The 144,179-nt window shown below is 37.7% G+C and overlaps 1 protein-coding gene across 1 annotated transcript; it reads right to left on the reverse strand.

Moving 5' to 3' along the window:
- Window positions 1–109,594: 109,594 nt before the first annotated feature.
- On the reverse strand, window positions 109,595–112,351 carry LOC127528358 (uncharacterized protein K02A2.6-like). The gene has a single exon (XM_051928865.1). It carries the CDS (start codon window positions 112,349–112,351, stop codon window positions 109,595–109,597), a length of 2,757 nt encoding a protein of 918 aa, XP_051784825.1.
- Window positions 112,352–144,179: the final 31,828 nt, after the last annotated feature.

A 144,179-nucleotide genomic window follows, 5' to 3' on the forward strand; every position in this document is an offset into this window, starting at 1 on the left:
ATATAAGGCTGCATAATCTGTACAGTTTGATTCATATGAAAAATTAATATGCTAATTTCTGATCACAGTGTTATTTTTGTATATTTAGTAAAGTGCTCCTTCAAGTGAGCCAGTCGGTTTTGAAGAACTTTATATGAAATGAGATTTAGTGGAAATGCATGTAGGAATAATAACTAAAAGCAAAGGAAGAATAGAACAAGTTTCGATGGATAAAACAGCAACATAATATACATGCACGATTATTTTTTTTAAGAATTTTTATTGAAAAATTCCTAAATGTTTATTGAAAAGAACAGTGAATATTAATGCTTCGGTCAAAGACGAATTTAATTTATATTTTATAGGTAGATATAATAGTTTTCCCAGCAGAGATTTTCATTTTTTTATTATTTCATTTACAAAAATGAAATAGAAGCATGCTGCCTGCACCTTGACTAATTGACTAGTGATATTACAATACAATAGAGGTGGTTATTAAGGAAATCATAAGGTCCACTTTTAGCAGTGCTGGTCTTTTGTGAAGCCAACGGCATTTGTGACTTTATGCAATTAGTGCATTTAAAGCTGTAAGCTTGTGGGCTCTTTAGGCATACATTTGCTAAGAGATGGCATAATCTAGATTCCATTTTTACATACTTTATTACCATGGAAAAAGGATTTCCAAAGATATGCACATAGGAAAGAAAGTTAAGAAATTCATTCATCTGAATCATTTTTTAAAAATGTCTTTTTAATCTTTTTTTCTTATGTTAAAGGAAAATTTCAGAACTGTGTTAGGCTGCATTAGTCTGGTTTTAATTTCCAGTATAAATAAAATGCTGTGTATTAAAAAAACACATGACATGAACTGGACAATCTTTAATCTCCTTATTGTGTGCACTCCTTTTCATGTTGTGTACTGCCCTATTTACAATGCCATTTTCTTTAGCATGTCGCCCTTTTTTACATCTCTTAACCCAAACAATTTTAATTTTATAGTGTCCATTTTCTTCCTCAGCCTCATTCTTCTGGCATTCTTCCATAACTAGGAAAAAATATGGTTGACCTTACATCATTTTTCTGAAAAAAAAAAAAAGAAATTATGTCAGCCTTGTCCTAAGCACACACAACCATCTCCTGCTGTTATCGTTGCTCAGTCCCTATTTTAGTGAAATAAAACATTTCCTTAATTTCTTTGGCCATTTTTCTGTCTAGTTGTGTGCTAATGTATATTAAATCAAGAATGCCATCTTGTAAAAATTAGGCTTTTGTTTTGTTTTTGCTTTTGGTTCTGAATAGCAGGGGGCTGCAGGAAATCTCCATTACAGGTACCCTTTTTTGTTTGTTTTTTTTCCAGTCCAGACATGGTCTCATGAACAGTGTCTGTATTGTGTCGGGGAGGAATGTCTCTTGTAATGACATTTGTCTACATCACTGGAACTGTTTGCACAAACATGCAATGTCTTCCCGGTGCATATGAGCCAGCAGATAAGCTTTCTTGTTATTCATTTGCTTTTGTTTGGTTTGCCTACAAGCAGCAATGGTATTCTTTAGCACATGGTTTCCTTCTGTTTGTCGGCAAAGGGTAAATGCAAACAAGCAGATGCTATGTCACATACATCTATGGTGCTGGCCAATCCTCTTCTTTAGTAATCGTAGTCCTCGCTCCTCTGCCATGTTGAAGCTCGATCCATACTGGGTTTATCCCAACAAAACAAGGAGCATGCTGAAATGGCATTCACAAACTACAACCAGTGGCATAGCTAGGTGCGGGCAGAAGGCGTGGTCCACCCCGGGTGGCACATTTTTGGGGGCGGCATTATTGGCCAAAAAGCGCCATACAATTCGTGTGTAAGCAGCAGGGTTTGGAAAAATATCACTTGTGAATGAAAAAAGTAAAATTCTCTGATTTTTATCCACAAATGCTTCAAAAATAATTTTCAGACTGTCCTTCTGTGACGGCATCAGATACAGCAGTTGAAATTTATGAGGCAATAACAAAAATAAACAAACATTACACCAATAATAATTTCTAGGAAGATAAACAACTAATTTAAAATCTATAATTTTGTTTTGTTATCAATTCGAATGCGTTCTTGCTCAGTGCAGAAAACATTCCTCCTATCATTTGTACACTACATTGGTTCTGGTTTTCGCAGCGTAATTATGTTAAACTAATAATTAGAACACAGCTTATCAGTGCGTCTATACTATATTTTTGTCTAGTTGATGCTTATAAATAATTATATGTGAAAAATTATTGCTGTTTTTCTATATATGAATACATCTATGCAAATTTTATCTTAACTTTTCTCTATATGTCATTTTAATTTTCCATTTAAATAGGTTAACATATTAAGATATGTTGGAGAGTGGCAAATTGAAGCACCGCCCTGCCCTGAGCGGCACGAACTCTAGCTACGCCACTGAATACAACCAGTCAACAGGCTTTTTAATGTCATAATAATGGGGATTATACAGTGCTTAATTTTACAGATATTTTAAACCTGAGAAAAACAGTTAAAGCAAATGTCTTAAAAACATTGTACATGTACAATCCTTGACAGTAACCTTGCAACACCTTTTATTATCAAAAGATTCAATTGCAGAATTTAATTTTTAAATTTCCCTGTGAAGTAATACTGGATGGGAATACCTTATACAATGATGATTAAAGATGAAACAGTCTTTACATCTTATAACAACTCCACATATACACTTACGCAATATCTCCTGCTTTCCATTAAATTGACAATAAATGCTGATTTTCTCTTAGCATAAATATAATGCTTGTTGCAATCTCGCCTCTCTGACTTTGTCTCCCAACCGTCCAACTTGAGCTGACCTTCTAATGTACTCATTTCTAATCCTGTCCATCCTCGTCACACCCAATGCAAATCTTAGCATCATTAACTCTGGTATCTCCAGCTCTGTCTCCTGCTTTCTGGTCAGTGCCACCGTCTCCAACCCATATAACATCGCTGGTCTCACTACCGTCCTGTAGACCTTCCCTTTCAGTCTTGCTGATATCCGTCTGTCATAAATCACTCCTGACACTTTTCTCCACCCATTCCACTCTGCCTGCACTCTTTGTTTTACCTCTCTTCCACAATCCCCATTACTCTATACTGTTGATCCCAAGTATTTAAACTTATCCACCTTCGCTAACTCTACTCCCTGCATCCTCACCATTCCACTGACCTCCCTCTCATTTACACACATGTATTCTGTCTTATTCCTACTGTCCTTCATTCCTCTCCTCTCTAGAGCATATCTCCACCTCTCCTCAGCCTGCTCTCTACTCTCGCTACAGATCACAGTGTCATCAGCAAACATCAGAATCCATGAGGACTCCTGTCTAATCTCTTCTGTCAACTTGTCCATCACCATTGCAAATAAGAAAGGGCTCAGAGCTGATCCCTGATGTAATCCCTCCTCCACCTTGAATGCATCTGTCACGTCTACCACAGACCTCACCACGGTCACACTTCCCTCGTACATATCCTGTGCAACTCTTACATACTTCTCTACCACTCCCAACGATCTCATACAATACCAGAACTCCTCTCGAGGCACCCTGTCATATGCTTTCTCCAGGTCCACAAAGACGCAATGCAACTCCTTCTGGCCTTCTCTATATTTCTCCATCAACACCCTCAGAGCAAACATTGCATCTGTGGTACTCTTTCTTGGCATGAAACCGTACTGCTGCTCACTAATCGTCACTTCACTTCTTAACCTAGCTTCCACTACTCTTTCCCATAACTTCATGCTGTGACTTATCAATTTTATCCACCTGTAGTTACTACAGTCCTGCACATCCTCCTTATTCTTAAATATCGGCACCAGCACACTTCTTCTCCGCTCCTCAGGCATCCTCTCACTTTCCAAGATTCCATTAAACAATCTGGTTAAAAACTCTACTACCATCTCTCCTAAACACCTCCATGCTTCCACAGGTATGTCATCTGGACCAACGGCTTTTCCATTCTTCATCCTCTTCATAGTTGTCCTTACTTCCTCCTTGCTAATCCGTTGCACTTCCTGATTCACTATCTCCACATCATCCAACCTCTTCTCTCTCTCGTTCTCTTCATTCATAAGCCTCTCAAAGTACTCTTTCCATCTGCTCAACACACTCTCCTCACTTGTGAGTACGTTTCCATCTTTATCCTTTTTCACCCTAACCTGCTGCACATCTTTCCCAGCTCGGTCCCTCTGTCTAGCCAATCGGTACAGGTCCTTTTCTCCCTCCTTAGTGCCCAACCTCTCATACAACTCATCATACACTTTTTCTTTAGCCTTAACCACCTCTCTCTTCACCTTGCACTTTATCTCTTTGTACTCTTGTCTACTTTCTGCATTTCTCTGACTATCCCACTTTTTCTTTGCCATTCTCTTCCTCTGTATACTCTCCTGTACTTCCCCATTCCACCACCAGGTTTCCTTTTCCTCCTTCCTCTGTCCAGATGTCACGCCAAGCACCCTTCTTGCTGTCACCCTTACTACATCTGCTGTAGTTTCTCAACTGTCTGGAAATTCTTCACTACCAACCAGTGCCTGTCTCACTTTCTACCTAAACTCAACCTTGCAGTCTTCCTTTTTCAACTTCCACCATTTGATCCTTGGCTCTGCCCTCACTCTCTTCCTCTTCTTGATCTCCAGCGTCATCCTACAGACCAGCATCCTATGCTGCTTAACTACACTTTCCCCTGCCACCACTTTGCAGTCTTCAATCTTCTTCAGATTGACTCTTCTGCATAGGATGTAATCCACCTGTGTGCATCTTCCTCCACTCTTGTACGTCACCCTATGTTCCTCCCTCTTCTTAAAATAGGTATTCACCACAGCCATGTCCATCCTTTTGGCAAAATCCACTATCGTCTGACCTTCTTCATTCCTCTCCTTGACACCATACCTACCCATCACCTTCTTGTCTCCACTGTTCCCTTCACCAACATGACCATTGAAATCTGCTCCAATCACCACTTTCTGTCCCTAGGGTACACTGTTCATCACTTCATCCAACTCACTCCAAAAATCTTCTTTCTCATCCATTGCACACCCAACTTGCGGTGCATATGCACTAACAACATTCATCATCACACCTCCAATTTCCAGCTTCATAATCATTACTCTGTCTGACACTCTTTTTATCTCCAAAACACTCTTGATATACTGTTCCTTCAGAATAAACTCTACTCCATTTCTCCTCCTATCCACACCATGATAGAACAATTTGAATCCACCTCTGATTCACCTGGCCTCACTCCCCTTCCATTTAGTTTCTTGCGTGCACAATACATCAACCTTCTTTCTCTCCTTCATATCTGCTAACTCTCTCCCCTTACCAGTCTTAAGGCCAACATTCAAAGTTCCTACCCTCAGTTCCACTCTCTTTACTTTCCTCCTCTTTTCCTGCCTCCAGACATATATCCCCCCTCTTCTTCTCCTTCTTCTTCGGCTAACAGTAGCCCAATTTCCACCAGCACCCTGTTGGCTAATAGTACTGGTGACTGTCTTTGTTAACCCAGGTCTCGACCGATCCGGTATGGAAATTTGTATTATTATCCGCATATTGATTTGGCAAAATTTTACACCGGATGCCCTTCCTGATGTAACCCTCCCCATTTATCCGGGCTTGGGACCGGCACGAAGAAACACACTGGTTTGTGCATCCCCTGTGATACTTGATCTCTAACAGTTAAAAAATGTTAATTGCCCCCGCAGTATATTTTGATAGCACCAGCTACTGTCAGAATCACCTGTATCCTCACATATGCTTCCCATATACAAAAACAAATTTAGTCTTCTTCAGTATTGTAACACCGTCTGTACTCTATCCCGCTTCATCTTTCGTGTTTGCCCAGTAAAATTAATAGTATTTATCTTAGTGTGTTTTTTTTAAAGAACTGTTCAAAAATAACTTTTTACAACTATTCTGTTTTATACAGCCAAAACATAAAAAGCAAGTGTACTGAAGGCATTTCAGCAATGTATCATTTACTTTTCTTTCTTACATTTCAGAAATATTGCTGTTTCGTTGATATCTTTTGAGCTGCACATATAACAAGACTCAGTCTGTTATGTTCAGGACATAAAGCACTGCCCTTTGGAAAAGTGTATATAAACTTGATTATTAGACGTTAAGGCAGTACACCTGCACTTTGCTCCCCACAGCAGTTTTATTGCATGCTTTGTGTTGTGTTTTTGCTTTTTAACACCGCAGGTCAAAATGCAATTCTCTTTTGTAACTCTTTCTTCAGTGAGTTTGATGGAACCACAGAAGCTTAAAGTTTGATTTTAAAAATAAGAGTAGCCAGGATTTATGAAAACACAGTAAGAGGTACAGTTTATTCATCAGTCTATTCAATATATTAAATAAAATTGGAAAACAAAATCAAGCTTTGAATAAGATTCAAAGAATTACAGATTATAATATTACAGAAAGACAAACTGAAATAAACATGAATATCTGGGAATTAAACATAACTTTGAATATCATTTATCTATTCATCTGAGGGATGAATTTTGGCCAGAATAATACCAATGTCTAGAACATAGTTTATTCATATAGTCTGCTGAAAAAAGAAGAAAGTCTACCAAAGATTAACATGTAGTGTGGTAAAAATTTAGTCTACATTGTACTCTGTTAACTATTAAGAAATTTATCCAATTTTCATACTTTATTGTGCTCATTGTACTGTGATGAAATCTGACAGATAGATGTATGAAACGTATTTATTAGGAAAGACAGCTGGATCACACATAGGTGAAATAATAAAAAGCTATTAATTGTAACTTTAAACATATGTGCATTTAAGTTCAAAAGCTGAAGAAAGTCACATGTTTAATCTTCATGCCACTTTTACTCAGTGGTCAAATTTATGAGAAAATACTGCAGTACTGAAGGTTACAAATAAATGGACTTACCAGTTGTTTTAGGAGCAACAAGTTTAATACATTTGTGAAATTCAAGTAGATATACGACATTCAAAGCCAATTTAGAATTCATCAAAGAAAAATTAAATGTAGAGAAAACTTTATAATGATCCCCAATCCCATGTGAAAGTTACTGCAGTTAATTTCTTAATGAGAGTGATGATGAGATACCTCATTTTCATCATCTGTAAAAAAAAATAATTTTGGTACTTATTTTCACTGAAAATAAACACATTTAGAAACTGGATATTTGATGAAAATTCCTTCCTTAGAGAAAGGGAAAATATAAGACATCCAAGAATCAAATTATCCTAAACCTCTGTAATCCTTTTCAGTAAGAATAACTACTGCTCCATAGTGAACTGACAAGAAGGAAAATTAGTGGGTGAGGGAGACTTTTTAAATTTAACAAATTAATGGATGAGCCAGTGACTTGTGAATACTGAAGCACGTCCACTTAAAATACAGGATCATTAGGGGTTGATTCTAAAAGTTGTCTCTAGTCAAATCTCTTCTTTTGGCAATGTTGGCAGCACACCAAGCTACTGAGAAAATCAAATAATATAATAATATAATCTTTTCGTATGTCCTGAGGCATGCCTCATTTACCTTCTGGGGTAGGTGTCAGTGTGGCCACCTAACTGCTCCAACCATCTCAGTTGGCTTGTCATGAATCGGGGTCCTACTCCATAGTTTTCAGGAATTACTAAGTGCCTTATCCCATTAGGAATCATCATTTCAGCTACTTGAACTAGTGATCTGTCTTTCAGTCACCACCCAGAGGTAGTTACTGTAGGTGAGGATGCAGATGGCTGGCAAATTTAAATCTCCATCTGAGGATGAATGCCCAAGCTTCTAGAACAACACTCCCATGCTCCCTAGGAAACAATCCTTATGATGATGATATTAATGTCTAGTAATTGCATAAATGACATGAACTAGCAATTTTGTGCAGTGTTAATTGTATCCATAGTAACATTATCCAACTTCAAAACTAATAAATACTATAAAACTGGGGACACTTAGTTGAGGGAAACAACAATTACTTAATGAAAACTGAAGTTGGATAATATAAAGGGAAAATTAAAATCTCACATTGCTTATTTCAGCCTTCAAAGATACCAGATAAAAATGTTTGCCCCTTGCTAAGTTGGGCCTCATATTTCTCTCATCTGATGCAATACATTTCATTCTTTCTTTGTTTACACAATGCATTTTACACATCAGAGACCAGTTTGGCAACTGCAAGAGAAGAGGTAGTTAGACATGAATACTGGAACAGTATAAACTGTACAGGCAAGACAAAAAGGACATGTATGGTTGCACAGACAAAGCACATGTGAGCTGCTAGTTTACTGAGGGCCAACAGACTGAAGAGGAAGAACAAAATGTATGATTGAAGCTAAAAAGCAGCAAAATCAAAAAACAAAAGGGCTCCTAAAAAGTACACTAGGCTACTTCAATTCAGACCTCTCAAATAGAAGCTCCGACACTCATTAAGACAACAACTTATCTAACAAAACAAAAGTGCCTTACTGTAGGTAACCTACCCTATCCAGACACTAAGTTCCGTCTCAAACAAACCTTTGCCAATACACAAGTTTCCTTTTTCTCTTCATTAAAATTTTATTTATTTGTTTATTTATTATTTTTTCAAGTGTCTTCAAGGAAGACAGAGTGATTATGGTGGAATCTAAACGGATTATTTTATACTGTGTTCTTTATTAAAGTTGAATTTGTAACTCACATTGTAATTGTGTAATCTGTGAGAAGAGTTTTATTAAAGATTAATTTCTGAATTCTGAAGCATTCGTCCAAATTGTAGTATCATCCTATTATTTTGTCATTCCTTTAAATGTAAAATTTTTAAAACAACCTTTAAAACACCCTTTCTAAATGTATATTCTAGTATGTCAGTATTTATTGTATAAGGAATAATATTTAATATTTATTTTAAGAAGGGGCAACTCAACTAAATCGTTGTTTATGACCATGGAGTTTCAGAAACAGTAATCAAGGACAAGAAAAATGACAGTTATGAAATGATTTCATGGCATTGTTTCTTGAAATCTATTAAAACCTTTGAAGCCATTTTAACAGTGTAAAAACCACTGCTATGTTAAAAGTGTACTTTGTGTGTAACTTAAATCACACTTCTACTCAAAAGGCCAAATTACTATAACATTTAACATTTGAAAGGAGGTAGAAACCTAACACTCAAAAAATGTATGCAGAAAATGGGGGAATTCACTATCTTCATATACTCACACACATTACATGAAGGCAGAAATAAAAAAAACCTGTAGTTGTTATGCAGCAATCAAGTTTTAATTCAAATTTCTAATAAATAAAATAATGTGGAACAATTTAAATAATTTAATTAAGGATTATGTAGGAGGACAGTTAATAGGGTAAATACCTGTTTGGGTTAATTAACAACTTCTATACATTTATAAATGCAAATATTTAAACAACGTTTATGTCAGACATTGTGGCTAAATGTCATGTAATTTTTTGTTATTGTTTGCTTTTTATAATTTGTTGGACAGAACAAATTCAATCACATATTCATTATGTGTTTTTTTTTTGTATTTTTTCCATGTATAGATAGAGACTTCAACTATTCATTTAATGTAAGAAACACAACTTAAAGTTCCCTACCAGGTCCTGCTGACACAATGGCCTTGAAACAATGATGTAAAAATGTTACAGGATACCAGGCGGTACAAGGTAAGAAACACACTTTTCTTGAGCAACTCGGAACTTTTCGGTTTTATTTTATGTTGCTGAAGATTCTAGGAATGATGATGTTATAGCAAGTAAGCAATGGGAAACAAACATGCTACAAAACCTACCAGAAGAGTACAGTTAAACAATGTTATACAAGTCCATGCGTGAAGCGGTGGTGGGTCTAGAAATTTTTGTATCAACATTTTAAAACATAGCCAGTATACATTTAAATTACTAAGAAAATGTTATTACCAAAGGATATGACTGTAAGAGTATATGAAACATTCAGAATGGATATTGTGCATTTTTTGTAGCATCTGTAGACTGAGAGCTTCCTGAAAGTGTTAGTTAGTTGGTGGATGATGTAAGGCCTCAGTCCAGTTTCTGGATTTTGATACTGAACAAACTTCTGATAGTCTCACAGATGAGACATAATAATTGAACCTGCCTATGATAAAAATTAAGCAACTGATAAAACATTAATTTTGGGCCAATAAATTATTTTTGAATCACACCAGGAGGTAGCATCATCATCACCTCAACAAATTTGCACAGTAATGCAGGAAGCTGCTCCAAAGGATAATCCTGATCCACCACTTTCTTTAAAAGATAATGATGATGCTGGTTATACATCAAGATATAGTTAATGCATCACATTGATGTTGTGCTCATTTTAACTATACACCGAGTTAACATCTTGCAAAATACACCATCAGAATACCACATTGAATTTAAGATTTCTTAATGAACATTGTCAAGATGTTTCTGAGATGTTTATACTGCTTTTGTAATTTATTATTTTCTAAATTTGGGAAAGATGGATGACAAGCAACTGTGAGAAAAATTCTTAAAGGGTTACATGGAACAGTCTTACTTTCTGTTAAAGCAGTCATTTGCTTTTGCAGCTGGTTTGATCTATGATGAATCTATGGTCATTATTTTTAAAATACACTGCATCATTTGACGGAGACATTGTCAAATCATCCTTAAATGGAAGACTTGGAGCAGAACAACAGGATGAAATACTTTGACCTTCTTTCCAGAATGAACTGTCATGCTGGTCTTTCACCAGAGAACCTGAAAGAAGTAATGGAGCAGGTAGAAAAAAAGCAGGTAATACAGAGGCCAAAGTATAACTTAGACATCAAGTCAGACATAAATTAAAATGTTCAAACAAGGCTTCCAGTGATGTCTGACTCAGAAGAACTCTAGAAAACTAAATGCAAAAGTGTGTTGATTACAACTATGGATTATTTAATGTAGTTTATACTACCACTGGATGATGAAAGACTGCAAAAATCCATGTGCTTTATTACAGGTGCAGATGTAATTTGTGTTGAAAGGAGTAAAAGTGAGTCCATAAATTGGGGTTGGGGCAGTGGCACATACTACTGAGCCTCTATTACAGATTAATTTCACAGAAATGAGTTTTATTACAGATGGTGACTATCATAGTATGAATATGGCTTGATTTGATTTTACCAACAGACATATCAAAGTTTGGTACGCTGTCAAAGAAATTTGATTTTCATTAGATTTTTACTGACCAACTCATTGTTAAATATACAAATGTGTATAACAGCTGCCAGGTTTCAAAGCACAATGTTTTTATTGTTATATTCTTATTAAAAGCTAATAAATAGTTAGCCAACAGAATTTAAATTCCCTTTAAATGATTATTGTATTATAGCTTTTGTTAGAATTGTAATGCTTTCAAGATTGTTACACTAATATTTAATGCTATAATTTTACATGTAAACAAAAGTTTAAGTATAAAAAAACTTTAGCATCATGCAGTTTTTTGTTTTAGCTGAAACTCGTCTATTTAAACAGCAAATATGTATTCTAATTCCTTGAAATTCTGGTCCAGTTAATTAAGGTGATATATTTCATATACAAGTGTTAAACCTTTCAGAAATTTTATTCTTGCTATTAAAAAAGCTGTTTATTGCTTATTAAACATTTTAAATAAAACAATGTTAACAGTAAAGTGTTACTTTCAGGGAACTGTGTAAAAATGATTTAGGGTTTCTGTCAATACTACTACAAAAAGCACTAATATGTTCAATAAAACTAGTACAGCCATATACACCCAACCTAATATAGTTCTGTGGCAAAATGGTAATTGTACACTGGAGTTTACTCAACTACTAAAGCATATCTACATAAATTGTTTCATCAGCGATTTTTGGCAATTCTTTCCCTATATGAAGCTTCTTATTAATAAAAAATAACTTTCCAAAAATTGAGGTATCAGCATAGGACAGTGCAACATCTCCAGAATAATATTCAAAATAAAAGAAGGAGTGTAAGTAATCTAAACAAGTGACTCTTTCCACAAACTGCTGGCTTAATGATTTTTAATGCAGCATTCTCATGCTAACTTGTATATAACAGTGTGTTTAAAAAAAATAATGGAGGAAGATGCTCTTTATTTAAGCATATTCACAATTAAAGGAAGAAACTTATTATAAATTAGTTCTAGCTGAAATGGCACCAAAGGTTATCTCCTTAACTATTCAGGGGCTTGCCCTTGAAGCTTGTTTAGCAATAAGGAAATTACAAGAAGAAATTACTATGTGTTACATATATGATCTTCATGTTTATTTTTCAAATAAATAAAAACATTATAAAAATAATAAAATATAAAATATAATCATATTAATTTAGTTAGACTAAAGAAAGCATATATATGTGCATTGTGATATTTGCTATCAGCCATGTAAACACATGATGTGCATAGGGTGCCTTATGAGTGTGGGGTTGTATAAAATTATGGGGAAGAATTTGACTGTGACACCAACACTTACAGTACATGGTTTCTTTTTGCTTTAGAATGGAGGAGAACTATTTGGAGGACAAACAATGTCACTTCTGCCTGGAATAGCAGTCGCCCCGCCTCTTCCACTTCCGCCTCACTATATAAACCACAGGACCCAGGGAGTCCTTGTCAGTCTCAACCCAATGCTCAAAAAGGATGGAAGTCTATATAGAGTAGAAACTAACTAAGACATTACGTATGACAAATCCAACAATTCCAACTTTGTTCCATTTTTTCAACAAATCGAACTGGACAGTAAATGGGGTTCACATACTTGTGCTACAACCCTTTGTTCATTTCTTTGTTCTCTTCTTACATCGCTTAATGATTTATTATATCAGGTCTAAATTAACATGCAAATTGCAAAGCTGGTGTTTAAATAAAACAAAAAGTTTAATGTCTTCATACATTGTTCACATGCAAAATGAATAAAATCGATATCAACAAATCATATTTCTAGTTTGCCACATCAAAATTCACAGTCTCTGGTAGTGTTTTTCCATAATGTTCATCTAAATATTCATCTCTAAATGTACGATACAGATTATTGAACAATTTTTATACATATATGTTTCTACTTCTTAGAGACAATGCCTGTGTAAGAATACATTAAAAGGATTTCTGAAAATAATTTTTTAGTTCATAAAGCAGATTAGAACTGTTCTACTTTTCATAGACTGTAATTTCAAGCTTCATTTATTACCAGTTTGTTTACAATACATTAGGAAACCAGTACAGAGAGGAATGGGAGTCCTCAAAATTGTAAAAAGAGTAATTCATGTTAGAACTGCAGGAGACATGATTTCAATAATATCTTTTTGCTATGGCTGTAATTAGGTTCTGTCAAATGACAAGAAACACAATGAATTAAAAATGTCTACATTTTTTTTTTTACTTCTGCTAGCTCACTAAAATGTATTTGGGTGACATTTGAGTATCCCTTAAGAGAGAGTTTAATATGTTTTTATCCCAAATATATTTTCATTTTTGTAATATATAGATTTTCCTGAAAAAATGTAATCTATATTTCTACTGTATTTTATCATATTCTTAATCAGAATCAGAATATCTTTATTGTCATTGTAAAAAATACAACAAAATTAGGTGCAGGCCCTGCGGTGTCAAAGTATAAATAAAATATAATTAAAAAAGGATAAGAAAGGATAAGAAGAAAGAAGGTAGAACACAAACATTCAACATAACACCTTAATTGCACATGAACACTATTGCACATGATGTCTTCTGTTGCACTGCTGCATTGGAGGTGATTAGGTGGCATTCAGTCAGAGTATTGTCTAACTTGCAATGCACAAAAAATCAATAAGACAATGGAAGTTCCGGAGGATAGGGGAGGTCTCAGAAGTGGGCTATGTACTGCCAAGAGATGGAAAAGTGTCAGACAACGAGGGCAGGGGAAAACAAGTCAGAAGATGAAATGAAGTCAGAAGTGTGCTAAATCAAAACCAATGAATCAAGCATATCCTTCTGCAAAACCAGAATGTGTGTCAAAGTATACCAAATTGCTAGTTCAAATGCCAAAAAAACTCACAATAGTTTGTACAAGACTTGCAGGGAGTATCAGCAAACTTGGACAATGAGTCACTTGTGGCACCAGCTTATATATGGTGTGCCAATGCGATCATTTAATACAACTTCTGGGACATAATGCCTAGCAAGTTCATATCATGTCAGTGGTTCACCAAAATGGTGGTGACCATAGAAAAAAAGAGACATACAGTAGCATTACAGATCAATATAATTAAAAATTAAATGTAGAAATCTTAAACAAAATTACAATGAGAAATGAGTTTGTAAAGTTAAAAATAAATTGCAAAATCCCACAATCATAACAGACTGAGCAAAGAGGAGTCAAAAATGGTCATCTGAGAATTTCTTGAAAAGCAAGTTCATCCAGGAGTGGATAGGGGTCACTATGGGCTAGTGACTCTGCAGTTCTAAAGGTCAAACCATATTTTAAGAATTGTACAGGTTAAGAAAATGAAACAGAGATATGTTTTATGATATACAGCAAGTTGTGAATTGAATAAGTCACATACTTTTTATTTGTTCTTTTTATGAACACAATATAATCCACCTTCACTGTTTTAAATCAATTAAGACATACAAAAATGCTTTTTCTTTATTGGACTCTCCTTGCATTAAATACAATAACACTGGCAGAAAGCGCTGATGAAGTTTTTTTTATCATCTTGATCCTCACAAGGAAAAATCATTTTCTGAAAATCAGATGAGATTTTTTAATCTACTGGAGTGATACCTAGTTCACTGTTCCCTTCCAATCATATAATTTCACTGACCAATGCATGCTTGCAGTACATGGAACTGACTTCTCTTTTATCTCTGTACCCAGTGGCAGTTTCTGGTCTAGACAATATAGACAATTGCTAAGGGTGTTACATTCGTAGGGGTGCATGTGACTTCATAACCCTCACCTCCACCTCAGTGATGTGCCCGACTGCTGAACAGTGATAGTATAGCACTTCAACTGGCTTTTATACAATCTGGAAGAAGGCACAATAATGTGCAAGTACTGCTGCAGCAAGCCTAGTTTAGCCAGTAACACAAATGGCAAATGACATGCAGCAGGCTGCGACAGTGTGTTGGCTACAAGAAAATGTGCAAAACATTTATGGCAGTAAAAGGTTTCCATTCACAAAAAAGACAAACGTTGATGCAAAAACATATGAACTTTCAGTTAAAATAAACTCTACATACAGTATGACACAGCAAGGACAGAACTGAGATTCACACAAATCATACCATTGTTTTGCTGAAAAAGGAAAATAGTCTGGACATGTCCCCAAAATGTTCTTTATGCTGAACTAATTTCAAACAATACTACAGACTTACAAAGAAACTAAAATCATGATGGCGCAACAGATTCTTCTTTGGTGGAATATTGTGGTGGTCAGATATTTACAAGGTGCTTTGCCAGTAAACTGTCTCTTTCAAAGAAAATAAAAAAAAACAACTTAAATTTCATGTTTTATTTTGAGTCGTTTTTTTTAATGTGATTCTGAATATATAATTCAAATGGCAAGTTTAGCTAATTTTTTGAAAACTGTTGTGTTTTTAAGGAATTGCTGTGTGTTTGTGTGTTCATTGTACAACCAGAGCCAGAAGTTCTACTGTTTTATTTCTTCTCCATTTACACTCAACTGTATAGCATTTTCTCTTAGGTTTCCAAGCTGCATCTATCTTTCAAGGTATTACATCTGTGGTCAATTTTTTAACAGATTTTCAGGAGCTTACAATGTCTGCCACTTCCTTCAGTTTTGAATAAAAAGTTGAACACAGTCTTTCCTTCACGCATTAACTTAGTAAAATCAAAGCTGGGATTGTGCTGCCTCAATAAGTACTGAAGATCTGTCAATACTGTGCCATGTTTAAAAGCATATTTTCCTATCAGTAATAAGATCATTTACATAAAACATTTTACTAGTTAGTGTTCTAACATTAACACTAGAAGCTATCACTAATGGGGGGTAGTGTTTTTTTAACCTTTAATTGTTTAATCTGCGTACATGTCACGCTCCTCTCTTTTCCTGACTTTTCCTAAGCTGAACTGGAAATGCCAATGCTTTTTTTTTTACACAAAAGACCCCCCATTTACCACCACAAGCAATGCCACTGAATGTTAGTAAATCTCTAAGTGTAAATCTCTCTCTCTTTTTTTACCTAACCCTAACCACTATCAAGGTTATTGTATGTTGCTACCAGAATGTGAATTGTTGTCTCTCTCTCCTCTAGATAATTATACAATATTCACTAAAAAATACTGTTAATACTTTAAAAGATAACAGACTAATCTGAAAACTGTCTGTGCGCCAGTTATTTCAGTTGGCTCAAAAATATATATATAAACTCTGAAATGGCACTGCAATATTTTTACAGAAGTAAGAATACAAAGTACACCACTAACACTGAATACACTCTGACATGCACTGAATCACACTCTTGCACATATTAAATCACCCATACCAGTGCCATAAATGCAAACCGTAAAAATCACAAAGAATACAAACTAACCTACTTACTTACTTTACGTTCCAGAGCCCCCCGCGATAGGTGAAAATCCGCGAAGTAGCGACCTATATTTATTTTATTATTTATATATATTTTAAGGCTTTATAAACCCTTCCCACACTCTTATAAACCTTTCTCACTCTCTTATTAACCTTTCCTACACTCTTATAAACACTTCCTATGCTCTTAAACACTTTCTACACTCAACACCGCAGAGCAACAATACACGCAGCTATCAGACGTCGCTGTGTCTGCCACTCGCTTTGTGAAATGGGGGGGGGGGGGGGGGGGGGGGGGAGCAGCTGAACGCACATTAAGCAGAAGTGGACTTTGTGCTGCTTCTGCCAAAATGCCTGCTTGTCGCTTTGCGCGTTCTGAAGGAGGAGGAGGAGTGTGTGTGTGTGTGTGTGTGTGTGTGTGTTGGGGGGTGTGAGGGCTGAACGCAAGTTCGCTCAAACACCCCTCCCCGGAGGCGCAGTACGCTCCTGCCACTTCGCGTTATGAAGAGAGGGGGGGGGGGGGTTGCTGAATGAACGCTAAGGAGAAGTGGACTTTGTGCTGGCTTTGTGCTGCTTGTCGCTCTGCGTGTCAATAATATAAAAGCCTGTACAGCAGCTGTTTTCCTGTCTCACTGCCTTGTCTTGCATGAACTTAAAATGTCCGACATCCACATATCATATGTGTTAACAAAGTGTGTTTTATAAGTTTACATGTGTTTAAAGCGTGTGGGATGGGTATTTTAAGGCTTAAACTATAAAAATGTTTATTTATATGGTTTTTCTATATGGGTCTAGAACTAACTTCCGCGATAGGCGGGCGATCACTTGTATTTAAAAAACCCGCGATACAGTGAAGCCGCAATAGGTGAACCGCGATATGGTGAGGGACGACTCTATGTATATATATATATATACACACCCATTGAAAAATACTGTTGCATCCAGGGCCAGCCAGCAATGAGGCAAACGCCTCAGGCAGTGCTTTGGTCAGGGCTGCATTTTTTTTTAACATTATGAAACAATAATGCAAAAGAGTTAAGTGTGTTCCTAAAGAATTACATACATAAGGTCTCAACCACCATTTCCATAGCATAGCTGAAAAAAAAAACTTGTGTAGAGTATAATTATCAAGTTGTTGATGATGATTAACAATTGAGGAAAGTAATTGTGGAGTTTTAAAGTATGTCCATTTAAGAGATTCATTTTCTTTCAATGAAATCAGTCTTCAGCATTCAAAGTCAACAGTCGTTTCAATCAATTAACTTTTACTTTGACATTTCTATGTCTCATATGCATTGCCAACCTGAGAATTAATACATTGACCTCATTTTCTTATTGCTTTCTTTTCAACTTGTCTTTTAGGAAGGCATTCAAATTCAGGTTGCTCTAGCTCAAGCAGTATTTTGTTAAAAGTTCAGGTTTAAGGTCATTGCTTAAGTTTAAACTATGCCAGTAATTTTTTTTAAATTCCTTTTTGTTGATTCATATTAAATTTGTGATTCAGTGTGTATTTACTTTGTGATTTATTGATTAATTTTATAATTACAAGTTTTAATGTTAGATGTGATTAATTGTGATTAAGTACATACATTTATGTGATTAATTAGTTTATTTTTTAATCAATTCCAAGAACTAATATTTCCACAAATACATAGTGTTTATAGGTTTTGAGTATAATCCACATTTAAAATCAATTGTATTCCTATTCTAAACATTATAAATGCACACAAAGATAAGTAATTGTATAATATTTATAAATCTTGAGAACAATCTACATTCAAAATCAATTGTATTCCTTTTCTAAATCACCAATGACTTTTTTTGTGGTGCAAAAGGATGACTAAAAGGCAGTATATGCAAAAGAGAAATCTTGCAGATTATTTTCTAAAAATGGCCTGTCATTCATTATAAACAAAGATTTTGCTCATTGCTCTGTGCTCCAGTGTCATAAATGAGTTTTGTATCAGTTAAGTTCAATAATCCACAAGGGACTCAGTAACATCTGTTGTTCTGTGGTTTGAAACTGCTAGCAGTAACCTTGTTTATAATAAGGAGCAAAATATGATGCTCTAACAAGGGAATATCATGAAAGCTAACAAAATTTCTAGACATGCCATTTGTAAGCCATCACTGCATGCATGGTTACCGTTTGATGAAAACTGTCAGGTAACAGTACAGCTTTAAAATGACATTACCAATTAAAAGTATTGCAGTCTTTATTGTCTTGAGGTTTGAATTGCGTTTCAAATGTTTTCTGCCACTGCATAATCAGTTTTACTTAATTGCTTTTCAACAGTTAAAACTAAATTGGTTTCTATTTACTTTAGACATTATTATAATAAAAAAGGTAATCTTTCATAATTTTAAGCCTATTTATAACATATATTTTAAAAATAAATATCATATATCCTAAGTGCAATATAAGTGCTGTTTGAATACTGCCATATGTTATAACAGGCATTAACTAATAACATTCCTTTTTTTTTTTAGAAAATATTTCCTTAATTATCAGAAAACCATGGTTAAGTGTAATCGCTACATTTCAAAAATGGCAAGTTGCATTGCATGATTTCTTCAGTGACCTTTTGGCTACTTTTCAATATACACTGTCTAAGGATATTTTTAATATTTAAAATTTTTTAATAGTGTGTATTTGTGATTCATGATGAAACAGTTGTCTTTTGGTACAATATATGAACATACTAGATTTTCGTTACTGTTTTACATTAATGAGGTGAATACACTTTTTATGCACTTAAAGATACTGTACATATACCAGCATTGTAAGTTTGGAATCAACCAGAAATGTTGATGTTTTAATAGACATACATTTTAAAGTCATGGTACCATTAAATTGATATAAAAATTTGGCCAATTAATAAACAATTGCTTCTTGAAATGACTTTGTAATTTATTATTCACATATGACTGTAGAGGCCAAATTTCAGCAGCTATTATGCCAGTGCATTAATAGCAAACTCTCTTCATTCATCCTTAATTAATCCTAGACAAAGTATAGAATTAAACAAAATACAATACAATTTCAAATGGCATTGGCTAGATTTCCAAATATGTTTTTTGATAACGAATTTATTATTATGTACTGTGCAGTATATATAGTGATGGGGATAAGTTATAATGACGATTGATATAATAAAAGTTCAAACACACTATACTGAACTGTAAATTAAGAATGCAATAAAATAAGAATGTTAACTAAGTCAAAGGTTTTTTCCACCAAAAATTGTATTTTGTTATATTTTACTTACCCCATGTAGTTTGTAGTCTCATGCAGTTTTCATGCAGAATGAGAGAAAAAAGTTTATGACATAATAGACCCTAATGGCGGCCCATGCTACACAATTGGAAATGATGTGAAAAACATCAATGGAAATTGAGAAAAAATATGTTACTTGTGTCATATAATCCTCACATCCATTATACAGTCATAAGATCAAAACATAAATAGGCCAGGTGTATTCTGGTAGGATTCTTGACCATAATTTACATTGAAACAAAGTCAATGCACTGCAATCCTTTAAATTAACTGAGGCATGTTAATCTCAGATTGTGTGGCCTCACTTCAATCTTGCATCCAATGTGTTATGTTTCAGCCAGGGTTCTTCCCCTGGCTTGCATTTGAATTTGTTTTTTGGTTTTTTTGTTCATGTTTTGTTCTTTAAATAGTATCATTTATGTTTATATTGTTATTTATGTTATTGTTTGTATTATTGTGTATTTTTGTCAGTTTCTAGTTTGTCATTATTTAGTTTCTATGTATGGGAGTATGATTTGTCTTGTTCCTTGTATTTTGTGGATGGTTCCCCAAGAGGTGGGATCACCTGTCCGTCACTGGTGAGGAACTGTGTCCAGTCTTACAAAGACTGATGAGAAATGCAGTCCCTTATTGGTACATTGTATGTGTTTGGATGTTGAATTTTCCACAGTGATTATTCTTGTTTTTGGATGTTTCTGGCTGATTGAACTTTTTTGGATCTATTTAAGGATTTTGACACTATTATTGTCAATTGCCTTGTTTGGTAAGTCCTTTAACTTTGACATTTTTTCAGCATTTTACTCTTTGTTAATAAAATCTTAATTTTTTAAAGATTCCTTATAGGATTTATCTCTGCTCCAGTTGGAGTTACAACTGTCTTTTTGACACTTTCAACTTTTGAGACTACTTGCTATTTATTTGAATTTTAAAGCTTATCTCATTTTGAGATCTAGTCAGGCCTTAAGCCTCCCATCTTCCATTATCAGGCTTGCCTTAGGTGAGATCCAATCTGTGGACTTTGCTATTTTGTATGTGCAGATATATAACAAAATGAACAAGGGTGAAACTGAAATTTCAAAGTCCATTATTTGTGAGAAAGAACCAATAATAATAATAATAATAATAATAATAATAAATTAGTGAACACCTAGGGGTAAATATCACAAGTAAACATAAAGCTCTTTATCAACAAAATTTTGGCGTCTGTATGGAAAAAATTAAGCAAGACTTGCATAGATGGTCAACCCTTCATCTCACTCTAGCCGGAAGAATTAACATTGTTAAGATGAATATCCTTCCTAAACTTCTCTTTTTATTTCAAAACATTTCAATATATATCAATAAATCGTTTTTTAAACAGTTAGATTCAATAATAACCTCATTCATTTGGAACTCAAAACACCCACGTATCCGAAGAGCGACCCTACAAAGACCTCAGGCAGAAGGTGGCATGGCTTTACCTAATTTTCAGTTTTATTACTGGGCAGCAAACATACAAGCCATAAAAACCTGGACACAAATAAATGCACATACACAGGCTTGGTCTGCAATAGAAGTAAAATCCTGTAGTACTTCTTTATATTCCCTGCTCTGCTCTCCAATAAATGAAAGTTATCGCAAATATACTAATAACCCAATTGTGCTTTACTCACTCAGAATATGGAACCAAATTAGGAAGCATTTTAAGATGGAAAATCTTTTATCAGTGGCACCTCTGCAAGGGAACCACCTCTTTCAACCTTCGCAAGTATATCCAGTTTTTAATACCTGGAAAAGTTTTGGGATTAAAATGCTCAGAGATCTTTATATAGACAACATATTTGCATCTTTTGAACAATTACGTTCAAAATTTAACCTCCCAGCTACACATTTCTTTTACTATCTTCAAATTAGAAATTTTGTTAAACAGAAATTGCCCGATTTCCCCCACCTTGCACCCTCCACAATGCTGGAAAAAATACTGCTCAATTCCGAGGAAACAAACACTATTTCCGCAATATATAAAATCTTATTAGAGTCCCTACCTTTCAAAGATCCAAGAGGACATTGGGAAGAAGATCTCGTAATCAATATATCAGAAAAGGAGTGGAAGGTAGCAAAGCAGAGAATTCACTCGAGTTCTATATGCGCAAAGCATAGAATTATTCAACTAAAAATTATATATCGAGCTCATCTGTCTCGCTTAAAACTGTCCAAAATGTTTCCAGGCCAGGATCCAACCTGCGAGCGCTGCAACCAAGCTCCTGCCTCACTGGGTCACATGTGCTGGGCCTGCACCAAACTAACATCATTTTGGACAAAAATTTTTAAGTGCCTCTCAGACAGCCTTAGTATCACAATCCCTCCTAACCCACTAACAGCTGTGTTTGGTGTCCTTCCAGATGGACTTGAATTGGAGAAGGACAAACAAACGGTGATTGCATTCACTACACTCTTGGCACGCAGACTTATTTTGTTAAATTGGAAGAATCCTAATTCTCCTCTTATAAGTCAGTGGGAAACTGATGTTTTATATTATTTGAAATTGGAAAAAATCAAATTTTCAGTTAGAGGATCTGTACAAAATTTTTTCAAAACTTGGCAGGATTTAATCAATATTATTTTAGAATAAGAGAATTAACTATTATTGCATTTAACTCCCTTCTCCATCTCTTATTTATATAGATATTTACTTCTCCCCTTCTTTTGTCTAATGTTGCCTTATTAAAAAGCTTAAAGAAATTTTCCTTTAGCTAAGCTCTCCTTCTCAGGGGTGGGGTTTGATTTGTTTTCAAATTTGTTAGGTTATAAATTGATCTGTTTGTATGGAATGATTACAATGAAAATTAATAAAATAAAAATATTTAAAAAAATAAATAAATAGTATCATTTATGTTTATATTGTTATTTATGTTATTGTTTGTATTATTGTGTATTTTTGTCAGTTTCTAGTTTGTCATTATTTAGTTTCTATGTATGGGAGTATGATTTGTCTTGTTCCTTGTATTTTGTGGATGGTTCCCCAAGAGGTGGGATCACCTGTCCGTCACTGGTGAGGAACTGTGTCCAGTCTTACAAAGACTGATGAGAAATGCAGTCCCTTATTGGTACATTGTATGTGTTTGGATGTTGAATTTTCCACAGTGATTATTCTTGTTTTTGGATGTTTCTGGCTGATTGAACTTTTTTGGATCTATTTAAGGATTTTGACACTATTATTGTCAATTGCCTTGTTTGGTAAGTCCTTTAACTTTGACATTTTTTCAGCATTTTACTCTTTGTTAATAAAATCTTAATTTTTTAAAGATTCCTTATAGGATTTATCTCTGCTCCAGTTGGAGTTACAACTGTCTTTTTGACACTTTCAACTTTTGAGACTACTTGCTATTTATTTGAATTTTAAAGCTTATCTCATTTTGAGATCTAGTCAGGCCTTAAGCCTCCCATCTTCCATTATCAGGCTTGCCTTAGGTGAGATCCAATCTGTGGACTTTGCTATTTTGTATGTGCAGATATATAACAAAATGAACAAGGGTGAAACTGAAATTTCAAAGTCCATTATTTGTGAGAAAGAACCAATAATAATAATAATAATAATAATAATAAATTAGTGAACAAATTATCCATCCATCCATCCATTTTCCAACCCGCTGAATCCGAACACAGGGTCACGGGGGTCTGCTGGAGCCAATCCCAGCCAACACAGGGCACAAGGCAGGGAACCAATCCTGGGCAGGGTGCCAACCCACCGCAGTGAACAAATTATACAAAACTCTAAGAAAAATATGTTCAAAGAGGTGAAAAAAGTAAGGAAACAAAAACTGATACTTAAAATAATCAAACAAAAATCCCAAATCTAATTACCAAATTGTTAACTCCAAAAGCTGAACTCAGCACCAAAAACATAGCCAAAAGAGCAAAGACTATTAATCTTTCTAGATCCACTAAGCCAACAAACAATATTGCAGAAGCAATTAATGCCACAGCAAAGAAGCTGAGTAACTTAAAGAAACAAAAGATAAATAAAACAAATATAATATACATCATAATTAACCATATTAAATACAAATCCAAAAAGTAAAATCAATTAACAAAGAAAACAATTAGGAAAAGTGAAACAAAACAAAAATGAATATGTAGGTCCAGAATGATACTGACAGCCTTAAATCAAAAAATTAGGGGCATGATTTGAAGCAAATATATTTATGTTACATTTCCTTCACAATTAAGATTTGGAAGTATTCCTTAATTTCAGCAGCAACAGTCAAGGAGGAAGAGACTTGCAGTAAGCAAGTGATAAAGAATGAAAAATGTTAAGAGAATATAAATATCATATATAAATGTACAGCAGCAAAAACTGGAATTTGAAATGATTTTCTTTAAGTACACATTTCCCATAGAATTTATCTTTTCAAAGTAAATCTTCTTGATTCATCAACGTCCACTTTAAATTTCCAATTTACCAAAAAAATGTATTACAATGGATGTGTTGGTCTAATCTATTATGTGCTTTTGCTGTCATTTAACCTATACCTTTTTGTTGCTGAGATAGAAGAGCGTTTCACTTCTTTATACCTTGTCTTTGTATAGGACCTGTACAAAAGATATACTGTATCAGTGACTGTTTTGATGCCAGCTCTTGCTCCAGAAGCCAGCTACAGCCATTTGTTAATGACTTTACCAATTTCCATCCATCTCTCAAATTTATAGTTGATGCTTCTACCACAACTCAGATACTTATAGAGATCAATCTTTGTATAGGATTTCCTGGGCTTAAAATCTCTATTACAAGCAAACCAGCTCACAAAGCTATCTTTACAGTTTATTCCATCCCTGGCATAGTATAAAATCTTACTTTTTTCACAAGTCCTTAAACTCTGGCACTTCTGCAGAGATGAGGTGGACTTCTGTAACAAAATACTTAGAATGAGGAATTTCTTCATCAATAGAAGATGCCCTTCTCACATACTGGATAGTGCCCTCAAACAAGCCAGGGACAAACCTTATAACATCCATTCTAAGAGAAACTTCAATAATAAAACCTGCATCCAGCTGGTCATCCCATTCCACTCTAACACTCTGTCTCTCCCTTGATCTCCTTCTTTCAACCAACTAACCAATTCAAACTTCTCATCCACAGCTCACTACACAGGGGAGAGGCACATTATTCACCAGGCACTTTGACCTGTAATAGGAGCCACAGTGTCACTTGCAAAAATGTCCAAAACATTACACTTGTACCTGGTCCCTCTAGTAAATTTAATATTAAACAATGGATGTCTTGCTAGGCTAAAAATCTCATTCACTGCATTTCTTGTAGGAACTGTTCAGCCATCTACATAGATGAAACCGAGAGATAACTAGCAGAACAATCCAGGGAGCACATTCAAGCTGTTAAAATCAAAAATCTTATTGTAGAACACTTTGCATCCCTCGATCATAGCCAAATTTATCTTTCTGTTTATGTTATTTCACAGGCTTTTAAAGAAACTTTACAAAGAAAAACAGAAGAAGTTAAGCTCATTCTCAGCTTGGCCTCACATATCTTTCCAGGTCTTAATGACCAATTAACGTTTGAGTCACTCCCTTCACCTTCTCTAATGGCTGAATTTTCATACCCACTCTTGACTTTTCTCCTTTCATCTGACCTGGTTTTCTTTCCACCTTCTCCTTCTATATATATTACCTGTTCTTTCCTTTTCAGTTGCACACCTGATGAAGACTATACAGCAAAAACAGTGTGTTTTTTACCTCCTTTCCAACATGGAAACAACCTTTAAACTTTTTTATTTTTAACCTTCTCAGTCTTTAATGCTATTATCCTATGCAGTATGTGGTGAATTTATATAGAGGCTGAAAGTATGAATGTGTATAACTAAAATGTATATGAAGTGTGAACAGCAGGCTCAATTTTTCTCAAAAATGAGAAGGAACACAGACTTCTCATCCAGAAAGTCTGTGAACAGCTTCAAATAGCATGCATGGTGCTGAATAGCTACTCCGGTGAAAAGTGGTGATACTAGATATTCAGAACGGGTCTTAAAGAATCTCAGTTATGATACTTTGAATGGTAGGTAAACTTATATATATAAAGAAGTTGCTCTTAGGAGGTGAGGAATGTCTGACTCACTCTGATTTTAAAAAGTCTTTAGGTTTAGTGATTTTTTGGCATACTTCTGAGCCAAATTGTATTTTCTTAACTTTTTTAACAGTTAAGAATACATGAGAAGAGGAAAGAAAACAGACATTTACTTTTTGTAATGCTAAACCAGAACCTTCATTGTACGTGGTACAGGTCAAATACTTGGAAAAATACAAGCAAACATGTATTCCACCAAAAAATAAATATATTAAATAAAGCAAGTAAGTATTGTTAGTGAAATCAAATCATAATCAAAAAGCCTTGAGTACAATTTTACATTCTAAGAGTTGCCTGGTCTCTCACATTAAATAACAAATAGGCTTAATTTTGAAAAACTTGCCAAAAACGTTTTCTTTTTGTTTATTTAACTAATATCAAATGAAGATCAAAAGCATGTCACCATCAATATTGCTTATAGTCTTGGTTGACTCATTGAACCTGAATGTATGAATGTATTGGGGTAATAGCCCAAATTCGGCCTTTTCAGAAATACAAAATGTGCTGAATTACCAAAATGATCCAGTAACATCATAAAGCTTTCAGAACTGGGCAATAACAATATTTATTTCAATGACTCAAAGGGCGCAATTAACTTTAAACAAATCTCAACAAATGTCACAATTAATAGAGAAATAAAAAATATATTTAAAAAAGATTTATAAGTGACATAATTTAATTCAAAATTGCAGTAAAAAGTAAAAAAATGATATTTTTCTTGTACTATCATTTTCTCGATCATATTTGACTAAAACTAAAATCCTGGGGTGTCCATAAAACAATTAATTTGATTCAATTAAAATGCATAGATTCGTTAAAGTGAAATTTCTATCTAGCTTAACTATGGAAAGAAAATTACACATCATATAAAACTTGATTAAAGTATTTAGGATAATGGTTATATATCTGGAGAAAATATGTGATTTTCTTTTGGAGTCATTGAAGGAATTTGATTGAATGTCCAACACTCTAACCATTTGACCAATGCTGCTTAATACTGACAAAACTTCAATATCAATTAATCAAAATTCTTTTTTTAATTAATTTGTCTACATTGGTCTTGAACCTTTGACTGTTTAATCGAAAGTCCAATACGATAACCCCTTGACCAACACTGCTCATTTTTTATGTGTTGGCTAAAACCACTATAAATATGTGTATTTGCTAAAAGTATAATAAAGGCAGTCCCCAGGTTACATACAAGATAGGGACTGTAGGTTTGTTCTTAACTTGAATTTGTATGTAAGTCAGATAAGGTACATAATTTTAATAAATGCTATTGTTGACCGACAGTAATCAAGTGCTCTGCCAATGAATGATGGAGTTTCACCTCTCTCTGACCTTTTTATTATTTCTACTTTATTTTCCATGATGATGCTTTTTCTCTTCTTTATTGTATCACCAGCACTTGCATCAGATTTGTGTTTCAGAGACATTGTTGAAGGGTGAAGACAAAAGGTTAAAATGAGCTCTTCTGCACAGCACTGTACACGCTATCACAGCAGGAAGGCACCCCTCATCAGGATGTCTGGTGTACTGATGAGAGACAACTTCCTGCTATGTACGTAACAGTACAAGTAGGCTTGTTATTGAGAATGAATGGGAGAGGCAAGGGGTGGTTCACCACCCGCCCACCAAACAGTCACCCCCACTTACATACAGTATGCTGCCTGCAGCATCAGCCCACTGAGAGCGAACAGGGTGCGGCCTAAGTCGGGTAGTGAATTGCCCACCACTGCCCCCATTCAACAGGCAGCCACCCGAGGCACACTACAATGCTGCCACCCGTCGCCCCATTCACCCTCAATGGCCTCCGTTCAGCCACAACTGGGTCACCGCTTGCAACATCACCAGCCACCCACTGAGAACGAACGGGGCAGCCTTTCATGGGACACTGCAAGGCTGTTTGGTGGGCGGGCAGTGAAACGATCCCCTCTGCCCCATCCAGCCTCCGTCCAGTCAGGAGTAGTAGCTGTGGCGGTGTGGTGGGCGGGCAGCGAACCAGCCCCCTCCGCCTCATGAAGCCTCCATCCTGCACACGAGCGCTTGCCGCGCACCCAGCCGCCCACTGAGAATGAATGGGGTGCGGCTCCCACTGCCCCATTCATCAACCAGAGCCACCCGAGGGAAACTACACTGTGCGAGCAGCGAAATCGCCTCCTCCAGCCACCGCTTGCAGCGTCCCCAGGCCAAAGATGACGGAGCGGCAGTTACTGAGGAGCCTGCATCGCGTCCCCCAGACAGATGTAGGAGCAGCTGCGGCCCTGTTCGTAAGTTGAATGTCGATTGTCTGTAACTTGAGGACTACCTGTATAAGGAAGTGAGAAATTTACATTTGACGTAATTAACGTACAGATCCAAAGCTGATGAAACATTGCATTGTCACTGGAGTTCAGCATGCAGGAAAAGTTTGATGGAAATTGTTTTGTTAAAAGTGGGTAAAAAATTGATTGCAAAATTAGACCCAGACAAACAGAGAGGGCAAATTAAATAAAATCGTGTAAATGTCCAACATGCTAAGCACTTGACCAATGCTGCTTAATTTTCATATAGAAGTTTTCTGACAAAACTTCAATATCAACTAAGCAATTTTTTTTAATTAGTTTGTTTACATTGGTCTTGAACCTTCGATTGTTTGATTGAAAGTCCAACACGCTAACCACTTGACCAACACCTCTAATTCATATATATGTATGTTGGCTAAAAGAACTATAAATATATATATGTATATATATATATATATGTGTATTCACTAAAAGTATAATATAAGGAAAAGGGAAATTTAAATTTCATGCAAACTAACTAGGGTGTTGTACCGTGTTAGCCATTATGAATGTAGAGAAAAGCCAAGCAATGCATATTGTAATCTTTTTAGTTAGCCAATAAAAGGTGTCATTTTGCTTGGCTTTTCTCTACATGCAAACTAACTATAAATAGAACCGAAAATCTAAAGAACATCCAATATTTCTGGATAATTAAATTAACAGTGAACTTGACATGAGGAATAAAGTAACCAAGGTTAAAAACAGAAGGAAGATTTCTCAAACAAAGAAAGGACTGCCAAAGAACTAAACCTCAAAATATATCCTACAAATAAGTGAAACAAATCAAATCAATACAATAACAAGCCACTTCCAAAAAGTAAAAGCAAAGAAACTAAATAGAGAGGATGTGAATTACCCAGCACCAAGCAAACTAATGACTGGAGTAGGGACAGGTAATCTAAATTCTCATCAGATAACTGCAGCCTGAAGCCTCATGACTCATTTCATCAAAAACATTTGAGAAATTATTGGGAATGCCATTGAGGAACATAAAAAAGACTCAAATGAGTGGAGCCAGGGTAAAACCTGACAATGGGCAGAGGAGTTCATGGCTGTTCTTGCTCTTTTAGGGGATAAAAAATGTCAACAGGGTAATACTGAACTAGCTTGGCTAACAGCATGATGAAATACAGAACAACAATCAATAAAGATCACCAATCCATAAAGATCACCTCTTTGGTTCTAGTGTAAACAGTGTCCTTGATTGCAATAGCATTCAAACTCAGTGGCACCATATCAAATAAAAACTGATTGAGTAACACAGAGTCATTAGTTAGATTAGACACAGAAGGACTGGCCAGATCCCAAGCAGCCTGCTATTAGTACAGTGAACCAGGGCCACTCTCTGTTTAAGCAGACAGCTCTCAAAATACACTTGTTTGCACATCAACTTTATATTCACTGAAAATCAGTTAAATTCAGAAATAACGCACACACAAAAATGATAATTTCTTTAATCATTTTTCTGAGATACCTGACCACCAACTGTTCTCTTTTAGAATGTCATTGTCTAAAAATCCCACACATTATTCTACAGAAAAAGAAAGCATGTCTTTTCAAGTGTCAAGGGAATATTTAGTCTTGTCCTGCACTCACAGATTAAAGAGGAGGAGGTCTCTTTTAATCTATTATTCTTCATTAGATATTACAGGATTGTGTGATTGTGAACTACTCTATGCCAAATTTTAATGTTGAGATAAAACGGAGGCTGGATAGACAGTAGCAGTAAGTGTTTATATCAGAATACAACTTGAAAAACTGGACCAAAGCTTAAATTAGTTGCTGAAAAGGTTAATGTGATATTTTGTGCTCAAGTATTTAAGTTTAGAAAGTATCATGCAACTGGGCAAAATGAGACAAAACAGAGGAATTAATAGCACCAGGAAGACTTTCAGAAACCTAAAGAAGAGCAGATATAATGTAATCTGAATATACAATGTAGAGTTAGAATATACATACTAGGAAATCTTTCAAATCAAATCACCCTGATAGTGCTCAGTTGAAGATGCAGTTACTCAAAGTTACTCCTTATAATGAAGATACAACTATAAACATAAAATGGATAAATGACAGTTGCAGACAGTTTTATTTTACCTAGAGAATACAAAGATGTGGCAAGAGTTCCTTGTGGCTAGATCTTTATATTGTAAACATAACTGTATAAATCCGAGGTGGGCCATTGCACATACCATATTTGTAATTGTAGTGTGTTTCAAGGAAAAACTGACATCTCTATTCTGTCTTTGCCTACCTCTGTACCGCATACAAAATGAATATGACACATGGCCCCCTTGTAAAACAGAATTAAATTTGATATGCATGCTAATTTTGCTGTACTGTCCTCAGTATTTCATCTGAAGGAACTTGCTGCTGTTAATTTCAACGCATTGTCTCTACACTGTACTTTAATCTACACTGCATGAATTTCAGAGATAAAACAGTGCATAATTGTTACATTTGGAAGTAATTTGTGATGTGATGCCATCTGTTTCCATTTCTGGAAACAATGTGATCTATAATGAAAAAGATACATGCTGAGCGCAGAGGAGTAATTAAGGATATAAATTTTTATATAGTACATATTTACAGATAATATCAAAATACATTATATAATATGTTGATTTGAAGCCACATGATTCATACCACTTTTGAAGCATCTTTTGTAAAGCTGGAATATTTAATATTACAGGTTTGTCAGGCTGGAAACTAGTTGTAACACATATCATGATATAATAGAGCAGGTAAGCCTGTTTATACAATTTACACAAAATACACCTGAGGAGTAAATGCCGTGCAGAATTGATTCCAGAACATTTTCCAGCAACAGATCAATTTTCCCTCAATAGTTTGATATATGATAAATATTATTAAATTAATGTTAGCTTCAGTTAAGATGAAAACTGTGGAAAAGGCCTTATTCAAGTAATGAGCATTTCATTACAGGATGCTAAACAAACAAAATGTTTACTTGATAAGTAATTAAAATAATCATACAGTATCAAAGTCATACTATAAGAATAATAAATTCAATAAAACAGAGCATTAAAAATACAGCAGTGACACACAATTAAAAATCAAATGAAAAGAATGGATGATTGCCAAAACTGTCTTAATGAAGCAGAGCATCAGGCTTGCTATGCAGAGAATGAGCCACAAAGGCAGAGTTAATGCAAGCAATGTTTGCAAGGTCACCTTAGAAGTATCAATAGCTTGATGAAGAAAACAACTGATGAAAAGGAGGAAACTCCACATTCTAATGCTGTTTATCCTTGTGATAATAAAGTTGAAAGCTGATAGCTGCACTTTGCAGTTTTCTATAACAGTATTCACAACCTTGGAAGTTTCCACATTTTATTGTTGAACAACACTGAATCGCAGTGGACACTAATAAACAAAAAAAAACACACTTTAATGTCAAAGTGAAAACATGATCTAAGCTAATTACAATTATAAAACACAAAATAACTGATCGTATTAAGTATTCACACCCTTTTTTTTGACACCCCATAATCATGTCTGGTGTAGACAATTGGTATCAGAAGCAACACAGTTAGCTAAATGGAGATCACCTGTCTGTAGTGAAAGGGTTTTACTTGATTTCAATATACTGTAAATTCACCTATCAAAGGTCTAATGTGTGGTCCAGACAAAGAAAACTCCAAGCAAAAGTGACTGAAAAACACAACTCAGGATGGATTCAAGAAACTGTCCAAGTCACTGAACATCCCTTGGAGTCCAGTTAAGTCGACCATTAAGAAAGTGAAAGAGTATTTTACAGCTGGAAATCACCATTCACAAAAACTGAGTGATCATGCAAGAAGAGCATAGTGAGGGAGACCACCAGGAAATCAATGATAACTCTAAAGAAGTTAAAAGCAACAGTGCGGACAACAACTGTTGCCTGAGTGCTTGACAAGTTTTATGATATAGTGGCAAAGAGAAAACCAATGTAGAAAGAACACATGACAGCTAAAGTCAGTCAGGAGGCACAGACAGCTGGAAAAAGGTTCTGTGGTCTGGTGAGACCAGAATTTAGTTTGTTTATCATCAGACTAATCAACAAAAACACTGCACATTATCAAAAACACAACATTCTCACCATGAAGCATGGTGGTGGCAGCATCATATTGTGGGGATTCTTTCCTGCCTGAGGCCGTGGAATATTTAGGGGGTAGGAGGTAAAATGAATGTAGTAAGATACTGAGAAATCCTGGAGGATAACTTGATTCAGTCTGAATGAAACCTGCACCTTGAGTGAAGATTTGTTTTCCAACTAGACACCAACCCTCAAGAATAAAGCAAAAGATAGACAAGAATGTTAATGTCCTAGAATAGCTCAGTCATGTCTATATCTGAATTCAATTGAGAATTTGTGGCTGCCGACTCACATTCCCACATGCAACCTGACAGAGCTTGGGCAGTTTTGCAAAAAAAGAGAGAGTATGAGGATAGGGTTAAGAGCATGCGCTGAGAGAGCACTTGGCCGCACCCTCCACATGACAAACCACCTCAAGATCCCAGATTAGGACCTGATTATGCTAATGGTAATGGTGCATCTATTCTTCTTCTTCTTCTTCTTTCGGCTGCTCCCATTAGGAGTTGCCACAGCAGATCATCTTCTTCCATATCTTTCTGTACTCTGTATCTTGTTCTGTTACACCCATCACCTGCATGTCCTCTCTCACCACATCCATAAACCTTTTCTTGGGCCTTCCTCTTTTGCTCTTGCCTGGCAGCCTTCTCCCAATATACTCAGCATCTCTCCTTTGCACATGTCCAAACCAGCACAATCTCGCCTCTCTGACTTTGTCTCCCAACTGTCCAACTTGAGCTGATCCTCTAATGTACTCTTTTCTAATCCTATCCATCCTCGTCACACCCAATGCAAATCTTAGCATCTTTAACTCTGGTACCTCCAGCTCTATCTCCTGCTTTGTGGTCAGTGCCACCGTCTTCAACCCATATAACATAGTTGGTCTCACTACCGCCCTGTAGACCTTCCCTTTCACTCTTGCTGATATCCGTCTGTCACAAATCACTCCTGACACTCTTCATCACCCATTCCACCCTGCCTGCACTCTCTTTTTCACCTCTCTTCAACAATCCCCATCACTCTGTAATGTTGAGCCCAAGTATTTAAACTCATCCACCTCCGCCAACTCTACTCCTTGCATCCTCACCATTCCACTGACCTCCCTCTCATTTACACTCATGTATTCTGTCTTGTTCCTACTGACCTTCATTCCTCTCCTCTCTAGAGCATATCTCCACCTCTCCAGGGTCTCCTCAACCTGCTCCCTACTATCGCTACAGATCACAATGTCATCAGCAAACATCATAGTCCATGGGGACTCCTATCTAATCTCGTCTGTCAACCTGTCCATCACCATTGCAAACAAGAAAGGGCTCAGAGCTGATCCCTGATGTAATCCCACCTCCACATTGAATGCATCCGTCACGCCTACCACAGACCTCACCACTATCACACTTCCCTCGTACATATCCTGTATAACTCTTACATACTTCTCTGCCACTCCCGAATTCCTCATACAATACCACAAATCCTCTCAAGGCACCCTGTCATATGCTTTCTCCAGGTCCACAAAGATGCAATGCAACTCCTTCTGGTCTTCTCTATACTTCTCCATCAACACCCTCAGAGCAAACATCACATCTGTGGCGCTCTTTCTTGGCATGAAACCATACTGTTGCTCACTAATCATCAACTCACTTCTTAACCTAGCTTCCACTACTCTTTCCCATAACTTCATGCTGTGGCTCATCAATTTTATACCCCTGGAGTTACTACAGTCCTGAACATCCCCCTTATTTTTAAATATCGGCACCAGTACACTTCTTCTCCACTACTCATACATCCTCTCACTTTCCAAGGTTCCATTAAAGAATCTGGTTAAAAACTCTACTGCCATCTCTCCTAAACACCTCTTCCACAGGTATGTCATCTGGACCAACGGCTTTTTCATTTTTCATCTTCTTCATAGCTGTCCTTACTTCCTCCTTGGTAATCCGTTGCACTTCCTGATTCACTATCTCCAAATCATCCAACCTCTTCTCTCTCTCGTTCTCTTCATTCATCAGCCTCTCAAAGTACACTTTCTATCTGCTCAACACACTCTCCTAGCTTGTGAGTACGTTTCCATCTTTATCCTTTATTACCCTAACATGCTGCACATCTTTCCCAGCTCTGTCCCTCTGTCTAGCCAATCGGTACAGGTCCTTTTCTCCCTCCTTAGTGCCCAACCACTCATACAACTCATCATATGCCTTTTCTTTAGCCTTCGCTACCTCTCTCTTCACCTTGTGCCTTATCTCCTTGTACTCTTGTCTACTGAGTATTTCTCTGACTATCCCACTTCTTCTTTGCCATCCTCTTCCTCTGTATACTCTCCTGTACTTTCCCACTCCACCACCAGGTTTCCTTTTCCTCCTTCCTCTGTCCAGATGTCACGCCAAGCACCCTTCTTGCTGTCACCCTTACTACATCTGCTGTAGTTTCCCAACTGTCTGGTAACTCTTCACTACCACCCAGTGCCTGTCTCACCTTCTCCCTAAACTCAACCTTGCAGTCTTCCTTTTTCAACTTCCATCATTTGATCCTTGGCTCTGCCCTCACTCTCTTCCTCTTCTTGATCTCCAATGTCATCCTAAAGACCACCATCCTATGCTGCTTAACTACACTTTCCCCTGCCATCACTCTGCAGTCTTCAATCTCCTTCAGATTGACTCTTCTGCATAGGATGTAATCCACCTGTGTGCCTCTTCCTCCACTCTTGTGCGTAACCCTGTGTTCCTCCCTCTTCTTAAAATATGTATTCACCACAGCCATGTCCACTCTTTTGGTAAAATCCACTATCCTCTGACCTTCTTCATTTCTCTCCGTGACACCATACCAACCCATCACCTCCTCATCTCCTCTGTTCCCTTCACAAACATGTCCATTGAAATCTGCTGCAATCACCACTTTATGTCCCTTGGGTACAATGTTCATCACTTCATACAACTCACTCCAAAAATCTTCTTTCTCATCCATTGCACACCCAACTTGCGATGCATATGCACTAACAACATTCTTCATCACACCCCCAAATTCCAGCTTCATAATCATTACTCTGTCTGACACTATTTTCACCTCCAAAACACTCTTGACATACTGTCCCTTCAGAATAAACCCTACTCCATTTCTCCTCCTATCCACACCATGACAGAACAATTTGAATCCTCTGATCCACCTGGCCTTACTCCCCTTCCATTTAGTCTCTTGCATGCACAATATATCAACCTTCCTTCTCTCCTTCATATCTGCTAACTCTCTCCCCTTACCAGTCATACTGCCAACATTCAAAGTTCCCACCCTCAGTTCCACTCTCTTTACCTTCCTCCTCTCCTCCTGCTTCCAGACATATATCCCCCTCTTCTTCTCCTTCTTCTTCAGCTAACAGTAGCCCATTTTCCACTAGCACCCTGTTGGATAACAGTACTGGTGATGGTCTTTGTTAACCCAGGTCTCGACCGATCCGGTATGGAAATTTGTATTGTTGTCCGGATATTGATTTGGCAAAATTGTACACCACATGCCTTTCCTGACGTAACCCTCCCCATTTATCCGGGCTTGGGACCGGCACGAAGAAACACACTGGTTTGTGCATCCCGTGTTCGCTGGGTTAATGGTGCATCTATTAAATACTGATTTGAAAAGAGTGAATACATATATGATCAACTATTTTATGTTTCATATTTTAAATTAATTATAACTACTGTACTGAGATCTGTTTTCAATTTGACATTAAACAGCCTTTTCTGTTGATCACTGTCAAAAAAGGCGCAATGAAATCCACTGTGATTCAAAGTTGTACATCATTAAAATGTGAAAACTTCCAAGGGGGTGAATCATTTTTTATAGGCACTGCATGCACATTTTGATGCTTATCTCTCATAAAAAATCCATCTTTTTTCTGAGCCTGCACATTCATTGCCATGGTTGCTGAGAGTTGGACCTTATCCCATTTGTGCTGAAAACAAGATAGGGACCAGCCCTGCAAAGTGTACTAGCCAAACACATAAACACTCACAGTCACAACCATATTATGTGAGATTAGAGTTATCAATCAATGATTCATGTAATTTTTGAATTTGCATGGAAAGAAATGCACTAAACAATTCTTCAATAAAACATGCAAATCCAAATTCCACTAGTTTCCAGTAGTAGATAAGTGTATTTAAGATATGTGGAAGGATAATCAGAGTACAGTAACAAGATATTAACCTTGGATGAAGAAAGTGAATGGAAGTTGCAGATGAAGAATCATGAAAGAAAATCTAGGAATCCTCTTTATTAAATTGATAAAATGAAAATATTTAAGACAAAAGGATACCTGTGCAATGTGTCTAAAAGGAGAAGAGAAGAACTAAAATAAAACCTTTGGTAGAGCGTTTTAACATAAGAGAGAGAAAGAAACAGTTGGAATAGAAGCAAACATTTTGTTTACTTTGGTTTTGGTTTTGGTAGAACAATATCAGTGGAAATTAGATTGAAGAAATACTGCAGTGTATTGTTTGAAAAGAGGAAATTCCTGGAAGGTTGAGTTTCTAGTAGTTCTTTATACCAGAAGTGACATCGGAAGTCTATTTAAAGATAGAGCTATGTGACTGTTCTTGAAGTCATCAGGAAAGGTACTTTTGCAAATTTAAGAACTGACACAAATTATATGTAAGAAAGATGAGAAAGTAGATGTTGTCCAGACTATAGATGATAGGTATGTGATCACATTTACAATTTGAATCACCATAATCTGGTGCAAGAAGAGACAGAAAAGGCAGTATGTAGCAACTGCAAGGGCATCTGTCTTGAACAGCTTCAGGATTTGAATTATGTTCAAGAAAAATATTGCAGCTCATGACTAAATATTACCCTATACATCTTAATAAGAAAAAGCAATAAAATATTGTAGATTGTACTATTTATTATTATAGTACTATTTATTTTTGTATGCTTGCAAAAATTGCATATATTAAGCTGTTGTCTTCACTGTTACAACAGTCATGGAAGATGTTGAAATAGAAAAGATGGACTCATCTACTGTACTATGGCCCAGAATATAACATCAGAGTTTTCAAACATTGCAATTTCATTTGTTCTCATCTTTATTCCCTCTGTGACTATGTTAAACATCACATATGTGAGGCTATAGCTGTATGTGTAATGGAAATTGCTAACTGTACATACTCCAGATTGAAAACATAAAGAGAATAAGAGATGAAATTGGCACTATATGCTTGATAATGGAGAAAATTAATTTTTGCCTCAGTGATTATACTACAGAGTTAAATTATGTTGAGTACAGAAAAAATTATGGAACACACTGTTAAGATTTATACATGTGTTGATTCATTTGACCTTTCTATTGAAAACCCAATAAGAATCAAAGAACAGACATGAAGATTAAACTGAAAAAGCTGTTCATGTAGGCAGGGTCTTTACTTGTCAACATACTTTTAAGAACGACAGATTAGGGGAATTAGAAGCTGTAATGAAAATTGGTTAACAATTACTAGTTATCTACAGTGGTCTTTTTAATTCCTGAAAGTACTGATTGATGTTAAAAGAATCATGCTAAAGATAAAAAGTGTAATACTGTACTTCTTCCTACTATTGCATGACAGTACTGAGTTAACTGATCAGGTAAGGAAGAGAATAAAGAAAAAAGATTGCTGTTGGCTCTGTGTGACTGAAGATGTTAACATGTGGAGCTCCCAATAGACTGGTGCCATGCCTGGCTACCAGTGCTACTGGGTGCTACAGGTAAGGGTTCTCGCTCCCCACCAACCTAAATTGTATTAAGTGGGTTTAATGATTACTTTAAGTCTGTTTCATTTTTTTTTTCATTTTTAACATTAGCATTTATACCAATGTAGAATTAGTTAAGGTACAGTCAAGGGAAGAGGCAAGTCATTTGGAGCTTGTCCTATCATATTATTTCAGCTAACGTTTTCAGGGACTGGAAAGGTTTAAAACAGCACCTGCTGTTTTTTCTTCACTGCTGACATCCAGGCAACTCAATGAAACATGTCAGCTTCCTGAATTATTTTTGTGTCAATCTGAGTGATATACATTATTCACCTGTCCATCTGCTACAGTGTACAAATGAAGCAATCATTGATCATCAAGAAATCAAATAAGAACTGCTGGTTGCCAGTATTCATTGTCCTTGATTCAGCTGGTTTCTCCTATATGCAGCTGTAAAAATGATTGTAAAAAAGTGTCTTTTTTGGTGCTGCTCCCTGTATATACTCAGTATATATATGCATCTTTGTATCAGAATAACTATGGTTGAAGTTATTGGTTAATACTTGGTATGACTGAACAATACATTTATACAGGTTATCAAGAGTTATCAAGTGCTACTCGAAATGACAACATGAAAGGGTTCTAGTATTTTAAAAGAGTAAAACAAAAGTTGATGTTGTGTGCACTAGACTTTTTAGTTACGGATTTTGCAGTTCACACACATTTTTCAGCAAGGAAACCATCTTGAGCAAACAGCAATGATATTATCAGCAAAAGTCCCAACATCTTTGCAGCATGTTGTGAGCTGCTGCCTGATACGACTTTTGGTAATTTCTTTTCATTCAATGCTGTTTTTAGGTTTTGTTTCACAGCTACATGAGGATGATGCAGTCTTTTTTTTTTGTTATATTTTTATTGACAAAAAAAAATCAGTGAAATATTTAATAAACATAAACAGTAATAATGCAAGCACCTCCCCATCTCACCTGCTCTGAAAAGGAACAAAAAGAAGATGTGTTTCTCAGTCCAGAAGGCCACACAGGAAAGTTCTAAATGTAAGAGATTACAGAAAGAAGATTTCCAAGTGAGATGAAAGAGCAGTTCAAGACATTTCCAGTGGAAGGCTATGAGCAACATTGTTGCCAGAAAAGCAAGTATTATTAGCTTATCATCTGGAGTGAAGAGTGAGCAAGATAAAGTCCAGCAACAGCAACAACGGATCCAGCGAGATATGGATACAAAGAATCGAAGAGAGTGAGTAAGCTACATATAAGAAAAGAGACTGCATGAGCACTTAAAGAACATGTGGAGTAAAGTTCTGAGTGTGTTGATGGAGCAAACAGAGCACATAGAATCAGGGACTCAGTTTATCTCTCTATAATAAAAAAAATCCTGCAGAGAAACAGTAGGGCTTCGAGACATGATCTTCACATTAAGATCACGAGACTAAAGAGATTAAGGTTCCCGCGAGACACTCCGTGGCCAAACATGAGACTTTGTGCCAAGAGATTGACCCAGGACCATCTCGCGATGACGTAGAACATGAAATTCTTGCAAGACACGCCCTACTTACAACCAAATAAGAGCACGGGCAGCAACACACTCAGTCGTGTTTTGGTTTTGAGCACACACAGATCCAGGGCTCTCAGCGCATTTAAAGCATATAAGAACAATACGTTAGAGATGAAACGTAGATGACTAAGCGAAGAAGAAAGCAGTGTGGAGAAAAGAGACCCAAAAGCTTTGGAGAGACAAAAAGAAAAGGAATAATCTAGGTGCAAATTCAGAAAATAAGGAAAGTAATTATCAGCCCGGAACAAGTGGAACTGAAAAAAAAGCACGTCCAATCAGGACATTGGCACTATGTACATGCAGAGCAGGTTAAAGATTATGAAAGCAATGGAATTTGAAAGGCTCAAAAAAAAAAAAATGGCGCAATACACATGTGGAGAAAGTTAAAGAATATGAAAGTAAGAATATTAGAAAGTATAAAAAAAGAAAGTAAAGATCACAGTAGTACAAACAAATGGAAATTATTTCTCGAAAAAGGGAAAATAATCACCACGGACCAGGTGTCATTGAAACAAAAGAAGGATAAAGCGAGGTCAGAAATAAAAGACAGAGCAGAAAATAAAGTAAAACATCATAAAGAGGTTAAAAAACAAGGGGGCCAAACACATGCAGAGCAGGTTAGAGATAATGAAAACTAGAATTCAAAAGACTCAAAAAAAACGTAGGAGCGAAACACATGCAGAGCAAGAAACAGAATATGAAAGCAGAAAAAAATGGCAGTGTCAAAACAAAGAAAGTAAACATTGCATTAGCGCAAAGAGAAATTATTACTATTATAAATTATAATAGATATTGAATATATGGACATACTGTAGGTGATATGTCAGAAGTATGTAAATACTGTAAGACTTTGAAGTTTAAGTCAAGAGAATTTCAAAAACGGAGTTTACCTCACATGCATTTATTGGTGTGGTCGCTGAAGTCGAGAACAGAAGGCGGACCCAATAAAAAGTAAAAAGCAATTTCTTTTATTCTTGGTGTGAGGAGGCTACAGACCGTCAGCCTGCCAGCAGCCTACCTGCAGCCTGCAGCAGGAAAAGAGAGACTTCCTTAAATACTCAAGTTCGTTGAAAAGAATAACAAAAACATAGCAGTTCATCTTGAGGTTATTACATGGATTGCTATAGCCCCTATCCACATCCTGAATTTGTACATGCAGAAAAACACTGTTTATTACAGATAAAGAGTCGTCAGCATTTTCACAGTTTTAGGAAATACACTGGGCGGCATGGTGGCGCAGTGGTAGCGCTGCTGCCTCGCAGTTAGGAGACCCGGGTTTACTTCCCGGGTCCACCCTGCGTGGAGTTTGCATGTTCTCCCCGTGTCTGCGTGGGTTTCCTCCGGGCGCTCCGGTTTCCTCCCACAGTCCAAAGACATGCAGGTTAAGTGGATTGGCGATTCTAAATTGGCCCTAGTGTGTGCTTGGTGTGTTTGTGTGTGTCCTGCGGTGGGTTGGCACCCTGCCCAGGATTGGTTCCCTGCCTTGTGCCCTGTGTTGGCTGGGATTGGCTCCAGCGGACCCCCGTGGCCCTGTGTTCGGATTCAGCGGGTTGGAAAATGGATGGATGGATGGAGGAAATACACTTCTGCTAGCTTGAACGTACATAAGTCCAGTTACAGCAAGTTTTCCCTAACGGTTATAGGGTGTATGCAACTCGGCGGTTTTAGACAATGCTCACTTCCCTATTCTTCTGCACCATCAAGGTTACAACACTTCAACGGCTATGTGGCAGTTGCAATTTAAGAATCTTATTATAGCTTACATTTCGCACATAATGATCATCACACATAATAATTGGTTATACAATATCAAAAGCTACCTTAAAAGTTAGTTTAGTACATTTGTCTTACAGGAATACACTCTTACAGCTAGTGTCTGTATTAGATTACATTTGTTCAGTTAGCTTAATACATCCTTATTTATTAATACATAAATGACATGTTTCTTATAGTTCTATTAGCACCATACTTTATTATTTGGAAAGACTGAAGCACCTTAATTCTAAATATTTCTTCCTCATTGGTTACTTTGCAAAAAAAAATATTAACTGCTGATGATGCAGATCGTTTTGTCTGTGCTGAAATTCTAAACAGAGAAACCTATCCTGAATTATAGTACAAAGTCATTAAACACATGTCTCACTGACCTCATTAAAAAGATTCAGCACGTTGGGACTCGAAAGATTCCAAATATTGTTTTTACAGAAGTTCAGAAATAAAAGTGAAACTAATGAAATATCAACAATTCAAAGAAAAAAAAAATCTTAAAAGTGTGTATCCGGAAAACCAAAAACGGGGATTGGCGAGCGAAGCCCCCTAGTTAAATAAAACATTGGAGGAGTAGTGCATAGTCAAAGCACAGTTTTAAACTGCAGTTGGTGGTCAGTATTTTTGGAAGAACGTTTTATGTTTTGGAAACTGGAAGCTCAGCACAATAATCAACTATTTAGGAGAACATAAAGCCAAGTAAAACACTAGGGAGGAATTCAACAGAAAAAGACAAGAATATAAAAGAGAAAAGGTGATAAAGGGGCAGGGCAGAGTTTAATGGGACTCCATCTGTCCTAAGGACCAATTTTATTTGAATGGAAAAAACAAGAAGGAATTGGAGATAATCAAGTATCTGGACCAGAGAGACAGGAATGCCTTTAGAACTGCCTGCAACTGAACTGGAGCAAAACCAAGGAACTGGTTGTTGACTGTAACCACACCAAGGAACTTCTATGCCTAGGAGTGGATATGAAGGTGGTGCACTGCTACAAGTACTTGGGGGTCCACATCAATGACAGGTTGGACTGGTCTAGTATAACAGAGGAGCTGTATAAGAAAGGGCAGAGCAGGCTCTTTTTTTCTTAGGAGACCGCATTCCTTTTTTGTGGGTAATGACCTCCTTTACATGTTCTACAACATTCTGTAGCCAGGTTTTGCACACTGTTGTATGCTGGGCCGGGAACATCAATTCAAGCAGATGTCCACCAAATAAACAACCTGATTGAGAAGACAGATCCAGTTATGGAACGGACTCTTGACCTGCTGGAGGGTAGTAGCAGCTGTCATCTTGTGTAGAGGCAAGCCTTCTGGAAGCAAACTTAGAAAACGTCCAAAAACATACAAAACTGACAGTGTTTTGGTATAACTTTTTAATTTGTTTGGATGAAACTAATCAATTATTGTTAAATTATGAATTTAAATATATGTTTAGAATATATACACTAGCTTCTTTACACTTTTATTAACTGTTAATACTACTACACACATTTTCTTGTAGTATGTACATATTTTTATACATGCATTTCTTAGTTATTTGGGGTTTTTATAAGTACAGAATTTAATTATGCTATTATTTTTATGTTATCCATACAGGCAAGCTTAGACTTGAAGTCTTTTTCTTTATATTTTACCTTGTTGCAGATGCAACACAGAAAGGCGCATTTTGCAAAGTCATGAATGATTTTTGTATTATGTACTGTATATACAATTTTTTTAAGTCTTTACTCTTTTTGTGTATTATGCATATAAAGTAAAACAGTCAGGGCATGCTGAGGCAAATAAGCACCACTTTTATGTTTTCTGTTGTGCTGATTTCTAATATGGTAGATATATTGCAGTTTTTCAGCCTTACTGTATCCATTTATGCTTGGCTTTACAGCTGAGAGCAAAAGAAAAACTTCATTCAACACCTGTAGGAATTAATAACAACAACAGCATAGACAACATTCTCAAAATCCTTAATCCATTTGAGGGCTGCAGAGGGACTTAGTCAATCCTAACTTAAATTGACTAAAGAAAGGAACAAACTGTGAATGGGCTGGGAGTCCAACACAGGTCTATAGAAATCAATTGATCAGCAAAATTATTGGTAGACAGTTTTGTATATATAACAGAAATCTGCCTCTTCTAATATCAATATTTTATTTGTAAATATTTAATTTTACTGTTCATGTTTTAAACAATACAGTATTTTCCATATGCTGCATAGTCACATAGTTTGTGGACAATGCTTTATACTTACAAATATACGTCGACTTATGGCTCCTTTTGGGACCAGCCATTTTTGCCATATGTCAGATTAGCTGTATGTTGTTCACAAAGTGTACAGATCATTGTAACTGAGGGTCTGTGTGTCACCGGTATGCATACGTAATTGTTGGTACAGAGAAGCACAAACCGATCTTCTGTGTATGGGAAGGTGGTGAGGGCCAAATGCAAAAGAATTAACCATGTGGAGCAACGCATATGAAAGCAAACCTTAAAGCAGGGGTGTGCAAAGCCATTCCTGGAGGGCCGCAGTGGCCGCGGGTTTTTATTCCAACCCAGTTGTTTAATTAGAAAACAATCCTTGCCAATAATTACATTTCATGGCTTTTTAGTGCTTTAACTCTGCTATGTCAAGTCATTCTCAAATCCTAGATTTTTTTTTTCCATTCTAAAGATATCCAAATATTTTGAAGTGTAAAATGGATGGGTAATTCTCAATCCTTGACTTTTTTGTCTTCTCTTTCCTTCCAAGTATTTAATTAAACCAAATAGTGCATGATAAATACACACAGGCGTAAAGGGTAACAAGCAAAATGGATAACTGCTGGTTTCTTTTGTCATTTGCATCTTATTGCTAATAAGGAGCAATTAAAAACCAAGAATGCAGCTGTTTAAGACTTAAATAAGCAATAAGGGTTCAAAATCTTAACGAGGGAGATAACTAAAATGAAGCAGAAGTGTTTCTAGAGCAATTAGTGCTTCTTATTAAGCAATTGGGTTGGAACAAAAGCCTGCAGCCACTGCGGCCCTCCAGGAATGACTTTGCACATCCCTGCCTTAAAGGGTCCATAAAGAGTCAGAAAAAATAATAATAATAGCAAAAATATTACTATTCACAAGGTGTTTATCTTTTCTTGATAGAAGAAAAAAAGTGCAAACTATTTGCATAGATCAGAAAAAAAAGTAAGTGCCAGCTACATGAAGCGCTATTTTAATAAAAGGCTGCATAGCATGGCCAATCAGTGTCCCGAAGATTGAGACTGTACAGAATGGAAGACAGCCAAGATACTGCTTCCTCTGCAGCTCCACAGCCACTCCTCTCACTGCTTCTGTGCATAGTGTATCATTCTATGACTGGCACTGCTGCCACAAGTACACACTAGTGCATACACAAGTACATGATAAACAAACAATTTATAGCCTTTGTGGCCTCTAACAGCTGGTTTTGGCAATTTCTATAACATTATTGCCCTATTGTTTTCCTGTGACCCTTGGCCATAAGTATGAATGGCCTGAACTCAATCAGCACATAAACATATATTTTTAAAAATTTTTCTAAATGTTTTTAAATAAACCCAAACCAATACTCATCAGATATGTACTGAATGTTTGCAAAACATGTAGTTATCAATACAACTATACTACTATACAAATGAAACCCAACTAATTATATACTAATACAAGGCAACAAAAAGACTTTGAAGTTATTGCATATCCTATTCAGTGTAAACAGACTGTGCAGACATTCTGAGCAAAAGCAAATGTTTGCTTGGCTGCTTTTTTCAATAGGAAATCTATGAAATGAAAAAAGTAATAATATTGACAACAGGGAAAGGTTATTTTATTTATTTATTTATTTGAAAGAAACCTACGTTTTGTGCAGAAACGTGTACTTAAGGCCCAATAATAAAAGTATACTCATTCAAAATGACAATGGCGTGGCACAACAGTAAATAAAATGGCATTAGTCAACTGTTTAGTGACCTGTACACTCAGAAGAAAAAATTTCCAAGGCTAACGTTTCTGCTTCAGTAAATCTTTACATTTCTTGTCAAGGACATGTTGTACCATAAAAATCCTAAAAGAAGTTGCAGTATATGAAAACACCCAGTTTCAAGACATTGTAGCGCTCCCTGAATAACTCTGTATCTCATAAACAGATATTGGTGCTTTTTAAATAAAATATACAGTATAATAAGAGAGTGGTATCTGGAAAAAATGTAATTTACCTAAATATGTATGGACATCTTTTTCCTAATATTATATGGTAGAAATTAATATGCAACATAACTTTTGTTATGTAATAGTGTTGTTTTACAACTATTTTGCCATATTACACTTAGTTTTGTCAAAATCCTGTGCCTAATGTTTTAACTATGTTATTTTAATGTATGTGACAATGTTTTGTATAAAACAGAAGTGGGAAGCTAACTTATAATTTAATGTTCAACCTCACAAATCATAATATAGCTTTACAACTCAGATTGTCATGTTTATGACTTTTGAGATAGATAACATCTTAATAACTAATAAAATATACTACTTTTAAAAAGGTACAACACTTTTATCTTAATTATTGTTATGTGTATAAAAGCAACATTCATAGTCCCACCACCAGCATTATCTACTCAAACCAACATGCCACTGACTTAACAGCCAAACCAAGAATAGCAGCTCATAATGAAAAAAATTCTACAATATACATAGAATGCATACATTTATCACAGCCAACTACTCACTACATTTCCAAAAATTATGTGTTTAATATTTTTTTTATGTAAAAGGAAAAATGTTTAATGATGAAGCACACCTGATGTAGCTCCTCAAAGGCTTGTTAACAAGTTTCTAAATGGAATCATGTATGATCGAGCAAGGAGAGAGACCTGCAACATTCAGTGCTGAGAGTCCCAAGGAGAAAAGATGAGTAAAATGGCTGCAAAAATGCATACTATCACGCAGGAGTTGCTGCCAGGAATTGTGTAACTGGAATCTGTAAGGCCAGCTACAGCTGTTCTAAAATTTATATGGTCCTAAAGACAGAGAAAATCTCTATTTCTCAATCAGCTTTGAAGAGAATAGGACAACATTTTTAAATAACAGGTGATGCTGCTATAAGTACAAAGATTTGGAACCTCAAAAAATCTTTGAAAAGTATTAGAAGAATTCAAGACCTCTGGCAATAAGACTCTTTCTAGAAGGGCAGTTAAAAGAAGGGTGGCTCTTGATATTTTTGTCTAGAAGATAAGGTAAAATGCCACTGTTGTCTTAGTAGACCATCAAGGACAAAATGAGTTTGAGGCAGAGTGGTTCAGCAGAGTTGTGCTATGTGATAACTCATGGTTTGAATTGTACAGTGATGCTTCAGAAAGATCTGATGAGAAATATAATAGTGAATGCACCTCAACCACAGTTTAGCATGGAAAAAGAAGGGTCATGGAGTGGGGAGCCTTTTCAACTGCTGGTACCAGTGAGTTGGTTCACTGTAAAAAGTTGATTATTGCTCCTAAAGACAAGAGAATATTACAGAAAGACTTGCTTCCCACAAGTCAGAAATTGTTTTCAGTGAGGGAATGACCAGAACTTATTTTTCAAAAAGACCACAATCCCACCTGACTGCTGATACGACCAAGAATTTTTTTTGAAAACAAGTCCACCAGTGTCATGTTTTGGTCTGGTCAGAGTTCAGATTTAAACCCTAAAAAGAATATTTTTTTTCTTATATTAAATGTACACTAGCTGAGGAATATTGTTCCACCTTTGATGAAAAGTAGGAAGACACCAAAAGTGACTCTTCCTTCTGTAAATCACTGTCTGCAAAGTTTTAGGAAATCTAAGGCAAAAGCTCTTCCAATAAGCAGTTATTTAACAATTTGCTTATTTTTTGCTAGTTACCTTACCTGTCATTTGTTGTTAAAATCATGATAAAATAATTTTTTTACAATTTTTTGGCATTATTAAATTATCCATTAAAAATTGTTCACAATTTGTACTTGTTCTGTGTGAATACTGATATTCCTGGAGTGAAGGACACTGACCAAATGCAAGTCTATGTAAGTCCTTGATCTTTTAGCAAGCAGGTGACATGAAGCTGCCCTTGGTTGCTTTCAGATTTTTCTGGAGATGAAGCTCTGTGCACCCTAGGCTCTACCACATTTAGTGGCAGCAAATTAGTATTGGTTTAGGTTTTTTTAACCTAGTGTGATTAGACAATCGTCGACACACTATGTGATTAATGTGGATGTCAGTGGTTCACAGGTGTTACATAACTACAGATGAGCGAGTGTGACTTTGATGGCAAATTCAAGCAGAACTTCAGAAATTAAAGAAAATTTTATTATTTCTTCAATGAAACACCCCTTCATAAATTGTTCATTTGAAAAAAAAAAAAGAAGATAACTTGGAGCTTGAACCAGACCAACCTGATATAAGAATTCAGCTGCAGCTGTGATCAAGGATGAGCTTATATATTGACTTTTTCCAGCTCTTGTTGTGACAAACAGAGCTGGTTAACTGGATGTAGTGCAAGTAATGCCTTTTTCTGCTTTCTGTTTGACGTTTCAAAGTATTGGTACTGAAGATTGTGGACAACGATAGGGGTATGAAATCTAAAACATCTTTCTGAAAAATGCAATCGGCATCAAAGTAGCCGCAGTCATGTAGACGATAGTGTGAGGCTAAATTTTTTTTGGCCATCTTAGACCCTGACCACATGTACCAGGGTGTTTTTTGAAACATAGCTTTTTGTATGCATTTTGGCCTTTCATCCACAAGCAAACTGCATTTTAAAGCCTCTGAAAACTGAGCTTTTGAAAAACTCCTGCCAGGGTGAAGATGTTTAAAAACTTGTGTAGACAGGGAAAATGGAGTTTTTGGCTTGTAACATCAGAGAGTGTGCCAGTATCTTCTTTGCTTGATGTCAGAGTGTGTGCCAAGTAGTGCTGGTGTTAACGGAACTTTATAAATGTTTACATTTAAACATACAATTAATTTATCACTATATTGAGCGACAAAGGCGTCAAAATAGATGGTTGTGGTGAGCGCCCTCTTCTACGCGGTGGTGTGCTGGGGAGGCAGCATAAAGAAGAGGGACACCTCACGCCTGGACAAACTGGTGAGGAAGGTAGGCTCTATTGTAGGCACGAAACTGGACAGTTTGACATCTGTGGCAGAGCGACAGGCGCTAAGCAGGCTCCTGTCAATCATGGGGAATGCATTGCATCCACTGAACAGTATCATCTCCAGACAGAGGAGCAGCTTCAGCGAGAGACTGCTGTCAATGTCCTGCTCCACTGACAGACTGAGGAGATTGTTCCTCCTCCACACTATGGGACTCTTCAATTCCACTCGGGGGTGGGGGTGGGGGGGATGTAGTAAACGTTAACATTTATACAAAGTTATTGTCTGTTATACCTGCATTTTTATCACTCTTTAATTTAATATTGTCTTTTATCAATATGCTGCTGCTGAAGTATGTGAATTTCCCCTTGGGATTAATAAAGTATCTATCTATCTATCTATCTATCTATCTATCTATCTATCTATCTATCTATCTATCTATCTATCTATCTATCTATCTATCTATCTATCTATCTCTGCTATGGAGGTCACTGCTACCTTGAACACTCCGTAGAAATAAAATAGCCATCCACAAATTCCATAGATTATTTGAACAGAAAGGGGAGGTTTTCTCTTACGATAGAAGCCACATGTGATTACAAGGGTTCATTTACTGACGTCATAGTGAAATGGTTGGGTAGTGATCATGATTCCCGTATTTTCACAAATTCCATGCTGAGCACACATTTGAAAAAAAAGCACTGTGGACATGACATTTCCTATGTTACCTACAGCATGCCTGTTTCGTGCTCTTGACAGTGGATTTTTGCATTTTTATGTAGATGGAGATTTTAAAAAAAAATGCTGCACGTGTGGATGGTATTTTTTTTAAAAATGAAAGAGGAAAACTCCCATTTTAAAAAAAAAAACCTGGTTACGTGTGGACAAGGCATTAGTATTAGTATCCATTAGTATCCAAAATAACAGTTGACATATACAGTATATATATATATATATATATATATATATATATATATATATATATACAGTATATATATATATATATATATATATATATATATATATATATATATATATATAGTGAAGAAGGGGGCTCTGCACATCCATAGAGGATGGGGTCGCTCCTCCGAGGCCCCCTCTTGAATGCTGTTGCAATGGGAACAAATACAGTTTGCCTCCTCTTTGTTCCGTTAGATGCTGGGCTGCTGCTGCTGCTGCTGCACGTGATATGCTTCTCACACAACACCTCGTATATTTAAAAGCCTGTACAGCACCTGTCCTTTTTGCTTATTGCCTTGTCTCACTATTCCCCCAGACATCCTTTGCTTTAGGCTTTATTATGCTGTTTACGAATAAAGTTTATGTTTCTTGAAAACCTTGAATGAATCTGTGCAATTGTGTAACCCAATCTTGACAATATATATATATATATTTGTGTGTGTGTTTGTGGTTAGTAGAATAGTTGTTTGCCTTGGGATGATTTTGGCTACAAAAAGTGTATCAATACAGAAAAAAAAATGTTGGGAAACACTACTCTAGTCATTAGTATGCAGCTAATATTTTTTTGAGAGGCGTAGTGGGTGCGGCAACGCACTGTATCAGTGCATACTCCCAACTCCCTCTCTCTCTCTTTCACTTAGTGAAATGACATAATTTAATCAGACAGCAATGTGGATTTATGGAATACAGTGGAAATGGACAAGGACTGGGCACTCTATTACCAAAGGAAGAATATGATTTGGATTGGATTTATGCTATGGATGTGTTACAGGGCAGACAGAATTCCACATTATTGGAAGATTACTGAGGTGGGGTGCAGACATCATGGTGTGGGTTTTGGCAGAATGGTGAACTAGGCAAGTTGGTGAAGGCAATGTAGAGACAGGTGTAGTATAAAATATGGGTAGCAGGTACGCCTGTTTATTTTCACAGCTACAGGGCAAGTTATAGGGAGAATAAGGGAACTGTGGATGTCACGGCCTGATGTTTTCAAGTACAGTAGAAATGGGAAAGCTGGCATCCGATTGGGCAGCATAGTGGAAAGGGTATTCAGACTGGATTTGTCCTTATGGGTCTGGTACTGGGTAGGCCAAGATGTGCATTGACACTATGATGAGGACCATGAGAGCATGTGGAATGACCAGATAGTTAGATAGATATAAAAGACACTATATAATTAATCATTATGACAGGCACTATATAATAAATAGATATATAGTTATATGTGAAAGGCACTATATAATAACTAGCTGGAATAGAGAGGTGTGAAAGGCACTGCATAATAGATGAGTGATGCTTCAGTTAGTCCCCCCAAAAGCTTTGTCCCTGCCCAAATTTTTTTCACCAGCCGCCACTTCCAGAGTGTATACCTTAAGAATAATGGCATTCCAGATGAAGTTGAATGTCATAGTAGGCCATTAGTTTGCAGTGTTTATGTGGAAATTAAACATTTCATTATCAATCTAAACCAGAGGTGGGCAAACCTTTCTCCCTGAGGGCCACATGTACATATGTAAGGTCTCTAGTAGGCTGCATATGACAAAGATCTTCATTTACTAAATCATGAATGTTATTTTCACACAAAAATATATTTATTATTCATATAATTATATAACTTTGGTACAATAAGAAAGTGGCAAATAAAGCAAGTTTTTGCCGTAATTCTAAGGATCTGCGCTGGCATCCCGAAGGTTGCTGGTTCGAATCCCCGTCACTGCCAAAAGAGATGCTACTGTGCTGGGCCCTTGAGCAAGGCCCGTAACCTTCAATTGCTCCAGGGGTGCTGTACAATGGCTGACCCTGCGCTCTGACCCCAAGGGGTATGCGAAAAGATGCATTTCACTGCGTGTTGTCCTGTATAACTATGTATGTGACAAATAAATAAAGAATTACAGTATTATTATTATTATTATTATTATTAATTCCCTTTGTGATAAATCACTTCCAAACTTACTGTGTTTAGTTTAAAAATGTGTCTTCAAATTGAACTCCTTAAGAACAGTCAAACAGTAAAACTGTCACGGCGTATTAAGGTACACTGCTTTATTTAAAAAAAAAAAAAGTGTATGTTAAACACTTGTACACAAGTGTATGAAATACAGTGCTCGGACAATGACGACTGAATTTATCTGAGCGATCCAAACACACGCAAAAATGCGTATGCTTACATAGCAACTGCTCTTCCTACTACGTAGGATCAAAACATCAGTGTATAGTTACACTCAGTACAAAGTCTACTTCCATAAACACATGTACCTATGTAACATTATAAATAAGCTTGCTCATTTGTTCACATGTTCAAAAACACATACTGATTATGTATTTAATGTCTTTTTTGTTATTAAAATCACAAGTTTTAAACTTGTGTGTGGGCTGCAGAAATTGACATAGCTGTCATTTTTGTTAACATAATCACGAAGATTTTAAATTTGTGTGCATGCCGCACACAATGATATATATATATTACAGTGCATAGTACTTGTTAAATTGAAAGAAATGTGAAAGTTTTCAAGTTTTGTATATAATTAACAATGCTTTAATGATGGTGTAATATGCTGTCGTTGTTGCAATAGCTACTAGGATATACCAAATTATTATGAACATTGTTGAAAAGCTAAGGATATTGAATGAACAGCAGTAAGATGATTCTAGAAAATAGGGTCACCTACTGGCCTGTACCAATTTATTGTCAGTAAAATATATGTATAGTAGACAATATTTATACTTGATCTATAATAAATTTGGCTGCATTTCTAAAAAGAAAACACCTGGGACCTCATGTATAAACGGTGCATAAGCACAAAAATGTTGCGTACACCCGTTTCCATGCTCAAATTGCGATGTATAAAACCTAAACTTGGCGTAAAGCCACGCACATTTTCACGCTAGCTCAAACCCTGGTGTATGCAAGTTCTCCGCTCGGTTTTGCAAACTGGCGGCACCCAGTGTCAAAACAGTGCTTTTGTTCCAGTGTGGTTTCCCTTTCTTTTTTAGATCCACATCCCTGACATGGCTTTATCATATACACTGAAATTAACAGCATATTGTTTATTAGTTTAAGGCAGCTGAATGTAATTAACCAGTAATAATATAATTGTCCACAGAATGGCCAAACTATTCCAAATACCATTAGCTGCTTTAGCGTTGTTTCTCTCACTGCACCTTCTTCTTCTTCTTTCAGCTGCTCTCGTTAGGGGTTGCCACAGCAGCTCATCTTTTTCCATATTACTCTTTCTGCACCACTCGGAGTATTTATATCAATGTATCTGAGTGTGGAATCACAGCTCTACAGCAGCTGATCAGAAACAGAATTATCGGTATACAGCATCAAGCACATGCTGCCTCAGCCATGCTGTCTATTGACTGCTCCCATACGGCAAACGCTTCCGAACCTTTTCTGTACTGATACTGTTAAGAAACAGTTTCATCCCAAGAACTATAAACACAATCAATCAGTCCATCAAGTGCTCCTTGTAGAACTGTTTGTACTTATAAGTACCGTAAATACCCGCATATAAGACGATACCATGTATAGGACACAGTGGATTTTTGACCCTAAAAACCATGGAAAAACCTGTGTACCTGTTTATAGGACGCATCCTGATTTTGTGTTACCAGGGTACTAATTAAAAGCTGCTGCCGCCAGCGCCAGTGATTGTATCCATGTGTTTGTGTTAGGCTGGAGTATCTCTGAACAACAACAAAGAGCGAGAAACATACCGGTACTAGACAGCGAAAATGACATATCGGTGACGTGAATACAGTAGTCTCACGCTTAAGTACGCAACTTGAACCTGCGAAGTTTATGCGTACTTAGCTGGTAGGTGCGTACTTTAGGTTGGCCACTCCCAAACGCAACTTGAACCTGTGAAGTTTACGCATACTTAGGTGCCACTCCCAAATAGCTTGCATTTCGCTACGATGTCAAAAAAACCAAACGGCAAGCGTCTCAATGAGTCTCAACGCTGCATAATCATCTCGAAGCTAAGCAAAACGTCTGCACCCAGTAAAAGGGCCATAGCGTGTTCTCGACATCGAGGATTAGCTGCTCTGAAGTTCAAATTGAAGCTGATGATACATTCAATGATCTTAAGAAATCGTTTGAATACTTTCAGAGCAAGATCCGGGCTGTCTCCCTCAAAGCCAAATGCAAGAAACTTCAAAACCTTCGCCAAATGTCGATTCATGACATGTTTAACTAATAAATCCTGAACCCAGAATTTTAGGGAAAAATATGCGTACTTAACTGGGATGCATACTTAAATGGGTGCGTACTTAAGCGGTAGGCTACTGTATTCAAAATAAAACAATTTCCAAATGTTACAATAAGGCATACAGGTGGATGTATAGTAAAATGGGCTTTCAAACGCCGTGTCATTCTCCAAAATCGATACAGTATTAGCGACGCTACATCTGAAAAATACTTAAATTTGAAATGGTGTGAAATGCCAGTGCGGAGGCAACGGCTAACTGCGCATGGACTGAGGCATACCCCGGTAGCTACAATTGCAGCACTGCTAACCGACTGTCGCTTGAAAACAAACCTTGAAATTCAAATTGGATTCAAACCACTCCTCTCTGTCACTGTCACACAGCCATCGAAGGCGAAGGAGAGGCACTGACACATGCGCACACGATCATAAAGTCCAATATCCCATTACGTAGTTTTAAAGAGGTAGCTGTTCATTATTACCCAGTCAACATGGCGAAGACAACACGACAGAGCTATACTGCAAAGTTTAAACTGGAAGTGATCATGTACGCGAAAGAACACGGGAACCGGGCAGCTGAGCGGCAGTTTGGTCCAACAGAATGCGTAATCAGAAAATGGAGAAAAGCCGAAAGTACCATCAAAGAAATGCGAAAAGTAAAGAGGGCGAACAGAGGCTTGTTTGGGAATCGCTGTGTGCAGCATGTAAAATAGTTTGCGTGTGTGGCAGCAGAAGGGTACCGTAATCACGTTTGGGAATCGCTGTGTGCATCGTGTAAAATAGTTTGCATGTGTGGCAGCAGAAGGGTACTGTAATCACGTTTGGGAATCGCCGTGTGCAACATGTAAAACAGTTTGCGTGTGTGGCAGGAGAAGGGTACCGAAATCACATTTGGGAATCGCTGTGTGCAGCATGTAAAATAGTTTGCGTGTGTGGCAGGAGGAGGGTAATCGCGTTTGGGAATTGCTGTATGCAGCGTGTAAAACAGTTTGCGAGTGTGGTAGGAGGAGGGTTAGATTTGGTGGGCGGGGCTCTGTCGTGTCGTGCGTAGTGAATTGTTGGTGGGCGGGGCTCGGTGAATTATATATATAGATTTATAATTTTTGTAATAAAAGTATCCATGTATAAGACGCACCTGGGTTTTTAGGCCTACTTCTTAAGAAAAAAAGTGCTTCCTATATGCGGGTATTTACGGTACAATTACCTCACTGTAAACTTGCGATGCAGTTATAATATTGCACAACCTGAGCCACTTTAGCGTGTATTTACATATGATGACGATATCATTTTTAAGATGAAATGCAGCAAAATATGTTTATTACATTGTACAGATACAATGTTAACATCATTTAAATAATCTATATTGTTAATAATTAAATATGTGAGAACACGGTGTCGCAGTGCTACCAAGGAGCTGGCGCCCCGTTCAGGGATTGTTCCTGCCTCCGCTGTATTCTTGTTGGGACTGGCGCAACACTGGAAGGATAGATGGATAGAATAATTAAACATGTACTACGAAGATATTTCAATGTTCCTTAAAAGTTCTGAAGAATCGGAGTTCTAAGCTTACAGATGGCTTAACGTCTATTACTGAGCTGATTGTGTGGTGATTAGGTACTTAGAGAAAGAAAAGGAAGGACAGAAATTGGGAGTTAGTACATATGAAAGTAACAGTACTGCTGCAATAAATTATTTAATTGAAGGTCGAGCACGTAGCAGCAAGCATCTTGCGGGAGGCAAGAAGAACAATCTCTGGACGGGGCACCAGCTCGTCACTATCACTGAGCCACCATGTTCCCATGTTTAATACATGCTTTAATTCCTAGCATCATTAAAATGATATCAAGTATACATCTCAGTATTTAAATTATTCAGACAGCTGTAATATCATGAATGTAATGCATTCTGTGTCCTGTCGGAGAAAGAGAAAGCCTGTTTAAGAAGCACGTAGTGATTCACACACAGAGCACATAGAAGAACACATACAAAACAAAGCATTTAATGTGCTGCTTTAGTTACGATGGTATTTGAGAAACTATGTAAATTAAACAATTTTAAGATGAAGTTTATGATATTCTACTTTAATGACAAAATAAACTACGTGATTAAAGTGCAAATTTTGAGATTAAAGTGGAAGTTCTACCTTTTTTTTACACTGTGTCCCAGTTCTTTTTCTTTTATTTGTACCCTAATAAGCTTTCATATGACACAGAAGGTGGGCTACAACTCGCCTTTTCACGGCTACTTTAATATCTGACAACTTCTTTTTTATTTCGGGCACTGTGTGACTTTGTGAACTTGAGCTTTCGAGTTTCTCCAACACTCAATCAACTTCCTTTTGTTGTTTAAACCACTGTTTCAACCAACAAATAGTACGTTTTTTCCTTGCCTTCACTTGGTATTTGCTGAAATTCTTCTATATTCCCCCATGCTTTTGCCATTGCCTTTTCACAGAACGCTGAGCTTAAGGGCTATTTATATTGATCTGCATATTCAAAGAGGCGTAATTCTGGGAGGAGTTGGGGAGTGGCAGCAGACGCAGGCGCATGCACATGCGTTACTTTTCATGATGACCGGGATTTATGTAGCGGAAGAACGTGGAAGTTGGTGAATGCACAGATTTATGTATCTGGATTTTTTTGTGCATATGCACATTTCCGCTTTTGTCCGTATGCCATGTTTTAGTGTGAATTCTATACACAGTGTTATGCATGAGGCCCCTGCTCTTTAAATATATGTTAATTTACTAGCCCTGGTTTAGTCATCCCATGGTTGACTATTGGTCATCATTAATGATGAGCAAACCCTGCAGAGTTTGAGCGCTGTGAATTCTGCAAATCACAGAAATATTTGGGAACTTTGCCGAACTCCAAAAAATGTATTAAATTCAAAGTGAAGGAGTGGCAGCAGGCGCGTGCGATACTTGTCACTCAGACCGGGATTTATGTAGAGGAAGAACGTGGAAGTTGGCGAACGCACAGATTTATGCATCTGGATTTTTTTGTGCATACGAACATTTCTGCTTTCGTCCGTACGCCATGTTTTAGTGTGAATTCTATGCACGCCGTTGTGCATGAGGCCCCTGGAGTCCTTCCGGGTGCCCTATAACTTGGCTCTCTTGACGCCACTTCCAGGTCCGAGCGTATGGAAGAAGACCTTGCTGGCTCCGGTCCCTGTGATGTCACGTCTGGGCTTGAGCCCATGGTTGAAGACCCTCATGAGCCCGACCCCATTGACCTCACTTCCTGTCTTCCCCTTTAAAAGCCTCCACCTTTTCCCTCAGTTCTGTTTTGGACTCGGTTTTGTGCACAGCAGTGCTATCACTAATCACCAATTTGCAGCCAGGAAACCAAATATATGGGTGGCTGCCCCAAACCTTGCTCTGGCTCTTTGTGGAGTTTGTGACATATATATACAGAATATATATATATATATATACTTTTACGTTGTCCCAGACACATTCAACTGGGACAACGTAAAAGTAAAATTTAAGGCCAGTACAAAAAGTGCCAGAGAGTTGGCCGAGTCTTGGCTATCAGATGAAAACGCCATCAACAGACACTTGGACATAAATCCAGCATATGCCAACTTAAGAAGGACATGTACACAATAATTAAACTATACAACCCCCCCCCCCCCCCCCACCTTGATCATACTGACTTAGTCACTAACCACCCCCCCATTCCCCCCCCCCCACTGAATGTGTTGCTATATATTGCCTTTGATTCTTATAAGTCTAAGCATTATCCTCTGATGAAGACCCCTGATAGGGGTTGAAAGCTCAGGAATAAAACTATTTTATGATACGTGATTCGTTTTTTCTCCCTTCGTGGATCTCCAACTGCAAATATATATATATATATATATATATATATATATATATATATATATATATATATATATATATACAGTATATATATAATATATATATCATGTGTGGAGTTATATATAATCCTGGGGCACTCATTTGCCAATGTGATGAAGCAGAATATGAGACTAGTTTGTTCAATTGTTTAAGGAACTTCTGTTTTGAGATTTTGTTTCCAAATGCTTTGCACTTTTTTCTTCCATAAAGATGATAGAAATGCATTGTAAACAGTAATAAATCAAAACTTTCTTTGGTGGTGGTGGTGGTGGTGAAGGGGTCCTTCTTTAAGGCATGTTTTTACAGCACATGGCTAATTAAGAATGTAAATTAGACAATGCATCAAAAACTCCAGTAAGAGATCTCTCCAGAGCAATGGGATATTTATTTCAGGAGGTTGTTGAAGTTTGGTAAACTGGAAGGACAAATGTGTTGCAGTCAGTTATTGGGCTTTGCCTTCACACTCTTAGACACTTCCATAACAAAGAGTTTCAAAAGTACCATAAAATGTCTTGGGAAAAGTTTTGATTTTGTGTGTCCATATCATTGCACCTAAAGTGAAGCAGGTACGCATGTTTTCAAATTATGCAGATAAGAAGCAAGAGCGACCACATTTTCAAAGGGATTTCCTGCTGAATGCCGCAAGACATTAGTGGGAGCAAGAAGCTCGACTCATGGGGGGTTTCCAGCTGAATGCCCTGGGGGGTGGCAGGAACCTGAACCAGAGATAATTAATGCCTGCACCTGTCAGTGAACATCTCCTCAAGCTGAGGAGACTGTAAAGATAATGCAGAGGAGACGTCACTTTTAGATTGAAAGCAATACAGCTCATGGTTGTTTTAAAGGGACAGATCCTGCCAGTATTTTAACCTTAGATTTTAACTGTACAGATTACTTATGTATTTATTGATGACTTATTTTAAACTCCATCAGGAACACTGTTTTATGTGGATTATTAATTTATTTATTAGAACATGAAACTACATTGCATCTTTGTTTTGGACACTGGATTTTGTGTTACTAAAAACACTTAGCACTTTTATGTACTTTGCTTGTTTGTGTCCTGATTGCTTGTCTCAGACACGACAAATCAATGGCCTCGGGTTCAAAGGACACTAGGGCAGCTGCAGCCAACCCATACTGTGAAAATATTATTATATATGGAAAAACTATATAACTAAATATATGGGAATTGTTTTAATAAAAGCATCAAGGCACTTTTGCACCTACTCCTTGCTTTGTGTGTAGTGCCCTCATCTGCTAGGTCATCCCTTGCTTACATTACAGACCATGGCAGGTTCAAGAGGCTCCCCAGAGCAACTGGAAGTATAGAACCAACCTGCACCATCACAACCACCTTTTCTGGAAGTAAAGAAACACAGAAAAGTCACTTTGCTTCAGTTGCAGTGTGCTGTACCTGTGATATTTCTGTACTAGCGCAGTATAAAATCAGGGCACGTAGGACAATACTAGCAAGAGATGATCCTAAGGTCTAAGTGCTATTGCAGTAGACTGCAGAAGAGAAATCAGGGTTAAGTTTACCTAATCCACAGTTTTTCCTCTTGTGGTCTGGATTTTAATTGTATGAGCAGTCAGACGAGCATCTGATTGCTTGTTAATAGTGTGAGCCAAACAGTAAAAGAAAAGTTCTATCTATAACCCTTAACCCTTGGAAAGCTTAATATCGGACATGGTGAACATTTGAAAAGACATTTCTACAGTACTTAGAAATAATTCAGCAAGCATTATTCTTCAATGCACACTAACAGCTTTGACAATATTGAAGAATATTAAAATCAGGATGTTCCTAATAAGTTGCTTTTTTCCAATTTCCAAATTTTCCCCTGACAGTAAAGAAAGCTTTCTTGTTAAAATTCCTTTAAAAGCACTAGTGAAATTGTAAGCCATTATGCACCAGTTAGTATTTCAATGTCTTGGGAAGATGTGCACTCAGCGTCTCCCACAGTGAGTAACATTAGATTTAATGCACCACAGAAAACTAGTAGAATAACCTTCAAGGTTATGGATAAGCCAAATGCAGTTAAGCCCCCTGTGGCACCTTTAACTCAGCCCCATTATACCACAGCAATGCATTCTAGCTAACAAAAATTGTACTACACCACGGGGAATAAACACACTTTGACAATGTAAAGCAATTTGAAACTACCATGTGTGCCTCTTGACTTTATTTTTATGAAACCATTTCAAATTATGCAATCAATAATCAAATTATATACTGTATTTATAATCAAAAAAGTAAAAAATTTTAACATATCAATAAAGCAGGACCTCGTGCTTTGAGAAGATCACTGACTAAATATGAATACAGAGATGAGGAACTGTTAAGAATTCAAAGTTAAACAGCTTGGCAACATTTCACTCTAACTGGCATCTTTTAATGGCAGAAATAAATGTTGAAGTCTATCAAATTTAGAAAATGTGACTCCAAAAAAAATCTACAATAGGAAAATAATAATCAAGCACAGTTTCATTTTAAGACAAATTTACTTTGACAAATGTAGCATAGGAACGACAAACAATGAAAGCACTCAGTATATGTGGTTTGAAAGCATAAGACTCTCCAATAGTTTTGAAAAGTTTTCTAGCCAAGAAAAAAAATACCTCTCTTGCTCTTGTATTTCAGCTTTTTTATACCCTTTGGAAAGCATCCCCACTGCTGTTCCATAGTTTGAAACAGCATTTTATCCCCAAGGGTTATTTGGCCATTTCGTCTTTCTCTTATGAGTGCACATTAGACATCTGGTGCTCTGTCTGACAAAGTCTAACAGATTTTAAAGCCAAGGGCTACTATTTATTTATTGATTTGTCCGCATGTGCTTAATGTTATCTTGCAGAAAAGCTTATCCTGAAAACTATGACAGTTTTTCTTTCTTTCTTTCTTTCTTTCTTTCTTTCTTTCTTTCTTTCTTTCTTTCTTTCTTTCTTTCTTGGATTAAATATTCAAACTATATATATATTATAAAAATAACCAAATATATATATATATATTTTTTTTTTTTGGTAATTTTTCTAATTTGGATTCCAGTTTTACTCTGACTTTTGAAAACCAAACCAGAAAGCACAGAGGGAGTTTTATCCTCTTATTATGGATTTTTACCCATTGCTTCTTGGTTATACTGCAGCACACAATCCCGATTGGGAAGTGTTTGTTTTTATTTTTTAAATAAATTGTTAAGGGGCGGCACGGTGGCGCAGTGGGTAGCGCTGCTGCCTCGCAGTTGGGAGACCTGGGGACCCGGGTTCGCTTCCCGGGTCCTCCCTGCGTGGAGTTTGCATGTTCTCCCCGTGTCTGCGTGGGTTTCCTCCAGGCGCTCCGGTTTCCTCCCACAGTCCAAAGACATGCAGGTTAGGTGGATTGGCGATTCTAAATTGGCCCTAGTGTGTGCTTGGTGTGTGGGTGTGTTTGTGTGTGTCCTGCGGTGGGTTGGCACCCTGCCCAGGATTGGTTCCCTGCCTTGTGCCCTGTGTTGGCTAGGATTGGCTCCAGCAGACCCCCGTGACCCTGTGTTCGGATTCAGCGGGTTGGAAAATGGATGGATGGATGGATAAATTGTTAAATAATAAATAAATTAAAAATGAATGAAATATTTTTGTAAAAATAGATTAAAATGAAAAGAAAATGAAATAAAGGTAATATAAAAGATTTAGTTGATGGATTACTATGATGGTGGGCTTGTTCCCATGAAGTACATCTGCTGCGGCAATAGGTTCCAGTCTTCCCACAGCCCTGAACTAAATGCAGCGGGCTTGATAATGTTTCTTGTTTTGTATCATATATAATATAATGAAAATTAATACAAGCTATAACTAATAGAAGAAGGATGACTGCACTTTAATTGAGTGCTTTAAGCTGCATGATTTTAAATTCTACTAAATTATTAGCTGTACTCAGTAAGGCCTTAATTAAATAACAACAAAACACAATTACAATGAAGTGTAATGATCTTTAAGACACTTTGATTTTTGTGTTTCTGTATTTTGTATTATTCTTTGTAAATGTTTTACCTTACATTGTGTTAGCACAGTGACACACTGTTTAACTCTGCAGCCTCATGGATAAGGACGCTGTTGTCAGTTTAAATTGCATACCCTGTCAATTTCTGTATAGTGACTTTATGTCCCTCCTATTTTGCGAGTTTTCCTCCATGTACTCTGGTTTTCTTCCCAAATCCCAAAAATGCAGGTGTTAGGTGAAATGGTGATTTCAAGATGGCCTTGTGTGATTGGGCCCTGCAACGGTCTGGTGCTGCATTCAATGGTGGTTCCTGCCTTGTCCCCAATGATGGATTCTGTTGTGGAAAATACTCAGTAATTAAAGATGAGTCTTGAGCCATTGTTATAATAGAACTCAAAACATGGATGTCTTTTTCTGACACCAAGAGATGGAACCCTCACGTGCCTTGTTCAAGGCATCATGACAGATTAAAGAAATCTAAAAGAAAGCTTACTTTAATCAACAAGGCTAATTTACATATAATGACTATGAGGCATTCCAAACATAACATCAATCAGCATACAGATAAGTGGTATAATCCAGAAACATACCTCTGCTATTAAGTATTTTGTAGAGTCCCAAAATCTCTCTGTATATAAAATCAAACATCTGTCTGTCTGTCTGCTTTTCATGAGAGAACTACCTAACAGATTTAAATCGGGTTTTTTTCTATAATTTTCTTGAACATTCCGGTTGATATTGTGACTTCTCTCATTGCGCTAAGAATCATAGTTCGCTTACTGGAGCGATATATTCACGCTAATCTGAGACAGAGGCTGCAGGCTGAAAGGATGGGAAGCATGACATCAGGAGTAGGGAGCCAGGTAGGGCCCTCCTGAAACACGCACCAGGCTCTGTTCGAGACAGTCTACCTGTTTAACCACGTTTTGGAGTGTACCTTGCTCCGCTTAGCTAGCGATACCTGTGTATTGATTTTTAAAGTTTGTCCTGTTTCACTTCTACGTGGGCAGAGCCACAGGGGACATTTAGTAATTACCAATTAAGAGTCGGAAGTTGATACTTGCCTAAACAACTTATTATAAGTAAAGTAAAATGTTATTACAGAAAGAAAATATATCATTAAATGTTACATATGAGCTCATTTTCTAATTGAATGTGTTGGTACAAATGTCAGGATGTCCCAGTTAAACAGGCTGGCAATTTCAAGAACATTTTTATCTTGCAGTCCCATCCCCCATGATCCTAAATTTCATTAGCCAAGTTAAAGAATGTTATGATACTGTACTGCATCTTGTAAAGTATAAAGATGCATATGGATTACTGAGATCCAACTTCTGTTTCCATTCAGTGTCATTTTGTTCAGATGTTTCAAAGTTGTTTGTCTTATCTAATGTTGTTACATAATGCACATATACTCTAGTATTAGTCCAACTAGCAAACATTTGAAAAAAAATGTTATATGAAAGAATACTAAGTTCTGTGAACTTATACAGTGTTAGTAATTTAAATGTTGTTCACTTACACACTGCATAACAGATTGACATATGAAGTACCTGTGTATGCTACCCTTCATCACTTTTGACCTGGGTTAAATTCTTGCTGTAGTAATTATCTAAATATTTTCATAAAACTTTAACAAAATAGTACTGCTGTATTTACATTTTTTTAGAAGCAACTATTTTTTAGGTGAGATTGAATGTATTAGCTGTGATCTTCATGGAAAAGGAACTGTCAGAAAGTTTGTATTATAAAGATTTATAGGTGAAGTTAGGAAAGCACGACATAGAAAATACTTAAGGTGAAAACAGATTAAAACAAATTAAGTGAAAGATCTAGATTAGAAAAGTACCTCAAAATGAATTGGTACTATAAGGAAATCAAAGCTTATCCTTTGCACTAATGCAGATCAGTTCACAAACGAGTACAGCTTATCTGTCACATAAATTTGAGATCAGGGTTGTTAACTGTAACTCACTCTCTTGTTAATATCCTTAAAAAGTATTAAATCATTTTATTCGTAAATGGTGTCATTAATCATTTTAAATTGTCTGTCAACAACAGCAACTTATTAAATGAGTTATACTCGATAAAAGACAAGTGTATCTAAATCTCTTCAGGCTATTTTACTAATTTTTACCAAAAAGTAAAGTACTGACTGAAAATAATTTCTAACACATTAAAATTATAGTGGGTACAGTTATCAGAATATCTTATTGTTAAGTCGCATAAACCACAAGGACTGGTATCTTATTAAGGACTTGCCTGGAACCAAAGCATGCTATCCCTGAGACACTAAAGTACCAGAATTGCTCACCTTGGGTGGGCAGACTCACTTACTCTGTTCTGTGATGTCTATGTGTTGTGGGTCATTTGTCAGTTTAGTTTACTTTTAGGCAAGTAATCACTTTATTGCCTTAAGAATGTCATCTTTCGGGTATTGGCAAAACCTGTACAAATAAAGGCTCAATTTAAGCAAAAAACCTAAAGACTAGTACAGCAAAAGATTTCCTAATAGATCAGATAACTTTTTCAGTGTTAACACACATTAGTAAAATAATCTAAAATGCCACTCAAACTTTGTTTGATATATGAGCTAACAACAGTAAAACAAATTTATGCAGAAACAATGCCAAAGAATAATATGGTAAACATTTTCCAAAAACAAACACACTATAAATTTGGAAATGAACAAAAAAAAACATGAGTTTTCTACAATAAGAAATTAGGAATGGATTTAAGCAAAGCAAAAATGAATAAAGGTGACAAATCCAAATGTTTATATAACAACTACACTACAGGTTTTCCAAAGAACAACGACTGAGACAATTAAAAGTTATAAGAAAGGTCTTTATATAATCAGCTGTAAGTAATGTTACACATTTTTTGTGCATTAATTCAAATGAATAAAAAATGAAACTACTGTGTACAATTCCTGCATGAATTTAAGAAATGGGTTTTGAATGTTCTTTAATAATAAACTATCATTTAACTAGACTATAACTTTTGGTTATTCATCTAGCCTTGTTGGGAAAAATACACAACACATAATACATATGCACTTAGTACTTTTAACTTTGCAACAGTGTAAGAGCTAACCTCTTTGAATGTCTCTCTGTACCTAAATAACCAATTGAATACTTTACAGTTTGTTATATAATGTCTAAATTCAGCAGATTGTAACAATATTTGAAAAAGAAAGTGGATACATTTCTTTACAAAAAAAAAGAAACTGAAATACTACCACTTACACACAATTGAAATATATATATATATATATATATATATATATATATATATATATATATACTGTATATATATATATATATATATATATATATATATATATATATATATTGTATTCATAAGGAAATTACAGAAACAATTATTCAATAGTTCTTTGAATAAATTACCAATACCCTTGTGGAAAATGATTACAGAAACCCTTTAACGAGTTGCTCCTTCCTGGTGTAAAAGTTTCTTGAGTGTTTTTGGAACAGTACTGTCCAATTTTAATTTGCTGATTAGGTTGTTCATATTTTTATAGTTCTTACAGTTACTTGTCTAATTTTGGAATTCACAGTTTGTAGTTGTTGGTATTCTTCTTTTAGATTTGGAATCATTGAACATATCTGGTATCAGTGGTGAGAAATATGGATCCAATTATTGAATTACGCCACTTTGACACTAAAATGCATTTTGCAATAATACAAAACTACAGTATTTTCAGGTAGAATAAAATTAGGCAGATTATTTTGTCCTTTTGCACATGTGTTCTGATTTAGCGCTTTTTTTGTGGTGTATATAACAATAGAATGATTGCTTTCTTTAAACATCACAAGATAAATTATTCATTCTAAAATGGCATATTGATTTTTTTTCCTTTAATATTTCTTTTCTTCTCACTTTTCTGTCAAGTATGCTTTTTTTATCATGCTAGTGACAGCTTAGGGTTTGTGAGTAAGGACATGTTTTTGAAAGTATTTTGCATGAACAAATAGCCACAGCCTATGACAAGGTGACTGACAGTAATTTTTTTTCTGAAACATTACCTGTGCTCATATGTTGTAGCTTTGGATAGCTGAAAATTTGGGAGTAAAAGGGATAAATAAACACAGGCGCACCAAGCTTTATATTAGAACGAATAAGGCTTTGCAGTATGAAACTAAAAAATCTCATATACAGTATATTAAAAAATATGTAATAATAGCCAGGGAGGTGAATTTCTCTCAGGTTATAAGAAATTATAATTTAATAACCTTTAAAAATATTTATGAAATGCCTCAGGGTATTTTCTATGGATACCATACAGGAGCACACTTTACATGCATAGATGCATTTCTTTTTGTATTTTGGTCTCGGAAAAGATCTAATTTAGAAAATTCAGATCATTTTTCATATTTTATAAATTGCAATAGTGGACTCCTAAAAGTTATTCTAAATGTTATTCATTTCCATGAACCAGATTACCAATATGTAGTGCCCTGCCATGATTAATTTACTTGACATGTGATTTAAGTTTGTGGACCCTTTCAATAGAACCTTATTTATTTTGTCATTTTTAGACTGACCATGATATACACTGGCTCCTATATAGGCTTAACCTATATAGTGTAACTTTGCAGCAACTTACTTGTATTTAATGAAGTTGCCGTTCTGTAAATTTAGAGGATTTAATACCCAACAATGAGTTATGTCTGTACTGCATACTAGTTTAACCTCCAAACTAAGGGGAACATAGTCCAAGATAAAGTCATTCATAATTCCAACATTTAAGAAATACAATGGATTTATAGCAATAAAGAAAAAGCCTATTTTTGAATTTCTGTGTTGTGTTAATAAAAAGGAATATTGCCTCAAGTAAGGGTAAAGAAATATCTGTGTATCTGAGAGGTTGTAATCTTTATGAAATGTAAGCTTAATATCCAGCAGTTTTAGATGATGCAGTGGCAGCTATTACTGGACAATCTAAAACAGAATGTAATACATCATTTAACATTTCCTTCCATTATATACTTGTGAGAACACAGAACATTAAAAACTGATGCAAGAATGTTTGTCATAAATCATTATTATTTCAGTTTGATGCATATATGTAGACCAGACCTATTTTAGTTTCATTTAGTTTCGTCAACGGCATAATGTAGTATAGCATCTGCTATCTGATTATTATCATCAAAATGAATGGTTCTGTTAATCAGGGTTTCCACTTCTCAAGTCGTCTTGGTATAGGAGAAATGAAACACTTGACCATTAAATGCTGTACAACTGTAAACAATGTGAAAAACTAAATGGAAGAAAAAGAAATCTCATATTCCTCATGTTGCATAATCCACATGTCAGGTATCCAGTCATATGCTCAAAACGTGCAATAAACTAAAGAAACTAAAGCCTCATGGGATTGGCTTTTTGAACTTAGGACAGGACTAAGTATTGATAGCTGGATCTTCATTTCAAAAAGGCAATCCTATGAGAAACTGGTGATGACAGTGAAGTCAAACCACACAAAAGTAACGTGTAAATCTAGTCCTCACAATAGAGGAAAGAGATGCTAATATCTTTAAAAGCATTCAGAAAGGCTATACAGTTGAGATCCATTGGTTTAACTATATTTAAAAAAGTAACAATTTTTTAAATTCCTTATATCAGTACATTGAACTGTTAAAAATTTTGAGAGTCTGACAAGAAGTTATAGTATTGTGTTGTTAAATGGAAGATTTATGTCTGAGAAATTAAATAGAAAGATTGAACATCTTGAAAAAGAAGTCTGATTATTTCTCAGAAGTATACTTAACTAACGGGATTACAAAAAACTGTAAAAAAAAATGTAGCCTTTAGATTATTGAAAAAAAGAATGTGGGTTGTTTTTAATTTCATTTCATTTTGGATTTAAACACACTTACTAAATTCCAGTGCAGTACATTATATGTGTGGTTGAAAACATACAATATAAGTAAAAATAAATAAACAGACAGGCATTAGGCAACATATTAAAAGTGAAATACATATATACCATCCATCCATCCATTTTCCAACCCGCTGAATCCGAACATAGGGTCACGGGGGTCTGCTGGAGCCAATCCCAGCCAACACATGGCGCAAGGCAGGGAACCAATCCCGGGCAGGGCGCCAACCCACCGCAGAAAATACATATATACTGTAAATATTATTTCTGGGCTTTTTTTGTAAACCCAAGATTCTAGTTGTCCTAGATACTGTCCTCAACATATGAATTTGAAAGATTTATGTATTTTTAATTTTTGTAATTGTAATACATCCTTAGCTTTGAACTGCTAAAATGTGTTTTAAAGATACCTGTATGTTTCTTGTAAATATTGCTGGTAGTTTAAGCTTATGTATGACCCAGTGGAAAAGTTGTATTGTTGGTAATGGAATGTGTACTTCATTAAGAGCTGACCCTTCCTATACACAGTCATCACACTGTACATGGGGACTGTGATAAGAGGACCCATATGAGGGGCAGCCCATTGAGATTTCACAGACCTCTGCAATTCAGGAGGTCCACTAGATAGCCAATTGGCTTGCATGTTTTTGTCACTTGGTTTACTTGACTTGAGCCAAATAACTACTCAACTCTTTTGCAACCTTCATCTTAACCATAGTGTTAACATCACTCAGGTATAATGTAAAGTGACAACCTCCTGAACAGAGTGGGGCTCTGGAGGTTCACAGCCTGACTCTATTGAGGTTATTGCTGTTTTGTGAATTGTCAAATCAACATTGTTGACAGTCGTCTACTGTGATAATTTTAAATTAAAGAGCAGAGCAATGGCTTCAAGTCAACACCAATCAGGAGTGCATAAAAGTAAAAAACAAACATAAAGAAGCAGCTTGTGCTGAACTTGCAGTTGTGTTTGGAAATTTAAATTTATCTAACTTGCAGTAAACTAGCTAACATTACATCAATTGTAACTACACTATAGCTAGCAAATGACTGGAGTAATAATAGGGTAGCATTATGTGTAATAATTTTGATTTGGGGTGTTTAACAAATATTTTCTGATGTTACAGTACCAAACTTACACTTGGCTGTGGATTAATTATTCCGTCCAAATAGAGCTCAAGATATACATGTTGTTAAAGGCTGTTAATGTTAGTCGACATATGATGTGCTCTGAGCATTATTACACTGAGGACACGTTTGTAAATTTTATAAACACACAGGTAGCTGTTTCTCTTACAAGTTAGGTATTGGCTGAATTATGAAAAGCACCAAGCAAGCAACTTTGATATACAAAAAAATCAGTTAGTTCAGATTAACTTTAATGTTGGTTCATTTTATTGGTAGCTAACATTGCTTATTCAGTTAATATCTTATTGCTATCTGTTGTCATTGAAAGGATAAAATGAACTTTAGATCAATTCAAAAGTGTTGGTGATATATTCACGTTAACCAGGGCCGGATTAAGAGCTTTGGGGGCCCATAGCACATTTCAAATTTGGGGGCCCTTTTGGTCTGCATCATCTGAAGTTTAGATTCTGAACAGTTCAAACCGGACTAAATAATTATTTTACTCTCGATTATAATAAGAATCTTATAATATTTATATGAATTTTATGTGTTGGGCCCCTAAAGTTTTGTTGTGTAAGAAATTTACAGTTTAAAAACGTAAAGATAATATTTTTAAAGACCAGTTTTTCAATGCTACACTTTTTCATTAAATATTGGGTCCACCATTTGGGGGCCCCCGAAATTGCGGGGCCCGTAGCATATGCTACATGTGCCTATTGGTTAATCCGGCACTGACGTTAACTTTTAAAAATATCTAAATATTCAACTTCATTTTGAACCAATAATTACTGCATTAAGTAGGTTTATTAAGCACATTCATTAGTAGTAGTAGTTGTTTTTATTTTATTATTATTATTATTAGTAGTAGTATTTTACATAGTAGTAGTAGAAGCAGTTACATTTCATATTATTGTCTTTAGATAGAACTTTATTTGTCCCCAGGGGGGAGTTTGACTTTTTATAGAAGCTCTTTAAATAAATATACTCACAGTTTTGTTTGAACACACTCTGGAATGACTATAAAGCAAGACAATTTTCTGGAAGTGATGTTACCAGCCCAGCACATCACAGCACAGAGAATCACAACTGCCATCTCAGAGTTGTAGAAGGTGTAAAGGATGTCATTTACCACGCTATGGGAGCACAGTCTCCTAAGGGAAAAGCACCTGCTCTGGCCTTTCTTATATTCTTCCTCTTTGTTCAAAGACCAGTCCAACCTGTCATTAATGTGGACCCCCAAGTAGTTGTAGGAGTGTACCACCTCTACATCCACTCCTTGAATAGTGATCTAGACATAGAGGCTCTTTGGTGTGGCAAAAGTCAGTAACCAGTTCCTGGGTTTTGCTGATTGTAAGATGTAGACAATTCTCTTTGCACCAAAAAACAAAGTTCTCCACCTGACTTTTATACTCTGTCTCTTCCCCTTTATCAATACACCCCATAAAGTGTTTTCTTGAAGTGACATGACCTGTGTTATATTTATAGTCTGAGGTATACAGTGAAAAGAAACAGACAGGACTGTTCCTTATGGTACTCCAATGCTGGTCATATTTGTATCAGAAACACATCACCACAGATTTTTCTGTGTGTAGCTTCCTCAGTTGTCTCTTTACTTGGTCTTCAGGTATGGATAGTCCACACTATTATATTCCAGATCACTTGGTAGAAGCTGTGTTGTAGCAGGGATGTTGTGGGGAGACTGGTCATTGGAAGAAGGTGGCAGTGAAAGGAAAAATCTATTAAAAAATTGTTTCAGTTTTGTTAGCTTTGTCGACATCCCCTTATAGCACCTGGACTGCTTGAGTGCAGTAATTATACCCTGGCCATATCAGGCATCGTTCATGTTATTCTGAGTTAATTTGTTTTCTATTTTAATTTTGTAAGCATCCTTTCCTTCACTCAGCTTTGTCTTTAGCACACACTGTACGTCCTTCAGAGTCTCTTTGTTATTGGATTTGAATGCTTTTTTTTCCTCATTCAGGAGACCTTTTAGCTTCTTAGTAGTCCATAGATTGTTGTCTTTATTATTATTAGCAGTAGTAGTAGTAGTAGTAGTAGTAGTATTAAAATTGTTTTTGTTCCTGCTGTATCACATCACAAGTGATACTGTTGACTATATCAAGTAACACTGAGTAACAGCACACTGATACCATGGACCATTATTACTATTACTCATTAGGCCTTCATTTATAAAACAAATTCCTAATCAATCATACCCTGGCTTTAAATTATGTATATGTGGCTAGGCCCAGCAGTCTGCACAAGTGAAGGACCAAATGACATCTTTGGTTTGATCCTCTTCATCAGTTGGTATATCATTGCCATTAAATACTTAAGTTTAAGCTTGAGGTCATTCATGGCACAAGAACATATAAGCAGCTTGGCTATCATCTGCATCAGCTCAGACCTTGTGCACAAGCTGTTGTGTGATGACCTAATAGATGACTTTGCCTTTAGAAAATGTAGACATATGTTATTAAGATATGCAACAAAGAGACTGAAAAAACCCCATTCACATTCAGGTTATGATTATTAAAAAATGTTAAAAGTTATAGTTTCATTTGTGCTTCACTGTTTATTTATAATTTATTTATATATTTATTGCAAAAATTTAAGTTGTTATAAAAATACTAATGTAGTGGATTCAGGAATGGGAGGGCCCAAGAAGATTCTGCTTAGGGCTGCAGTTTAGCTAGGGACAGCTCTGACTACATGAGGCGGATACGGACTTAACCTGAACAATGCAATACTATCATCTATAGGATATGCTGATTGGTCTACGCTGTATGCACATTGCTACAGTATGCATTTTAAATTCCATTGTTTTATATTCAATAGCCATTGTTCAGTTTGTTAAAAAAAAAAATTCTATGGGAAACAACATACCAATTCTGAAGCGTACAATAGTACAGTTATAATATAAGCATATTTCTGCTCTCAGTGACCAGTGGCATTTAGATAAAACAATCTCCATCTGAATGCTTTAGGCATTTTTCTGAAAAATTGTGTTGCCTTGGAGCTTCCCATCATCAAAACAGGCAAATATGAATATAAATGAATTTCCTTTAGCTCTAAGCCTTTCTTTTAATTTACTCCTAGCTGTATAGTCATTTTCTGGGTGACATTTGAAATTTTCAAGGAACTTTTATACACACACCTTCGAAGATCTTTCACTAGTTGTCACTCTAAAAATTCACATTGAAAAGTTGCCTTTTTATTGTGTATTCTTATACTTTTGTGTTCATTTTCTGTGATGTATTTCTAGCACCTGTAATCCACATTGAATTTTATATTACAGCAGATAATCATTAGAGGCCTTCATGAATGTAATGAACAAATTAACTACTAAAATGTGTAATAAAAATAATGTTTTGAATTATTGCTGTTATTAATATAATTTAGGTTTTTAACTTTTTAAAGAACTATCTAAAATAGATTTACTGTAAGAACTTTGATAACAAACCATTGCTGTGTTTGTTTTCTCAAATAAATAATTGAACTGAACTTTATTGCCAAGGAGCAACAGTACAATATACTGTATTGTATAATCTCAACAGTATATACTGTACATCAGCAGTAAGTAATACTACAGTGTACAAAAATGAGCACATAACTGACAATTCACAATATGACAATATATAAATAATTGTACTTATAACCCCATGCAAAATAATAAAAAATTAACATTAATTTAGGTTGGACAGAAGTGTTTTGAGATATGGGATACAGACTCAAAATTTCATTCTTAAAAATAAGACAGTTACTAGACTGTAGTGAGAAAGAAGCTCATTTGTTGAGTGACTGGTAATGTTTCTGTTTTGGTAAGAATTGAAGCAGATGGTTACTTAGGTGAGTTTGCACTTTACTTTAATGTTGGTTGCTTGATTCTAGACATGAGATGTATACAGATTCTGAACAGAGTTTAGTTTTAGGCCTGCAGTCTTTTCTGCTGTCTGGAAAACATGCTGCAGTTTATGTTTTGAAGCAGATACACTGCTACACCAGACCTTTATTGAAGAGATGAGAATCTCTTCTGACGCTACCATGCCAGGATATTGGCAAGCATTTTAGCATCATTGTTCCTGAGGAACAGAAAGGTATGTAGCTCTGACAGAGAGGAGGGTCCTTATCTTGTTTCAAAAAGAGAGTGATGATAGCCATATTAATTTCTGACTTTAAACACCTATCATTAGCATGTCAGAATGATGTGGATAACTAGTTCCAAAAAAACAGGAAAAATAGGGAACAAGGGCAAATTGTCGATATCAGAAGACCTCAACACATTCATAGAGTTAGAGCCTTCCTAAATTCAGGTAGGGAGATAATGAGCTTCTAAAGAAATGGCATCATAGATGAAGATGAGAGTTCATCTAAAAAGGATTTGATGGGCAGGGGAGAAGATCTGGGGTAGTTAAAAATAATTAAGAAATGAATTAAGAAATGAATTTTTAATGATCATTAGAAATGGTGTCAAGTTAAGTACAGATGGAAAGGATCGAACCAAAGATGTAATTTGGTCCTTCACTTGTGCAGACTGCTGGACCTAGCCACATATACATAATTTAAAGCCAGGGTATGATTGATTTGGAATTCAGTCTTCTGAATCAGAAGAGAATTCTTGTGGAGGTTATCAGAAGTTTATGTTCTTTTCTAGGTCAGTAAAGAGAGAAACACACAATGATAAAGAACTTGTAAACTTATGGTTAAAACCCATAATGGCTTCCCAAATGGCTGCAGCATTACTTAAAGAGCCTGTGTTAACTTTTAAAAATTGCTTGAGTTTAGATGCAAACAGTTCACAAAAATATTTGGTACACAAAATGGATGTACAAAATTTCTATCTTGGGGCACGGATGACCAAAGAAGTTCTAAATGGCTCTAATTAACAAGGCCTGTCTTCAGATAGACTAGAGGATGGTAATAATGAATAAAAAAGAAATGGGGACAAGTGAATATGAGACAAAGATATACTTGATATGAGAGTACAATCATATTGTAAAGTATGAGATGTCACCCTCTAAGGAGTGTAACAGATTAAAATTGTCGAGTAAGCTCTTATCAGATACTAGCATATAATGCAGGAGATTGGATCAAGAGGAAAGTGTGCTTATGATGGAAGGGGTGATTGTCTTGATCCAGGCTCATTACAGCATTAGCATCATTACCAAGTAGGAGTTCCCAATCCGTGCTTAGTCATGGAATGTGTCACAGGTGGCTGGGGGGGAGACCTGGCCGGGACGCCCAGGAAGACCGGAAAAGGTCTTACGCCCTCCTCAGACCACGTGGGGGCGACCGTCCTGGTTTCTTTGGGGGCCACGGGTACAGAGCATGGAAGCTCATCCCTGTAGGGACCCATGGTCACCACCAGGGGGCGCCTGGATACCTTGAGAGCCCTGGACCTCAGCACTTCCGCCACACCCAGAAGTGCTGGGGGGAAGACGAGCAGGGACATCCGGAGTGCTTCTGGGGATGCAGCTGGCACTTCCACCACACTGGGGCGTGTCGGTGGAAGATTCCCGGGAAACACCTGGAGCACATCCGGGTGATTATAAAAGGGGCCGCCTCCCTTCATTCAGTGCTTGAGTCGGGTGGAAGAAGGACAAAGCTGGAAGGTGAGGAGTGGAGGCGGCCTGAAGAGACAAGGCAAAGAGTGTGAGGCCGGGAGTTTGGGTTTGTGTGGCACTTAAATTGTAAATAATAGACTTGTAAATAAATGTGTGGTGGTGATTAACATCATGTCAGCCTGTCTGTGTCTGAGCCTTAGTCCACAAATGGTATATTATATATATACAGTACTGTGCAAAAGTTTTAGGCAGGTGTGAAAAAATGCTGTAAACAAAGAATGCTTTCAGAAATATACATAATGATTGTTTATTGTTATCAATTTACAAAATGCAAAGTGAACGAACAAAAGAAAAATCTAAATCAAATCAATATTTGGTGTTACTACCTTTTGCCTTCAAACCAGCATCAATTCTTATAGGTACACTTGCACAAAGTCAGGGATTTTGTAGGATTCTAGTCAGGTGTATGATCAACCAATTATACCAAACAGGTGCTAATGATCATCAATGTCACACGTAGGTTGAAACACAGTCATTAACTGAAACAGAAACAGCTGTGTAGGAGGCTTAAAACTGGGCGAGGAACAGCCAAACTCTGCTACCAAGGTGAGGTTGTGGAAGACAGTTTCATGTCATGGCAAGATTGAGCACAGCAACAAGACACAAGGTAGTTATACTGCATCAGCAAGCTTTCTCCCAGACAAAGATTTCAAAGCAGACGGGGATTTCAGGATGTGCTGTTCAAGCTCTTTTGAAGATACACAAAGAAACAGGCAACGTTGAGGATTGTAGACGCAGTGGTTGGCCAAGGAAACTTAGTGCAGCAGATGAAAGACACATCAAGCTTATTACCCTTCGAAATCGGAAGATGTCCAGCAGTGCCATCAGCTCAGAACTGGCAGAAACCAGTGGGACCCAGGTACACCCATCTACTGTCTGGGGAAATCTGACCAGAAGTGGTCTTCATGGAAGATTTGCAGCCAAAAAGCCATACCTCCAACGTGGAAACAAGGCCAAGCGACTCAAGTATGCATGAAAACATAGGAACTGGGGTGCAGAAAAATGGCAGCAGGTGCTCTGGACTGATGAGTCAATTTTGAAGTATTTGGCTGTAGCAGAAGGCAGTTTGTTCGTTGAAGGGCTGGAGAGCGGTACAATAATGAGTGTCTGCATGCAACAGTGAAGCATGGTGGAGGTTCCTTGAACGTTTGGGGCTGCATTTCTGCAAATGGAGTTGGAGATTTGGTCAGGATTAATGGTGTTCTCAATGCTGAGAAATACAGGCAGATACTTATCCATCATGCAATACCATCAGGGAGGCGTATGATTGACCCCAAATTTATTCTGCAGCAGGACAATGACCCCAAACATACAGCCAAAGTCATTAAGAACTATCTTTAGTGTAAAGAAGAACAAGAAGTCCTGAAAGTGATGGTATGGCCCCCACAGAACCCTAATCTCAACATCATCGAGTGTGTCTGGGATTACATGAAGAGACAGAAGGATGTGAGGAAGCCTACATCCACAGAAGATCTGTGGTTAGTTCTCCAAGATGTTTGGAACAACCTACCAGCCGAGTTCCTTCAAAAACTGTGTGCAAGTGTACCTAGAACAACTGATGCTGTTTTGAAGGCAAAGGGTGGTCACACCAAATATTGATTTGATTTAGATTTCTCTTTTGTTCATTCACTGCATTTTGTTGATTGATGAAAATAAATGATTAACACTTCCATTTTTGAAAGCATTCTTTGTTTACAGCATTTTTTCACACCTGCCTAAAACTTTAGCACAGCACTGTATATACATATATATGTCAGTATGTGCGTCTCCGGAACTGCAGGTCTGTTCAGCCTATATACATCGGAGTTCCAATACAACTCGGAGTCCTGCCACGTGCAAAAGTTCGCTGACGACACTGCTATCGTGGGCTGCATCAGGAGTGGGCAGGAGGAGGAGTATAGGAACCTCATCAAGGACTTTGTTAAATGGTGCGACTCAAACCACCTCACACTTGAACACCAGCAAAACCAAGGAGCTGGTGGTGGATTTTAGGAGGCCCAGGCCCCTCATGGACCCTGTGATCATCAGAGGTGACTGTGTGCAGAGGGTACATACCTATAAATACCTGGGAGTGCAGCTGGATGATAAATTGGACCGGACTGCCAATACTGATTCTCTGTGCAAGAGAGGACAGAGCCGGCTATACTTCCTTAGAAGACTGGCGTCCTTCAACATCTGCAATAAGATGCTGCAGATGTTCTATCAAACAGTTGTGGCGAGTGCCCTCTTCTACGCCGTGGTGTGCTGGGGAAGCAGCATTAAGAAGAAGGACACCTCACGCCTGAACAAACTGGTGAGGAAAGCAGGCTCTATTGTAGGCACGGAGCTGGAAAGTTTGACATCCGTGGCAGAGTGACGGGTGCTCAAAAGGCTCCTATCAATTAGTCAGAATCCAATGCATCCACTAAACAGTATCATCTCCAGACAGAAGAGCAGCCTCAGCGACAGATTGCTGTCACTGTCCTGCTCCACTGACAAACTGAGGAGATTGTTCCTCACCCAAACTATGCGACTCTTCAATTCCACCCGGGGGGGTAAACGTTAACATTATTCAGTTATTGTCTGTTATACCTGCATTTTTATTACTCTTTAATTTAATATTGTTTTTGTATCAGTATGCTGCTGCCGGAGTATGTGAATTTCCCCTCGGGATTAATAAAGTATCTATCTTATATATATAATATATCTATATTAGATATATCCATCCATCCATCCATTTTCCAACCCGCTGAATCCGAACACAGGGTCACGGGGGTCTGCTGGAGCCAATCCCAGCCAACACAGGGCACAAGGCAGGAAACAATCCTGGGCAGGGTGCCAACCCACCGCATATACATATATATATATATATATATATATATATATATATATATATATATATATATATATATATCTAATGATCATCAATGTCACACGTAGGTTGAAACACAGTATCAGTGTCAGTTATATTATATATATATATAAAATATAATTAAAAAAGGAATGTAGTTTGCATATCCACAGGGATGAGTATCTTGCAAGAAATGAAAGCTGTCCAACATTTGCAGATCAACAATTTGAAGACAGCACAATAAAATCTTTGCAATAACCTCAACTTTATGTCCTGCTATTAGAAGCAATCTAAATTACTTGTAAGAGTTATTTTATGTAGTGTTTTATATTGTCATGCCCACTCAGTATGCTCTTGAATTTGTACTTTCTATTTGGAATACTTTTTGGAGTACTATTCTATAAGAAACGTTTAGCATTGTCATTAATAAATAGCAAAATCTCATATTTTGGCATGGAATTAAAGAGCCGCTTTAATTTTGTAATTAAAGTTGATCCATTTCTTCAAGTATAATTATAAAATCATGGAATCATAAAAAAAAATCCAATTTGGCAACATTTAAATTATGAACTTGTACATTTCACAATCAGTCTGGAGCATTTCCTCCTTTAATTAAACAGCAAATAATCCAAATGATTCTTAAGCAGTGAGCGGTGGAGCTATTTATAGAGAAATGGAAAGAGTGGTCAAGCACCGCATTCCGTACAATGAAAAGGCAAATGACTGGCAACCAAGACAAAAGAACAGTTCAGAGTTGTAACCAGGAAGCAAACTAACTAACTAAACCAAAATGTAAAACAGAAATGATATTGCTCAAGAAAACAGCTTTTACTTGTAGCCAAGTCTTTATTTTTAATCAAAGTTCAGATAATATTTACTGTGCAACTTTGGCTCAGTCTTTTATAAAGTCCTGGTTCCATGCTAGGCTTGCACGAAAAAATAACATGATAATATAACAACTGATGCACTTAATGGCTGATGATATGCAAAACAACAATGTAAACAATAAAAATAAATAAGTAAAAAGAATTCCAGAAATTATAAACAGCTGTTAAATCTTGATACAGTCCAGCTGGGAGAATACATATACAGTAAAAGTATATTTCTTTCTATTGAATCAGTGATGTTTTATTTAAGGGGCAGTGCTTAACTACAATTAAAAATACTGAAAAGAAATAAAATCAAAGGGTTGTAACCCAAAAACTCACACATGTATTATTTTAAAGAAGAGCAACCAGAATCCAGAGATAGGGAAAGCAAGTGTTACACTATAGAGTCAAATGATTAATCAGGATTTCTTAAAAGAAGGGAGTACAAAACTCTAAATCAAGAGATATGAGATAGTCAGAACCACAAATTTAAAGTTTGTTTTTGTGCAGCTCTCTATATAGGGATAATGGCTGCACGCTCACATGTCATCATTGAGGGCAATCGGCAGACACTATTCTGCCTAACAAAGACAGAGGTCAGAAAATGAAAATGACCAGAAGATGTGAAAATCAAAATACAGGCCAAGGTTAAAAATGGCCCAAAATGTAATTAAAATACTGAGTCAAAATAAGAGCTGTGATTTGAAAGCAGAAATTCAAAAGAAAAGTTATAGTTAAGTCATTAAGAAAAGGGTTATTATCCATCAACCTTACCATGAAATTAATGGATCTGAATTTTATACTGTTGCTTGTTTGATGTCACTAACAAGTGTGTCCTGGGAATTCTCATATGGGTTTCAATGGCAACGTCCAGGACAGTGCTTGATGCCATTGTCATAAACAAAATGGCATTGCGGTAGATTTTAAACAAAAATTCAACTCAAACAGGAAGCAAAAAACACAAAAACCGACCACAGATTCAGAACCTCAGTTCTTTAAAACCCCATTCTAGATATAATGTATAATGGTTCTAAGTTACTGCTAGAAAAAGTACAACATTTATAAATATAGGGGTTCATAATAGCCACATACTATTTAGACTGGGCTGCATGGACAGGGAAAAAACAAGAATGTCTACTACCTTTATTTTTGGAATTGTTTTTTGTGCATACACGAAACAAAAACAAGACATCTCACCAAATAGGTTGTGAAATAGCTAACTGTAGCTGCACAAAGAAGACAGATACAAACTCCCTGAATAAGTTGAATATTAGCAGTAGCCTAACTGTGTGGAAGCTTTTACCAACAAAACAGCTATTAGAGAGTCGATTACAGCATAAAGAACTGTTCAGGGTGGCACAGATTGATCAGAAGCAACTAAAGAACAATGTCTAACTTATCAGAACAAGATAGCCACCATTTGGAGACAGTGCCAGCTTAACAGGAACAACTCAGACTGCTGAAAAGAAATCAAAAAATAACCTTGTAACAGGTGACTAGTGATATGATATATTCATATTTGCTTTTAAATCTGAATCAAGCACAATGTTAGTTTTACAGACCTCCTGTGTAATCATCATTGGTTTATCAAAGTTTTAATTAACTTAGCTGTAAATTATGACCATGTAGCATTGGTGTTGCTACATTGGTGATGTGTGGGGAGAAGGGTATTATTCACATAGATTAGGTAACCGCCACCTATAACAAAAATTTTACACATCTGCTGAGGTGCAAAGGATTTTTTCAAATTGTTGAAAATCAGAATTCTTTTTACTGTCATCAATTATATCTAATTACCTGAAGTATTTACATTCAAAATGTAATTGTTACTTCTCTGCATAAAATTACCTCTGATCTCAATTTTACTACATCTGATTTGTTTGCATTTACCAATCTGTTCAAATATTAGATTATATTAGATTAGATAAACTATATTAATTTTCTGGGAAAATTCAGATGCATACAGCAGCAGAAACATAAAAAAATATACAGACTTACAGGACACAGCCGCTCAATCAATCCATCAATATGTAAATAAATGAATAAAAATAAACTTAAATACATCGGGTGGAAGTATTGAATTACTTCATAGCAATGGGCAGAAAAGACCCCCATGTTCGGATTGAGCCTGTGACTAAAAGTTCTCTAAGGGAGCACCGACTGGAGGGGATCGAGGGAATTTTTCATGATGGCATCCCATTTTGCCAACATCCTCTTTCCCACTACAACATCCAGTGTGTCCAGGGTTTGCCCTGTGATGAAGCAGGCTTTCCTGATACGTTTGTTTAGACTTTCTTTTGTGCGGACCTCTTCTGCTTCTTTTGAGCTCAGGTCACTTACCCAGGAGACTGCAGCACAGAACACCACTATGGACTGATATAACATTTCCAGCAGTTTGGTGTACACATTAAAAGACCCGAGTCTCCTTAGGAAGAATTAAAATTTTTTATATATATTGTGGCAAGCGGCTGGGGGTGCCTCTCAGCCAGGATGCCCGGAAGGACCAGAGGACGGATTACGCCTCCTCCAGACCATGAGGGGGAAACTGCCCTGGTGGCTTTGGGGACCACGGGAACTGAACTTGGAAGCTCAACCCTATAGGGGCCCATGGTCCCCGTTAGGGGGTGCCTCAATGCCTGGAGAGCCCTGGTCCTCACCTGGAAGTGCTGGGGGGAAGACGACCAGGGACACCCGGAGTGTTTCCGGGTGCACGGCCGGTACTTCTGCCACACAGGGGACTGCCAGTGGAAGATTATCGGGAGGCACCTGGAGCACATCTGGGTGATTATAAAAGGGGCCACCTCCCTCCATTCGATGGCTTGAGTCGGGAGTGGAGAAGACGGAGCTTGGGAGGAGAGGTGTGGAGGCGGACCTGAGAAAGAAGCATTGTACAGAGGCCTGGACTTTGGGGGAGTTTTGGGGTTGTGTGTGGCACTTTGTAAATATGGAATTTGTGAATAAACGTGTGTTGGGTGAACCATCAGTGTCCGCCTGTCTGTGTCCGGGCCATGGTCCACTATATATATATATATATATATATATACATATATATATATATGTATATACAAATAAATATACAGGGTGAGTCAAAATTATGTTAACACTAATGGTACTGCTATGTATATACTTATATACAATTTATGTGGATAATTTATGTGCCACATATGGTACATGTGTTGAACATGATGACAAGCAGGTTGAGATAGTCCTGTAAATCATCTTGCACATATGAAGTATGTTTTCTGAATAAATTGTTTCTGCCATTCAAATGTTAACATAATTTTCTGGACGACTTAGGCAGGAGACCAGAAGCAGTTCCCGGGTCAACTTTAAAAGAAAGCCCACTACCACAGTTTAATTGAGTCAGAGTCAGGAGGCAATGGGCAATGCTCTGATGGAGGAGGAAGGAGGATTGTGAATAGTGTATTTGTGCTGGTTTTCTTATGAAAAGGGTGATTTTGTCAAATAAAAACCTTTATTTGAACCTGGAATTGTGTTGGGAATTGTGTTGGGTATTGCTTTGTGTGTGATTTGGTGCTCAGTGGCTCTCCCTAGTAATTACTAATATATATATGAAATAAATAAATAAATATGAAGGACGTTCAAAAAGTGTCCACACTATTATATTTTCGTTGGAAACGGTGAAGATGGGAGGAGTAGTAATTAAAAATTAAAAAGTAGGCATTAAAAAGTTTGTACGACACTGGGAAAATTGCATTGCAAATGCAGGCGATTATGTTGAAAAGTGATGCTTGTAATTTGCTTTTGAAATTCTTAATAGAGTTTAAAAAAAGTGCAGAAACATTTTGAACATTAAATATAAATTAGATACATAAATATGTATATACTGTATTGAAATTAGACATATATAAATTAGAACAGTGTGGCACTTAGACTGCAGCAATACATCAAAATATACAGATATTTTGAGAAACCCAAAATTCATTCTGAAGAATAATATAGATCTGTCTGATATTTGAGAATTAAATTTTTCTCTAACATACTATAGTTCTTCTTTAAGCATGGGTTTAATGCACAAAGAAACAACCTTGGTTTAATGTTGTTCTTAAGTTAGAGTGGCAAAACAAAGGGCATAGCTGGGGAGCAGTGAAATTACATCTTCCAAGGAGCATGGACTAACAGTGTTAAAAGGTATAAAAATTCTCTTCTTCTGGATCATTCTGAATACTACTCCATAACGATCTGTTTAAAACAGTTGTTAATTTGATAAAGCACAGACTTCATGAAGGTCTTTAAAAATACACATAGACTCCAGAATTTTAAGTCATGTCAAGCACTTCGTATTGCAGTATTAAACCCAGTCTATCTCTGTGCACAACACCATAGTAATTTTAACTTAACAACTGAACAGGACAAAATAATTTTAATTTCTAAAATTAAATCTGTTTCTTGTCACTTAAACAAAGCCCAAACTAAATTATGGAATAACCTTAATCACTCTTCTTCCAGTGTTTATCAATATTATTGATAGATCTCTACTGATTGGTGATGGTCCCAAATGCACTAAAATTATCAATATTGTTCTAATATATAAAACAGATCTACACCCAAATATGCTTAACAATTAAAACCAATTTCTAAGTTGCCTTTTTTCTTAATATATCCACCAAAATAATAGTGTCTTTGTTTTAGTCTCTCCTTAATACTTACAACTTACTTGAAACGTGTCCATTTAGCTTTCAGACTGGTCGAAGTAAAGAAACAGCATTAACCTACTGTATGTTGTCAATGACATTCCACTGTGTTCTGAGGAAGGAAATGCTACAGGTATTATGTTGGAAACACAGCTTTTGAAAGTAATAACCATTCATTCTGTTACAGAGGCTTGAAAATGATGTTGGGCTATCAGACACTGCACTTTTGTGACTTACTTCATATTTATTAAATCGAATTCAATATGCTCATTAATATGATGATAACATTCTGCCATTACATTATGAAGTTAGATATCATTTTGTCCCTCAGGGTTCAGTACTCAGGCTATTATTATTTTCACATTATATGCTTCAACTAGAAGAGACACTAAGAAAACATAATATTTGCTTTCACTTGCATGCAGATACCCAGCTATATCTTTCGTTTAGTTCTTTAGGCTAGATCATAGTTCTCCAATTGTATCCTTAATTAATTATGCCAATAATTTAAAAGATTAGATGAGCGATAACTGCTTGTGTTTCAATAGAGAAAAAAAACAAAAACAACTGAAATGCAATTAATTGGTGAGACATGGAAAATCTAAACATTAGTTTTACTGAATCATTGCACACAATGTAGTTGTTATCATTGATGCAATTTATCTTTTACTTTACACTTCAAAGCCTGCTTTTTCCAGCTGAAAAAACATGAAAATATATATGTTTTGTTAGTATGCAGGATACAGAGAAGATCATTCTTGCTTTCAGTTCTGATTGAATTTGATACTGAAATGCTTTATTCATAGGCTGTTCAAATATTTTCAATTTATAGCTTTCAGTTACTTCAAAATACTGCATGGATCTCAATATAGGAACCACAACTACTTAACTCCTTGTCTTTACACAGACTTCCAGTTAGGTTGAAATCAAATCAAATTTTATTTGTCACATACAAATTATAAATACACTACAATATGTGGTGAAATGCTTAGCTGCTCAACACCAATGACTATGCCTTTAAGAAAATATAAAGGGGCAATAAACTTGTAAATATATGATAAAAATAAATAGTAACTAAGTAACTGAAACAACTTACTGTTAGAGAGTTTACAATATGGCATCATGTAATTCTAGACATTCTTCTTTATTTAACATTCAGGTGAACTGTGGGAAAAAGCTCCTCCTCGGTCTCCCTGAACTGGATTTTTGGCAGCAGTACCATTTATCTGACTGCAGCACAGAGAAGAGGCTGTTGTTGTTATGGCTGGTGTCACAAATGATGTTCTTTACCCTGGTCTGACATTGCTTGTTGTGGCTGTCCTGGAAGTTAGATATGCACATGCACTGATGCACATGCACCATTTGCTGTAGAGCCTTGCAGTCCTTCTGCATGCTGTTTACAAACCAGGCAGTGATACTTCCTATCAGAATACTTTTGATGGTGGATCTATAGAAGTTCTTTAGTATCTGAGACGGCAGCTTGAAATCCCTGAGGCGTCTGGCATGGTAAAGATGTTGCTGTGCCTTCTTCACCAGGGTGTTGATGTGCTTGGACCACAGGTCAGTCCCTCTATGATGAAGACACAGAGAAATCTGAAGTTGTCTACCCTCTGCACCTACAGTTTTCTTCCAGTGTCCACAATCAGCTCATTTATCATACTGACTTTCAGAACAGACTGTTGCCCTGATGCCAATGTGACAGACTAAGACTGTTCATTGTTGTTATATGAGCAATACCATAGCTGTGTCATCAGATATGAAGCCAAGGGACGTGCCAAGTAACGTATGGTTGTAGGCAGTGTCAGATAATATTAAAGGAATGGGTCTTAGCACCAAGGATCCATAAAAATGGTGAAACTGGTGATAATAATAATACAGATGATGAATGAACTGGTCTAATTACTTAACAGAACTTATTAATGCATACATATTGGTGCATATGATAAAATCTCAAGATGCTGATCTTCTAAATACTACTAGGAATTAAAGCTATTGGGAGAGGTCAGTTCTTCTGTAAGTGATGACCCATCAGTCTCAGCTTTTAAATCCATGTTGAAAACTCTAAGCCATGGTACACTAGAATAAAGTAAAAATTGTCAATTAGCTGTTCAAATTGAAACTATATTTAAGTCAGTTGCACAGAAGTAAAATCTTGGCATTCGTTATGAAATGTTATCGACCCTGCTCGGCTTTGTTTCTGCACTCAGTTTTTTGCTGTGGCCTGACACTGCTGTAAGATCAAGTTACTGCTCCTGCTTGTTGTACCAGCAAGCTGACAAGGATTTTAGTGTAAACCAGGAGAATGTCTTTTAATAGGCAAAGGTCAAAAGCAGGAGATCAAAATACAAGAGTGTCAAAGCCAAAATGACAAGTCAAAAGTTTGTTGCAAAAGTCAAAACCAGAAGGAAATCAAATAAATTAAAGATTGTAGCTAAGTGCTTCAAAAAAGTGTTTTGTTATCTGCAGGTCAAGGTGGAACACTACCCTAAAGATAGAGGACAAAAATGGCAGTGATTGTGAAGTTCCAAAATGTTGGCTAATATGCAGTTAAATAATAATCAAGCAACAAATGAAATGGAGATTTACAAGGTACAGTAATCCCTCCTCCTTCGTGGGGGTTGCGTTCCAGAGCCACCCGTGAAATAAGAAAATCCGCGAAGTAGAAACCATATGTTTATATGGTTATTTTTATATTGTCATGCTTGGGTCACAGATTTGCACAGAAACACAGGAGGTTGTAGAGAGACAGGAACGTTATTCAAACACTGCAAACAAACATTTGTCTCTTTTTCAAAAGTTTAAACTGTGCTCCATGACAAGACAGAGATGACAGTTCCGTCTCACAATTAAAAGAATGCAAACATCTTCCTCTTCAAAGGAGTGCGCCTCAGGAGCAGATCATGTCAGAGAGATAGAGAAAAGCAAACAAATCAATAGGGCTATTTGGCTTTTAAGTATGCGAAGCACCGCGGCACAAAGCTGTTGAAGGCGGCAGCTCACACCCCCTCCGTCAGGAGCAGAGAGAGAGAGAGAGTAAAGAGACAGAGAAAAACAAACAAGCAAAAATCAATACGTGCCCTTCGAGCTTTTAAGTATGCGAAGCACCGTGCAGCATGTCGCTTCAGGAAGCAGCTGCATAGAAGGTAGCAACGTGAAGATAATCTTTCAGCATTTTTAGACGAGCGTCCGTATCGTCTAGGTGTGCGAACAGCCCCCCTGCTCAATCCCCCTAGGTCAGGATCAGAGAAAGTCAGCACAAGAGAGAGAGAGAGAGAAAAGTAAGTTGGGTAGCTTCTCAGCCATCTGCCAATAGCGTCCCTTGTATGAAATCAACTGGGCAAACCAACTGAGGAAGCATGTACCAGAAATTAAAAGACCCATCGTCCGCAGAAATCCGCGAACCACCAAAAAATCTGCGATATATATTTAAATATGCTTACAAATAAAATCCGCGATGGAGTGAAGCCGCGAAAGGCGAAGCGCGATATAGCGAGGGATTACTGTAAACATCAGAATCATAATCTATTACCCCTAAAACCTCCCAAACACCCAAAACAAGTGCCAGACATCAGAAGTTGATGCTGATAAAGCACAGGTACAAAAACAGAAACCAGTTCTTAACAAAGACCATGAACTTTAATTAACTCAATAGATGTTGGAAGCTTTAGGTTATTATATTTATTTATGACTTCACCAAATATACAAGAAGGGGAGTACAAGTAGTTATAATATGTCACAGGACCATGACTTTTAATACAAATTGTTATGACCTCCCCTAAAAGGGGTACTTTTGCCAGAGATACTGTTGACTGGAGTTCTTTTCTTCTCCTCTGTTATCAAATGGCCATATTTCAATTAGTGTTAATTGTTTTTAAATGGACTTACTGGGTGTTTAATATAATCTGTATATTTATGTATGTATGTGTTGTATTATTTATAATTTACTGTTAGTACATTGCAATTGTAAATATGTTTAAGCATCCAGTGCCTGTACTTAAGAATTCTGTACAAAATTAAATTGAGTTGAATATATCCTGGAGTCCCTACTCAGTCTAGATTTGCAGGCCCCTAATGTCACCAATACAATTTATGCTTTATGATGCTTTATCCATTAAAAACACCAAAAGTACCAACTATTTCAAATAAATCTAAAGTATTTTTATTTCCCTAAACAAAACCAGAGATCTTTTTGTCTCATTCTTCTTTGATAAGAAAAAAACTACCACAGAAAGCTCTGTGAACCTCATATGGATTTTAAATTTGATCTGTGTGCACACGCACATCATTGATGTCTGCATCCAGTAGTTATTATTTCAAGTCATACAATTGAAAAATCATCACAGCATAGCATTCTTTGCTAAGACAAATCACATTCACACAAGTTTTAATCAGTTCTGTTTCTTTCTTTCCTATAATGCCAACACTAAATTAAGTAGATAACTGCATGTCAAAACAATCTTGAACAGTTGTCCTTTGAAAAATCAACTGTGGCTTGATGAAATGCTGATTTTACCATGGCATTTTTCACAGGTATGAAAATTTATCTACGATAGAGCAAAAAATGTACATAGAAAATACAATTAAAGCAGCAGTGTACATATATGCTTGTGTTTGCAGTTACTTAATCTTTTCTACAGCCTAGAGATTTTGAATGATAAATACAATATTTTTTAATAGATATCACTCTAACATTGCTGTTTAATTGCATTTTTAAAATTTTCCCTGATTTTGGTTAGTAGCTTACACTCCCCGCTAGATTTCATAGTATTCTTGATTGAAAAGGAAAGACAAGTTAATGTATAAGTATTACTTTAAAGATGTGTGTGCTGAAGAAAATGTATTAAAAACAATATAAGAATATTTTATAATATAAGATTTACATTTTTATTCAGCCCGGAAGTACTTGTGGGGGGTATTTTTCGTACGTCGCTTAAATCATCCGAGATCAGGTGCCTCATCTTGGATAAGTTAATGCCGGTGACATCCGGGATAGGTCGGTTTTTCAAACGCAGCCGTGTATTAGATTAGTCTAGCTGGATCTAATCATACGAGATGAATGTGCGCACCCGCGCTGAGTGAAAAGCCCATATATATTGAGTCTAGAAAACATGATCAGCAAGTCTTGTGTGGCTGTAACAAAATGACGAAAGAACGGCTGCATTTTTTTTTCCCCACACACGGCGCAAGACCTTTTATTCGAAGGACATGAAGAATTTCAAGATTTAATATGCACAAGGGGTAACACTGCAAAAGCAGCCCAGACCAGAAAAGATGGCTGGCAAAAAGTGGCCAACAAATTAAACGCTAAGTAGTGTGCATTGTACTTACAATGTGTTTTGATATTGTCTTTGGCTAGTACAATGTGTGCCATTTTCTGGGCATGAGGAGGGGGGCACCATGGTTAATACTTAGTCCCTCTTCATCCACAGCATGGAGGCCTCTGCAATTACATCATTTTTGCCTGTGCCTTCTCCAGATCCCACCCCTTACTGTTTTCCATAATAAAATGAACCAGATGTTATTGTTCATTGTGGTCCAGTAGAACATCCTGCGCAGTAGCATAACTATTCTTTCTTTTCTACAGCCTTGGCTGTGTTTTTTCACCCTCCTGTGCTATTTATCTTGAGCCTTTTTTCAACTGCCATTATTAAACAGGGCTCTCTCCTGACTCCCCAACAATATGTGGTTTTAAACCTTCATCTTCTTCATTGCAGTATATAACTGATTTAGGCAGCTCTGTTAATAGGGTTTTATATTGATAATATACACTCAATATGCAAATGGAACACACAACCACAAAACATTTTGATGACATAAACTTCAGGTACCCACTTTCTTCAGTTAGTTACAGACCATATTAAGAAGAGCTAAAACTAAATAATGTACATGATCTTTATATCACTATTGTTGTTAAATATGTAAAATGTTCAGTAACTAAAACAAAACAGCTGTCTTTCATCTTGCTGATTATTATGGGATACTGTACATAACACTTTCACATAGTATACAAATAATTCTTTATATTTTCCAGTTAGATTTGTAAATTCAGTGTGTTTTCTACTGAAGCTACAGTACATCGTAGTTCAAAATTAACTCCTAGGATTGAAAGTTTCAGTGCATTCTGTTGTGTTATTTCATACCCTGTTTCAATTGCACTGGATTTGTGCGGAACATTTATGTTACTTTGTCTCTCACTATACTGAAACACACTTTGTTGTGATTTTTTTTATTACAGCTATCTGTCATATCTCAGCCAGGGTTCCTCTGTTGGCTGGTGTTCAAATTCATCTTTTGTGTCTCTTTTGTTCATTTTTGATTATTTATGTTAAGTATGTACATTACTTTTTATTTTGCGATTTGTCCATGCATATCAGTTGCCTTTGCTGTGTTCTATGTGTTTTGTGGGTGATCCACCAAGAGGTGGGACCACCTGCCAGTCACCACCAGGAACTGCCCTCTGTCCTATAAATCCAGTGGGTCTTCCACAGTCTCTGGCAGTTCAATCAGAACCTGCTTGGGAGTGGTGAGTTTACTTTTACCTTTTTCTGAATTATTTGATTTGTTTGCTTTGTTTTTTGATCTTGTCTTTGGAAATTGTTTTGGTACTTGTTTGATTTGAATTTCCTTTGTGTTACATGCAATGCAATTTTTGCTTCTGTGCTTGATGGAGCATTATGATTAGAATACTTTTTGTGAAGATAAAATCTTTTATTTTATAAAGATTTGGTGCTTGCCTTTATTACTAGCTGGGTTTTGACAGTGATATCTTCCAAAAGAGGGCATTACTGGAAGGGTTTTGGAACTCTTTAGTGCTTGGGAGTTCTAGGCCACAATACTATCCTAATGCAGACCTTTTTGATTGGTTATTAATTATACATTGGTGGTATTATTTTAATTGTTTATTTCACCAGCTTTTAAACTACATTTTACATCACTTAACCAGCGATGGAATAAAAGTGCATATTTCTCAGTCTGACTCCAATTTATTATTAAGATTATATTTACATAAAGTTATGCTTTGATACTAATCTACTGTAATGTTTTACTTTATCACTGAAGTATTATCATTTGAAAAGCTTTAGTTTAAATTCCTTTAGAAAGAAATATGACTATAGTTATATTAGTTATATAACCTCAGACATTAACTAGCTTTTTAAACTAGCATGTGCTTTATAATGAAACCTCCAGTGTTAAGTAACTGTCTTAGCATATATTATATGAATAATATTTCACTTGCAGCCTTAGAGGCTAAGCGCTTTTTCTTAGCATGTGTTTCACAATAAAAAAAATTAATTTAACTAGGAAAGGAATACTCAAATGCGATGGGTTGGCACCCTGCCCAGGATTGGTTCCTGCCTTGTGCCCTGTGTTGGCTGGGATTGGCTCCAGCAGATCCCCGTGACCCTGTGTTCGGATTCAGCGGGTTGGAAAATGGATGGATGGAGGAATACTCAAAATTATATACAGTAACAGAAATAATTACAAAATTACAGCATTTGGTGAATAATGGCTAAGAAAACATCAGTATGTTCTGGGATATATACATTGAATTGCCCTGCAGAGTAATAGTTATCAGATGTGGCATGAGTCCCAGTTTCCTGTATATGTGAAGCTGATGTAATAGACTCAGCCTTGATGTTAGAAGAGTTTAAAACAGATGTGTTGTATAACCAGTCATTGTGCCTGAGAATGGGCCAAAGAATAAACTTTGCTTTATCTGCTTAGAAAGAGATAGTTTTCTAAATAGTCATTCTCGGAATGATTGATTACTTAGTCCCCATTGTGGTTTATCTGAAGCCAGCAACAGTTTTACCCATCAGATGGAACCGGTTCTCTCCCACTCCCACAAAATTTCTGCTGATACAATGCTTAGAGTAGGTATCTACACTTAAGTTTATTTGTAGTGGGTTGATTAAAAATATTCTTCTGTCCACAGTGACTCCAATTTTTTACACTAGATTTGTATAGTGGGCGGCACGGTGGTGCAGTGGGTAGCGCTGCTGCCTCGCAGTTGGGAGATCTGGGGACCTGGGTTCACTTCCCGGGTCCTCCCTGCGTGGAGTTTGCATGTTCTCCCTGTGTCTGCGTGGGTTTCCGACGGGTGCTCCGGTTTCCTCCCACAGTCCAAAAACATGCAGGTTAGGTGGATTGGCGATTCTAAATTGGCCCTAGTGTGTGCTTGGTGTGTTTGTGTGTGTCCTGCGGTGGGTTGGCACCCTGCCCGGGATTGGTTCCTGCCTTGTGCCCTGTGTTGGCTGGGATTGGCTCCAGCAGACCCCCGTGACCCTGTGTTCGGATTCAGCGGGTTGGATAATGGATGGCTGGATGGATTTGTATAGCTGCTTAAAAGTAATGATGTAAAATCTGTCAGGTGTACTACCAGGCTTTTCCTGGTGTCTTCCAGTACTAGGTTGTTGTACCGTGTTAGCCATTATGAATGTAGAGAAAAGCCAAGCAAAATGACACCTTTTATTGGCTAACTAAAAAGATTACAATATGCAAACTTTTGAGGCAACTCAGGCCCCTTCTTCAGGCAAGATGTAATTGATTACTGCATTGTGGGTTGAATGTCGCTAGACTATGCGGAGTTCTGAAGGATAAAGAAATATGTTTTTATGGTTTTATCTCTGCATTTCTGTCAGACAATGGTCTGGGCCTTGATGTTGATGTTGCATCTGGCCACCATTTGAATTAGCTGGCTATAAAATATTGATTAATATATTCATAGTAGATAGTAAGTGTTCTAACCAAGTATAGCATCTTAGGATGAAGGTTACTTTTTTTTTTGTTTCTTTTTTTGTAAACATTTTTTATTTTTAAAGTCAAAAGATAAAACAAGGATGGAGGTTACTATAGAAAGGTAAATAAAACAATGGCATTATTTGTTTTATTACCATATAGTAATCCCTCCTCCATTGCGGGGGTTGCGTTCCAGAGCCACTCGCGAAATAAGAAAATCCGCGAAGTAGAAACCATATGTTTATATGGTTATTTTTATATATTTTAAGCCCTTATAAACTCTCCCACACTATTATAAACATTTCACGCACAATTATACAGCATAAACCCTTTGTATTCTCTTAGATATTAGATAAGATTCGTTGAAATTATGTATGTAAACACAGTTTACATACAGTAAAACCTAATATTATTTTAAAGATATCGAGCTTCTCCGATATCACATATGTTACAGCCATTACGACAGACAGGCCACCAGCAATAAATACATACAATGCAAGAAAAATTGTATACAGTAAAATGTGTGTACAGTGACACTAAACTATGTACATGTAATAAGTACTGTACGTAAATAATTAATTATGGTTACTCACCAACAATAACACGACGACTTGTCCGATAACGATGAGTTTAATTTTACTGCAAAGGATAGCGTTACAGCTCTTTTAAAGGAGCCTCTTCAGGCGACTGTTTAGCACCGCCGTTGTACTTCTTCCATCACTCTTCAATCTAAATCCCTAAAGCAGATTCCATCCAGACTACTGCCTTATCACGTCCACTTGCAACTCGTTTTGCACCCTGGTTAAAGGACACTGCGGCCGTAGATCTTAAATGCTTTTCCTCCTTTTTAAATAAAAAGAATCGTGGATTCATTGATGCTGTAATGGTGTCCTGCAGCGGTGTAGCTGTTTCCTTCCTTCAACATATCCAAAACTTTTACCTTTTCTGCAATCATTTGCATCTTCTGTTGGCGCTTGGACACGGCTCCTGCAGCAGTAGCAGTAATGTCCGTTAATGCTGAATGAGTGAGATTAGACTTCCTGGTTAATGCAGCACTCCGTCGCTGAGCCAATCAGCAGCACACAGGAACTTAACCGAAGGCTCTGATTGGGTAGCTTCTCAGCCATCCGCCAATAGCGTCCCTTGTTTGAATTCAAATGCGTCCCTTGTTTGAATTCAATTGGGCAAATCAACTGAAGAAGCACACATACTGTAGACCGCAGACATCCGCGAAGCAGTGAAAAATCCACGATATATATTCACATATGCTTACATTTAAAATCCGCGATGGCGTGAAGCCGCGAAAGACGAAGCGCGATATAGCAAGGAATCACTGTATTTATAAAACAGGAATTTTCTCCACTCAATGATATGTTCAACTACAGTATATTTACATGCAGTATTTGAGAAGTAAATGAATAAATGCTATTATTCTTTTAGCATGGATAGATGAAAGAGACTATTTTGCACATTCATATGTTTATGCTTCAAAACAAAGGATTTGTAAATCTATTTGTGACATTCAAGCAAACAAAATGTACTCACAAGTACTGCCCTTAACTTTGGCTGAAGATGCAATTACAGTAGAGCTGTCAATGAACACAGGAGCCCAAATTTAATCAGTATAATATGTCTCACTGATGGAGTGCTTAGCAAGATATTCTTTGAAACAACAAAGTGTAAAGGACACTATCATGATTTTGACACCAATTTTGTGAAGCTCTGTAAAATCATTAATTTTCAAAATCTATAGCATAGACTGGTGCTGATTCTGAAGATCAGTTGCTGATTTTTTTGCATTACTATTTGACTGCTACCCTATAAAGCACTTTTTAATCAGGCTTTTAATGTTTCATGTGTTGAAATAATAGTATTTGCATTCAATAAATCCTGAATATTTGCTTTAGTTGGGCATTTTAATTCTAATACTAATGTATCATGAAAGTGTGCCTTTTCATCCCTCTAGGCTGTCTTGCTACGCCTTATGTGTCCTGTTTTCACAAGTGCTTTATAATCTTGTAATTGTAAAATCAGTGTTGACAGATACCTCTGTAGAAGTCAAAAATAAAAAAAAACGTACATTTGAATTAAAATCATGTAGACATTGTCATGGTTGATTAACAGAAAAATGTTGCTGAATATAAAAAATGATACTTGTCATTATCAAGTTGAAAAAAATAAGAATGCAAGGAGAATGAGAAACTGCAGCTAATTCAAAGTGTTATATATATATATAATATACTTTTTTTTTCAAATTTCAGTTTTTGAAAAAGAAAACAAATGTGAACATTCTGTTTGAATGATTAATAAATTCTCAGTCAATTAGATAAATAAACAAAAGTGGGATTAATTACAATTAAATGCAGAATTTAAAATCTGTATATTATATCCAGGATGTTAAAAGAAAAATGAATTAACACATTATCTGGGGTTATTTAAAAACATTAAATGACTTAAGAATGCTCTAGGAAAATGTATTTCAAGTAGATGAATTTAAATGTGATTTACACTATTAAGGGATACCATTGTGCAACCAAACATATATTCAGTGTGTTGGCTTTTAAAGAATTCCTTATATGAAAAATAAATCAATGTCATTTAAATCATTGATCAGACTTAGGCATGGATTTATTTGATGACACACATAGACGTGCTATAGCTGCCCGAGGTGTGTGTACATGCTGCATTAGACAGGTTGCTCTCTTATAAGTTGACACATATGTCATATATCCCTTATCATTTGCAATTTCTCAGAAAGAAAAATAATTTGAACAAAACAAGTCAATGGGTCAGGCTAATCACAAGCATGCAATGTCTAACACCATTTCTAATTTTTAATATTTCTGACCAAGCACAGGTATATTTTTTTGAACACCGAAAAGTATTGAGAATAGTCACATATTACACGTTTTTTTTTAAAATAAATTTATGATCCAAGGTAACAAAGTCAATATATGAGCCAACTTTAGTGCTTTAGCCACCAAATAAATCACCTTTATTACTCAAGTTCCAAAACCAAAAACTTTAAAACCTTCTAAAATCCCACATTCTTCTTTTTTTGGCCATTTGAAGCCAAAACCTACACAGAAATAAAGTGGCTCCTATGAAGTTCATAAAGCAGGTCAGGTATCGGGGAAAGGGTAACATAAGGTCCAAGTCGGAAAAAAAAAAAAAAAAAACAAGACTAACCCTATAGCTTTGCGAACCACAAGTGGCATAGGAGAAGCAAAGTGATGGGTATAGAACATGTTTGAACTTGTCACAATGAGAAGAGGCTAAACTCAAGTCGTTTCACTCAGTACAAAAGGACGCGTGTTCAAATATAGACATTTTCTAACCCTCATTCAGAAAAAGTCAGAGTGAAGAAGTGAACAGAGTTAACACCAAATTTCTTGTGAAACTGAAGACATCCACCACAGAAACTTTTCAACTATTGACTGAATCATATGGTGAAGAGTGCATGTCTCGTGCATGCATGCATGCATTTTTCGAACAGCACAAGTCGTTGCTCAAAGGAACCCATTTTTTGTCAATAGAAGATGTGAAAGCAAAAACAACGGGGATCCTCAACTGCCTTTCAGAAAATGATCTGTGGAATTGCTTTCCACATTGACAGCATTGTATGCAGCTGTGTGTTAACTGAGAAGGTGATCGTTTGTTAATTTTCTGAATTTGTTAAATAAAGAGAGTTACATGCACAGTTTTGCTTTATTGTCGGACCTCGTATTTGTCATCCTCAGTTGAGATGGGGGTGGGTGGGAAAGGAAACTCATCAAAATAAGAATGAGAGGTGGTAATACATTTGTATAAAACAGTGGACATGTGGATGGAAGAATGACAAGTGGAATAAGTACTAACATGTAATTAACTGTACTAACTCAGATTTCCTAACCACATGAAAACATAAATCTTTAAGACTGCAGGCTATTAACAGCAGGATATATAGGTCAACAACAATAACAATTATAATTTGAAATATTTTCCAAATCCAAGTAGGAATCCATGGTAACCAGTGCATTATACCAGAATCAGGATTGAGTCCAAATACAGGTAAGTTTGCGTCATTCGCAGCTTTATGGATGTGTTCAGCCAAAAGTGAAAAGTTAGCTCCTGTATCGAGAATATCAGTGCAACATGACTTGCCCACCTCTGAACAGGTACCCTCTTTTAATGCCAGAATCATGTCAAGAACCATTCAGTTTTTAAGATTTCTAATAGCACACATTTCAGTCGATATGTTGGTCAAAGTAGCAGATGTGGCATTTGCAAGAAACTGAAAAGCTGCACCCAAATTCTTTATAGCCAACAATAGTTACTGCAGCAGGAAAGACAGTTCTCAGTCCAGATATCCACTGTGACAGATAGGGGCGCTGTCGTCCCCTTGAACCCTCAGACCACACGTCAGACACCAAGTAAAAGTCAAAATATTTAAATTTATTATAATAATAGTGTGCACAAAGCACCTACACTCCACAATACTCAATAATAATCAATAAATACAATAATCAATCACAATTCCTAATCCTCCAACTCCCAGCAGCTCAGTCACCCTTCCTCCCAACTCGGCTCCATCTGCTGGGTTTCCCACAGTCCTTTTATAGTCCCTGACCCGGGAATGCCTCTGTCCCTCAGTCCACGTGACTTCCTAGCACTTCCGGGTCAGATCAAAACTCTTCTTTTCCTTCAGCCCAGAAGTACTTCATTTCTTCCATCCTCGTGACGAGGTAGTACTTCCGGGCTATAGTGAAAATCTAAATCCTTGTGTCTCCCTGCAGTGTCCCCTGGCGGCCCCCAAGGTATCCAGCAGGGCTGTGAAGGAAAACTCCAATATCCATGACGCCCTGCTGGAATTCGGGGCACCTCTATGTTGCAGGGAGGGCTCCATCTGGCGGCTTGGGGGTATTGGCCGGGATAAACTGCCGGCCATATATTACAGTACTCCCCCCTCAGCGAAGCACCATGGGGCGTAGCGACCAGCCCTGCGAGGGTCGTCTTCCTCCAGGAGGAGCTTCTGGTCGGAACTTGGCTATTTCCTGAAAAATATTCCTTGGAGAACCTAGGGGGAACATTATATAAATGAGCCAAACTTTCCCTGGTTCTCCGGGGACAGTTACGTCATATATGGCCCGGCCGGCGGCATTCATAACACAGCCACTGTTCTTCTACTGGTCTCCCTCTGCGTGACTGAAAACAGTCTTTAAACTTACACTCCGCTCTTGTATCCGCTAAGGTGGGACCCACTGCCACACATGAGCTTACAGCTCTACTCTCTATTTTATCAGGAGACCCTTGTTTCTTGGGTCAGGAGACCCAATTTTTTATTGAGGATTTGTTCTGTGTATTGTATTGTATTGTATTGACCCCCTTCTTTTGACACCCACTGCATGCCCAACCTACCTGGAAAGGGGTCTCTCTTTGAACCCAAGGTTTTTTCCATTTTTTCCCTACTAGGTTTTTTTTGGGAGTTTTTCCATGTCTTCTTAGAGAGTCAAGGCTGGGGGGCTGTCAAGAGGTAGGGCCTGTTAAAGCCCATTGCGGCACTTCCTGTGTGATTTTGGGCTATACAAAAATAAACTGTATTGTATTGTTTCTCTTTAGGGATCTCCTGTTTAATCTGGGGCTTGTCCACAGTCTGAGTCTCTCTATTTGCCCGAGAGAGACTCTTTACTGTTTGAACCACTTTTGATTTCACAGTGGCCGGTGCAGGTGTCTTTAAGAATGTATCGCTCCGGTAGGCTGCACTATTCAGCTGCTCCGGTACGATCGTTCCTTCCACCAAACACTTGGTCATCGTACTAACGTTTTTTGTAGGGCTCGAGGTTACTTGGCACCCGCTACTAATTAATCGCGGGCCTGTTTCACTCTGCGTCCCTTTATTATATACGGTACCGGTAACGCCTACCTGTACCACCAAATTAATCATTACGGGAGGCTCCCCACAGGTACTCGTCTAGCCTTTTAAGAGGTGCTTCGGCCACTGCTCTCAGATCCTCCACAATCTTCTTTATTGTCATTACAATCTGTAAAAAACTGCTCATGGGCTGGAGTAATTTTTCCAGCTCCCACAAGTCCATAATATTAATTAAATCGACCGGAGGTGGGCTCGAGCCATCATCAGCCCTACCTTCCAGCCGGGAGCCAATGAGCATGTCCGCTTCAGGCACGTGCTCCGTTGGGTTGCACGAAGGCTTCTGGGATTTGTGGTTTTTTCCTGAGGACCAGGTTGCCGTCTTTGGCTGACTGTGATCCGCCTGTTTAATTTTATCAGTGGAACAATCAATCATTTCCCGGACCGTTTTACCTTTTTGTGGGGTGAGCGATGCTTCGCTCGCCAGCCCCTTCCTCTTCGGAACGTCCAAGTCCGTCATTTCTTGGGCAAAGCCGTAAGCAGCAGGACACGGACCTTCTCCTTCCCACACTCCTTCGGGGTTGGTCACGTGTTCCTCGCCGGCACACAACATGCGGAAGTCCTTCTGGCTTGTCTGCTCCAACGAGAGCACACCATCACCTTTGGATTTATCTCCTGCATTCCGCAGAGCCTCTGGATGAATTTCTCTGAGGTATGAGCATGTGACAAAATGTGTTATTTGAAAGATGTTCTCAATTACATCCCCAGCACATACCTCGTTGTAGTCGTTTTCATCTGGAGGCCACTCCTAACCCGTGTAGCCGCTCCGTAGCTCCCTTTGAGCGTCGGCCATGATGAGCGTGGGACCTCCGCTTGGGCTGCCACTCTGCTTGGTCTTCTTCTTACCCATGACGGTCTCGGTGAATAGGGTGACGATTTCCTGCATGTCTTTTACACTGCCTTTGGGTTCTGTCCGCAGAAATATTTGTTCTTTCAGGTCCTCTGCCAAATAGACGACCAGAGTATCCTTCCGACTACGCCACTGTGACAGATAGGGGTGCTGTCGTCCCTTTGATCCCTCAGACCACACGTCAGACACCAGGTAAAAGTCCAAATATTTAAATTTATTATAATAGTGTACACAAATCACCTACACTCCACAATACTCAATAATAATCAATAAACACAATAATCAATCACAATTCCTAATCCTCCAACTCCCAGCAGCTGAGTCACCCTTCCTCCCAACTCGGCCCCATCTGCTGGGTTTCCCACAGTCCTTTTTAGTCCCTGACCCGGAAATGCCTCTGTCCCTCAGTCCACGTGACTTCTTAGCACTTCCAGGTCAGATCAAAACTCTTCTTTTCCTTCAGCCCAGAAGTACTTCATTTCTTCTGTCCTTGTGACGAGATAGTACTTCCAGGCTATAGTGAAAATCTAAATCCTTGTGTCTCCCTGCATTGTCCCCTGCCGGCCCCCATGGTATCCAGTAGGTCTGTGAAGGAAAACTCCAATATCCATGATGTCCTGCTGGAATTCGGGGCACCTCTATGTTGCAGGGGGGGCTCCATCTGGTGGCTTGGGGGCATTGGCCGGGATAAACTGCCGGCCATATATCATACCACTTAATAACTGATGCATCTTTCCATTCAATGGAAATAATTTCTCTTTTTGCAAAAAGTCCAAATGAATAGTCACATAAGGAATGGGACAGATCAAGTAACAAGTGCTGCACCAACCATGGAGCAATATGCATATTTGCAGTAAACTACATAAGTCATGTTTAGAGCTACTGGAGCAGGTGACCAAGTAAGGTATGATGCAAGGTTATCAAGAGTTAGATGCCCATTCAGTTTATCAAATACCTCATCCAGGTCACCAGTATAGTTCATAGTGACATTCAGAGGAAGGCACAGCACATCCTGCTTTCTTCATGGAGTAACAGGATGCAGTGTAACTAAGCATGCACTTTATCCTGAAAGGATGAATGCTGCCTATTACATCTTTGACAAATACATAAAGTCCCAATCTCAGTAGTGGCATGAACATGTGCAGGAATGACAGTTCCACACAAAGGGAAATGTGTGGGCGCTAACTGGGTCATCCCATTTAATGTCCAACAATTCAACAAAAATAAATGCTCTTTGGTGTACTTGCCCCCTAAATATCATTGCAAATCAAAGTGATTGGTCGGTTAGCAAAAGTTTGGGTCAGTTTCTCAGGCATTCTGTCCAGGGAAAAAAGTCTTGCCAAAAATCATACCTCCTGGACAGTGAACTGGAAGAGTTAGTTGTCCTCACTGGGCGGTTTCTTGGCATTATGACAAGAGAAAGAAATGACAGTGTTGGCGATAGTGCCACCTCTCATCCTAGAGTGTTATTACATACCTCAACAGAGTCTATAACAAGATCCTCCAACATGCATGTGTGACACAGGAAAAATGGGGCACCTCCAGTGGTTTCTGGATACTGGGGGTATATAGGCATAATGTTAAAAAAAATTAGTAGGAGCCGGATTTTGTTTTCCTGAAAAAACAATGCTGAAGGTAATTCAGTTATTTTAGATATATGTGATGGTGCATATGATAGCCTGTTTTCCGGCAAAAGCAAAATAGCAAGCAAGGTAGATACTGTCCGGTACATCTGATTGCGCCTCATTGGTAAACACTTCCCATCGTTTATTATCATAACAAATGCAACAGTGTTTATATCTAACTGTTGCCTTAGAAAAATCAACATATAGTGCAGCTCCTACATAATCTGCAAAAGTGAAAAGGGTTAGGAGAAATTGGAATCCCTATATCAACTTAATGTGTAAAAGACATACAGTATAAGCCCAATATGATTCATTAATAGCAGCTGCTGTCCAATAATGTGAGATGGCTAAATACTGTTTGTATTAATCCTTGATAACCCTTGCTCATACTGGTGCAGATTGGATGGACCATGGTCTGTAGAGTCATCGTATTCTCTGACTATGCCCACGATAAATAAGATGGAAATTAGACAGGTCTTTATTCTCCAGCCAGAGCTGGGCAGCATTGAAAAGTGTCTACTCATGCTGTTAACCCTTCGAGCTGGAGGATAGTGTTAGTTGTCAGGAAGATTTGATGTTTGCCTTTCCTGTGTTATGTAAGGGAACCCATTCTTCGACAAATATTTACAAGCACAAAGTTGCCTTGTGAAAAAGTGTCAGGGTGCAGAAGGAGGGTCAACTACTTCCTCTTTAATCTGTGAGTAAGTAGAACTTAATTATTTGCTTGGTGCTATGTATTATTATGCATTTCCTCAATCAAAAAGTGAATATCCACCTGTTTCACATTGAGTGGGACTGAGGCTGGTTGAAGCATTGAAATTGTCAGTTAAAATCGCAGGAGGAGACAAATTGGTTGTTCTTTTGGGGATACCAATACAAGAGGGACATAATCTGCACATTTCAAACAAATTTCTGCACAAATTATATTTAGCTTGGTTGAAATACTCTGGTTTATTCTCTCAACCATTCCTGCCAACTGAGAATGATAGGAACCATGCAAGTTATGATTGATTTGTAGTCCTTTGCAAATGTCTTTTAAAACATTTTTCACAAAATTTGCCCTGATCACTTGAAATTAACCTTGATATTACAAACCTTAGAATTAGGTCCTTAAACATTTTGCTACAGAAAAAGAATGAGCCCTTTTACATGTAACAGCTTCTACCCAACTACTAAACACATCCAAAATTCCAAGCAAATATCTCAAACCCATATACTTGGGTAATTCAGCAAAATCTATTTTAGATTGCACAAAGGGGCCCCACGGCATTGGATCAGCTGCACCAGTCACTTTTGCCACTTTATTAATGTTACAATGTTGACATGTCTCGCAATGATGTCAATTATGCTGAACAACTGTTGAGAACCCTGCAGTAAATCAAGTATGATTCACTAGCTCAGACATTCCTCTCTTTCAGAGATGAGAGACTGCATGCAAGGTTCTGTCCAACCATGGAAGGAGAGATTTGGATACAGTTAGGATACCATCATGGGACCACCCATATTTTATCTAAAACCCTTCGAACATAGCCTAATTGAGACCATTGGACTTGTTCCTTAGGTAGAACGTGTGCTTGTAAGGAAGGTAATTCAAAAGTTGAAGGATTATTCTGAATATTGAGTTATAAAACAGTGGGACATATCTCTGGGGAGGCTGCAACTTGGCATGGAAATCTATTAGTGCATTTCCACAAGAGACATCATCAGAGGCACCTGCATGTGCTATGCATTTGACTGCAGCCACAGAAGATGCAAGGACAGCTTTGAGGAGGTTAGTAAGATAAGGTGAGGCTGACTACTTGTGTACTGGACCCCATCCCCAGCACACTACTTAAATTCTGTCTTCATGCCATAATCCCAACTGTTACAACAATAATAAACTCATCCCTTGACACTGGCTCTGTGCTGCTCACTTTTAAAATCGCTTCTGTAACCCCAATGTTAAAGTCTGGCCTTGATGCTGACAATCTTAACAATTTCTGGCCTATTTCCCACTTACCTTTCCTGTCAAAAGTTCTCGAGCGGGTTGTAGCTTCCCAACTCACCAATTACTTAACCTCTAATAACTTGATGGAAACCTTTCAGTCTGGTTTCAGGGTGCAGCACAGCTGTGAAGCTGCTCTGCTACAGGTAACCAATGATTTGCTTATGGCGGCAGACTCTGGACAAACCAGCATATTAATTCTATTAGACCTCAGTGCAGCATTTGACACTGTGAGACATGACATTCTACTGTCCAGAATGGAGAACATGCTGGGTATCTCTGGCACTGCCCTCCAGTGGTTCAAGTCCTATCTGACTGATAGGCAAGAGATTGTTAGTCTTGGCAACAGCAGATCTAGCTCAGCACCTGTTATGGTGTATAAAATCTACATCTTATTCTGTATTATATTTTGCTCAATCCCAACAAGATGAATTCAAATGTAGGAGGCATTATAATAAAAAAGCATATCCTCTTCCCTTACACCTCACTTTTATAACAATTGTTCAGTTTATTGCTAATTTGGTATTACAGCCTGGGAAAGGAAGACTGAGCCAACACCTCAGGCTATTGATTACTTTATGGATGGACATTTGGGACAACAATTTGGTTTACAGCCTGGGAAAGGAGGACATGAGGCAATATCAAAGAACTTTATCTGGGAAAATTCATCCTCATTTTGAGAGCAACGTCAGAAGAAGAAGAAGAGAAGAAACAGCGACGACGGAAGAGCGACGTCAGAGAATAAAGCAAAGACACGTGTGACCAGTTTTCATCTGAATATATTCATTTTCATGAATATTGATTGCGAAATCAAAAGCCGCCCTGGGACTTTCATCCTTGACATCACTGATTCCTTTCAGTAAGCTTTTTTAAGACTATTTTTATCCAGACTTTACTATCAATCTTATTTTCTATTACTTATTATTGTTCTTTAATAAATAGTAAATTGTTTTCATCTTTCTATGCTTTGTCTTAATGTCTAGAGTGATTGAAGTAATAAGATTGATTTCTAAGAGCACCTGGAGCAGCTGAAGATTTTGCCATTAGCTCTGTGCTGCAGGGTTTTAAGGCTGAGAGTGACAGCACCACTCAATAGTAGGGACAGTACGAGAAGAAGGTATTCTTGGCTGACAAATGGCCTATAGTCAAGGATACTTAGTGTTTTAATATTTAGGTCTGAGGTCTATTTAAAATATCGTATGTTGTTCGTGCTGATAATAAATAAGTCTTTTGATGTGCTGAGAGAGTAACAAGTTGTGTTATACCTAAAGCATTTGTGTTGTGTCATTCGTAGGGCACTGTTGTGGTTAGGGTCTGAGTGTGTGTATCTATGTACAGTATGTGTGTGTTATTATTTAGGGTGCGGGAGTAGACCAATCCAATAACGAACTTGACAAGAAAAAGGGTATACAGACGATAACACATTTTAGTGTTGTGATGTAAGATTTTGCATATAACTTGATAAATATTTTGTATGTCTTTATTTGTAATTTAGGCAAAGCAATGTAATTTAGTGTTACATTAGTGAGAAGAATTCATGTTTACCCCCCTTTTAGGAAAGGGTCTCTTTGAATTTTAAGACAGAGATGGGGGGATGTGCCTTAAACCAGTCTGGCGAGTTTTTCTCTGCTAAAGTCTTTCAACCCCCGCAAGGAAGCCAGGTTACCTTAACATATGGTTTTGGGGGATGACAGGTGTTAAGATTGTGTTTGCCCCATTGGTTTGAAGCATGGCTGTTTGGAATTGGCTTCTGTCAGAAGCTTTTAAGTATCATGATGTCCTATTGGCTGTAGGGGATGGACAGAGAATCTATAAATCTGCTTGTTCAACCATATTCTCTCTCTCTTACCAACCTCTAATGATGAAGAAGTATCTCTCTTACTAACCAACATATGATGAAGAAGCATATCTCTCTTACCAAACTGATGAAGACCATCACACCATGAACTGAAGAAGACAACACAATGGAGAGCACAACTCAGCAGCCATATTGAGGCAGGCAATGCAGCCTGTTCTGATGAAAGCTGAATGATGCTTTAACTAGAGACATTTTAAATAACAAGTCTGTGTGCCGCCTGAAACTACACATCACCATTTAATCAGGTTGTATGGTTGCCAATATTCAAATGTACTTTGCATATTGTTATTATTTATGAATATTACCAATAATGCATTGTTTTTATGTGGAACTTAACTCCCGCTTGTCTTTTACTATAGATATAGAAGGGAAGGTGGGGATAAGTTATATACTATAATACCTTATAAACAGTGGTAAGTCGGGGAGATTAGGCATTCTGACAAAGGCTACTTATTAATAATACAGTAGGGGAAAGTAGAGCAATATATTACTCTACCAAGACAAAACAGTGCCAGTCACACAAGGAGTCCCTCAGGGCTCTGTCCTCGGCCATCTTTTCTTCTGTATTTACATGCTTCCCCTTGGCCATATTATCCGCAGCTATGGACTGGGTTATCATTTTTATGCATATGATACTCAACTCTACTTCATCAGCGCTTTCTCAGCTCACAACCTGCCTTAGTGAAATTAAAACCTGGATGAAGCGGAACTCTTTAAAATTAAATTGCAACAAAACTGAACTCCTGCAAATTGGGACTAAAATGCAACTTAATAAAATGAGCTCCTTCCCAGTCCATCTTGGCAGTGAACTCATCAGACCTGCCTCTACTGTAAAGAATCTTGGTGTCATTTTTGATTCCTCCCTCTCTTATTCCGCCCATATAAATCACATTAAGAAACTTTCTTACTTTCACCTCCGTAACATATCCTGTGTTCGCTCCTTCCTCTCCTTCTCTAATGCTGAGAAACTTGTCCATGCTTTTATCACATCCCGCATCGATTATTGTAATTCTCTACTGGCAGGTTCCCCTTCTAATCTTATATCACAGCTCCAGCTTATTCAAAACTCAGCTGCAAGAGTCCTTACTCGAACCAGCAGCAGCGAGCACATAACACCCATCCTGCTCCGTCTTCAATGGCTCCCTGTGTCTTACAGAATTGAATATAAAATCCTACTAATAACCTACAAAGCCTAAATAACCTCGCGCCAGACTACATCAGTGACCTTCTCCATCACTATGTGCCTGCCCGCCCACTAAGATCCTCTGATTCTGGCAATCTTGTTGTGCCCCACACTAATCTACACTCCATGGGTGACAGGGCCTTCAGCTGTATAGCGCCCAGACTCTGGAATGACCTACCGAAATTAATCAGGTCAGCTGACTCCATGACAACTCAAAACTCATCTGTTCAGGAAGGCTTTTAGCTCTATTTGACTTTTTACCCTTCTCTCTGTTTACTTCTCTGTCAAGATGCTAATGTAGCCTGTGTGTGTGTGCTAGACCATCAATTATGTTGTCTGTTTCTTTTTTTTCAGAATTCACTGTCTTAATCTTCTTTATTTATTTATCTGGTTTGTACAATGCTATATACTGTATACCCTGCCGTTCTTCTCATATTCTGTAAGTGCCTTGAGCATGGGAAAGACGCTATATAAATAAAATGTATTATTATTATTATTTTAGTAACAAGGAGACCATGCTTTATGGATGTTCTCGCAATAGTGAAAAAACTATGAGCCTGTCATAGATAGGTAGGGCACCAAAATCATGAACAACTCAAAATGCATAGCACAAATCAATGTAAATAGTCAGAACATGTGATTTAGCTAAAACACATTCATGAGTCAAAGCAATTGACTCAGCAAATGTGGAAGAAGATAACTAACCAGTCTCAGTGCATTCAAATTCAAACACACTGCAGAGCCAGAAAACAGTAACCAATTTGGCAAATGGTGCACAGAACCAGCCACAAAGAACACCAATTCAGGATTTTCCAAAGGAGTCAGTGTGAAAACCAAAAGATCACAATTAAGAGGATCCCTGTCCTAAGCAGAAAGAAACCATGTTGCCAGATTTAACAAAGTGCACCTTCCTTTATGAATATACAGTGTAATAAGTAAAAGAAATTCATACTTAGCAAGATACATTGTGAAATGTTGCATTGCCAATTTAGTAAGCAATGTAACTACAGAATAAGATACAAATACCCTGCATGCATTCCCAAACAAATACGGCAAAGCAGATGACACCACTACACGTGTAGCTGCCAATACTCAAAAACAAGACAGAAAGGCAGCATTGACGGGATCCAGTCGTTTTGAAAAGTATGCCAATAGCAAGTGAGAACTGTGTTTTTCTGTAATAACAGTTAGTGAAAAAGCTTTAATCTCTTGAAAAAATAAGAATAATGGCTTGGTATAATAAAGTGCCAATGTAGAGGCAACACTCAAAGGTTCAGGATAGCAAAAGAATCTTCCTTTGGCCAATTCTATGCAAGCACATCCAGTGAGGATGGTTCACACAAATCATAAAGTGGCTGAGTCAATAACAGTTGACAATAAGCATTAATACCAAGAAACTGTTGCATCTGCTGATGGGTAGCTGATTTCAGTACCAATAAAATTGCAGAGGCTCAGTCATTCGACAGCACCTGAAAATGACCATAAAGAATGTGTCCCAATTATTTTTTAGCTAAGACACAAAGCAATGTCACAGAATCTTGAACAAAAATATCATCTATGTATCAGCACTATGCCACTGAACTGAACAGACACCAAGTCAGCCTTTAGTGCTTGACTAAACAGATTGGGCCATTCACAGTACCCTTCTAAGGAGAATGTTTTGTGTATATTGTTGCCCTTCAAACTTAGAAGTAAATAACCAGTAAAAGTTTGGATATTCCAGGATTGAGTAAAAAATAATATGTAGATCAATAACTTTATAATGCGGGTGTCAAAAAATGTTCGACCTTACCTTATTTTGTCTATAGCCCAAATACTAGGGCAGAACATTTTCCAATTCTGGGTGAAGCAGGCTGAGTGTTGGAACGTATCGATATCCAGCACTGAAAGAGATGGAGTCCTTGAGCCAAATATAATGAAAAGAAATGTGAAGCATTGAATCTAAGGACCAAGGATTAATGGAAATTTGTGGTTGTTCTAGGTCCACAGCTGCTACAATACCTCCCATTCCAATCACAATGTTATAAATGTGTAGCAACGATTTCTGACCGAATATATGTAGACACCAATTTAATATACCAATCTTCAACGGCAGAAGTAGTTGACATACAATGCGGGATGTCTATAGGTGAAAGTATCTTGCTATGTAACTTGAGAAATTACCTAAGAGATGGCAACTGAAGAACATTACTGATAGACTGCAACATTTGTGAAGCAAAGTTAATATTATTTAGGACCTACTCAAACAGAAGCAACTCGGGTAACATTCGCAAAAACTTTGTTGGGAGTTTCTTTGAACTCCAGATAATCTCTTTCAGATGTGCACTGCAACTGACAACCCCATCTGCATAACACGTCTCTGACCAACACATTCACAGGAGTACCTTGCAATAATAAGAAAGGATGCTGATCTTGTATGGGGCCCACAGAAACAGACATTATTATGGTTACATGAATACAAATGCCATACCTTCAACACCAAAAACAGTAACAGAGACCCCAGAAACTGAAACACGTGGAAAGTCCAAAGAACACAAAGTAAATTTTGTAGTGCTGGTATTCAATAGAAAGCATATAGTTTGATTCTCAAATATAGTTAAAATAGTAGGCTTTTTAGAAGCAGGAGAAGATAAACAAGTAAAAGTAGATGCCTATTATGCAGACCCAGAATCATATCTCTATTTTTGCCAAATGGAATTGATTCTTTTAATGAAACTTGTTTCACTTGATTATTTCAGGGTGCAGGGTATGACACTGGGTCAGTGTTATAAGGGTAAAACCACTGCCATTTTCATCTGCCACACATTTCAGGAACCTGAAGACCTGAAAAGGGCTGCTGCTGATTATGTGTGTGTGCTGAATTAGGCAGGTTGGTCTCTTATAAGTTGACATGTATGCCAAACATCCCTCATCATTCACCATTTCTCAGAAAGAAAAAAAATCTAAAGAAAACACGGTTTTAGGCTAATCACAAGTAGCTTTTCTATGTCTTAATGCTTTGTCCCTTTACAAAGAGCTAGCACATGCATTTTTTACCGTAGAGAAGTATTTAAAAAAAAAAAAACTTGCATTATCTTTTGTTAAAAGTTAATGTATGAGCCAAGGTTACTGCATTAGTCATCAAGAAATAACCTTCAGGACCCAGACCCTAAAACTCAAAAACTTCCCAAATCCTACATCAGGAAAATGCAGATTACTTGTAGATAACACAAAATTTTATTTTGGCAATAATATAATTTCTGTAGAAAATACTTTTTGTAATATTCTTCACAGAGTACAATCATCAAAGAATGTATTTAAAAAAAAATTTTTTTTCATTTTTTTACCAGGTGTACCTTCAATACCAATTCAAAATATAACAAATCATTATTATGAAACCTAATGTAATTCTGGCATGCTAGTCAAGAAAGATGATGTACTCCTTCAATAATCTATTCCTGACAAAATGAAAAAAATGATATTATGCATATGTTCTCATCTATGCCAAGTAGTTTCAACTAATTAACAATCTAGGACAAAATGGTTCATAGGCACTATAAAAAGTTCCATCAGATAAAACATTTTTTCATCAAAGAAAAGAAAGCACATTTGTAGTATAAAGGAAAAAATATAATGTATTTAATTGCCACTTGTCAGTTTTACAATTACCAGCGAACGTTCTAAAACTGACTCAATTCAACATTGTATAATTTATAATATAATTCAAAAGAAAAACAATTATTTAAATGAATTAAATTAACTGTAGTCTTCTTGTTTCACAGTCTGATTCCTTCCCAAGAGCTTTTTTTCCCTAGATCCATCTATAAGTACATATTACTTTTGTTTTCAATTCTCTCAGCAATTCACAGCCACAACTGGGCCATGGCACTGGTAGAGTTTCCATTAAATGTATGATGAGAGAGACATACAGAGTGTAAGCTCTTTCACTTTGCAGAAGTTCTATGAGAGCTGCAAGCCTGACCAGGGGAAAAACTCACACACCAGTGAAAGGACTCCATGCCCAACAAAACGACTTCCTTGTAAAGAACAATGAAAGACATCTGCGCTCTGTGTCCGGCAATGCATAATAGTTAGTGAAATAACAAGACAATAGGAATATTAAAAAATATCACAAAAAGATGATTTTTATAATGACATTTATCTCCAGGTGCATGCGCAAACAGAAATAAATATACACTACCAGAAATTTCAGACAGACCGCTCGTTTTCAAAAACCATCTGTCTATTTTCTATCTTTCAAATCAAATTCTTTCAACATTCTTAGCAGCAAAGTAAATGTCTCCAAATAGCAAAACTGGAAACAGATTACTTTTAATAAGTGTATATTATTTAGTGTGAACAGTATTTCAGTTTGATAAGTTTTCTGTAACCGTCTCAGAGGAATTCACATTACCTAAGAATCACAACTACACTTAATTTAACATCTGGTCATGTTTTCATTTTATCTTACCCGTGAGAATTAAGACTACCAAAATGAATATCTTTTTTGATATTAAAACATATATAAGCAAATCTTTCTTCAACAGTGTTGTCTATTATTTCACTTTGTTCATTTTAAACACATGGGGACCACAGAAAAAATAATGAATTCTTCAAAGATCTAAACTGAAGTGAGACATGGTATTGTATTTATTGTTGAAATAAATGGACCATGCAATGTAGTCAGTTCTTCCTTAACTTTATTCACACTTCCTCCTCCACTCTTTCTTTTTCCTTCCACCCCTTTCCTCACAGCGACCTCTACCTCCTGACTGATTACATCAATATCCCACATATACCCCCTTTTGAAGAAAAAACAATCATTAATAATATTAAAACATTATAATAAGAGAAAACTGTAATCTCTAATTTTCAACATTATACTAACCAACTAATTATACTATCCCATTCCTTTATAACTGTTAAGGTAACACGTGTAGCTTCCAAATGCTGTAAATCTTTATCTGACATAGTCCTTTGTCCACACCGGAGCCTGTCGCACTCTACCTCTCCGTATATTTGAAAAAGACTGCCCAGGTGTACCAGTAGAAATAGCAGCTGACTGAATTGGACGGGTTGGAACGTATGAATCCTCCGGTTGTGTGTCTGAAGTCAGACTGGATTGTACAGCTGTAGCTGGAGCGAGGTGAGCTGCATTCCAGATCTTGCCATCTGACAACAGGTATGTGGCAGGGCCTTTCTGAGCAATTATCTGATAAGGGCGACTGAATTTGAAGTGATCCTTTTGAACTATGCCCGGCTTCCTAATACGCACAAAACTCCCACAAGTGAAAGAAGGTGATTTTGCTCTGCGACGCATATCTGTATATTTTTTCATTTGTTCTTGTTTCCGTTGTACATGCTGCGCCACAGTAGTATGTTGCTTCAAAGGCGAAGTTGGAAGCAGGTCTCTAATGTTTAATTTAGTTATCATTGGGCGACCATGTAAGAGCTCAGCAGGTGACTTTTGTGTTACTGCATGTACAGTAGCACGATATATCTGTAAAAATTCAGTAACAAATGACTTCCAAGGCTTTCCTTCAATATTTGCCATTTGCAAACAGTCCTTTAATACCCTGTTAAAACGCTCTATCTCACCATTTGCTTGTGGATAGTAAACAGAACTGCGAGTGTGTATGATGTCCCTATCGCTAAGAAATGCTTCAAAGTCTGAGGACATAAACTGAGATCCATTGTCAGTAACAATTTCCAGTGGATTTCCTTCCCTACTGAAAATAGTGCACAAAAAATGTATAATGGTTTCCGAAGTCACAGCAGAAGCAAAAGCAACCTCTGGCCACTTACTGAAGTAGTCAATAAGTGTAATGGCATAGCAATAGCCATATGGTGCAGTTTGGAATGGCCCCACAATATCAATGGCAAGTTTGTTATAAGCTGAATTTGGGATAGGCACTGGTTGTAATGGAGCTGTATTTGTTTTAGCGGTTTTATCGTGCTGTATGCAAGTTGTACATAATTTGATAGCATCTTCCACTTGGGAGTCCATGCCAGGCCACCAATATAAATCCCTGAGTCTCTGTTTCGTTCGTACAATCCCTTGATGGGTAGAATGTGCCAGCTGAATCATCTTAGACTGTAATTCTGATGGGACAATGACCCTATGAGTGCCACGAATAATAAGTTCATTTTTTACCGCCAACTCTGTCTGAATTCTAAAATATGGAATAACATCAGATTCAAGTCCTTTTGAAGTACAAGGCCATCCTTTACTAATATAAGTCTTGACCTTTTGTAGAATAGGGCACGAGGCACAAGCACTTTGAAACTGCTCTGCAGTCACTGCAGCAAAGTCAACAGACACCAGTGCAACCAATTCCAAGTCAGGGTCTTGTTCTGATACTGTCTCAGACAGTGGCAAGTGTGATAAGCAGTCAGCAGTGATATTTTCATGCCCAGGTTTATACTCAATACTGTAGTTGAATGACATAAGTCGCGCTGACCATCTTGCAATTCTCATGCCTGCTCGTCCAAGCCCCTTGCTAGTAAGTAGTGTGGTTAATGGACAGTGGTCAGTGCGTAAGGTAAAATGACGTCCCCACAAGTAGGTACGCCATTTCTCTGTGGCCCACACACAAGCAAGAGCCTCTTTTTCAATAGTAGAGTACTGTCTTTCACATTCTGACAATGTACGAGATGCAAAGGCAACAGTTTTCTCAAATCCACCATGATTCTGTGTAAGAACAGCACCAATACCATAATCCGAAGCATTTGTAGTTACAATTGCAGGCAATGAAGGGTCAAAAATTGCAAGCACTGGACTGGTAGCAATAAGTTTCTTAATACAATCATAGCTTTCTTGTGCCATATTTGTCCAAGAAAATTCTCCAGAATTCCTAAGCAGTTCACGAAGGGGTTCTACCACAGTGGCATAATTTGGAATGAACTTAGAATACCAAGCAGTCAGTCCAAGAAATGAGCGTAAAGAAGATACATCATGAGGTGGTGGAGCTTCAGTTACTGCTCTTATGTGTTCAACATTGGGCTGAAGGCCAGCAGAAGAAATTCTATGGCCTAAAAATGTCAGTTCAGTTTTTCTGCATTGACATTTCTCCATATTAAGCTGCAGCCCACTGTCATGAAGACAATGAAGTACTGCTTGTAACCTGTGTTCATGAACAGATGGTGAGTCCCCATATACTATAATGTCATCTAAGTAACACTGCACCCCATCCTGCCCTGCTAGTATCAAGGACATCATTCTCTGAAATGCACTTGGAGCTGATGCCAGACCATAAGGTACTCTTTTAAAACGAAAAAGTCCATCATGTGTTATAAATGCAGTAATTTCTCTGCTATCCTCCTGTAAAGGTACCTGATGGTAAGCATTTCGAAGATCAATGGTGGAGAACATTTTAGCTCCTCGAAGCTGTGTGAACACTTCTTCAATGTGTGGTAAAGGGTGGCTATCTATCACCACAGCTTTGTTTGGCTCACGAAGGTCTATACATAGTCGTATTGCACCTGATTTTTTTTTAATTACTACTAATGGTGACACCCAAGGAGATGAATCAGTTTTCTCTATAATGTCTTCCTGTTCCAGTCTCTTTAGTTCTTTAGAGACAGCCTCACGGACAGAAAATGGTAGACGACGAAGTTTCTGTTGAACAGGTATTACCTCATGTCGTAGTTTAACCTTATGAATAAATCTATCAGTCACACCTAATGTATGACCATTCTTAATATTCATTACTGTCATGTTTTATACGGGGTCATTGGGCATTTTCTTGGATGCAATTTGTCCATTTCTAATTTCTAAGTTAAGTGCCATAAAAAGGTCCATGCCTAACAAAGCTGCTGCCAGTGGCACAACGTAAAATGTAGCTTGTGTATGGTTTGTATCCCTTGTAATGAAAAGAGTAATACATCCCAGTACTGGAATTGGTTTCTGCATATAAGTCTTTAGTTGCACTTTTGACTGAACAAGTGGTACATTACTAAAATGTTGACGATAGAATACTTCTGGTAGAATTGAAACTGCTGAGCCAGTGTCCACAAGTAAGTTTGCTTGAACTGGTTGAGTGCAGGCAGCTTGAAGGGACACTGTGCACCAGAGACCCTTCCTCCGTTGTGCAACTGTAGTGTCATCAATGCTAAGAACAGTAAGGTCAGGCACAGTAACTTCTTGCACAGCACAAGTGGATGTGGCACCACGACATACTTTAGCAAAATGACCAAATTTACCGCAATGTCTGCATCTTACTGCTTTTGCTGGACAATTGGGGTTATTAGCCAGGTGCATTCGAGATCCACAGCGATAACATGTTTTCTGTTGCACCACAATTGAAGCCTGAGCTGCTGCTGCTGTTTGTTTTTCAGATGCACGCGCATTAAAAGCAGGTTCCTGCCTCGCTCGTCCCGTACCTTGTGAATTTTTTTGTACAGCATTAACAGACGATTCATTATTAGTAACCATAGCCTTAGCTTCAGTCACTGCACATTCAATTTGCCCAGCAATAGCAATCGCTTTTTGTAATGTAAGGTCCGTCTCTAGCAATAATCGTTCTCGAATGCGAGGCATATTTGTTTTCTCTATGATTTGATCTCTAAGCATGTCATCCGCTAGCACGCCGAAATCACAATTAGCAATGAGCTCGCGCAGTGCGGCAACATATTGCAAGTAGATTCACCAGGCTTCTGCGCTCTTTGGCGAAATTTACTTCTTTCAGCCACAACGTTCACTTTTGGAATGAAAAAGTCTTTCAGTGCAGCAAGGGCAACAGCGAATGTATCATCAGCAATAGCAAGAGTGTAGAAAATACGCTGAGCTTCAGTCCCTAGGCAATGAATCAATAGGGCACGTTTACGTTTATCCGATAGCGGCGTGTCAGTAAGAGCTAGCACATAGTTCTCAAACATCCTTAGCCAAGAATTAAACGGTATTGCAGGCTTACCCGGAGTTTCGAGAAACACAGGAGGAGGCGAGAGTCCAAAAGTTGACATCCTCGTCGCCAATATGTTGTATTTATTGTTGAAATAAATGGACCATGCAATGTAGTCAGTTCTTCCTTAACTTTATTCACACTTCCTCCTCCACTCTATCTTTTTCCTTCCACCCCTTTCCTCACAGCGACCTCTACCTCCTGACTGATTACATCAATATCCCACACATGGCCTACCTAAATTCCAATTCTACTAATGTTTTGCAGATATACAGTAGATATTATGGCATTACGGAAGGGATTAAGAAAAAACTGAACCTGTACCATCTTCGTTAGTAATAGAGATGAAACTCAGAATTCTGTCCTGTATACATCATTATGTGCATCAGTTCCTATTAATTACCAATAATTAGGTAGAGATTTGCTGGTTCAACAGCCATTTAGAATGTGGTGCCAATGTAGAAGAAACTTTAAAATTGAACTTTTACTGCCATTTGTACCCTTATGAAATATATCCTGTTACTGGGATCTATGTCTTTTGCACCCCTTTAACAACTGTGAATCCAAAATAATCTTTATTAAAACATATTTGTAACATATGCAAGTTAGACATTTCACTGTATGAAATTTCCCTCAATATCTAGAGGTTTTTGTGTTGCCCGTTTTAATAAGCAACAAAATTGCCCTTATCTCTGGGTTTGCTCAAAGCTCCCTCTGGTGGGTCAAAATGACACCTTTTGTGAAGCCAGGGTTCTTATGGATTTGGTCGGGTGTCCTCACCTGGCACTTTCTTGGTGCTGCGGAAAGAAGGAGAAGACAACCCCGCTGCCAGCACTTGGGAAAGCAGATCATAACCTGGTTCTGCTTCAGCCTCACTACAAACCAAGAGTGAGGGTCCTACCTACAACTACATGCTCATTCAGGAAGTGGACCCCAGAGGCAGAGAAGTATCTGAGAGAATGCTTTGGAACTACAGACTGGGATATCCTGCAGGGATCACATAGTGAGAACATTGAGGAAGTTGTTGACTGCACTACTGACTACATCAACTTCTGTATGGACATTGTAGTTCCAGTAAGAACTGTACGCTGCTATGCTAACAACAAGCCATGGATTACATGTGACATCAAGGGCCTTTTGAACCAGAAGAAAAGGGCTTTTAAAGGCAGTGATCAGCATGATCTCAAGCACGTGCAGAAGGAACTCCGAGTCCAGCTCAGGGCAGCGAAGGAGCAGTACAGGAGAAAGCTGGAGCAGAAGTTGCAGAATAACAGCATGAAGGAAGTGTGGGATGGGATGAAGATCATCATTGGCTGCAGCTCAAAGCGGGGTACCACCATCGAGAGAGACGTGAAGAGAGCAAACCAAATGAACAACTTCTTTAACAGGTTTGACCACCCTAACCCACTCTCACTCTCACCTCGGACTACTGCACCCTCCACACATCCTTCTGCTGATACCAGCATAGGAGAGACATCCCCACCCATAATTACAACAGCGCAGGTGAGCAGAGAGCTGTGGAGACTTTGTGCCAGCAAAGCAGCAGGTCCAGATGGAGTATCGCCACGACTGCTGAAGGTCTGTGCATTGGAGCTGGGGGGTCCTCTACAGCGCATCTTCAACCTGAGCCTGGAACAGGGGAGAGTCCCGAGGCTTTGGAAAACATCTTGCATCACTCCAGTCCCAAAGGTATCATGTCCTAGTGAGCTGAATGACTTCCGGCCTGTTGCTCTGACATCACATGTGATGAAGACCATGGAGAGGCTGCTGCTTCACCACCTGAGGCCACAGGTCCGTCATACCCTCGACCCTCTGCAGTTTGCATATCAGGAGAAGGTGGGTGAGGAGGATGCCATCATCTATATGCTACACCGATCCCTCTCCCACTTGGACAGAGGCAGTGGTGCTGTAAGAATTATGTTTCTAGACTTCTATTGTGCCTTCAACACAATCCAACCTCTGCTCCTTAGGGACAAGCTGACAGACCTATCTTAAAGACAGACCTCAGTATGTGCATCTTGGGAACTGCATGTCTGACATTGTGGTCAGCAACACAGGAGCGCCACAGGGGACTGTACTTTCTCAGGTCCTGTTCAGCCTATATACATCGGACTTCCAATACAACTCAGAGTTCTGCCACGTGCAAAAGTTCGCTGATGACACTGCTATCGTGGGCTGCATCAGGAGTGGGCAGGAGGAGGAGTATAGGGACCTAATCAATGACTTTGTTAAATGGTGCGACTCAAACCACCTACATCTGAACACCAGTAAAACCAAGGAGCTGGTGGTGGATTTTAGGAGGCCCAGACCCCTCATGGACCCCGTGATCATCAGAGGTGACTGTGTGCAGATGGTGCAGACCTATAAATATCTGGGAGTGCAGCTGGATGATAAATTAGACTGGACTGCCAATACTGATGCTCTGTGTAAGAAAGGACAGAGCCGGTTATACTTCCTTAGAAGGCTGGCGTCCTTCAACATCTGCAATAAGATGCTGCAGATGTTCTATCAGACGGTTGTGGCGAGCGCCCTCTTCTACGCGGTGGTGTGCTGGGGAGGCAGCATTAAGAAGAAAGATGCCTCACGCCTGGACAAACTGGTGAGGAAGGCAGGCTCTATTGTTGGCACGGAGCTGGACAGTTTGACATCTGTGGCAGAGCGACGGGCGCTAAGCAGGCTCCTATCAATTATGGAGAATCCACTGCATCCACTAAACAGTGTCATCTCCAGATAGAAGAGCTGCTTCAGCGACAGACTGCTGTCACTGTCCTGCTCCACTGACAGATCGTTACCTTCCCCAAACTATGCGACTCTTCAATTCCACCTGGGGGGTTAAACATTAACATTATACATAGTTATTGTCTGTTTTTACCTGCATTATTATCAATTTTTAATTTAATATTGTTTTTTGTATCCGTATACTGCTGCTGGAGTATGTGAATTTCCCCTTGGGATTAATAAAGTATCTATCTATCTATCTATCTATCTATCTATCTATCTATCTATCTATCTATCTATCTATCTATCTATCTATCTATCTATCTATCTATCTATCTACAATGTTAGAGATTGCGCCCCCTCTCATTCCAGTGAGTTATTGCATTCCTCGACAGAGCCTGTAAGGAGATCCTCCAACGTGCATGTGAGGCACATCTTAGTAGTACACTATTACTTTATTTCAGTGGATTTATTTAAAATCCGTATGTACTGCGTGTCATCATTTTGATTTTTTGTGATTTTTGTCGTTTCTGTGGACAAGGATAGCCAGTCTGTAGTTTAGTGTCAAACTACGTCACCTAATGACTACAGACACTTACATCTCACATCATGTAGACCTTTTAGAGACTGGTCCTGGACTATATGTGTTCTCTTGTGGTGGACCACCTGGACCCACTGCAGTATGCCTATTCGACAAAGTCTGGAGTGGAGGATGCAAATTATCTATGTGCTTCACAAGGCTTATTCTTACCTGGACAAAGCTGGCAGCACTGCGAGGACTATGTTTTTTGATTTCTCCAGCGTCTTCAATAACATCCATCCATCCCTCTTAAGTGATAAGCTCAGATATAAACAGTTGGATGAACCTATCGTGTCCAGGATAATGGACAGATAAGAGTTTATGAGACTCAAGGATTGTGTTTTTTCAATACAGATGTGCGTAACACTGGAGCACCACAAGGAACAGTCCTGTATCAGTTTCTCTTCACTATGTAAAATTCTGACTATAAATATAACACCAGGTCATGTCACTTGCAGAAATTCTCAGATGATTTGTACACTTAAGGGGTTTATTCATAAGGGGGATGAGACAGAGTATAGTCTGGAGAACTTTGTTTCTTGGTACAAAGAGAATTGTCTGCATCTTAACATCAAAAAAACAAGGAACTGGGTATTGACTTTCACCATCCCAAACAGCCTCTGTGTTTGATCACTGTCTAGGGAGTGGATGTGGAGGTGGTGCACCTCTACAGATACTTGGGGTCCACATCAATGACAGGTTCGACTGGTCTCATAACACAGAGGAAGTATATAAGAAAGGGCAGAGCAGGCTCTTTTCCTTTAGGAGACCAAACTCCCTTAAAGTGGTAAGTGACATCCTTCACATCTTCTACAAGTCTGTGATGGCAAGTGCGATTTTCTACCCTGTGGTGTGTTGGGCTGGTAACATCAGTTCAGGAGAGGCCCACCGAATCAACAAGCGAATTAAAAAGACAATCTTAGTTATAGGACATACTCTGGAGCCCCTGGAGGTGGTAGTGTAGGACAGAATTAAAACAAAACAGTGCTCTTATGAATAATTCTACACATCCTCTCTGTGACACAGTAACACTGACTAATTTCAGCCAAAAAATGAGTGTGTCAGGAAATGCTACTGGGGCTCCTTTACAACAACAGCAAATATCTATATAATGCCTCATTATGAGTGGAACTGTCAGTCAGATGTTTTTATTGTTTATATATATTGTGAGATATGGCCAGCCATTCACCCTGACCAATACCCTCAGGCCGCCAAATGGAGCCCTCCCTGTAGCGTGGAAGTGCCCTGAATGCCAGCAGGGAATCATGGACAATGGAGTGTTTATTCACAGCCCTGCTGGATATCATGGGGGCCACCAGAGGATGCTGCAGGGAGGATTAAGGACTATTTTCCCTACACCCCGGAAGTATGTCCTCGTCCCATGGACAGATGAAATGACGTACTTCCGGGATGAAAAAGAAGAGGTTTTTATGCTGACCCAGAAGTGATAAAACATCACATGGACTGAGGGACAGAAACACTTACGAGTCATGGACTATAAAAGGATTATGGGAAACCCCAGAAGATTGAGCTGAGTTGGGAGGCAGGGTGGCTAAGCGTCTGGGAGTGGAGGATTGTTTATTGTATTGTTTATTGGAGATATGTGGAGTGGTGGTGCTTTATACACATTTATTATTATAATATATAACATTTTGGACTTTTATTTGGTGTCTGATGTATTGTCCGAGGGTTCAAGGGAGCGAGAGCGCCCCCTATCTGTCACTATATATATATATATATATAATATAATATATAGTCACACACAAGCACTTATGAAGAAGCCAACAAGCCCAAAGGTGAGCAATACTATAAGGGATAGGGGGTCGATTGTGGTTACTAATGCCTCTCTTTCTCTATCAACAGAACCAAAGCAGACAAACAATAACCCACCTCCTGTATTTTCCGTTATTCTCAATAACTATCTTGCATCACTCCCGTCTCCATTTCCCATCTACAACGTCGCTTCCGACTCCCCTGTGATGACATCAATCCCAATGCACCAAGACGACATCGAGCCCGGCGCACCTCCAGAATCTCACCTCCAGTCCTTCTTTGATGAATTCACTTCCGTACTCCTGCATCTGATGTCATTTCCTATCTATCTCATTTCCGGTCTCCATTTTTCTCTAAAAAATGCCATGTTTTCCACGAGTTGTTGCCAAATGCCTTATTTTGATCCTCTTATTATTATTTTCTGTCCAAACCTACAGATATTATACAAGGCTATTCCCCAAACCTTTTTCGAGTATTTCTCAAGTTATTTATTCTTCACTATATATATATATATATATATATATATATATATATATATAGTGGAACATGGCCCAGACACAAGACAGGCAGACATCATTAGTACACCCAACACATGTTTATTTACAATATTTACAACAATAAAGTGCCATACACAACCCCAAAACTCTCCCAAAGTTCAGGTCTCTCACACAATGCCTCTCTTCAGGCCGCCTCCTTTCCTCTCCTTCCGAGCTCCGTCCTTCCCCACTCCCGACTCCAGCCATTGAACGGAGGGAGGCGGCCCCTTTTATAATCACACGGATGTGCTCCAGGTGCCTCCCGATAATCTTCCGCTGTCACTCCCCAGTGTAGCGGAAGTACCGGCTGCGCACCCGGAAGCACTCCGGGTGTCCCTGGTCATCTTCCCACCAGCACTTCCGGGTGTGGCGGAAGTGCTGAGGACCAAGGCTCTCCAGGCATCGGGGCAGCCCCTGGCGTTGACCACGGGCCCCTATAGGGTTGAGCTTCCAAGCTCAGTTCCCGTGGTCCCCAAAGCCACCAGGGCAGTCACCCCCTAGTGGTCTGGAGAAGGCATACGGCCTCCTCCGGTCCTCCTGGGCGTCCTGGCTGGGTACCACCCCCAGTCACACCCCACAATATATATATATATATATATATATATATATATATATATATATACAGTGGTGTGAAAAACTATTTGCCCCCTTCCTGATTTCTTATTCTTTTGCATGTTTGTCACACAAAATGTTTCTGATCATCAAACACATTTAACCATTAGTCAAATATAACACAAGTAAACACAAAATGCAGTTTGTAAATGGTGGTTTTTATTATTTAGGGAGAAAAAAAATCCAAACCTACATGGCCCTGTGTGAAAAAGTAATTGCCCCCTGAACCTAATAACTGGTTGGGCCACCCTTAGCAGCAATAACTGCAATCAAGCGTTTGCGATAACTTGCAGTGAGTCTTTTACAGCGCTCTGGAGGAATTTTGGCCCACTCATCTTTGCAAAATTGTTGTAATTCAGCTTTATTTGAGGGTTTTCTAGCATGAACCGCCTTTTTAAAGTCATGCCATAGCATCTCAATTGGATTCAGGTCAGGACTTTGACTAGGCCACTCCAAAGTCTTCATTTTGTTTTTCTTCAGCCATTCAGAGGTGGATTTGCTGGTGTGTTTTGGGTCATTGTCCTGTTGCAGCACCCAAGATTGCTTCAGCTTGAGTTGACGAACAGATGGCCGGACATTCTCCTTCAGGATTTTTTGGTAGACAGTAGAATTCATGGTTCCATCTATCACAGCAAGCCTTCCAGGTCCTGAAGCAGCAAAACAACCCCAGACCATCACACTACCACCACCATATTTTACTGTTGGTATGATGTTCTTTTTCTGAAATGCTGTGTTCCTTTTACACCAGATGTAACGGGACATTTGCCTTCCAAAAAGTTCAACTTTTGTCTCATCAGTCCACAAGGTATTTTCCCAAAAGTCTTGGCAATCATTGAGATGTTTCTTAGCAAAATTGAGACGAGCCCTAATGTTCTTTTTGCTTAACAGTGGTTTGCGTCTTGGAAATCTGCCATGCAGGCCATTTTTGCCCAGTCTCTTTCTTATGGTGGAGTCGTGAACACTGACCTTAATTGAGGCAAGTGAGGCCTGCAGTTTTTTAGACGTTGTCCTGGGGTCTTTTGTGACCTCTCGGATGAGTCGTCTCTGCGCTCTTGGGGTAATTTTGGTCGGCCGGCCACTCCTGGGAAGGTTCACCACTGTTCCATGTTTTTGCCATTTGTGGATAATGGCTCCCACTGTGGTTCGCTGGAGTCTCAAAGCTTTAGAAATGGCTTTATAACCTTTACCAGACTGATAGATCTCAATTACTTCTGTTCTCATTTGTTCCTGAATTTCTTTGGATCTTGGCATGATGTCTAGCTTTTGAGGTGCTTTTGGTCTACTTCTCTGTGTCAGGCAGCTCCTATTTAAGTGATTTCTTGATTGAAACAGGTGTGGCAGTAATCAGGCCTGGGGGTGGCTACGGAAATTGAACTCAGGTGTGATACACCACAGTTAGGTTATTTTTTAACAAGGGGGCAATTACTTTTTCACACAGGGCCATGTAGGTTTGGATTTTTTTTTCTCCCTATATAATAAAAACCATCATTTAAAAACTGCATTTTGTGTTTACTTGTGTTATATTTGACTAATGGTTAAATGTGTTTGATGATCAGAAACATTTTGTGTGACAAACATGCGAAAGAATAAGAAATCAGGAAGGGGGCAAATAGTTTTTCACACCACTGTATATATATATGTGGCTCTGAGGCTAAGGATCTGAGCTGGTATCCCGAAGGTTGCCGGTTCGAATCCCCGTCACTGCCAAAAAGGCCACTGCTCTGCTGGGCCCTTGAGCAAGGCCCTTAACCTGAAATTGCTCCAGGGGCGCTGTACAATGGCTGACCCTGCGCTCTGACCCCAAGGGGTATGCGAAAACTACCAAATTCCTAATACAAGAAATTGTATAAGGTGAAATAAAGAACAAAAAAAAAATATATATATATATACAAAGTTCTATCTATTTAAGGCACCAAATTCTTGGACCATAAAGGACTGCTGATTACAAACACACAGCTCCATGCATTCACAGTCCTGTTAGTGGAAAGTACATAACAGTTTTGTCTGTTCATTTCACTGCATGGAATGTTAACTTGTATTTTCGCATAACAATTGTAACCCATTGTAATGTTATATCCTATCTTAGTTATGATCAACAATAATGCTAATTCAATGTTTCAGTGTTCTGGCCTCTCATGCAGTATTTTTGCCATGTACATTTTAATTTCTTGTGCTTGTTATGCTGCTGTTTGGCAGCACGAACATACTAGCATCTTGGCACAATTAGGGATTTATATTTAAGCATATAAAGCTGCCTTGTATTAATTTAATATTTTTCATGAAACTACAAAATGAAGAACCTATGAAGTATCTTCTAATAGTATTGCACCATATAAAATATCAATGTTCAGTATGTTACATGTTATTCCTGTACTGTAAACTACAGTTCTTAATGTTTAATGTTGTTTTCATTAACATGAATTACCTTTTTTTTTTACATTCATAAAACATTGCTAAGAATTAATCAGTTGACAGTTGACTTCACATTTTAAGCTTCTTAGGCTGTGCATCCAAAGTATTTTAAATTCATTTTGACAAATGAATAAGATTCTTATACTGGGAAAAGGCAATGTGTTAACTACACTGAAATAAAAATTAATTTTCAAAATAATATTGACCTGTAATCAAAGTGTACTATTACACAATTCTCAATTTTTAGACTTACAAAATGAAAATATACTAAAACACCTCTGTCAGTCATACCCTTGACTGATTTTATAAATGATAGTCTGTCTCCATGTCCTGTTATTTAGTTAAATACAATTTAACAGACAATTTACTACACATTTTCAAGTAGCCTTCACTGCAGGATGAGGGACAAGGTGGAGACGGAGCTCAGGGGGCAGGGGCAGAACTCTGTGTGGTGTTGACAAACAAGGGCAGGGTTAGGATTTCAGGCCCGCTCATGTAACATTATCCTCGCTTGCATGGTTAGATGTAGGCAAGCCAGAGTTTGCTACCCCATCCCATCCTGCTTGCTGCTGCAAGGAGCTTTACTCAATCTGCCAAAGCACTTCTTCATTTTCCTTGGGAAATAATCATTTCAAAACTGCTGTATATACTCCTTAATTTTGTGCCACAGTTATGAATGAGTTTCTTTCTGCTGTCTTTTACTGAAATGTACATGTACTGTTAATGTGCTGTTATACCATTATAGATAGTGGGCTTTGAACCAAGGGAACTCATAACATAATGTTAATTTATTTTACATAACGTATGGTGCTTTGATGTCCAGTTTTCTGTATGTGAAGGTTTGGATTGTAATGCATTAACTGTTTTAAAGATGTATTTCTACATTATTGCGTATTAGTGTTGTGGCTGTAGCCAAAGGTTAAGAAACTATGTACTTTGTTGCAACTAATGTAAAGGTGTTGAACTGACTGTGTTTTATGATGCTTTTGGATTGATCGTGTCCAAAGGATGTGATAATTAATTTACCATTAAAACTACAGCATATTGTCTACATTGCTTGAATTGGTTTTTGAGTGTTTTCAGAAGTGAATTGCATTTCAGGATTGTGTTGAAGATATCAAACTTTCCTTGGCCTCATTCCTCATGTTTCTGCCAATCTGCAGGTCAAAATGTTCTTTTTCACTCTCAAGAGATGATACTATTACAGTTGTAAATTTATTGAAGTACAATACATTTGAATATTTGAAAGTAATTGTTTAGCCTCATTTTTACCTCCAGTCATATTGTGGACCACACAAGTACAACTCCATTGCTGATTCGAGAGATAAGGAGTGGACCCCTGCAAGGCTGCTGATTGTTGCCTGAGGCATTAACAATGATTTTAAAAAACAGGTTAGTCACTTGTAACCTTGGGACTGATACATTAATGTAATGTAGCTCATGCTGCACAGTTAAAGATGTACAGTTATTTACATGATTCTGTATGACTTAAACATTAGGTATGTGATGTGAAAAGTAAGTTTACATTTATCACTTGTAGAGTATGGTAATATTCTGAATTGCATGTCAAATTAACTTGTACAATAAGTAAAAAATAAAATTTACAAGCCGAAGCACGTTAAAAATAAAGGCAATCTCTTCTGGTAATTGTTTGGCTCCTGGTGTGGACTTCACAATGGCAAGCAAAAAGGAAAAGGCTTCATCAAACTGCTCCTCATTGATAAGCTATGATACTGAATGTAGGTTAGGAATATTTGTGTTTTGACAGCTGTCTCATGTTGTAAATTCAAGTTCTAAATTTACCTGGCATACTGAAGACACCTTTCTTATGTAGGTCCATTATCACAGATGCTGGATGGAACCCACATGATATGCAAGCAAACAAATAATCATGATCAGTATGAGCCTCAAAGAAGAGGTATGCTTGCAAAACTTTCTCCTTACTAGGGATGGACTTTTCTTCAATATCCTCAATTATTTCAGTTATACGGCTGACTGCTATGTGTGTCTGAAAAGATAAGAAAGCAATTGGTGAAATATAGTGATAGTGAAAATTTTAACCATGCACATCAGAAAAACATTATAGAACAGTTGCAATATTAAATATTTATAAACTTTTGATTGAGTAGTCTAAAGAAAATGATTAAAAATCATTATATAATTTATTACACAATGCTGAAAAATTCAAAACAAACCTGTAATGCCCTTCTTAAAAACAGGCAAAATGAAGAGAAAACAATATATGACTATCAAAGTTATGGGTGCCACCAGTTCATTGCTGATATACAATATATACATAATACTGCAACTGGGCATGACTTTCTGTATTTTGATATTCCTGTAATTGCCAAAACAGAGCATTTCACATTAATGATAACAGTTCCTTTTGTTGACTACACTATGTCATTATTATTACAATGATATTAGACATTAAATACTTATTGACCTCTAATTGTTCCAGAGTGTCAAAATTTTGGCTTTTGAAGTAAGGAGCTGGGGGTCGCTGAGAATGCACTTCTTATTGAATTCTGTACACACTGTTTCAAATGGAATTGCTTGTTTTTGAAAGGCATGCAGAGCTTTTGCAACTCTACTGCTTTCTACTAGCATTTTTGGGAGTCCAGCAGGTATTTGTATGTGAAACATCAAATATCTTAACATTCTTTCCACCTCTTTATTATTGTGTGAGCAAGGAAGTTCCTCAAATGGGGATGGGTGGGCTATAATACATGGACTGTCATCCTCTGTGATTCTGACCTTTTTAAAAGTTCCTACTTATTTGAAAAAGATGTCATTTAGCTATAGCCTTTTGTAGGCAGGATCGTTGGCCTGATATACATGGACAATGCCTTGGATTTCTTTTGGTGTCATAGGACACAATGACTTTTCCAAGTCTGCTATAGTAAGCCATCTTTGGCTCAAACTCTCTGATGAACTTATGGTTAGAAAAACTTACAGGGGAACATCATCTTTTTTGCCTCCTGCCGTATCTTTAATGGATCCTCCTTAGGCTGAACCCCAAACTAATGGTTCTGGACCATGATGTCACACACATCCGTTTGTGCTACTTTGCTGCTACTTGCTCTAGGACAAAAATACAATGATCGGAAATGCTCTCATTCAAAAGGTAGAATAACACTTATTTTGGCAAACTCAGCATTTAAGGGGCACTTGTCAAATTCACAATCAATCCTATGAGTTTCAACCAAAGTATTTTTTATTATGTGCATAGGAATGAATGAACTGTAAAACGGTTTCTTGACAGCGAACATACCGCGTTTTGGATCCATGCACTGACAGCTAAGGTATCTTTCTCATATCAGCTTTGTCTTTGTGTTTCTTCCTGGTATGGTTTTGCAAGGTCCTCATTTTCAGTAGTCACATGTGATAGCGGTTGTATGCTGTCTAACAGGAGGGGTCCTGATTGGCTGGCAGTTGGGCCTGCAAGTGCACTGGTAGCCAAGGCACCTGGTGGACTAGCTGGTGGGGCTGCAGGCTGACTGGCAGGTTGGGATACAGGCTGGTTGGCTGGTGATGCTACTGACATATGGCTAGTAAGATGTCATAACACATTGTCTCTTCTAATTAGTGTTGATGTACAATATGGGCAATGATTGTGTGTGTTTTTATGGCATTGTAGTCCACATTAAAAATTGCAAACTGTAACAGAGAAGAATATAGAGAAGTTTGAGACAGACTTCTGTTTAGCAATACTGCTTTCTGCAAGCAGTTAATGAAAAAGAAATGAGACATTTTCATTATTTGATTAATGAGCCAAGCTTTTTAGTTGTCTTCTTTCATGAATATTTTTAGTGTATTTTTTTGCCTTGTATCCACCACTTCAGAGAGAAACTCTGGACCGCTGATGACTTTAAACTGGATTAAACAAGTTTGAGAATAACATAACGTGACCAAATCACTACCATTATTTTTTGACATCAACTATGTTTATCACTTCCTTTACACAGATTAACTAAAATCAGGTATTAAACAATGATATTGAAAACGTAAAATGTTGATAACTTAGAGTGAACTCTCAAGCACAACCTTACAAATTTTCTTATAACATTTAGTTATATTATTAAATACATAAATACTGAATTTCATATGCATGAAGCATAAAGCAGCAAATTATCTTTTTCTTTATTGCTGAATTTTTTTTTTTTTTTGTTCACTTATTCATAACTTGATGGGCAGGTTGTGGGGTCCAGCAGCTGTGGGGCATCTGTTGGTGAAGAAAGATTCACTGTTCTTGACTTTGCTGACAATGCTGTGATCTTCATGGAGGCTCTGATTGGTGCTCTCGAGAGACTGAGTGAGGAGTCTGAGTGTCTGGGCTTGCGAGTGTCCTGGATAAAAAACAAGTTACAGGCCTTTAATAATCTCTTTGGCACAGCCATCAGCAGTGTGTCTTTCTGCGGAGTGAGTGTCAACCTTGTCAAGAGGTTTATTTACCTCGGCAGTGAAATTCATGTCACTGGTGACATTTCCTATGAAGTCAGCATATGGGTAGGGAGAGCATGGGGTTGCTGGAAAGGGGTGTGTGGCGCTCCCAGTATCTCTGCAAAAGGATAAAGTTCCAAGTCTTTAAAATCCTGCTGCTCCCTGTTTTGCTATATGGTTGTGAGACATGGTCGCTATCCAGTGACCTGAGACGAAGACTGGATTCTCTTCAGAGAATCTTTGGGTACTGCTGGTTCGACCTTTTCTTGAACAAGTGGTTGATCATGAAGTCCTGAATGAAGCACATTACCTGTATTGTGAGGGAGCATCAGTTACAGCACTATTGTCATGTGGCACAATTCCCAGAGAGTGATCCAGCACACAGGATCTTCATTGTTGAGGACCTGAGCTGCTGGACCAGGCCAAGGGGACACCTGGCTGTGGCAGATAGATGTTCATTTCCAGAGGGTCGGACTGAACCACGTGTCTGCCTGGGGGGTTGCCTACCGGGAATCTGAGCTGTTTTGTCATGCGGTGGGTGCAGCAACACACTGTACCAGTGCGTATTCCCCAACCTAACCTGATGTTTACTAGCTGTGTGATTCTGTATGTAGTGCTTGCCTGTACAGAAGTATAGTGACATAAAGGGCAGTGATACTTTCCCGAATGAAAACAGAGATGTGGATGTTCTTTGTTTACAAAAATGCTAACATGGCTCTGTAGGGGACAGCAATAGAAGATGACACATCTGATATAACACATAATTTAACTGTTCATTGGACAAATACATTGCATGCATTTTTAATTACTGCTCCGCTTTAGATTTCATTGGTTACTTACATTTCTGTGTGGATGTTGATATATATTTATTTAAAAAAGTAAGTACATCCTCTTTCATTTGGTTTTACATCTCAAGACATATTTAAGTAGAGACTGGATGGAGTAGATGATTGTTAGTTATGTTCTGATATGTAAAACAATATAATTAAAAAAGGATTATAAAATTACCTCAAATAGCTGATAAAATGGATCAGTAACTCATCCCAGACAGACGGTGAATGTCAAACAGTAAAGGCTAGAATGTCTCTGTAATAAGAAGTAAATATAAAATATCAGTAATCATTATGTCACCACAATTTGTACTTTTCATGACTTTGCAGAAAAATGCTGCATTTCCCTATTTTTACTGTATACTTTTTTTAGCTTTCATGTACACACAAAATTCCTCTTATATTAGAAAATGCATACTCCTTGATGTTCAACTCTGCATGAGAACGATTTTTAACATAATTTTAAAGCTGGAAGACAATGTCCTTTGTAAGGATAAACATCTGCAGGGAACAGAAAAATCTGAAGGTCAGGCACAAGATTGTTTTACATAACTGTTTTTTGGCCAAGACAGTTAGAGCAACTGCATTACTTAATGGACTAATTTTAGGGGAAAATTTTGACTAAGATAAAAAGATCAGCAATCACACCCTTCTGCCAGCTATGTATCACAATTATTTTATATCTTAATGATGTACACTCTTAAGTCATTTTCTATAGACTAAGTCACTTGAACTCAGGAAATGAAAAGTTACTTGCCCATGTTTCAATTTTCAGTGTTGAACAGAGATTATGATAATGTGCCTCTTCCTATGCCTTAACAGCTTTTTTTCCTGTAGGTTTCCTCTACATTTGGCTATTAAAATTTCAAATGGGGATGTTTGAAGCTGCTGTGATGGAAAAAAAATAGAATTCATTCATTTAAGGTATAACTGCATACATAGAGGGGTTGTGATGTGCCTTTCTCATTTCTCTGTTAGATAAAGCAATGCAGTCACATTTGGTACAAGAACAATTTGCGTATTTTCAATGCAGGCCTATGTCTGTGACAAAGAGTGCACATTTCAGATGATCACACTTTCAGGCCGCAAAAACTGGTAGTGGTGGTGGTGGTGGTGTCCTTGAGATGACTGATTTAACATCAGTTTAGTACTCGACAAGGAAAATTAAATTGTCAGTTAAACTGAATTGGATTTTGCAGTAGTGTTCATTGTTGTGTATATTTTCAGATTTTAGATCTTTCTGTTTAAAGTTGATAGATTTATCTTTAACAATGACAAAATTCATTAGAAACATCTACATTAGAAGCTGGTGCTTTCTTTACTACAGTGTTTGCCCAGAATCTTGGTAAAGATTTCTTAATTAGTGACTTGGGAACAATAAAACATTATACTGTACATTGGTAACATTTAACACACAGTTTTATTGACTTGAAAAACTATACCCATTATGGAGGGTAGGTTATAAACTAAGTTTCTAGACTGTGCAGACTCTTCCAGAAAGAAACTAGGTGCTGTTTGTTGCAATGTTTTGTTTAACTCAGAAACTGCAGTTTGCATATGCTGTACCTAGGAGCGGCAACTTGTAATCACTTGTCTTATCTAGTCTTGCCTTTTTTCTAGTTCTGCAAGATAAAAAAATGGAGTAATGATTTTTATATCTATAATTCTAGAAAGGGATTAAGAGACTTAAAGGCATACCAAAACATTACATAAATCAAAACCAAAAGGCCACTAAACCAAATCATCTTAATCCAAACACTAAGTTACGTAATGTCCAAAACAGCTGTAACATGTAAAAAGGTGGCAATGATGTTGCATGTTAGTGCATTCACATACCTAGCATAGCTTGAGTGTCAATCTGTAGATGTTCACAGTAACAACATTGGACATCATCAAAACGTGTTGATTAAAACTCAAAAACATATGCAAACCAACAGAGAAATAATATCTGATGGCTACAAACATTTTTTCTGCGTAGGAAGGTCTGCAAAAGGCTATTTACTGTATTCTTTATTATTTTCCATTTTGTTCCCTCTAATCACCCATATCACCCATACCCACTATTTATGCTATTTAGCCAATAAAATAGGAAACTATTTCTTTTGTACTTAAGGACTACAAGTTCAGGTGTTCTGGCTCTCATGACACCACTAATGTGTTTACTTTTTCAAATCTAAATGGAAGATCCATGTTTTCAGTTACTGCTTTCAAAATCTGACAATGACCTTCTCAGTCTGTATGTTTTCCAGGAATAACTGTCAAAACTGGGATGATGCATTTTTGCAACCTTTTCACTCATTTCTAACTTGTTTTTCTGTCTTCTAACTTCTGTTTTTCTTTTCTGTCCTGTATTACTTGCAGTTAAAACTCAAAGTTATTACCAGTGTACACTGTGAAGTCAACCTCTGATTATTCAGGTCATAAAATGATAAGATGCCATGGCATGAAGAGCACTCAATTAAAACCTTCCACTTGTACCCTTGACCCAGTCTCAACTCAACTTTTTAAAGAGGTTTCTGATATGGTCACTGATAGTGCACTTCATATACTTAACCCAGATTCTCTAAAGATAGCAGGAGTTAAGCCCATGCTCAAGAAGAATAATCTCTGTCTTTAACAACTTTCAGAATACAGTATTTCTGACCTGCCTTTTTAATTAGATGTCTAGAAAAAAGCTGTTTTTAGTCAGTTAAATAATTACCTGAACGAACAGGTTTTAGACCACACCACACAGTACAGAAACTGCATTGGTTAAAGTAGTTAATGATTTGTGGGTTAATGCTGGCACAGGCAATATATCTGTTTTCATTCTATTAGACTTGAGAGCAGCATTTGACACCATAGACCACAGCATTCTTATTAATCACCATAGCCAATGGGCTGGTCTCTCTGGTAATGTCCTAAATTGGTTTCAGTCTTATTTAACACAACAGGAAATTTTTTCTTAGTTACGGTGATTGTAGCTCAAGGATCCAATGTATGTCTTGTATTACTGAATGGATGAACAGTAACGTTCACAAGCTCAATAAGGAAGAAACAAAAATTTTAGGTGTTGGAAAAAATTGAAATAGTGAAGTTGTTAGAAATAAACTTGACCTCTTGGCACTAAAAAAACTAGGCAGAAGTTAAGAACTTAGGTGTGATCATGGACCCTGACCTAAGCTTCAGATCACACATTAACTATATTATTAGGACTGCATTTTTCACTTATGAACTACTGCAAAGGTTAGACCTCTTATAACATTGCAAGACAGTGAAAAATTAATTCACACTAGATTACTGTAATGCTCCCCTAACAGGACTACCTAAGAAAGACATCAACTAGTTGCAGTTATTTCAAAATGCCGTAGCAAGAATCTTAACTAGAAAAAGAAAACCTGAGCACATTTCACAGGTCTTAGCATCATTACATTAAAATACTGGTAATGGTATATAAAGCTCTGAATGATCTTGTTCTCTCATATACTTGAGATTGCCTGTCCCATTAACATTCCCAGTTGTGACCTCAGATCGTCTAACACTGGTTTGCTTATTAGACAAAGAGTTAAACATAAATGAAGCGGTGAGACAGCCTTTTGCTGTTATGCACCTGTGGCAGGCGGCTGGCGTCCATGCCCAGCCGGGACGCCCCTGCACATTATATTCAGGGGGTGCAGCCCTGGACAGTGCAATGCCTCCCTTTGGACGCTAGATGGCCGCCCCCCTGGGCTGGAGTAGTGCCTGGGTTTCCCACAGGGCTCCCTGGGAATTGGAGTTGGGGGCAGCCCTGTTGGGTCCCGCAGGTACCAGCAGGGGGTGCTGTGTTTGGGACTCCTGAGCCCGTGTGGGCAACAGATTCATCACATCTGGAAGTGCCGCCGGAACTCGGTGATCAAACACCTGGAGCACTTCCAGGTGACCTATAAAAGGAGCCAGCGACCACCACTCGGGGGCCAGAGTCGGGTGGAGGAGGACAAGGTTGCTAGGGAGGAGTGGTGGGGCCAAGGAGAAGAAAGTGCTTGTACTGTACTGGTGGTTACTAGTGCTTGGGACGGTGTTGTGGCTTGGGGGATTACGGGGAAGACGTGCCCTCCAGCTGAAGAGAAATAAAAATCTTTTTATTTCACACATGACTCCCGTGTCTAATCTGTGTAGGGTCAGGCGCTATATAGCGTCTTCTTACAGCACCAAATATTTAGAATACTTTACTGACAGATATATGCCAAACTAATACCACTGATCAATTAAAAAAACTAGTAAAAACCCAATTTTTCCAATTTGTCCTTCTCTTAATTGAATTCCTCTTCTACTTCTAATAGATTAGATAGATAGATAGATAGATAGATACTTTATTAATCCCAAGGGGAAATTCACATACTCCAGCAGCAGCATACTGATAAAGAACAATATTAAATTAAAGAGAGATAACAATGCAGGTATACAGAGAGACAATAACTTTGTATAATGTTAACGTTTACCCTCCCCGGGTGGAATTGAAGAGTGTGGGGGAGGAACGATCTCCTCAGTCTGTCAGTGGAGCAGGAAAGTGACAGCAGTCTGTGACTGAAGCTGCTCCTCTGTCTGGAGATGATACTGTTCAGTGGATGCAGTGGATTCTCCATAATTGACAGGAGCCTGCTCAGCGCCCATCGCTCTGCCACGGATGTCAAACTGTCCAGCTCCGTGCCTACAATAAAGTCTGCCTTCCTCACCAGTTTGTCCAGGCGTGAGGCGTCCTTCTTTATGCTGCCTCCCCAGCACACCACCGTGTAGAAGAGGGCACTCGCCACAACCGTCTGATAGAACATCTGCAGCATCTTATTGCAGATGTTGAAGGACGCCAGCCTTCTAAGGAAGTATAGTCGGCTCTGTCCTTTCTAACACAGAGCATCAGTATTGGCAGTCCAGTCCAATTTATCATCTAGCTGCACTCAAAGGTATTTATAGGTCTGCACCCTCTGCACACAGTCACCTCTGATGATCACGGGGTCCATGAGGGGCCTGGGCCTCCTAGAATCCACCACCAGCTCCTTGGTTTTGCTGGTGTTCAGGTGTAGGTGGTTTGAGTCGCACCATTTAACAAAGTCATTGATTAGGTCCCTATACTCCTCCTCCTGCCCACTCCTGATGCAGCCCACGATAGCAGTGTCGTTAGCGAATTTTTGCACGTGGCAGGACTCCGAGTTGTATTGAAAGTCCGATGTATACAGGCTGAACAGGACCGGAGAAAGTACAGTCCCCTGTGGCGCTCCTGTGTTGCTGACCACAACGTCAGACCTGCAGTTCCTGAGACGCACATACTGAGATCTGTCTTTAAGATAGTCCACGATCCATGCTACCAGGTATGAATCTACTCCCATCTCTGCCAGCTTGTCCCTAAGGAGCAGAGGTTGGATGGTGTTGAAGGCGCTAGAGAAGTCCAGAAACATAATTCTTACAGCACCACTGCCTCTGTCCAAGTGGGAGAGGGATCGGTGTAGCATATAGATGATGGCATCCTCCGCTCCCACCTTCTCCTGGTATACGAACTGCAGAGGGTTGAGGGCATGGCGGATCTGTGGCTTCAGGTGGTGAAGCAGCAGCCACTCCATGGTTTTCATCACATGCGACGTCAGAGCGACAGACTGGAAGTCATTCAGCTCACCTGGTCGTGATACCTTTGGGACTGGGGTGATGCAAGATGTTGTCCAAAGCCTCTGGACTCTCCCTTGTTCCAGGCTCAGGTTGAAGATTTGCTGTAGAGGACTCCACAGCTCCAGCGAACAGGCCTTCAGCAGTCGTGGTGATACTCCATCTTGACCCGCTGTTTTACTGGCACAAAGTCTCCTCAGCTCTCTGCTTACCTGGGCTGCTGTAATTGTGGGTTGGGGTAAACTCTCTCCTATGCTGGTATCAGCAGAAGGATGGGTGGAGGGTGCAGTAACCCGAGGTGAGAGTGGGTTAGGGTGGTCAAACCTGTTAAAAAAGTTGTTCATTTGGTTTGCTCTCTTCACGTCTCTCTCGATGGTGGCACCCCACTTCTAGCTGCAGCCAATGATGATCTTCATCCCATCCCACACTTCCATCATGCTGTTATTCTGCAACTTCTGCTCCAGCTTTCTCCTGTACTGCTCCTTCACCGCCCTGAGCTGGACTCGGAGTTCCTTCTGCACGCGCTTGATCTCATGCTGATCATCGCCATTAAAAGCCCTTTTCTTCTGGTTCAAAAGGCCCTTGATGTCACTTGTAATCCATGGCTTGTTGTTAGCATAGCAGCGTACTGTTCTTACTGGAACTACAATGTCCATACAGAAGTTGATGTAGTCAGTAGTGCAGTCAACAACCTCCTCAATGTTCTCACTATGTGATCCCTGCAGGATATCCCAGTCCGTAGTTCCAAAGCATTCTCTCAGAGCCTGCTCTGCCTCAGGGGACCACTTCCTGAATAAGCATGTGGTTGTAGGTAGCACCTCACTCTTGGTTTGTAGTGAGGCTGAATCAGAACCAGGTTATGATCTGCTTTCCCAAGCGCAGGCAGCGGGGTGGCGCTGTATGCGTCTTTAACGTTTGCATACAGTAGGTCAATAGTCCTATTTCCCCAGGTGTTACAATCCACATACTGGGAGAAGGCAGGTAATGTTTTGTACAGCGTTACATGGTTGAAGTTTACAGCGATTAGCATAAGTGCCTCTGGGTGTTGTGTCTGTAATTTAGCCACATCGGAATGGATGATGTCACCCGCTATCTCCACGTCTGCCCGAGGAGGGATGTATACGATAACAACAATGACATGTCCAAACTCTCTGGGTAAGTAATATGGACGCAGACTTACGGCCAACAGTTCGATGTCCCTGCAGCAAGTGGAGATTTTAATGTTAACATGTCCAGAGTTGCACCATCTTGTATTGACATAGAGAGCGAGTCCACCTCCTTTGTGCTTCCCGCAGGTACTTGCGTCTCTGTCCGCTCTAACTGTGCTCCACGTTAGCATCTGGGATGTTAGTTGTTAGCCACGTTTCACTAAAACACAACAAACTGCATTCTCTGTAGGTCCTGACATTTTTCACCAGTGCAGCCAGTTCATCGATTTTATTTGGTAGTGAATTCACATTTCCCAGGATCACAGAAAGCACCGAAGGTTTGTAGTGCCACTTTCTCGCTAAACGCTTGGCTTTTATCTTAGCACCGGCTCTGCTGCCACAATACTGTCTTCTTACCACGTCAGGTAAATAGAGAACCACACCAGCGTGGGCATTTGTTCTCAGCGCTTGAAGCTGACTACTTGAATAGATGAGATTACATACAAAAAATATATATATATAAATATATATAATAGATTATATATGCATTGCAATATCATATACTTCATGGATGTTCTATCATTATTAATCCTTACTTTTTCTTTTCTAGGTTCTCTGTGGTGGCGTTTTATGCCACCACCACCTTATTAAAGTATTGTGCAGTCTGCTTGTGATGATGGAATGAAAGGTGATACTCTAACTGCCTCCAAGACTCACTGCATCGAATTCTCTAAAATGATGATTAAAAATAATAAGACTGGCTTTAGCACCATTATATTAGGGTGGTCTTTTGGCCAGAAACCCCTGCAGATTTTGTTTTTTCTATAGCATCTCACCCATGGAGGTTTTTTTCTGTCCTCCTTGGCCATCTGACAATAGGATTAGAATCAATCTCAATAGGCATTAAAAAATGACCTTCAAATTAGGATTCTACTGCTTGTATATTTGGGTTATATAAGCACATATTGATTCTTTATAAATTATTTGTTTATATTTTATTTATTGAGTTATATATAACTATCCATTTGTAACTTGCTGTTTTATATTTCTCATGTAACACTTCTTTTATACTGTATAAAGCACTTTGAGCTACATTCCTTTTATGAAAATGTGTTATTGAAATAAAAATGTTGTTGTTGTCATTGACAATGGCAGATTGTGTAGCAGCACTTATGGAACCAAGGTGCCATGTGTACAAGATTTTGAGTCTTGTAATAATGGGATGATCCCAACAAGTAGGATGGTAACATAAGAGAAGTGAAGTGGGTGGACTGCTTAATAAACTAAGAGTCCCCAGCTTATTAGATAGTAGAAGTGGAATCCTCTATGCTATGCTGGGTCCAAGATAAATGATTAGATAGATTTTTGTGAAGTTTCCTAGCCATGTAACACATTAGTAAAGGCCCAAGATTGCAAGGGAGTTTTTTGCTGCCTTCAGAGGAAAGTTCTAGAAGGATGGCCAAAGTGCATTGTGCTATGATTTGGTGGCTCGTCTGTAGAAAATACAGTGTGAGGCTTCTAAAAGGCTCCACAAGCCAAGACAGGCCTTCCAAGCCTGCATAGACTTGGTCTCATGTCAAGTAAAGTGACCTCCTCATCTGTTATTGTTTTGAGGGTGGGACTTAAAAATTCTTTCTGCTCAAACACACTGGGAGTCTGGAGTTGGAAGAGGTGTATTGAACTTGGAAGTACCTTAGCATAAAGTCCCAGCAAACTAGCAGAAAGCCTCCACTAGAGGAAGAATCTGTCAGCTTTCAGCTTGCACACATAAAGGGCAGATGAAGAGTCTAGAATGGTCCAAAAATGGAACATTTTTGTCATTAATCCAACAGCTCACTAAACGGCCCAATAAAATTTCTGTAACTCACCCAAACCACTAAATGCATTCAATGAGCTGCAAAGGACTGCTTGTATGTCCAGCATTTATGGGGCTGAGGGCACCCGTTGACGGTGGTAGGCAGGTGGGCCCTGCTTCTTGGGGAACCACCCAGAAGACACATGGAACATAGTTAAAATATATATAGAAACTAAATGACCAATATATATTAACATAAACAAAAGAATGGAAAATGAACTGGCTGAAATATAACTCTAAGCACCCCGCATGTTAGTTATGGAGAAATCTAGGTTAGGAAGGCCTGTTGGACAGCAGGTTAGGTTTGTTTTCTTTGGGTTATTTTGCATTGTATTTATTTTTTGAGCTTAACCCTCCATTGTTGGCTCTTTTTTCCATAATAAGCCAAACACTTGTTTTGTTTTTATTCGGTGATGGCTTAAGAGTGCCCCAATCTTCTACAACATACCATAAATTGCCAAGTTGCAAACACACAGTCGTGTAATGTCACAAGTGCCATACTTATAAATTTCTGAGGCAGGCACAGCACTCTGTTGCTTTTTTTCAATATTCAAATGAAAAAATAATAAAAGAAAAAGAATGAAGGCTTAGCTTTGAGCCAAAAAGATGTTTTGCCTGGTTTCAAAGCAAAGCAATCTTTTTCTTTTCATTTTCTTCCTGGTTGTTAGGGTTTAGTGCTTTGAAGAAATGTATTTATCTATTCAATCAGCTAAAATTCATTAAAGGCGGCAAATGAGTCACATCCACTCTCAACATGCTTCTCTATCTTTTATAATTAAAAATGCTAAGGAGAAATCAATGACCCTCTGCTAAACAGAACATGTCAAACACTTAGCTAATATAGAAAACTTTAAAATATGTGGTTTAACATTTGTTTATAGTGTGTAATAATATATAACAATACATTTGCTGATACTCTTGTACAAAAAATTGTCATGTGTTGAAATAGTTACCTTAGCCATTAAAAATTTTCAAATAATCTTCTTGCAGCATGTAATACATCATAAATTAATTCTTTTTCTTTCTGTTCACCCGAGTTTTTACTGCTGCCATTTCATTAGAAAAAATGAAAATGCTGAAAGATGCAAAATGTGGAGTGTGTGGTTTGCATTTTTAGTATAAGCAATTTTATAAAGTATTTTTCCCAGAATTTGTTTCAGAAACAGGAGTTTAAATAGAATATGCACCAGACAGTGGAAAGCACTGACGGTCTAAACATTAAAAATCATGAGAATGGAATCTGAAGAGGCATTTAGCATTTTCCGAAAAGAGTAACCTTCTTATAGCTCTGCTATTATGTAAACTACACTGACACAGGCAGTAGTTTGTGTGAAATTGCTTGTCACATTACTGAACTGCATTTATTTTGCAGATTTTGTTATTAATAATAATAGGAGCATGCTTTTATCGAAAAAAGTATATGTTGTTCTGAAGTTAAAATATTCAAGTACTAACAGCAGAGTTTTTGAGTTGAAAGTGAAAAGTGTGAGAATGAGAGTCTTACCAGTCCTTCTGAGCCACCTTAAAGAATTTACTTTGTCTTCTTTGTGCTTTATTTAGAATGAAATAATGAAAATTTAGATCAATGTCTTCTTCACTTTGTATGTTTTTTTAAGTTTACATCTTTTTTATAGAACTTTGTCTAGAAAAAGGAAAAAGCTGTAGCAAAAAGTACATTCATGAAAAAGTTCTTTCATTCAGTATTAGGAAGATCAAATTTCTATCTTCCAAATCACTACAGTAGATAGCTGTAAGCATTTTGTTATTGCATTGTTACAAAGTGGTTACAGTTAATAAAGTAATCCCAACCTTAACATCAAACCTGTATATTATAAAAATGATATCTGCAGTCAAAACGTTTTGCCTTATTTGCATTAAGAAGTTAATTTTCTAAAACCACTTGTTATACACATGGGTTCAGTAGCGTAGTGTGGGTGTCAGCCGCCCCCTTATTTAGGTATGGTTCAAATTTTTACAAGATATTATTATTATTTATTGTGAAATTTTGCCACCCCTGCCGCCCCCACTACGCTACGACACTGCATGGGTTGCTATGAATGATACTGTAAATCATTGCAAGAGACAGTCAGGCATGCACTCATTCTTTAGATAGAATTATAAGTAAACATAGACCCTGTTGTACTGTCCTGTTTCATAGGTAGATAGTTAAATAAATATGTAGATAGTACTTTATTGATTGAAATTCACTTGCCCTGCCAGCACCCAACTTTCCCTCTTCTCTCAAAACCTGAAAGCCCTCTTTTGTTTGTTCAGTAGGTATTTAAAGTCTTTAGTAATCTACAGTTTCCTATTGGAGAAGTAAAGCACTTCCTTTTCTGGGAATTATATGAGAAGTTAATATAGTCGGTAATGAAGTGTCTTAATCCCTTAGTGCCTCACAGAAGATATCTGAGTCCATCTCCTCCAGGTCATGCTGCAATGCTTTCTTTTGATAATTGCCATAGGTATTTTTGTGTGGGAATCAAATGTACCATGTTGTTTTCTGGTTTACCCAATGCCACATCTTATATATAAACGTCTACAAGTGGAAGTGTGTGTGTCTGTCTGTCCGGCCCGGAACTGCGAGGCAGCCTGGAAGTGCAAGGCTAGAGCATGGAGCTCAAAGAAAGTGATTCTGGCGCCAAAGTGAAACCGCCAAGAAAAAAGAAACTTGCTTAGCCGCTAATACATGAGTGAGGCAAGTGCTTCAGTAAAATAAAACCTCCGAGGAGAGAGAAACTCACATAGCCTCTGATAGACAACAGAGGCAAGCATGTCGGCAAAATGAAACATCTTAGAAAACAGAACCTCGCTTAACTGCTAATGCACAACCTATGCCATTGATTGACTGAAGTGCCAGAATCCATGGTTTCTTGGATGTTTCTAGTAATGTATATGAGACATGATGAAAATGCTTAAAAGATGCCATGATCGTATGTGGATGTCCTGTAGCACTGATTTCCTCAGTGGTGACTACAGTATTAAAGTAAATGATAAAAGTGAATAATGACATTATGTGTTTAAATTAGTGACACACAAGGAAGGGAATATGACCAGCCAATTTTTTTTTTCAGGAATTCAATAGCGTTTACTTCTCAGCATTTGTTTTATCCCCATGAAGAATATATTAAGTCAGAGATTTTTGTCTTACAATGTCATAAATTTCATGTTCAATGATGCCATGTGACTTCTTGGGGTTGAAATCTGTTTATTATGATAGCCCACTGTTTACATCAGCATTCTAGAGGCCAATGAGATTGTCTACTCAATTCTTTTATATACAAATGGGAGAGTAATGAGCTCAACCTGAACCCACTTCTGTATGACATCATACATAACGGTGGTCTGGTCAGATACAACATGCTTAATACTTTCAAATACAGTGTCCATATTGATCTATCAGACTGTTAAGGAAATCTTTCCATATAGTCATTGTCATGTCTTAACAGGACTGCAGACTTCCAGATTTCCAGGTGTCATCGTTAGACTCCTAATGGCAAGTCAGAGATTCAAATTTAATAAAGTGTACATTTAGGGAAAGTATGATTAGGAAAAAACTGTCCACAGAGAGCTACCTTAATCCTTGTACTACTTTGGCAACCATGTGAGCATGGTGAGTGTCTAACGGGGACCGATTTCATGGTTGCAGAAGGGGGAATGATAAAGAGAGGCACTAACTCTAAAGCGGTTCCCACTCAAGAAAGCTGAATCCTATAACCTTCCATTCCACACATTTGTGTACCTCTTCCTTTTGGCACAACATAAAAGAAGGCCTGGTGACTGGTTAAGCTCCTAGTGACCACCATTTGTGTTACTTTCCATTGTTGTGCTTATTTAATAATAACCTTCCCCTTTATAAAACATACCTCACAATATTAAAACAGGTGTCCCAGTTGGATCCCCAACTCTCTTCATGTGTCTCTAGGCCTCATTTATCTTTCACTGCCTCTAGCAGACCTGTTCAGCCGGCATTTTTTTTTTCTTTTCCATTTTTCACTTTACTCTGTTGTTACCTACATTTATTTCATTTTTAGTGTTTTCATATTTCAGGTTGTTTTTTGTGATGTACTTTGATTTCTGGAATTCCTTCAAGTACTGCTTTTAGTATATATATATATATATATATATATTGTGACAGAAGTCCTTGCTTGGCCCGACACAGACTGACAACGGAGGCACAGGTGAAAATTAACAAAAATATTTATTCTTTCTTCAGCCGTGGGGCACATCTTCCCTGTGTCCCACAGGCTCTACACAGTCCCCAAAACACACAGAAAAGAAATCATCCAAAAATTGCACTCTCCTTCCTCCACTCCTCCCAGGCAGCTTTGTCCTCCTCCTCCCAACTCTGGCGCCCTGAGTAGTGGCCGCAAGCTCCTTTTATAGCTCTTCCAGAAGTGCTCTAGGTGGTAATTGGCCTAATTAGGCTGCACTTCCGGGTGTGGCTGCATTCCAGCCCACATGGGTTCGTTAAGCCGTGCAGCTCCTCTTGGTGGTGGCCATGGAGCCCAACAAGGCTGAGCCCTGAAGTCCCACGCCTGTAACCCAGGAGGGCTGCCATCACGCATTCTGGGGGACGTAGTGTGCATCCCATGGATGCTCCCCTGGACCCAGTGTCAAAGGGGCATCCTGGCCAGGTATGGGTCCCAGCCATCCGCCACATATATATATATATATATATATATACAGTATATATATATTATATATATATATATATATATATATATATATATATATATACACACTTACATATTTCTCAGTATGTCATTTACCTTTTTAAGCTTTCCTAACATTATTCTTACACATGCTCATTTATTATTTCTAGTGTTGATCATGAAACTCTCTTCATTGGTTATAAATATATAACAATGAGTCCATATAGCTTTTTTAAATCTTCTTTTACTCTTTAACTTGCCGAAATTCATTCCACCAAAACAGTCTTCACATTGAATTATTTATATTTGCTACATTTTGTAATGCTGAAAAAAATCAAATCTCTTCTAGTTTCTGCATTCATGTTCTTCTGCATGTGGATTTTATATCTTGCAGTGTTTCTGTCCGCATATTGATCTGGCAAAATTTTACACCGGATGCCCTTCCTGATATAAGAAGGATGTTAAGGATAGAGCTGCCTGGCAAGAGGAAAAGAGGAAGGCCTAAGAGGAGGTTTACAGATGTGGCGAGAGAGAACATGCAGATGGTGGGTGCCACAGAGCAAGATGTAGAGGACAGGATGATACGGAAAAAGATGATCCGCTGTGACAACCCTAACGGGAGCAGCCAAAAGAAGAAGTGTTTTTGTCATAGACTACCTTACATTTGTTCAATTCACTTCTTGTATTTGCAGATCTCAACCTTAGTTTTTCTTCAGAATCTTCAACTCTGCATGTTTAGTGTGTCTAGCTACTGTAGCATCTTTTTGCCCTGTTTCTTCTCTTTGTTTTTCTTTATCTGTATCCCTTAAGGCTCTGAATAATCATTAAATTTATGCTCTTGATCATGAAATAGATTGAATTCAGCTTTTTTTTGTAAACATTTTAAAGATTACTTTTAAAGACAGAAAAAAAGGGAACAACAGGTAAAGCAAAGTGCCTCATCACAAAGAGAATAAAGACCCCATCTCACTTCCCACCAGCAAGTTCGGAGATGGCTGAAAAAAAAAAATTCTAAACGTGCTAGCAGCATACCCTACATATCTGACTTACAACAATATAAACATTTTTTAAAAAGTGCAACTCCTTTTTCAAAAAATGATATTGTGGATGGAGAGGAGAAATTAAAAACTTGCATTCAAGTTCAGACTTACATTCTCTTAATACATGGGTTTCTTTATTACATTTCCAACTGTGTACTGTTACATTTGGCTCTTTTGTGCCCCTTTTTGCCTACATTCTTATATTGCTTGTGTTCCCTATTATAACAGACATACCATCTTGCTACTTAGTAGCATCTACCACCAAACACTGAGATCTGTTTTTTCTTTTTAATTCCACTTTGAAATTAAAATATACTATCTTGATTCAATCCTCATTTAGTTTTTGGTGGGCCTGCAGAACTATATGCAACCTTGATAGCTGTTACACAATGTCCTTTATATGTACAATGTCTATAAAAAATATTCACCGCATGGGTGTTTTCACATTTTATTGTTATACAACATTGAATAACAGTGAATTTAATTTGCCTTTTTAGATCAACAGAATAAAATAAATAATTGATCACCCTTTTCAGAAGATGCACCAGTGGTAGCTATGATAGCCTTGAGTCTCTGTGCCACGGTCTCTATTAGCTTTGTACATCTTGGACACTGCAGTTTCTTCACTTTCTTTGCAAAACTGCTCAAGATCTGTCATGTTGCATAGGGATCGTGCATGAATAGCCTTTTTTCAAGTCCATCCAAAAATTCTGGACTGAAATCTGGATTCTGACACATTGTATTAAAACATCTCAAACACTGCATCTTTAAAGAACAATTTAATATACTGTACAACCTTGTTTAATGACTTAGGAAAGTTATGCACCTGCATTATGTATCTATCATCTTGCACTTTGGATGCATTGTTCAATTATCATTATACTAATGCATCAAATCTGAAAAAAACTTAACCACTATATAGATTAAATATAACATTTTTAAAGTATGCTTTCATATTGGTAAGTTAAAATTCTAACTGAAACCTCAGAATCTGTACAGTATATGAAACTGACGGTAGGCTGCAATAAACTCGAATAGAAATCTGCCGGAGGAAAAAATAATAAAAGATGATGATATTTATTGAACAGTACTTAGCTACAAATATTAATTATGAAGAAAACAGTTGTTGTGTTTATCGGGTTATAGGTTCACCTGCTGTTTTTTTTCTGGCATGGAGTTTATCTGTGTCTCTCATTTCGAAAGTTCAAAGCAAACCCAATTCAGATGGAAAGCACATCCATCTGTGGTTCTTTTTTGTGAATCTGAGGCTGCTACCCATACACAGAAACTTGTTATAGACCCTTGCCATGATTCTCCTCTATTCAGCAGGTTAGTCACATTTTGAGAGTTGTTCCATATTTATATTAATTGCTCTCAAAAACCATATTGTTTAGATGTTTAAAGTGGCAGAGACTAGAGCTTCTTTTTACAAAATTAAAAAAAGTTCAAGTACCTATTCTTGTGATCTGCAGTCTTACAATTATGCTACTCTTAAGATGATCACTGCACTTATCTATTATTTCATCTCCATTTTGAGCATGTCAGAATTATGCGACAATTGCATAAGCAATAAAAACACAAAATGTAATCATAAAAACAAACACATAAATAAAAAATGATTTCAAGTAAAAACATATTGCAAATACTGACACCAAGATCCTTTCTTTGTTAAATCAAGTTTTTTGCTTTTAGGGTCTTGCCTCATGGTAGGCATGACTCCCACTCTTTTTCTTTGAGGTAATTTTAATTTTTGTTTTACTGATGACCAACTATACTAAATAAAGTGCAGATCTATCCATAGAAAAGGGTACATATTTACAAATCTGTTTGGAGAATTGAAAAAACATTGGCTTAAACTAAAAGTCTAAAAATTAAAGAGAAACCCTAACGTAGAGGAAACTTTGAAAAATGGTGCTATTGTTTGGCCTGTCCCTGACCTTAGTGTTTGTTGCACCTTTTCATTTTTTTTTTGGTTTTCTGTGTTTTATGTTTATAAGTGTTAGGCCTGATTGAAAACAGGAATGAATAAATGTTGACTAAAGAATCAGGAGATTAAAAACATAAAGCAGACATAGGCTAAAGTCAAAAGCTAGGGAATAAACTAATCAAACGTCAAACTAAATCATTAAATTAGAATTAAGTCAAGAAGGTATTAACTAATGAATTTGGGAACAAGTAGAAGCAAAAAAAGTAGGGCAAAAGACTCTTTGAACTTTTATCCACAAGCTCGGACAATGTACAGTAGCTACAGAACTTCAATCAACCCAACCAATTTTTCCCTGAAGATGGGACCACAAAATTACATGGAACCCCAAAAACAAAATTTGGCCACAATATAAACATATCCGAATATTAATAAACAAAAACTAAATAAAAGCACAGTTTTTAATTTTAATAATGAATTCTAAAGCTGACAGATTTATAACTCCTAAA

Source organism: Erpetoichthys calabaricus, chromosome 1, assembly GCF_900747795.2.
Source record: "Erpetoichthys calabaricus chromosome 1, fErpCal1.3, whole genome shotgun sequence".
Taxonomy (NCBI): Eukaryota; Metazoa; Chordata; class Cladistia; order Polypteriformes; family Polypteridae; genus Erpetoichthys; species Erpetoichthys calabaricus.

What these genes read in the sequence shown, in the direction of transcription:
- LOC127528358 (XM_051928865.1), bottom strand. Translation starts at nt 112,351, where the DNA reads ATGACAGTAATGAATATTAAGAATGGTCATACATTAGGTGTGACTGAT.